The following is a 141,032-nucleotide window of genomic DNA, read 5'->3' as shown; positions in this document are numbered from 1 at the left end:
GACAGGAAACCTGTCCCAGAGGTTCAGATAGTAGCACGAAAAAAAAAAGAAAGAAAAAAGAAATTGGCGTGCAAAGAAAAAAAAAAAAAAAAACGAGAGGAGACTGGGCGGAGGAGGCCTTCTCTCCCAATAGCCCAATTTAATTTCGATATTTTAAAGTTCAGCCTGAAACAATAAATATCATTGCGAGACTCCGAGAAATAAACCCATATAAACTCTTCAATTTATTCTCCTGAGCCTCGAAGTGATGTTATTGTTTCAGAGGTAGTGGCCGACACGAAAGCCTTGCTCCTTTGGCCACAACGTACTTCTTCCCTAGAAGGTAAAACCAGTTAAATATAATGCTCTGCATGTTTATTTTCTTACCATAAAAATATATTGTATTTGGAATAAGCGTAAATAAAATTGAATTAAATTGAATTGAATTCAAGCTGAATTTTAATAGATAGGAATTGGGCTATTTAAGTCTCTGTACATTAACCGCGGTCAAACGAAAAAATAAGGTGAGAAAAGTCGGTTAAAGATTCGTTCACGTGAATCTCAATTTTATTCGCGGGGCTTACCAATAGGAGAGGATCTCTGTCCAGAATCTCACTTACGGCGCTGTTTTAGCAGCAGTTGACAGGCTACGAAAGAGAGACACCAACAGAAAAACTCTAAGACACTGAACAAAGTTTTACTTCATTCTGAGTATTCTGGACGCACGCTTTGATGCGAAAGTATTCCTGTATGTAGATCCTCCATTTACTCGCAAAACTTGTAACGACTATTAAGCCCCATTCACACCGACAAAACATGTTTAATTAAACCAGGTTTTACAAAATGGAAAGTGGAAACAGAAAGCTGAAACATTCACTTTGACATATGAATCAAGTAAACTTTAACTTATGCTTTCATTTGTGCTAAATCTGTAGTCAACAAAAATACGAAAGCAGCTTTTACAAGATGACGGAAACAAACGGCTTTTAAACGTGTCTAAAGCCTTGGTGTGAATGGGGCCTAAGTTAAATTATGTCTACTTTCCTTTCACTGAAATCTTTAATACTGTTTATATTTTATCTTATACTAGCTGGCTACGAGGGATTGTTTGACTTCTCCTTCAGCTTGAGCTCAAGTGAGTTAACAATTGTCTTTTTTTCCTCCACATTTTCTCCAGCTAATTTAATACTACTTGCGTATCACAGGCCTGCATGTGGGTGGGCGGGAGAGGTAGTGGTGGGATAACCTAGAGGGGTGGGGGGGGGGGGGAATACTCTTTCCCTTCGCGCTCGCCCTCTACTCAGGATCTGAAGGCCTGACAAAACTTAAATACTTTCTTCAATAAAAGTTTTATTTTTGTTAATGTATGCAATAGGATAAGATAGAGCACAGAAAAACTGAAAAATAAACAAAATACACCCTGAAGGTATTAAAGTGCGAATTACTTACATTAGACGCTACACATCACTGATAGCTATTTGATGACATCTGTCAGTCATTCACAACAATCCATAATATGTTTCAAAAATGGTCGTCATAGAGGGTATTCGAACTGAAACAAACAATTTGGGCCGAAAACGCTAAAACAGTCTAATTTGGAAGAACGGCTTTGCCTTCAATAATTATGTTGGTTCCTCAAATGGTTTAAATTCGGTCGACCTTGGATGGGAGAGCGAGCGTTTCAATGAAATTTTTGACCAGGATTGTAGGTACGTCAGGCTTATTCAAAATTCTTAAATTGAATTGAATGACAGGGCAATCAAAGATCTCAGGACAACTTTTTTTGCATGTATGCCACCATGTCAACTTTAATGATTAATTGTACATGTTGATATACTTGTCCTAACGATACAACAAAATAAGTCATTTGTGCAAAACGTCTTTGTGACAAAAACGCCTGAGGAGAAAAGTGCTGTGCCAGAATTGCTTTCACTTCATTTCCCCACAGAATACGAAAAAATTGAAAAGAGCACCAGTAGTGGAGAGACAGTGTTTCGCGACTGCACGGAAATTGTGAATAAAGGTGAAGCAAGGTACCAGCTGGAATTAGTAGAGAGCCGACAATGGACGCTTACAGAGGGGTTTACTGCTGATGTCTGTCGTTTGCCCGTTAAATATCGTACTGGAGATGAATACTACCAGTTTCTCGATACTTGGGGGACGGTAAGTAAAGTTTGAACAGTTTTCATTTCATGAAGAAAAGAAGATGTCGAGTTCAGTTGTTATTTGTGTGCTTTGAGTTTCGTTTTTATTCTTCGCGTGATTGTGATCTGTGATGATGGGAATGGTCGGATCAATGAAACTTAGAAATTGGAGGATTCAGTTTACGCAGGTGTACGGATTGTAAGGTATAGGTCGCAGAATCGAGAGATGATGAATTTTACTAAGGGCTTATTAACTGAATATCATGCTATCATGGCAACAGAGTCACGTGGCTGTAAAACGCGCGATGGAGGAGAGAGGGACAACCTAGTTCTTGGACTTGAAAAAACTTTCAATTTCGCCAGTAGTCTCGTTGATTTTTCTCAGTATTCAAGTTTTGTCATTAGGAAAAATCGTCTGAAAGAAAATGCTCGGCAAGTGTTGTCATGCACACGAAAATAAAAAACTTTGGCTTGAGTACAAACGTTTAAAAAACTTGCCCGTGTGCATGAGTTATTCTTGACATGTGGAGGCGTAGTGGTAGAGTAATTAACGCGTGGGACTTTTAATTGCACGTTCCGTTAGAAGAAAGGAGGGCGGATGCAAAGTTTTCCAAGACAAGAACTTTTCCACTCCTTGCCACTCTCCACTCAGATGTAAAAATGAGTACCGGCGACATACTGCTGGGGTACCCTTCCATGGACTAACATTGCATCCAGGGTGGAGTAGGAATGCTTTACATTTGGTCCTTAATGCTACAGAAACCGGGCTTTAAACTCCGGCCATGTGGGCAACTTAAACTCGCATTGTGACCTTACCTTAGCTTACCTTTACATTTATTCTTGACCAACTTGTGGAAACGGCCAACAATTACAAGATCTTCCTTGACAAAGGTTTGTACTCGGTGTCTCCAACACAGTCTTGTATGTGGACGAGCAAGTTTTCTTTCCATATATATTTTTTTTCGGGAATAAAGTATGAACAAGTTTTCCGTCTTGAGTTCTTGAAACGTTTGTAAGTTTTCTCGTTTGACCTTCTGACAATCCAATAACTTGGCAAGGTTCCTCGGTGAGTAACAACATCAGTAAGCCTTTTACACACAAGCAGAGTCGTCCTTGACACAGCTCTCCTAACAAGGATGCTTGTCAAGGAATAATTCGACAAATTTGACTTCTTATGACGCCTTTTTGTGCATCCAATTTATTACTTTAATTTAAAATGCCGTGGAGGAGACCTCGATAATACTATTAGGTCTTAAGCTTCTTCTGAACTGATCTCCTTGCTGCTATTTATATTAATATTTACGCCTCAAGTACTTTATAAATGTGTTTTCCTTTGTAAATCCGTATAATTATATTGTATATGTAATTTCTCGTTTATGTCTACCCGAGTAATATAGTTTTAATGTAATATTTATCAAGTATTGTTAATTTGTAAACATGTAACTACTTTAAGTGTATATATTTTTTTAATTTGTTGCGTATTTGTCTTTTTATGTTTCAATGTAATTTATAAGTGTTGAAATAAAAATGAAAAAAATAAATAAATACATACGAGCTATAAAACCCTGTCCGAGACAAGCATGTAAGGAAACGCTTGCTTAGCTTAGTGTTAAATAATTCAAGCATATAGTTAGTGATCATTCGTCTTTTATCTTATTTCAGCATGTTGTCGTCAAAGTGGTATTGGGTACAAAGACAATAACAAGATTTAGAAGCTCACTTAAAGAGTTCATGACCTACGCCTCGGAAAATGTGAGTTGGCCTTCGACTTGATCTGTTTTCAAAACTTGGATGGGCTGGAAAACTGGGCAAACAGAATTCTAAGAGAAAACTTTTTCCTTTGAAGACCCACCCTACTAAACTCCGTAGAAATATACTGTTTTGGTCGTTTATTGATTCATTGCCTCAAGTCAACAATGAAAATAAAAAGAGGAATAACAAGGAGAAAACGACAAAAACAAACAAAGGTTCGAGAACAAAAAGCAATGTACGTGTTTTCCCAGCACACGAAAAATCCCATTGACCTCTGGCTGTTGGACAGCGTTGTGGTGCTCCTCGATGCTAATCATAATACTTCCATCGCAGCAGCTCTAGCCTTGTCACCTTTATAGTGTTCGTCTGGAGTTTACATGAAATAGATCTCTAAGGCCAAGATTTAGTTTGCGTTCTCCAGATTAGAGAGGGACGGTATCATAGAGGTCATTTTCATAGGAAATATAAAAAAAATTTTCTGGGCCAAGGGAATTGTCCGTAAAGAGAGGTTCGACTGTATTATTATTATTATTATTATTATTATTATTATTATTATTATTATTATCATCATCATCATCATCATCATCATCATCATTATTATTATTATTACATTCACGTTCATTTCGCAGGTAGGCAACAGTGTTTCTGTGTCTGGTGGTTACGGAGGAGCCACTGGGTCTGTAAGCGTTGACGTAAATAAATTCGAGGATTCAGAGGAAACCAAAAAGGAATTTGGAGAGAAACAACTCACTTACCAGATTGGTGGAGATGATCTTCCAGAGCCAATTCGGACGGATCTTATGGGCATCGAAGAAACATTGCAAGAGAAGTTTTGGAGCAATTTGAATGAGCTGAAAAAGAAGTCGCCATGCAAGCGAATGAACAATGTAAAACTGGGAAAATTCTTGAAGAACATGAGAAAGGCGATTGGGGAGTACCCCGGTAGGAAAGGAGTCAAAAGAGCTATAGGTAATGGTGAATTCTACGTAAATTTTCACCTCCGTTCCCATTGTTTACAAATTTTTGTATAGCATGACTGTTGAACCATAAAACAAAATGAATCGTTTGTCTCACGATTTCTTCAAGATTTCAACTTATAACTTTTTGGTTTTATTTCGTATTTAAAAAAAAACCTATACCAGAAATTTCTTTTCTGCCCTTTAAACACGTCTGCTTTTGTTCCTGAATTTACAGATAATCCTATGGAGCTTCAACTGTCGTGGCCATCCGGGTATTACACACTCTATACCGCGAAGGAAGACGGAACAAACGTGTGTCCGCAAGAGGCTGGGTTCCAGTGGAACCCTGGTAGTGTGACAGACTTAAATCGAATTATTCACGCTGACAATAAAGGCAACTTAATTGGGATGAAAGCAGTTCCGTCTGGAGAATTGAGAGCGGGAGTAAAAACTGGATTTTGCAGTAAGATACAAGAACCGGGAAGCAACTACTTCAGTCAAGAGTGGCCTGCCGGCAAATATTGCATTCTAAGGAAAAGCACTGATCCTGGACAAGGAAAATGCCCAAAGGGTAAGTCATATCTTGGAAAACGAATACTTTCACATAGTACCTTATATCTTGCTTTTACACGTCAACTTGCTTTGTTCCTTTGATATAACAGGTCATTACAGTGATCCTATGTGAAAATATGGCTGATTCACTTAGTATGAATATTCCCTGCTGTCTTTGATTCATGTTACATATAAATTGAAATATTCAGATCGCTGTTGGTCGATCCTAAGTGATATCAGACTCCCCGTGATGAGTGGGCGACCACGTCATCTTAGTGATGTAATAAGAATAAGCTGTGCTAATAAGCGAGTTCGGAGGTTCAGAAATACGTGCGCCCTTGGGCACGAGTCGGAATAAAAAGTAACTTTTCCCTTCATGGCCTCACTAGCGAGAAGGCAGTTCCCCAGAGCTGTCCAATTTGTCCGAATTTTCTTTGTTTAACAAGATCAAGAAACGAATTGATGAGATATGAAAGTGAAAGGCGTGTCGTAATGTTAGAATTTGTTGCAAGTTTCTTATTAACTGAATTATTTCTAGAATCTAAGTCGCCATTTTAACTGTTCTCTTCGATCTATGTTCAGTATGTTTGCGGGATGTCTGACAATGTTTGGATCAACAGCAGATTTCCAAGTTCACCTGAATTTTGTATTGTCTTTCTGCCAATGCAGGCTTTTTTTAATAACAGGTAGTAGCAGCGCCAATTAACCTGACCTTGTTTTCACTAGGCTGGTGTTAAACTGTCATATATTGCTTTCTTGAATCTTTGCACTCTCCCAATATGTAACATTAATCATCTTTTGCCTCAACGACTCGAAGCGACTGCCTTTACCACTTTTCATTTGAATCTTTGAGCTTTGTGTTGTTTAGATTATATGTGGATTAACTTTTATGAACCATTGCAAACGAGATATTTTTGTATAATAAGGGCCGGGTAGACCAAACAACTCAATCAATTATTAGTTGATGTGTGAAATTTAGAAAAATAAAATGTGAATTCTTGAAGACTTTGTTGGTTTAAGTATTGAGCCTTCCCACTACCTAAATTCCTGGCAGCTACTCAGCTGAGACCTTGAGTATTTTAGTCTTTAGGGAAGGGGGAAAGACAAACTTTCCAAATGTAAAAAATAATTGAGAATACTTATCATGCTCATCAGGGAAATGTAAATTGATTCTCCAAAAGCTAGAAGAAATTCAGACACTTACTCTGTCTCAGAGTACAAGTGCCCATGGAACATTGCATTGAGTCAGTGAATATCAAAGTTGATCATGATTACTGGTAGCTTAAAATACTTACATGAACAAATGTAGCGAGGTATTGTATGTCCGCTACAGATATTCTGCCTAATGATAATTCTAATAATAATAAAAATAATAATAATAATAATAATAATAATAATAATAATAATAATAAGGAAATGGCGAAGGACAAAATCCCAGCAGGACTGGTATACCTGTTTCTTTGAGAAAAAGAGATAGATAGCTGATAAATTATAATTGCCAATTTTATTACTATTGAATTTAAATTAAAGAATTTCACTAAATTTCCCTAAAGTGATAAGATTCCAAGTGTGCAATTAATTTATGATCGACACAAATGGCACAGATCTGTTTCAGCTGTTTGTACAGAAGCTCATGCAACTGAGATCCAGAATGCACAGTTAAATCGCTATAATGTTTTATCTTCATGATGAAATAATCCAGTTGTTGCCACAATGTTTTTGTTGACATATTATTCTACCTCACGTTTTAGTTCCTGTATCTTTAACTTACATAATGAGTGGAAGAAGTTAACAATTGTTGACCTGTCAGTTGGTTCACTATAGGTATAGTAGCTGTAGCAACTTGTAGTGACTCTACCGGACATTGTAATTTAACAGTGTTCTCATTTTAGCACTAGATCTTCTTGTGCTGGTTAATCCGGCAAAGATTACAACTTAAAGACAACAAACAAATTGCCTGCTCGTAAACTTGACTTCGTCACAATCACTTTCCACACATTTTATTTTTCATCAGAACCCAAAACTATAACAAATGTTTGAGGTTAATATTACTTGCTCTCTTGATTTCAAGTCTGGAGCAAAAGGTGATTTTGAGAAAACTTCTTTGAGCTGTCTACATTATAATTATGCAGTGTAACAGTAGTGCCCGAATCCAAGCCAAAACACTCACAATTTGATGCTGAAAATTGCTTTTATCACATAACTTACCATCTTTTAATTTCTGTATTGGCAGGAAAAAAATTAAGTTTAGGTACACTTGAAAATGTTACGCAGATCCGAAGGCAATTGTAAGCTGAAATGCCCGAAAATTAATGCCAGTTTAATTTCTTGTGAGATTAATATTCTTAAAATAATTCAAATAAATAAGTAAAGCGAGAAATTTTCAAACATTAAGACATGCTTTCCACTTTCATTTATTTTTTTAGGTTTTACACTTGCCTATGTGAACTGGAATGATCGAACAAGATGATACACAAGGTACACAAGGGCAAAAGGTTTAAAAAAAATTGAACCTATTCTTGACGTGCGCACGCACTTCAAACCGATAGAAACTTTCCAATACAGGCTCTATCAAAGGCGAAGCCTTAAGACTTCTCACAACAAAATCTTCAAAAACAACATTTGAAGAAAACATTACTCTTTTCAAACAGAGATTACGCTGCAGAGGTTACCCCGATGACCTTATCTCTCTCTAAAAGTCAATTTCAGCGAAAGAATGTAGGCACTACAAAACAAACAAAAAACTCGCAAAAACATTTCTACACGAATATCGATGGTATCGAGAGTTTAATAAACGATTAAAATATCTGTGTAAAGCTTGAAACACGTAACATAAAGGAAAGTTATCGATTTTTTTCCGGGAAGAAACCTTTTTGGCTTACAAATGATCTGTTGAAACGGCCGTCGTAATCACGTAAACATGGTATTTTTTGCGAGAGCAAGTAAGCTCCCGGCGAAAAATTATTGGATATTAAAAACTGTGTCAATTCTGCTCTTAATTAGTAATAATTCTAGTCTCCAAGTTTAAGAAAAGGAGAATACCGAAACGTACTTTTTGGTGTTTGGTAGAATTATTTCAGAGCTTTGAAACTTGTGTTTGTTTACAAACACATTTATAAGCTTAAGGGCCGTGCGAAACGGCCACGAAACAAATTTTTCAAAATTAACTTCTCGAATATTGCTGGTATCGAAAGCGATTAAAGTGTCTATGTAAAGCTATTTTAGAGTTCTAAAAGTTACCATAACTGATCACGAACGGGTGATATAGGCAAATGTGAGGCTTCTTTAAACTTAAGCTTACTTTTCTTTTCCGGTCGGCCTGCTTTAACTTGCTATCCGTCGCTCTCTTCCACGTTCAACTTTGCTTGATCATCTCCGCTTTTTTTTTCTTTTTCTCTCTCTTTCTCTTCTTTCCACGTTTGTTAACATATCCAACAAATACGTATAAATTGTCTTTGTGTTTTTTGTTCTTTAGCATTTCTGTTGTAAACGCATCTTGCCAAACTATCTCGCCATGCAACTTTCCGCTAAACAAACACGGGCGCATTAGCATTGTGGGATTACGTACGGACGGTCGGATGGACAGAAATGACGTCCTATCCAAACCAAAATTTCTCGCATTCACGGGTTACCAAATTCTCTTAGCTATGGGGCTCCGCTGCGCGCGCCTGCGGCGAGCGCGAGAGCTCCGCTATTAATCGATTAATCAATGACCAAAGGAAGGAGACAACTGGGGGAGACAATGACAATGCAGTTAAAAAGCTTCGATATCTCAATAAATCAATTGAACTCCAACAAATTTAAAAATAGGAATACAAAAAGACGATGAAATGAAAGTTCAATTTGCTTATTTGGTCATTCATAGTATAGTGCTATTTTGTTCATGCCAGATATGTACGATTTAAAATGTAATGTTTAAAACATGAGCAGTAATGTTTTATCGGGATTTAAAACCACGAGTCGCAGCCGAGTGGTTTTAGACCCGATAAAACATGTGCTGCGAATTTTTTTGAACGGCTTCAGAAACATTCCTGGAAAAGCGTGTGTCAAGAGAGTTCATAACAATGATGCTTTTTTGAATGTTGGAAATTAGCATACGACAAAAACATTAAACACCGCATACTAATAAGGAGGAGGTTTAATTGGACGTAAAACCACTGCACGTGATGTTTATCAACCATTTGATAGGTCAATGGGCTTATGAAATTATGAAATTGAAATTGTTGTTATATTTCTAGGGGGATGGGCATCTGCTTCGTGTCCACAGATGGTGGTCTATTGCATCAAATTTGTACTGAGAGGAGAAAGCCCGAGAGATAACGTGGACTTGCTGCGATCGCTCGCATTTCCACCCTCCGTAAACATCTTAGATATGCCACAACGTCTAGCAGCGCACGCAAACCATACAATCCAACATTTCTTTAGACCACATGATGGCAGGTTGTTTTCACCACCGGAAACCAACATCAATGCAGCGAAGGAAGGCAGCCTGGTTCGACAAATGCCTTGGGTTAAAGGTTCCTTCTCTCCCGAAAGCACTTCGATTTGGCTCTGAGGTACACGGAGACGATGTTCATCCATGCAGTTACTGGCGTACCGGATCTGTACTCTCTATATGATCGCTTTCACGAAAAAAAAACTCGTCTTGTCCAACAGATTTGTTGCGACGAGTGACTCTGGTACCCGAGCTTAATGCAATCATCAACACGGAAGTAGAGGAACAATTGCACAGCAGCATCAACCGCTCCAACTACTCCTTCAATTTAATTGATGCTTCCCGGAAATCACCATCACTTGATGCGCCTGAAAATACACACCAGTAATGTGCACATCAACGAAGTTTACAGAAATAAGTTAGAGAAAGCGATTCGCGCCCACACTGGACCAAAAAGGAGCCTTCAACATGATAGTGATGGGATTTTGCTTCTGAGAAGCGTCCAAAGGAAGAAAGGGGAAGACGAGAATTCCGTTCCCGAAACTATGATTGTCAGGGACCATCAGTGAGGCACAAGCCAGCAAGCACTCGGCAAGCAGTAGCAACAAGCCTGATCAGCTATCAACGTTCAGTTCCAATGGCCCACAAAAGGTGCGTAAAATAATTCAGAAGCACTCGATTGTCTAAGTCGAGTAATATGAGTATTGAAATAATTTCACGTCTCCGACGTAATACGTGTTTTCTTTTTCCTTCCTCTCTGTTCTTCTTTTTTTCTTCTTCTTCAGCAAAGTGGTCAAAAGATGACAGACGGCTAAGACCGGCTGTCCTGGTAGGAAATTTTCTGAAGGAATATAGTTTTCTCAGTCTCAACTTCCCTTAATTAAATATAATTCCCGTCCTTTGCCGATTCGATGAGTAAAAAGGATTGAAGTTTCTTGACGTAGGAAATAACCTTACAATACAGAGAACAACCTTTAGTTATCTCGAGCCACCGACCACCTCTGGTCTTCTGAACGAAATTTTGATTGAAAGTCCGATGTTAAGTCAATCGCGCTAACCAAAACAACAAAGCGGCTCTGATTGTATTATAGGTTCCATATTCAAAATAATACAGTGTGCGTTAGGTACGTCAATTACCGCGGACGACATTAAAACATTTCCTCTCTTGTAACTTCCCTTAGGGTTCCTCTCAGTGATTTCTCCATGACATGCGGGAGGTCAGAAAGCAATCCATCACAGAGAACAAAGCTCTCCAAGAAAACGAAGCTCGATTGCTCCAACACATCCACAGCTCTGGTCTTCAAATGAGAGATAATATACCCAATGACGGAAATTGCTTGTTTCACGCTGTTGCTGATCAGATGAAACGTGTCGGAGAATCGGACTACAGTCACACCAGCCTGAGGCGAATTGCTGTAGAAACGTTGAAAAATGGCTCGAACGGCGTAAGTGGCTGGGGACCGCTACAATTTTATAAATACTTTACTGAATATTACAGTTATCTAGTGGCAGGCATTAGCGGTAGTTAGAAGAGAGGATATCCTTACAATCACATATGATGAATGATTTGTGTTTGCAAAATGTTTACGCTGCGTTTGAAGCATAATATGCTCAATCCTGGACATCCAACCTTGCAACCAACTCATGATCCTTAATTTTCTAGTTTTAGATTTTTGATGACAACATCTCTTCCTTTGTTCCAAACAACGACTTGGCTTCTTATTTGGAAAGCATGAGTAAGGATGGAACATGAGGAGACCATATCGTTCTCGTTGCACTGGCTCATGCCCTTGGGAGAACAATAAGAGTGGTTACAAGCCTAGACACCGACTGCCACGAGGTGATAGTCGAGGTAGATAATCAAGAAGGAGAACCACTACTACTGGGCCACCTCAGCGAGAATCACTATATTAGTCTGGAACCAATGAGAAGCGTAGCGCCCAACTTCCAAGGTATGCCAACAGAAAATAACAAAAACAATAACAAGAAGAAGAAGAAGAACAAGGAGAATGCTATTGATATGATATTGATATTGGGATATGAAAACATAAAAGCGGGAAATAGGTCTTGTGCCTATCAGAAGCGGAAATCTTAAAATAATTAAGGCATAGGCCCAGAACACCAAATCACGCTGTGTGGTGTTCCAACAAAAAGTTAGAAGAGTTGATTATAAAAGGGAAAAAAAAGGGAAAATATTGTGTTTTGCACGTACAGGTATAATAGTATCTGATCTTATATTATAGAGCCTTGTGACCAGAATGTCAGCAACGATGAGACAAGCAAGGAAGTTAGAGAAGGTAAACGTTTTTCAACTTCGTCACCAGTCCATGAAGCCTCCATTGGTTTCATTGAAAAGCTTTAACCATACAAATATTCCTTTTTCACAGAACATATAATGGAGGCCGAGTAAGATGCCCCTAATCTCAGCAATGTGGATATTCGAGGTATTTAAACAACAAAACAACAGTCCTCTCGTTTTTTTCAAACGCAAGACAAATTATGACCAACGACATGGAATTGAGATGGCGTTCAACTACTAATCAAAAATTTATTTCGCAGAAACCCGAGGTAATGTTGGCACAGGACATTCCTCTCACAGTGATGCAGTGTCGTCTAAATGCAGAGAGAAAGTAGGACCCATGTGATAAATTTGTTACACGAAGTATATACGTAAAATATTTACATAACTCATACAATTAAAGAAAACGTTTATAAGACTACACGTGAGTAAATGTGACTAAAGATCTGTATGTAAAAAAAATTGCAAATATACAATAAATGTAAATATGATTTGTAAACGTTGGAACTGTGAATAAAGTGTACGGTATGCAACTAAAACTGGTTTCCGTCATCGGCAGTAGGATTATTTAGTGCATAGACGGCGTTCTAGCATAAATATATATGCAAAGCGGTTCGCTGCAAGGAGTCTTTGCTACTAATAGATTCGTCAATCGTTCCTTAGTTCACTTAAGAGTCAAGAAACCACAAATAAGAATACGGTTGATAGCCACGCCACGCAATTCAAACGAAGGAGAGCCGACATTATTGATGGAGCAGTTACTCCATTAAACTCATCACCTGCAAGACTGACAAGTTCACTTAATATTGAATAATAAAAGATTTAAAGCTTGCATTGTACAAATATCTTTTGGAGCAATCTTAGCAATGTTATAGTTTGGTATTTGTTAGCGATTGACAGATACTGGTTTGATTATTTGTTCGTAATAATGTCAGGTCGTGTTGCGTAAACCAACTGTATTTGACACAATTCCTCTTGTTTTAGGTGATGGTGAAATGGAAATCATACCAGAAGAGCAAAGCTGACGAGATTTTGGTATGGCGATACAATATTCCCATAACAGCACGCAGTTTCAACACAATCCACCCACGGCATGGTTGGCTGAATGATGAGGTAAAATTATTAGGTTTGTCATTAAACATTATTTGTAAGACATAAGAAGAAATCTAAGTAAATTGAAACCAATACCAGCTTTCTATTGGTGGGCGGGGGAGGGTTAACTTCAGTAGAAGAAGAAGAAGCAAAGGGTAATCTTTCTTTCTTTCGTTTTTACCAGGTTTTCAACTATTTAATGGCATACATCGAGGAAGAATATCTCACAGGGTTAAGCGCTGAATGCTTTTTTCTCCCTGTCCAGATGACCACTAACTACCTGCCATCTAGAGCTACACATTTTCAGTTGTTAGGAAAACTAACAACATGTAACATGTAATATTTTCCTGGAACAATGCAGCAACTTATTTGTTTTTAGTTGGTTTCATAGAGTGGTAGAAAAGTAACCACTTTGGACTCATTCTTTTGGGCGAGATTGGAAACCTTAATCAAACAAGGAGGAAATCTATCAACACTGCGGAAATCAAAGGTAAGGCGACAACCCGCGGAAAGGGGAAGGATTAGCCTGAACTTCTAAACGCTACCGTGGTTGCACTACTCTATAAGCAATAAGCAAAGCAGTAATATTTGGGGACTCTACATAAATTACTGAAAAATTAGCACAAGTCAGCCATAACATTTCTTATGCTCCCCATTTGGCAGGTGGGCAAACCATTTGGCTTTTTACATAGCACCACCTTAGATTTGAAAACGAGGCCACAATGATAGCAAATCCAAGTAATTAGAACAGCGCTTTATCCCGGGAACTTCGGTTTACAAGAGTGGCGTACCAAACACAGAGCCACGCCGCCTCCCATAAGCGCGGAAAAGGGAAGAAACAGGATGCTTGTCGACGTCTTGCTTCTTCCGTTTTATACACATATACTGGAATTGCAATGATTCTGCTCAACACAACGAAGGGACATTTTCCTGCAGGCCAGGCTGCATATTACACTTTTATTGCATAAAAATAGATATATTTTTTTTGTATTTCTGCTCAAGGGTCCTTTGGAAGAAGTGGACCTGCTTTTGCTGCCAATTAACAGAGGACAATCTCATTGGTGTTTAGGGGTAGGCTACCTCCTTATAGTTTAGCGTTTAACTCACTTTAGCAAAATTATTTCTTGCAAGATCCTCATTTACTCGGTAAGTTGTCAATTTTTCAGCAGCAAGATGTATGTACCCTAAAATGGAGGCTATAAACGCCCCTCACCCCCCCCCCCCCTCGATTGTAGTCCCCCTCGGTCAGAAAGGGCCCATCAATTTGTAAACAACAATCTTATACCGTCTATTACCCCTCCTCCCTTCTTCCAATGGCATGCTCATCTCTATGAACCCCCCCCCCCTGTCAAAAGAGTATCTCCACTCAAAAGCAAACACCCCTTAAGAAGATGTGGAGTTTCACCTTGAGACGGCTGATTCAGACGATGGCATGGACGCTTAGAAACACTGGTGGACTTTAAATTTGTCTTGCAGTGAAATAAAGTATGTTTTTCATCAGCTTATTACGAACCTTTTTTTTGGATAGGGTGTAGATATGAGAACAAAAGAAATTATCTACTATGACCCTATTGGCAACTGTTCGCAAGATTGCTCAGAATTTAGCCGAAAATTCAGGTAAGATCTGTGTTTATTAGTTGTGTTTATACTGCTACACTACAGTGTCTGCATATACTTAATAACTTAGCGCGCATACGAAACTAAGTCATGCTTTCTCGTAGGTTGTTTTAAATTGCCGTCTCCAAGACGAAACGGTCCAGGACCACACATTTTGGAAGGACGTCAACATTGATCACTCGGTACAAGAAGATGGCAAAAGCTGTGGGGTGTTCATGCTTAAGGTTGGAAGAGTACTTTTTTAGTAACTATGTTACCTGTAGATATATTCATTAAAACATACTGAGAAAACCTGTGTATGGAAAAGTGATTTTGGGAGGTTGTTGTGAATGGACAACCACTTCATTGATACTTTGATCCATCTCATATCAACAGATGGCAGAATGCATTGCAGAGGAATGGAGGCCCAATTTTTCACAGGTATTGGTATTTTCTACTGTAACTGTAAACGTAAGCGGCAAGCTACAAGTCTAATTTTTGCATATCCCAACTAACAGGATCACTACAGTATCGCACATTTTTTGTTAATAGAGAGATTGTGAGGAGCTCCGGTTGTATATAGGTCATGTGTTACTCCACACTGACGAATGTATTAGTCAGTTAACACAAAGGTAGGTGTACCACTGAAATTTTATTACATTTGCAAGATGAAATGGTTTCAAAATCATTATGATAAGACGTAATATGACAAACCCCGTATTTTTGTAACTAAAAATTCTATCAATTTGAATAGCGATTGCAAGCAACGGAAACGAAGAGAAGCCGGCGGAGACTGTGATGTAAAACCAAAAAGAAGGACAGATAAAAATAACGCAGAAATTGACAACCAATCGCAGCAAGGCAAAGCTCAGAAGGAAATCTAAACTAAGGGTACGTAAATGTGCAATTAGCATATAAAGAACATAGAGTATTAATTCTTCAGAGTGAATCTATGTTAGTAGTACTAAAAAGGTGGTTTCTGCGTTGATTTTTTCAGAGAAAGTTCAGATCAGGAGAGTGGGTCCTTGACCGCCATGCTAAACATTGTCTTTCCCATTAATCACACACAATCACGGTCAACAATTCTTATTGTGTGCTGTTTCTTTTAGTAAGCGCGAGATGCCGGTGTAAGAAGTGATGGAGGCAGCAAGACTGACAGTAAGTATCAATTGGAAGATTTCATAAGTCTATTCCGAGTTGTTCAATTTGAAAACGAAAAGGTTATCATAAGTGAAGAAAAAAACATATGTGGACTGATGTGCTGCTTTCCACATCCATTAGATGTGCAAACCGTCGTTTAGGTATATCTTGGTCAATTAAAAACAGTGTACCCTTTAAATGAGTCGTCTCAGAAGTATCGGAAGTCACAGTTGATTATTACGTCCCCTTTACAAAAATGTGGCCAATAAATGCCGTTTGGATTTACATACTCAACACACGAGGGGTTACTTCAAAGCTATCTCCAAAGAAAGTTGTAAAGCTTTACGCCTTATGTTAATTCCAAACATTTTCCCTTTAGACATTAATTGCCTGCCGGACGAAGTTCTAGAAGAGATTTTTCAGTTTGTCTGGTTCAGTGAAGGAGATGCTGCCATTGCAGTTTTAAGCTTGGTGTGCCGGAAGTGGCAAATCATCGTAACTGACGAAATTTTCAGACGACGGATTCATTTCAGGTGGCTTGCAACAGTGCATAACTGGCCAGTGCAGCGTCACAAGAATTGAAAGACCAATATTTTGTTATGTACGACATCCGAAAATGTCTTGGGTGTAATACATTGTACAAGGATGCCCCTGGATATATGCGTTGTGGGAAGTCAGGGAAGAGCCTAAGATTTTATTAGGAATCTTCTGACGATGGGCATCCTGGTTACTGCTCAGCGTTTTGTGCAAGTGTATTCGGCATGTATACACATCCACTCGATGACTGGGAAGGTTGAAAACGAAAACCAAAAAAACCAAAATAAACCCATGTAAAGTTACAGACGTTCACGTTACAATCCTAGCAAAAACTCGGTCGGGACGATTTCCAAAACTCAACACAAAATACCTCCCCGTCTCAATGCATGAAATGTTGTGATGTTATACTGTGAATGAAGTCTGAATTACTTGGGTGGCTATCTTAATTTGGTGGAGGGAGGGAGGGGGGGAGCGACTTCCAAAACTTCGCAATGACAGCACGACTAAGCTAATGGCAATTGGTTAGAGATATCCAGATCAAATGTATACTGCAAACACCAATTTTTGTAGCCGGCTGTCCCAGAAAATATCGCACAAAAATTTTTATCTAATTATTAAGCATTTAGCGGGTACCTGCTGGGCAATAGACTGTTCACAGTCCCCTATTTTTCTGTGGGATTTCCGAGATTCGTATGCTTCTATCGAACTCCCGCAATCCTGGTTTGTAAAGGCGAGCGCAACCTGGGGAGGTGTGTAAACTACTGAGAGGAGCGGGAGTATCTACCTCCTCCTCCTCTCCCACTCAAAGTAATGACTAGATCCCCCCTCGGTTGTTTAGACACTTTCCCCTAGTGCGCTCGCCTTTTCAAACTAAAATGGTATTAGTCTCGACCATGAATACTCACCTTTGTTTGTTTGTTGTCGCGTTATAAATGTATCTTATAGGTAAAAGGAGAAAAAGGTGTGAATCTTATTGAGGGAAATGTTGAATCACAGAACGCTTGAATTTTGAATTTTAATTGTAAAATATTGAGCTGTATTACCGAAAGTTTAAGTTCCCGTGTGTAAAGAGATTTGTCTGTAAAATGATTTGTACTTCTATATGTTGACATGATGGGTTAAAATGAATTTGAGTACACATTAATTTAATATTAAGAAGAAGAGAGCAATACGGGCAGGTACCGGTTTTTTGGTTTTTTTTTGGAGTTTAGGGTTAGGGTTTGGTTAGGGTTAGGTTTGATTTAACGTTAAAAGGGCTGTGCAACTTATCATTTAAAGGCATGTTATCAGTAAAAGCTATTTTGTGTTTAAATGCGTGTTTGGGAATACATTATCTCTTATAACTTCCAAGGGGAGCGTACGTAGAAGTTTTGAATGAACATCATTTTTTTCGTAGAAGTGAGCGAGACAATTCTTCAGGCGGATTTGTAAGCACCCGGGTTATTCACCTCACCACTGAATATGTTCAAAAATATTTCGCGACGAAGTAGATATAAACAAGATGCCTTTACTAGCATGTACGCGTGATGCTGTGTCTGATTCATTTATTCCAATTGTATGCTTTGCAAATTGATAAAACTATCCTTGCTAATGGAATAGTTTGAGTCACGAAGATTGCGTTATGTTGTTTTCCTTGTGTTACGCTACTAAGGTTCTACCGGAAATTTCGGAAATTGCATAACGGTAACGTAAGCGTATCAATGACCTCTTCTCAAGTCCCATCGTGTTCTAGAACTGTCAAACAAAGCACGATACCTTCGCCAGAAACCCTCTAATTTCCACCGTTTTAAAGGTCGAGTGCTCCTTAGAAGTTATTCTTTCGATTTACCGCTTCAAAATGGTTAATTTTCTGTTTTAAAACGGCACACTTGAGTCCACAACATGTTAACAATATGGCGCCACAAATTTAATGCGAGATTAATGAATAAATCAAATGATGCTTTGACGTCACACAAGTAGGGGTGAGTGGGTCATCTCCCTCGCGAAATACGCGACAAGAATGGATTTTGATTGGCCTGCTTTTGTTGAAGACAATCAGAACAATACATCCCGAGTAGGAGAGGGGAGAGTTTAATGAATAAATTAATGTACCGATTTGTGGCTAAGACGAAGAAAAACAAGATGCCTATACTGGCATTTACGCGAGATGCTGGAGCTAATTCAATTGTATCCTTCGCTGATTGATAAAACTATCCTTGCTAATGCAATAGTTTGAGTCACGAAGATCGCGTTACGTTGTTTCCCTTGCGTTATGCTACTAAAGGTCTCACCGGAAATTTTGGAAATTTCATTACGATAACGTAAGCTTCTCAGTGACCTCCTTTCAGTCTCCCATCGTGGTCTAAGAAATTTTTGAAAACGGCACACTTCAGTCTACAACATGTTAACAATTTAATCCACAATTTAATCCAGTTTTGATCAATAAATCAAATGATGCTTTGACGTCACACAGGTAGGGGTAAGTGGGTCCCCTCCTTCGCGATATAAGCGACAAAAAAAGCATTTTGATTGGCTTGCTTTTGTTGAAGACAATCAGAACAATACATCCCGAGTAGGAGAGGGGAGAGTTTAATGAATAAATTAATGTGCAGATTTGTAGCTACTACGAAGAAAAAAAAAACAAGATACCCTTAATCGGCATTGCACGGAATGCTTAATGTACCCCATTTATTCCCTATGATATGTTTCGCAGATATTTAAAAACTATCCTCACTTCGCAATTGAAATAATTGAATGGTTCTATTCAGAGAGACTGCGTGATATTTTATTGTTGTGTTACTGGGAATCATACCGGGAATAACTCTGCAATAACGTCATGACCCCGCTGAACTGGTCTGGCTTCCTTTGCTTTAAATCTGCTTGCGAAAGCGTAGTTTCTTCGCTGTGAACTCTCCCAATTTCCACCGTTTCAACCGTCAAGTACTACCTAAAAGTTATTATTTCGATTTGCCGCTTGAAAAAGGTTTGTCTTCTTTTTGAAAACGGCAGATCAGAGTCTTAAATTCAGACATGTGGCCGCCATTGAACGAAAACAACTTTTCCAAATGATGATTTGCTTTGACGTAACACAGGTAGAGATGACTGGGTCCCCTCCGTGGTGATATACGCGCCGATAATGGATTTCAATGGGCCATTTTTGTTGAAGACAATCAGAACAATAGATCCCTTCTGGGAGAGGGCAGAATTTAATGTAGGTTTAATGAATAAATCAAATGATGATTTGACGTCACACAGGAAGGGATGAGTGGGTCCCCTCTCTCGTGATATGCGCCTAAATAATGGACTTCTGTTGAAGGCAATCAGAACAATATATCCCTACTAGGGGAGGACATATTTTAATACATAACTTAATGTGCAGATTTGTAGCTACGATGAAGAACAAGATGCCTGCTATTCTGGCATTACGCGTGATGCTGGGGCTGATTCATTTATTCCAACTGTATGCTTCGCCGATTAATAAAACAATCCTTGCTAATGGAATAGTTTGAGTCACGACGATCGCGTTACGTTGTTTCCCTTATGTTACGCGACTCAGACTATCACCGGAAATTTTAGCCTCCTACGCAGAAGTTCTTAGGGCAGGAACGCGTGACGAACCCCCAAGAACGTCTGCGTGGGAGGCTACGGAAATTTGTGAAATTCCATTACGAGAATGTAAGCTTCTCAATGACCTCTTTTCAGTCTCGCATCGTGGTCTAAGACTGTCAAACAAAGCACGATTCCTTCGCCAGGAACTCACCAATTTCCACTGTTTTAAATGTCGGGTGCTTCTTAGAAGTTATTCTTTCGATTCACCGCTTCAAAATGGTGAAATTTCCGTTTGAAAACGTTACACTTGAGTCCACAACATTTTAACAATATGGCGGTGCAATTTAATCGGTTTTTAATAAATATATCAAATGATGCGTTGACGTCACACAGGTAGGGGTGAGTTGGTCCCCTCCCTCGCGATATAAGCCACAAGAATGGATTTTGATTGGCCTGCTGTTGTTGAAGACAATCAGAGCAATACATCCCGAGTAGGAGAGGGGAGAGTTTAATGAATAAATTAATGTACCGATTTGTGGCTACGACGAAGAAAAAAAAAAAAACAAGATGCCAGCTATACTGGCATTACGCGTGATGCTGGGGCTGATTCATTTATTCCACCTGTATGCTTCGCCGATTGATAAAACTATCCTTGCTAATGGAATAGTTTGAGTCACGACGATCGCGTTATGTTGTTTCCCTTGTGTTATGCCCCCTCAGGGCATCCCGCGTAAAAAGAAATCGACCCGTTTTTTGACACGGTATGCCCCCTCAGGGTTACCCGCGTAAAAAAAAGAAACCCGACCCAAACCTAGACACGGCCTGCCCTACGGGCATTCCGTGTAAAAAGAAATCGACCCGTTTTTAGACACGGTATGCCCCTTCAGGGCATCCCGTGTAAAAGAAATCGACCCGTTTTAAGACACGGTATGCCCCTCAGGGCATCCCGCGTAACAAGAAGCTGTTTTCAGCTTAAACTCGGGCTATATTTGACTGCGTGGTGCGTAAGCCTACAATCTTTTAGCAATGATAACCTCCAGCATAGCTAATTCTTCCAAATAGTAGATAGACTAGATACGGTGATATAGTGAGGCAATAAGTAACCACCAGATAGAACTGCATTTCTTGCAGTCAGAATGAAATACAGGGGAAAACGGCATTTGTCATACGAATGTTTTTTATAATCCCGGGCTTTAATCCTTACGTTTTCACCTAGCCTGAGTATCAGGCCTTTCTAAGGGGAGGGGGAGGGGGAGGGGGAGAAGAGGAAAGGAAGGCCTGACACAAAACCTTTCAGAAGTTGGTGTCGAAAGTCCGAATTTTGGACGTTGGCGCTGATTGGACGAAACACAAAAGGTTACGTCACACGGCCGGAAACAAAAATTATCATGATAGACTAAACAATGCAACTGTCGCATGTTTGTATTTTGATATCAAAGGTCATTTCTGTCATTTCTGGGTTACGAGTGCTGCGTTTATCGCCTGTTGAGCAACCGTCGTTCTTATACCCGTTGAGGCATTTTATTTGGGTTTGGTACGTTTGGCTTGTTTCAGTGCGTCCGGTGACAGTACAGCCTCTCTTGTTAGGATTTGAACTGTTTAATAATCTTTATCCGGCCGCCTATTTGTTTTCGTAGCTGAGATCTTGTGTTTCTTATCACGGCTATTTATCTTTTGATTAGCTACGGCTGCGTTTTTGTCATCACTTCTTGCCATCCTGAATTGTGAGATTTGTATTTTCCTCCTGTAATAAAGCTGTATTTAGTCGCGAATTCTGCTCAGTGGTGCTCAACAGACAATATTTTGTTTGGAGAGTCTTTTGCAATGGAGCTGTCTGTGTAACTTCAATTCATATCTCTCACAGCGGTCATCGCTGACATGACAGTTGCATGACCGGAAGTTATTTGGATTGGCTTCTATTTACGGCGAAGCGTCATTGTCATCGAGTGGGCGGAATACTCGTCCAGTCAATGCTTTTGTGTCAGGCTTTTTTTCACCTGACGTTTAGAGACAAAAGCCATTTGCACGGCCCTGATATGTATGTGACGCCGGGTCAATGACGGATCGTAATTTCCAGTATGACTTAGAGTAACGTTACACATCATGCGTACGTTATCCTTGGACGTTTTTCAATGTTTCGCTGGCTGTTTATATTTTTGAATGAAATTCAGGGGAAAGCATTTGTTTTTCACCTTTTATTTGAAGACAGAAACCGTTTCTATATGATTGTTTTTTTTTTAGTAAACGTGAGACATCTTTATCTATCTTGGCAGGTCTTGGCCCGCGGGGTCATAGACTAATTTAGTCGCCAAATTTTCGGGTAAACAAAACTAACCTTGAGGAACTAAAAAAAGCTAAGTAAATAAAAAAACGATAAAACCTTTCGAATTTTTAAAGTGCTAGTTATGAATGATGAAATATGAATGGTTGAAAAACTTGGAAAGTTAAAAGATGCAAAAAGGACACTATAAATATAGACATATAAACAGATTAAGTTTCTTCGCATCTGTTTATCGCATAAAGTTTAAGAGTCTTCGCCTTGGAAATAGAAAATGCCTCTCTGGGTAAGCGAATGCCGTTTCCGTTAAAGTTGATAAATTCTAGAGGAATAACTCTTATTTTTAGTCATTTGTGTCTTGCATCTGCCATCCTGTATGTGACACGTCATGTAGTGAACTTTAGACTCGGCGCCTCACGGCGGGGATGCACAATCTGCGAGCCAGCAAGGCATGCGAGGCATGCAAGGCAGACGTGTGAGGTACTCAGGTTAGCCTAAAAAACACTCGGGTAAGCCTAAAGAGCGCTCCGGTTGGCTTAAATAGCACTCAGGTTAGCTTAAATAGCTCCTCGGTTAGCTTAACGGTTAGCAGTTTATGTTGGGGTTGTTTATGCCTCGCATGCCTCGCATGTTTTGTTCATGCCTAGCATGCCTCGCTGACTCGTATATTGTATACACTCCTCACGGCGAACGCGACCGAGAATTTAAAGAATTTCATAACGCGACGAAAACTTAACTCGTGCCAGCCGAGAACAAAAAACGAGATTGAAAACAATAACTCGTGGCCCGAAGTCTTATCTCTCGGCCCATCGCGACCCCAAAAAATCAAAAAGAATTTGATAATGTTACCGATACCTTAACTCGTGCCGCCTTACGGCCCGAGTAATAAACGAGCATTCGAGCGGAACAATGCTTCTAGAGAGAGTTTGTACTCAACCGAAAGACTTTTTTCTCGCAAGCTTTGAATAAAAAAAGAAGTATTTTGCGGCGTTGTTTTCATTTGCAATGAATTACGCAAGCCTCGGCTGAACTACGTACAGTCTGCGCCAGTTTTTGACAAGCTTGCGTGACTTGCAGACATGAAAGATGGCACAGGATTTGAAGGTCAGCAAGGGGACGTGGATTAATATTGTGCGCCTTAATAGCAGCTCGATCAGTTCTGAAGGAGGGCGCTTTATTTGTGTAGATTATTTTATTATTTCAGACGTTGGAGAAAAACCGTTCGATTAACAAGCATTCCAAGTTCAGTTTTCATCATAGCATGACTAAACAATAGACGTAAATGTAGGGGCCTGTTATGGTAGGTCGGGGCCTGATATGGTATGTCGGGGCCTGAGATCGTATGTTGGGGCCTGGTAAGATTCGTCTATTCCTGGTGAGAAAGATGTGTGGAATGATCTGGAATGAAATTTACGCCACGTATGTCGGGGCCTGAGATCGTATCTTGGGACCTGGTATATTGGGGGTCTCATATTGTAGGCCACGTTCCAACTCTAGTAGCACATTAGACACAACAACTCCTGCAAAGATTTCATATTTCTGCGAAGCAATTGAGTCTAATTTGAAATTGTTTGCTTGTGTGTCAACATTTCGACGAGATATAACTTGGTCATGTTGTTTCTCTTCGTCTGCTTTATTTCCTGCATTCAAGGAAGCAGTCACAGGATCATAAATCCTTTGAATCTTAACCAGTTTGGGTAAGATATTTGTCATGTAGCTGTTTTCAAATTTTTTGTGCTTCGTTATGGTTTTATGAGGTAAACATGGAAATGCATCTGATTTTATTTCAATGCTAATGCTACGAAGACGTCTTGTCGAAACTTAATCTCTCTTTTTGATGAACTTAGGTTTCAGTTCTTTCTCTTTTCTCGCCACAACGATATTACTATCAATGCTGCGGTTAGTTGCAATATTGCAAGAAGAAACCAAAACTCAAAGCTAAAGCTAAAATACAATGCTAGCAGAACATTTCTTTTCAGGCAAGACTACGCGAAATACCAGAGACACGAACGACTTCATACATGCTAAAGGACTTGCACGAAAGAAACGTTCTGCTAGCAGGGTAAAACCAAGACAAAAGTACCGTTAAATACCTTTCATTTGAGTAGTAATTTTTAGTTGTCTGGATGCACCAATCTAGAAAAAGTACAGCGTGTGAATTGTAGCGTTGTATAGTCCATTATAAAATAGCCAACATGAAAAAGTGTTTCTGATTGGTCCAAGAGAATTCATTATATCTCCATAAAGCACGCAGCATACGTCACAAGAGTGCATTATATTTTATATTTTATTTTATATTTAAAAAACTTGTTCCTCGTGCATTGTTGAGTTATATAAGCACTTGGGAATTTTTAAGAACACTCGAGAAGGGCAACGAGGCACTCGCCTACGGCTCGTGCCTCTCTGCACTTCTCTCGTGTTCTTAAAAATTCCCGCGTGCTTATATAACTCAACAATGCACTCGGCGCGTTTTTTTTTCTTTTACAATGCACGAGGAACAAGTTTTTTTATTTCTTTTATAAAATATTAACTAACAAATCAGGCATAACCACTTGTTTGAGAGCAAATTTTAATCAATCAACCTCTATTCTCTCCTTACATCAACAAGCCTTAGTTTTTTCTATTGGCTCAAAACGTGACTGAAAAGAAAACGCTGCCCGTTTCATCTCAGGATTTGTTTACAGCAAAATGACCTTCAACAGCTTCGACTATTATGTAAAAAAGTTCTCAAGTAAAATAAGAGAGAAAGTTTGAAAAAATATGAACCACTTCACTCCTTTGTACTTGGAGGCATATTCATGTTTATTTGAACCGAGATCGAATGGATATTACAGCTGCTGAACATGCCACCGAGCATTCCATTGCGTGTGATGGTGGAGGTTGTTGAACGGCTGGCTGTAGCTAACATTTCTCCGGAATGAATCTGATTGACAGGCTGAAAGTGTCGTGGAGACTCTTGTGCTGGCTGCTTTGACTCTTGTAAAGCCGATGACAAAACATCGCTGCATTTTCTGAGCTGGCTAGACGAAGGGTTAGAATTATAGTGCTGTAGACTGTTCGGATTTCTGTGACCCGAAATGTGGTAGATGTGGCGATCCGCCAAACCGGCTTCAGACCACAAGGTAATGGCTGTGGCCCTAACACAGTGGTTTGTGTAGACCTTGGAAAGCATGGCCTTTGTACTTATTTCTCTCATCATATTTCCGAGCGTATTGACGCCAAGAGGTCGGTTTTCGTACCAGATGTTGTTTGCCGTGTGCAATTCACTCCAGTCGCGCTTGGGAACTTGAAAAAAGGCATCCCACTTTGGGTTTAGCTTAGAAATGTACAGGCGTAGAGCTCTGTAGCCATCTGTTGCACTCTCTGTTTCGTACATTCGGGCCGATTTCTCAGAGCTAAACTTTTCTTGAAGCCCACCTTGGTGGTTTTTCGTCACCTCGTCGTGTGTCATCGTGACGTACCGCTTGCCTTGTTCGTCGACGGCAAAGGAAAAACTGGACGCTTTCAACCTTCGCTGCCCTTCACAGCCTCTTCTACAGCAGTATAGCACTGAGTGGAACCAGGCATTTCTTAATAGAGACCACGAATTGCTCAAAGTTAACACAGGGCTGGCTTTCAACTTCTTCAAATCCTCCACTGGCATGGCCTCTTCATGTTGAACATTTTCTTTGCCTTGCTGTTTGAGACTTTTTATTTTGGCATTCAACATGCGATTTGAACTTGTAAAGGCGGCTGAATTCAGCTTAAAATTTCTCATGAACGGAGGGTTGTTCAGATACCTTTGGATGGCATTTCTGAATGAAATTAAGGACGATTTGCTGTATTCTTCGCCTTTCTTGTTTCTCGCTTCAGTGTAAAACCGAGAAAGGCTTTCGTCGAGCTGTTTTTCATTCGTTTCTTCAAGTTCAGGTAAGGGTGGAACTTTTTGAGCACTCCATTCTAAGAAAAAATTGGTCGTTTAGCTTCGTTTTGGATCAGTTGAAATATTTTTCAAAAGACTTCTGTTTTTACATAAATGCCTTGTTACAAAACCCACGTTAAATCATTTTAACTGAATTTATCAAGTGCAATGTTATTGTTGACACTGAAACTTGCCACTTTAGTAACAGCTCCGGTGTACTAATTAAAATACTCTGTTTTTACAAAGGATTCTATTGATGAAATAAATACAGGTTTAAATTTAAAGTTTTTCTTTCAATTTGTGGTGGTCTATAATATGTCTATTTGCGTACCCTCGTACCTTTAAAAACTTTCACAACCCAGTTGGTTGAACTTTTGGTGGCTTAATTTGTTTCTATGTCAACTAAACGCTGGTCTCTTTGTTCTTCAGTTAGGTCAGGAAACCTTTTCTCCTTTTCCCCTCTTTGACCATTTTCATTCCTGATATCGTTGTCATTTGCTTGAGTATACAGAAAGTCGAAGTTGAGGTTAAAGTGGGGAATTTCCTCAGCCATAATGGCTGACCGGCAGATTTTTTTGCTTTCTGCGTTTGGCAAATTTTTGCGACGTAGCTTGCGTGTATATGTTGCGCTATAATGCACTATTGTGACGTATGCTGCCTGCATTATGGAGATATAATGAATTCTCTTGGACCAATCAGAATCACTTTTTCATGTTGGCTATTTTATAATAAAGAAATAAAAAACGCGCCGAGTGCATTGTTGAGTTATATAAGCACGCGGGAATTTTTAAGAACACGAGAGAAATGCAGAGAGGCACGAGCCGTAGGTGAGTGCCTCGCTGCACTTCTCGAGTGTTTTTAAAAATTCCCAAGTGCTTATATAACTCAACAATGCACGAGGAACAAGTTTTTTATTTTTTTTATAAAAATATAAACAATCGCAACTCCTCAGACAAGTGCGAATTTTAATGAATCAACATCAAGTTTTTCCTTACACGAGATAACGCGGCGAATGCTTCTCGCACTTCTCGAGTGTTCTTAAAAAGTCCCAAGTGCTTATATAACTCAGCAATGCACTCGGCGCGTTTTTTATTTCTTTAATAATTTTAGATGCTTCGTGTTAGAGCTCTAGAAAGAGGAAGAGAAGACCTACTTCCGGCTTCTGTTATCTCAGGAATACTGTTAACGTTAGCTAAATAGGAAAGCGTGGTTTCTTTTTTCTTTCTCTTTTTTTTTTTTTTTTTTGTAAACTTTATTTTTACTTAATAAATGTTAAAGCTAAAAGCTAGTGGGGTCGAGTATAAAGTACTAAAATACATATCTCATTGAGTTTTCAATCCGGAAATATTCTTAATTACCAATGCGCTGCTCCAAAACATTATCGAAAGTGAAAATGGCATGAATTATTTATCACAGCTAAATATTTTTAGAACTATATCAGTTTGTTTTGACCGTTTTGTTACCTTGCCAACAAGGGTATTAATCAGCAAACAAAGAGGCGTTGTTTTTCTTTTACAAAAATTAGAAGCGAAAGGATTTTCCAAGGCTGACTGACTTACACAGAGTATAGTTAGTTATGCGGAGAGTAAAGCGTAACCCTTTCTTTGAGGCGAGATGCGATTACGAAATAGAACGAAAACGAAAGCAATTATTATTTAAAGTTGGTAATAATTTGGTCGAGACGCCCTTTGTCCCCCTTGAAATCAGTCGAAGTAAGCCTTTGGCTAATGAAGTTTTTTTTTTGGCGTATACTTAACTTTAATTTCCCAGCAAATAGACTGCGAAAACTAATAAACACCGCGCCTCACAATGAAACAATGAGACCTTTGTACAATTCCATGGCTAAACGGATTCCCGGAAAAAAAGTAGCGAAAATCGGTGCTTCTGAGAATTACGAGTTGCCAAGTTATGGAACCTACATGTGACTGAAGGGCGCAACAAAATCTGCAAGATGTTCAAAAACAGACAAAAATGACAGCTGACAGGCAGACAGAGTGACCGAATGACTGAGTGGCCTTGTAATCGACTGAATGACTAACTATTTGACTGAAAGAACAGAAGGAATGGCTTAGTGAATCACTTAAGAATTGAGTGAGTGAAGACTGACTGAATAACTGACTGATCGAGAAACTCAGTGACTGGCGGAATGAATAAAATGACTGCCCAACGGACTGACAGGCTAAATGAATGAAAGAGAGCTGACTGATTACGAATCGAATCTCTCGAGCCCCTAATGCATTCACCATTTGTCACATCCAGTCCAGTTGTAATGTCTACAAATATTCGTTTTACCCAAGTTCAATAGTAGCCTGGAATAAATTACCTGTAACTATGGATTCTTTTCCTTTCGCTAATAGTATAATGCCCACTATAACATCCATGATTGAGCTATTATAATATTGAATTGTAGTGTAGATAAATCTTGTGAACAGCAATTTTAAATTGTAGATACCTATTTTAAGTTTTGATATGTAAATAATTTTCTCTTTTACAAACAATTATTATTTATTTATTTATTTACTTATTTATTACTTATTTATCTATTTATTTATTTTTATCTCCTAGTATAGTGTACACTGTTTAGTCAGCTGTGAAACCCAAAGTAAACACAAAGCGTTTTATGAGTTCTTTTGTAAACCGCTTAATTTTTAAATACGAGTTTGCTCCTTAATTTTATTAAAAGTATTGTTATTTCATGACCTGTAGCTTGCTTTTTACACTTACAATTTTGGTAACATAGGATACGTGTGTTTATCTTATGAAATAAACACTTGTAAGTGATGCCGGTGCAGTGCTCAACCAGCTGAGTTATGGCACCGGTTTAACCTGATCAGTCAAAATGTTAAAATTAAAGGAGGCGAAGGCCATCAGAAAATAATATTTTATCCTGGTGGTCTTTCTTTAGGACGAACGTCTGTTCCAGACAAACTTTCCAGACTGAGTCCTACCATGCAACTAAAGCAACAGTGGTGTACACGCCTGCAACTACAAGGTGTGGCTGGTGGGGCTGGTCAAGGTGTTCTACATCAAGGTGAGTGCCCCCCAGGCTTTGCAGTTTCTCCAGAAAATGGAAAACTCATTGACAAAACTGATTTTGTTCTTAACGTTCTTTCGTTTGTACTATGGGTTAATGCGTCGATCAATTCAAAGCTTCAATGTCCTCCAGGACAAGCCTTCCCCGGCCCCGGGCCTTCAAACTTTTGAATATTGGCATTTTCAGATTCCCACCCCAGGGACCCTGTTTTAATGCTTCTCCTCACATACAAATTTTCAGACAAACAGCAATATATTAATAAAACCTTAAAAATTTCTTTTGAAGGCCGTTTTAAAGGGGCACTGTCACGGCGATTTTACTGTATTTTGGTCAAAACTGCACGCACTGCATTTGACAAAGAACCTGTTTTGTAACATGAAACATGTTTTTACAACACCGGGAAGAAAATATTAAGGTTTTTCTCCAAGGAAAAACAAACTATAATCAATTTTTAGCGACGTCTGTAAAATACAAAGGAATAACTTGAAAACATTTGTCAATTTTGTCAAGTTGCAACTCGCCACTTCCATCCTTGCCATCCGCAGCTAAGTATAATTAATAGTGGTTTCTGAAGACTGTTAGGGTTATTGTTAACCAAGTTAAAACATTATTTTAACGATTCCATTGAAACAAATACATTTTTGGCTACTCATAGTGACACTAAAAATATGTGACACCGCGCTTTTAAGTGTACTATTTGCTTACAAAGGCTTAGTCCTTCAAAACCTCTTGTAACTAGTCCCTCTATCTCTAACAGACTAGGGTAAAAATTCACCTGCAACATAAATTGTAGACCACTGTTTTCATGGCAAGGTTTCATAACCAGTCCCTCAATGAACTATGTATACACCTTATGGCAGTACACATAATCCCAGAATTATGTCTCGAATTTTGTATTACACAGCTCTGGAAAAAATGTTACCGAAATGGATCCCTTATCTAAATAATGCTTGATGACTGAGATTATAATGATGATGATGATGATGATGATGATGATGATGATGATCATGATGATGATGACGACAACCTCAACAGCATTGCTGCTTCTTTTAAACCATAAACCAAAGCCTCATGGTTTTCTGTCTCTCTGTCCCACACGGGCGGGCGGTCACCCGGCATCAGCTGCATGTTTTTCAATTCATCATTTGCATTCATAAATCTTGTTTGGCTTTCACAAAATCAGTGTCATATAATCATTTTGCGTTTTTGTTTTTACTTAAAAGGGCACGAACGGCTTACCGCATTGTCCAAAGAACAAGACGTGTCACTGTGACGATCATGTCATGCTGCAGTGGATGGCAGAAAGCTTACTCCTGGTCCACGTCCTGTGGAAAAGGTACGATAAAGGTTAATATAGGGCACAATAACGTTAAAACCTCATTGATGGAGGGGGTTACATTCAACATTTGTCATTTCCATAAAAGGAAGGAAAACTTGCCAACCGCAGACCAGGATACACGTTGTGATATGTGGCATTACACGCAACTTCCAGTTTTCGCACCGTGACCACGCTGAGTTTCTTCCGTACTTGAATATCTTATACAACCAAATTAAACCCGAGTAAAATCGGTCACCACTTGGGGAATATATACCTGCAACGATAGCATCGCGTGTTACTATGATTGCGTGCATCAACATCATGCAATTTTCACCTTTCAGCCAATCTATTTGCACTTGTCATAACATTCCTTTACTACTGACCAATTGCACCGTGATAACTGACTAGAACAGAGAGAAGAATTGGATAACAATGTGTCGACAGAGCAAGAAATGACAGTCAATTCCAATTATAGGGAAGGAACCTATATAATCTTGTTCAAAAGGTAATCAGAAACATATATTACACAACAAACTTTTGCATAAATTTTTCACTCCCTAGCTTAAATTTACAAATAAAAAATTTATTAAGAGGTTCCTTTAAAGTACCTGGATACTTAACAATTTCCATGTTTTAAGAAAAGGACATTATTTTAATACAAATCCAATTAGTTTTTGTGTTTTTACAGATTCAGAATAAATGATTTTGAAGATTTTTGAATGGTACTCTTAGATGTTATCGCCTGTGGCCACTCTCTGTTTGGCATTCACTAAAAATAACAACAGCCTCGGATCCTGGCTGTATTTTGTTCAAATTCTATTCTAGTTATATTACTGTCAGATTTATCGAGCCTGCTCCAAACGGGGTTCACGCAACGTTCATCGAGTGTTGCACATAACCGGTCACATCCGGAGGCAATCGCGAAAAGTTATGTGCGACGTGACTTACTCGTTAGCTCTTCTTGCAATTTCACAACATTCAACCAAGAAATTGATTAAACCAACAACAAACCAATGATTAAAAGGGTTGTGTGCTTTAACGGTTATTTGGCACAAAGGAAAGAAAACAGGAAAATATCCTTACTTGCGCCAACTTGTGAAGAACTTATGTAAAATAGTATCGAAGTTATATTATATCGATGACAAAGTAGTATCGATGTTATCTTATCTTATCTTATCTTATCTTATCTTATCTTATCTTATCTTATCTTATCTTATCTTATCTTATTTATCGATGTTCATGTTCACTAGTTTCATAAGATGCGTTCAGGGGGCCGGGCAATGAGGAGTAGATAAAACCGGGATCACTTTTCAAGTAATTCGGTAACAATTGAGAGCCTATCAGTATCAATACTATCCAAATGTGTTTATTCTTCACTTGTCTATATTTGGTAATAGCAAACTGTTCCCAAGGATGTCACTCCACTCATGGAACCTGTGTTGCACCAAACAGTTGCCGGTGCCAAGCCGGTTGGACTGGTAACACGTGTTCGTCAGGTATATAATGTCTTATTGTCCACTCTTTGCCTTATTCTGGCTCATTATAAAACCTTAGCCAAGCCGGTTCTAAATTTCCCACCAACATAATTCTGTAAAGCATTTTGAGAAAAAGCCTTCTGTTTCTTTTAATAGATTATGATGAATGTTCTTCAGCGAACGCTGGATGCGAACAGCTGTGCATTAATACACCCGGTTCTTATCACTGTAGCTGTCGCTCAGGATATACCAAAATAGGTCATCGATGCGAAGGTATGTTTAACTTATATTTTGGCATAAATTATAGTCATGGGACTCCCAAGTTGACAATATATTCTACTTGCAGGTGGCTGTGTTCGACTAAGGTAGCAACATCCCATCTTTTTGCGTGACATGTCCTGACGGAATTAGTTAACCCTAACCCTCAATCCAATCATAAGTTGCAAACTAGATTCAAAATAATTTGGGTTTTTATGGTGCTTAACTTCAACTTAGTTGGTCCACGTATGGACAATGAAAGAAAAGAGGATGAGAGGCAATCTTTCCCTGTATATTGCAGTGCTGATTAAAATTGTAATGATGCCATATTTTAATTTCTGTCTAGACATCAACGAGTGTATGACAATGATTCCCAGTCCCTGCCGTTGTGGCGTGAGTGGTGAGCCTTGTGGTGCAAACTGCACCAATCTAGTCCCCGGCTACGCTTGTTCTTGTGCAAAGGGATTCAAGCTGGGAAGTGGAGGAACAATCTGCAACGGTATCACATTCTTCGTTTTTTAAAACTTAAAAGTTGGTACTTTTGAAAGGCAGCAAAATGATGCTGCTTTTTTAGAAATATGCAATGCGACAGTAAAAATTGCCATCGGGTTAGGTCTGTTATTCACGTTCCTAGAATAAACATTTACAAGCTGTTCTGTCTTCTACTGGGGGAACGTCATGAACCAATACGTGACAACAGTGACCACTCTCAGTGTACTATCGTCCTCACCCTCATCCTCGTCGTCTCCCTACTGGTCTTCCTCCTCCTCCTCTTCATAATAACCACCATCGTCATTCTTATCGTTATCATCACCATCATCGTGCAATGCATCACACATCAACGTTCATGAGAGGACGCAGGCGGGCTCGACTGTAAGTTCCGCAAAGGAATTCTAGTAGAATTTACTAGCATTCCTAACATTCCTCGAATTAAGACTTACCCGGTTTCTTTCCTTTATGTCATGAAGGATGTAATTAAATCGAAAACAAACCAGCAGGTCATAAGAATATGATCTGGATTACATGTTCCTCGAACCGCAAAGGAATTCTAGTAGAATTTACTAGCATTCCTAACATTCCTCGAATTAAGACTTACCCGGTTTCTTTCCTTTATGTCATGGAGGATGTAATTAAATCGAAAACAAACCAGGCAGGTCATAAGAATATGATCTGGACTACATGTCACATCAAGAAGTGCTTAGAAATAAAAACGTGATGTGAAATTAGAGTAAATGTAAATGTACAATGCAATTGATCGAGTCATTTCGCTACTCGAAATGGCGGACGCGGCCGACGAAAATAGCTCGCAAAGGCGGGCCATTTACTGTCGCAGAAATTTTCATGACGAAAGGTTAAGGCAGAAGAGGGGAAGGAAAAAGAGAAGACGTGAGAGGGAAAGAGAGGCAAGAAATGCTGTAACGGGATCCTGCAAATGATTTGAAAGTGTAAATATACGGTTTCGATTACGACACAATCACGCGCATAACAGAACGGCGTCCTCTACTGTGAGTAACGTGGAGCAGAATTTACTAGCATTCCTAGATTATTCTGTTTTGAGACCACAAAATTGTATGCCGAAAGAATATTATCTAAATTTAATCATCGAGTAAATGATACGTTTTCTGCAATGAAGTGCAACATTTTCCTGGAGTGTATTCAAGAGGGCAGACATAAATTCAAGCGCGCAATTAAATCACCTTGAGACATGGTTAGAAGAAACATAAAAGAAGACATCGTGAGTTTGGGAGTGAAATCCTGAAAAAAGTGATCGCACGAGTGTTATTGTCAACACAGTACAATGACAAATGCATTAATTATGGTGAATCTTGAAGAATATGCATACTCATGGCACTACCATAGTAAACAGTTGCTCTCTATTGGTTTAAATTTACTTTAAGTATTATCGTATTTGTATAAGGAAAAAGTTGAGCCGGGTAAGGGAGTCTTATGTGGACAAAATTATCAGATCCCATGGCATTTGGCGAGCGGTCCTGTTATGACTGGTTGTCTCTCTTCACTTATAATCTGCAATACCCGATACACTAATTGTTTCGCGATTTTTCGAAGAGGTTAAAAGAAACCGAAAATTGAGTACGATATTTGCACCGGAAAAAAGTTAACCTTTAGACGAAAACAAAATGCACACGCACTTTTCCATAGAAGAAACACCAGACTGGCCCCGCATAACAAGCGTTATTTTTCGTGTGTGTTTCGCGGGTGAGCGGAAAACGCAAGGAAAATGAGCACTACAAGTCACGGGCGACAGGAATTGTGAGGAGAAAAGAATAGACATGTACATGTATATGCATACATCTGTCTTGTTCCATCATACTAACGATGCTATAGTAAACTGTACAAGGAGAAACAACCTTCAGTCTTGTGGAAATAAATTATTTCATGTTATTTTAGAGCGTGTATTTAAGGGGGAAGGGGGGGGGGGGTGGGTATCCACCATTTTGATCGATATCAATTGACCGATGCCTGGCTACACTGGTGACTGCATTGTCACATCATACCATTTTAAAATTAAAGGCTGAGTTGCTGTATTAGCTTTTTTTCTGATACATCAGACCGTGTCAGGTGGGTCACCCGCCATTCTGATGGATAAAAAATTAAAGGCTGAGTTGCTGTATTAGCGTTTTTTATGTTACATCAGACCGTGTCAGGTGGGTCACCCGCCGTTCTGATAGATAAAAAATTAAAGGCTGAGTTGCTGTATTAGCGTTTTTTATGTTACATCAGACCGTATCAGGTGGGTCACCCGCCCTTCTGATGGATAAGAAATTAAAGGCTGAGTTGCTGTATTAGCGTTTTTCATGTTACATCAGACCGTATCAGGTGGGTTACCCGCCGTTCTGATGGATAAAAAATTAAAGGCTGTGTTGGTAGATTAGCGTTATTTGTTTTGTTACACGAGACCATGACACCTACATCAACCACGACATTGGCTGTGCATTTTTTTATTTTGCATTTAATTATTTTTACGAGTTTGCTTCATAGTCACTTCCTTCATTACTTCACCAGCTATATAGTTACGTGTTTTTTATTACTTTTTTTTTGTAAAATACTGACCTCGCTGATAAAAGTGTTCGATATAGTCCCCTCATTATGGTTTTGTCTGGTGTGAAAATACATCTACAATTTGGACATTTCGAGCACAAAGTGAATTTGTCGTGCCCCCTGTTCTGAAAGTGAGCATGAATTGTTCCATTTCATTATAAGTTCAGGAGTATAAATTTTAAGGGCCGCTCTCCTACACTATGAATGTTATGACGCCTACCCCCGGAACAATAACCCGGATGATGTACAATGCAAGATCATGTTAGTCGTGTTTATGTTAAGCGTGAATATTCAAAATTGTGGTTGTCTGGGCAAATGCTCTTCTGTGATAACTTACGTCTTCTTGACTAAGCGAGCCTTACCTTGGTTCTGTCCCTTGTATTTCCTTTGTTTCAATGCCTACCATTTCGCATAATTAACACGCGCGCCAATTCCTAAGCAGAAGAATACGTCTCTCAGGTTTTGTCTTCGCATCTGTCCGGCCTCCCTTTCATTAGCGGCCCTTAGCAATCGCTTCCTTTTATTTCTTGCTTTGTGCATCTTCCTTTTTTTTCTCTAATGAACTTCCACGCGACTTTCGTGGTATGATCGATCACAATTTCGGAAGAGCGCGCTTTCTTCTCGTTCCCGCTAAACAGATGCTTGTATATGTGCCCGCGTTTCCACCTAGTGATACTTATTATCCAAAGTTGAAAAGCCAGCGGCTTATCGAAAACAATAGAAACATTAGCTGCGAATGTTTTGTTCCGGAAGTGAATGTACAACTAGTAGATCTAAAAGCCCGGTCAAAAAGGATGGCCATTAGTTTCCGAGCTTTTTGCACAGGACGCATCTCACGAAATCCAGGCTAATATTTTTTTCACCATACAATTGCAGCGAAATTTGCGCAAATCGATCTTGTTGATTCATTACAAAACAAAGTACGTGGCCATGAAAAGCGTCATACGATCTTGGTATTTTGCTGACGCGATTTAATTCGAATTTATCCTCGCCATCTTCTTATATGAGGAGTAATGCGGTAATTTTGTATCGAGTTACGATATTCAAAAACACTGTCCAGATCGCAAAGAAAGAAGTGAGAATAACATGAGCCGTTCATTCTGACATATTGAATGAGATTACTGACGCCTCAAGGAACCACAAAAATTAAATCTCTGCGTGAAGTCGTACTTACAGTAGACTTCATATGCGTCCTATCATGTTCATCCTCATCAACACGTCACATGTTCTGTTACTTAAGATTGTCTTAGTATATCTTTTTTCTAAATGTATCTTAACTAAAATATTGTTACATCAAGGCAGTAATTAACTTTCTAGAAAAATATTGTGTTGGATCGTCGTAATGCATTAAGGATCATAACAGCCATCCGTGGGTTGAGTGCGGAGATGACTGACAGTGTCAATCCGTGACGTAAATACCATTAATAATTTAATCTATATCTCAATGCACTTTTATTTATTTGTAGATATCAATGAATGTAGAGAAACGCCAAATGGAGGATGCCAGCAAATATGCAGGAACGCTCCAGGGAAGTTTTCCTGTGGATGTTTCAGAGGCTTTCGCCTAATGGCAAATAACGGTACCCATTGTAAAGGTGAACAAACCTTTCAGCTTTTCATATCTAAAACGTATTCACAAATATTGCCAGGATAATTACGCTTACGACCGTATTAAACAGTTGTTTTTTCATCTTTTTACTTCAGTTGCCATTATGATTCCTCGGTTGGTGAATTTATTGTCCGAAATGATCACTTTTGGGGAGCAGTGATGGCCCATTGGCGCGAGCATACGCTACTAATGTGACCCGGGTTGTCTGGGTTAAGTTTGTGGTTGGTTCTCGCAATTTATACCCTATGTTACATACCACTGACACTTTATTTATTTACCTTTATCACTGCTAGATATAAACGAGTGCCTTTCCAGTAATGGTTTCTGCAGCCAGCAATGTGTCAATACCGCAGGCTTCTACTTTTGCAGATGTAATCCTGGCTATTTCTTAGATTACAACGGGCAAACCTGTTCGGGTTAGTTAGCGAAAGAGACATTGGATAGTTAATTTGTATATTAAGGATCTGTGCAGTGCGTTTTTTAGGCATTTTGAGCCACAGTAGTATTTGGTGGCAAATGTTTTACAATTTTGAAACTGTTATAATGTTGTATTGGTTTTGGAATTTAGCTTACACCGAATATCGGTTTTTAAACATGTACAAAGGAATTGGGCCGAAACGTTGTCGAAAGTTCTGAGAAACGTTCGAGTGGCTAAATGTATTTTGGGCGAGGAAAGGACGGCCATTCTCGAAACTTGCACCCAAAGGCAAGATTTTTTTTAGTAATGGTATCCTCTTATTCCAAAAATAGGCTTTTGCTTACTTAGGAGGGCTTCGCACATCTGGCTCTTGGTGAAAAAACGATCATGGCAAACAATTCTAGTTGCATCGTGTTTGGATTAACCTCAGTACCCTGTACCAATGCTTACAACTTACAAATAAATGCTGATTAAAATGAACGAGCCCGAAATCCAGTACCAAAGTCAACTTAAAAAAAGAAAAGGTAAAGAGATATGTGTACATTCTTGTTCCACTCTGCAGATCACGATGAATGTTTGACTAACAACCATGGCTGCCAGCACAGGTGCAATAACTTCCAAGGAAGCTTTTTCTGTTCATGCAACACTGGATATGCCCTGAACAGAGACAATAAGACTTGTTCAGGTAGAAGTTTGCCCGTCTCTCCTCAACCCCTTCAGGGAACAATTGTGGGGATTGACTAGGAGTAGGCCTTTCTTTTTCTTAAGAGTCGAAGTGAGGAAAGCGAAATCTGCCAGCGCTCACCAAAACTGCCTTGAGCGCTCTCGCATGTTTCATTAGCTTTGCTGTTGTTCCCAACAAAAACAAAGGAATACTCTTAACCTAGAGCAGGAATGATGAGGATGCTTTCCTTTTAATGATGCGTTCTGGTTCCAAATCCTGTCAAGACTCAAACATTGGTTTGATTTTGGTTCTCCCCTCACTTGATCTGAAATACTTTTTTCTCAGCCTGAATGGCTCTTCTAAAAAGAAACATCAGTTTCCAAATTGGCGGGCAAAATTGTTGCAATACTCGATTGGTGTTTTACAAAATCTAACAACAGAAAAAAAAACCCTGAAGAGATCCATTATGAATAGCACGTGTGACCACTTAAAATTGATAAGTAATGGAAAGGATGCGAGGAATACCTTTACATTTTCCACACGAAAATAAGAAGCATCGTGGTTTCACCATTTGAAGTTGGAGAAGGGTCCGAGTTGGCTGTTCCTGTTCACATACATTGACTGCATTTCGTTTCAATTCTCATCATCGCTAGGCTGTCTCAATATCATTGCTCGAGTACTGTTCTGGGCTTGGCCAGCCAGTCGTTCATGAACCATGTTTTGATGAACGACATGTTTCAGTAAAACGTTTGTATTGATGATTTTTTTCAGATGTGAATGAATGTACCCCTGTGTACACGGAGAGCTTAAACAGAACCATAATTCCCGCTGGATGCGATCAACGTTGTCACAACACGCCAGGAAATTACACCTGCAGCTGCAATCTGGGATATCGTCTGCTGTATGATGGGAAACGGTGCCGAGGCAAGGTTTTATTAGATTACTAGCATGGTACCGAGTTTTAAGATTTGGCGAGAACTTTGTTGCCTATCAGATCGTCCCTTCCGTCTTATCTTCTCTTAATTATCGTATAGGGGCTAGGAATATCTCTAGATCCCACCTGGAAGATGATTATATGAGGGAGGGTTCCTTAGAGCGATAAGCTGGAAATTGGCCGCTAGTTCGTGCACTTGACTAATAAATGTATTTAGGATGCCTGAGCCCGTCAAGAACTCGTAACCTTCCGAACATCGTTTGGATGCTTTTGGACCAACTGAGCAACAAACAGCCTCTGGTCTTATTCACATTTGAGACAGTACTTGAATCAGTTATACCAAAATAGTCCTGTTTGATAGTAGATGGAAAGATGGTGGATGTGATTTGCCATATAGGCGGAACCTCGTGTTTTCTTCCAATCAGGCATTTATCCGTAACTTAAAAACGAATAACAATGGCAATGACACACGAAAACTAACCAATAGAAAGAAAGTGCATAAAATAAATCTCGGCAGAAGGGAACAAGATTACTTAACTTAACCGAGATTTCTAATCTCGGTTCTTTAGAATGACGGGCGCATCCTTCATAACTGTTAACATTTTTTTTACAACACAGATATCAACGAATGTAAAGCAGGAACCCATTCTTGTCAACACATTTGTCATAACACCCTTGGTTCTTATGGCTGCTCATGTTTCTATGGATACAGACTTAAAGCTGACTTGAGAAGCTGTGAAGGTGAATGCTTTAATTTAACCCTTTTAGTGAGTAAGGAGAATTTGTTTGAACATTAAGACATTTTATCTTTGGTCATCATTACCTTGTTATGATGGCTGGTATGTTTGGCCAAGTAATGATCAAGTGTAACTGAGGAAAAGTAGATGATTGTCGCTCTTAGGACTTAAAGGGCTAAACTTACTGAAACCAGAATGATGTATTATTCAGTAAGTGACACAGGCATACTCGGAAAAAATCCGAGTGCTCCTATTAGGAGTCGAAGCTAAGACCTTCCGACTACTAGTTGGGATGCTCTTGACTACCACTGATATACTGGCGACTCGTGGGAGCCAAGTGGTAGAGCATCCAAGCTAGTAACCGGAAGGTCTTAGGTTCGACTCCTGATAGGAGCACTCGGACTTTTTTCCGAGTGTGCTTGTGTCACTTACTGAATAATACATTTATTCACCCGGCTTAAAATATATCATCACATTTATTACTGAAAGTACTTGGTAGCTTATCATTCAGGTTTTTAGATTGTTGATTAAAAGCATACTGATCATTTACTTTTTTAATGTTTTTACACGTAGGTCATGTAATAACAACAATACCTAACGAAACATTTCGCCACATTCGTCAACTAGTTACTAATAAACAGCCGAGATTTTAAAAGCATAAATAATTCAAGTTATTCATAACTTTTCAAAGTGGTTCTACAAACATCCAAATAATTAAATTACGAATGGACACATAGATCACTGAAAATAAATTTGAAGCAACAGAAAGCACGCCCAAACAATAATGTAAGTCAGCCGAGAATATACGCGTTTCTTTGCTGTATCTCCATAAGTTCAAAGCTTGATTGTAAACGCATTTCTTGGCCTTAAAGTCTTTCGCTGTTGCATTGCATTACTGTGTTGGAAAGAAACTGATTATGGAAGTGTTTGTTCTATTTAGGGTGTTCCGAACTATGTGTGAAATGCTAATTATGCTTAATGTATTCATGTAATAACGCGGCAATTAGAGCACTTATTATTCACAATAAAATCACACAGTTCTCAACACCGAAAAGAGAACATATGGATTCCCATTCGAAATGCGATCTGCTAGTAATGTTTCTGCGTTCTACTCTAGACTTGCCGTAGATAATTGAAACAATCGAAAGCCTCTGACGTCTAACTTGCAGTTTCCTTTTGCGTAACAGGACTTCCTTGTGAGGCTATCATGGACCCACCCAAAGGACGTATGACCTGTAGTGGCCTGGTAACCAATGAGACGTGCTCGTTTATGTGTGATGACGGATACGAAATTCTAGGCTCTAAAACAAGAACTTGTCTCAACTCCTCAAAATGGGACGGCCAACCAACGGTTTGCAAAGGTAAATACAATATGTCATACGTTCGTCTCATAAAACTACATGTTTTAGAAGTGAGACGTTTAGTTCAAGCTAGAAGCCATAAGAAGGTCATTAGAGAACTCAGGGTAACTCCATTCAAAATGGTAAATGGGGATCACAAAGCTCGGCCAATTGACAAAGGAATTTTTCTTAATTAAGTGGATCTATCCCTACCTGGCAGATGAATCTGTTAAAAATGATCAGAAGAATAACGGTTTTCAACAAAGGTAGGCCATCACAAAAATTGCACATTAAAAGAAATGAATATTATTTTGAAAAACCTCGTTAGAGTACGAGTCCTCCAGCTAGGGATAACGTGTTATCATTATTAAGGTCGAATGTGATCACGACTCTTGTCCTCGAGCCAAGGGGACTAGATTAACAGATTTAATGGCTTATTAAAAAAATATAACCAGCTATAACGCAACAAGCCACTCAAAAGTGTAATTCATTAACCGAATCCATCTTTGCTTATATTTTCTACGTTTCTATTTTTTCCGATTGGCTCATCATGGTATTTAGTCACTATTATTTCTGTTCCCAATATTTTCTTTTGTACTTCAATATAGTGAGAAGTTGTGGCCGTTTGTTACCACCTGAATTCGCCAAAGTTTACCTTCCCTGTTCCTCTACGTTTGGCTCCACCTGTTCACTTGGCTGCATGGATGGCTATGTAGCGTTTGGCAATACTACCGCCTCTTGCCGGCTGGTTAATTCAAGCGAAGTTGTATGGGAAATTAGAAACTTTAAGTGTAAAGGTCTGTATGTTCTCTACCTGTGAAAAGCGTTTCAACTGTAAATCTTAGCGCAACGCAACATGTGTTTTCATTGCTAGATATTAAGCAGTACACGATCCTATCATTGTTAAGTTTCCTTCCTTTATCACCTCTTTTTAAACCAGACCACACCTTCTCTATTTCCCGATAGCAAGTTTGTAGTATAATTATCATCTTCGGACTCAAGCAAATGGAGCTAATGATTTGAATAAAATGCAAACAATTGCTTGTTACATTAGTGGATCTCGCACTTGACATATGTTTACGCCATCCGTCTGATCTCGTTGTTTTGTTTTTATTCCTCTTTTCTCAGAGGTACTCCTGTGTGAGCCTAATCCCTGTCGTCATGGTGGAATGTGTACAATTATTAATTCACGACAATTTTCATGCAATTGTCAACACACTGGATATGAAGGTGAACTCTGTGAAAAAGGCTTTGTGACCCTGCCTGATTTCCCAAAACTGACTTTTGATAATCCGTCAGAGGTTCTTGTGTTGCAAGCTAAGCCCGACAATTCACTGGCCATAAATTTCAATCCAACCACGAACTTAACCGTCCAACCAAAGAAATTGACAGTAAAGCATCCAGCATCAAAAGCGGAGTTTATAGTGACCGGTCACAAGCCTGGCTTTGAAATGATGTCTTATGATCTCGAAGGGATGAACAAATATGATTTTTCTGTTCCAGAAAATAGTTTCTTATTTATCGGTCGCAATATCTCAACTCAGAAGAGTGTTTACACCAGAATTGGTTTGTTAGTGGGTGAGCTTCCCATTGGTTGCCAAATAAAAGAGATGCAAAATGACCTAGCTTGCAAAATCAGGGTGCTTTTTGATTCAAACTCAAGCATTTCAGACGGTTTTGTTGTTGAGACCGGACCAGTCCACATTATTGCATCTGACAACAAGACAGTCCCTTTGAGTTTGGTGGGGTACAATTTTTCTTTACCTCTCCCTTCACGCGGTGAAATCATGAAAAGAGCAGTGAAATACGCAAGTGATCAGGAACTTAGTGCCCATGGATGCTCTGATATGCGGCTTTCAGTGGACGATTTGATGGAATTCATACAGAAGGAAGCCTTGTCTAAGTCTTTTATGAGGTACTTTTCTGATCAATTGCCATTGTGGTTAAATGTCAAGGTTGGAGAGAACAGTGATTTGTTCGACATAAGGAACACTCTGGCTAGCCTTGTAAAGGCTAAAGATGCCCACATCTTACATCCAATCTGCAAGTTTCCCATTGGAAGCAACGCAGCTGTTGTCCTGTATCGACCATTGTTGAATTACAACATCTTTCTTGAGAGTGAAAAACTTTCTTTGTCAAGCAAAGGCTCATGTTTTGTAACTGACATTTGTCAAACAGGAGTATTCCTGACGTTATCACATCAAGCCACCAAGAAAGTTCGCACATTACAGCTTATGCAGGACATGGCAGATGGAGGATGGGAAGTTCTAGTCTCCTCGTTTGGTTTTACCGCTCCAAGAAGATATAACAAGACCTTGAATGATGTGCCAAATGGTCACTTGGCTGAGGACTTCTCAGATTTTCATTACAATTTTTGGATGCAAGGAAGTGCAAACATCTACCTAAGCAACTCGACTTATTCTGCTGTGAATATCAAAATGACAGGAGAGGCTTTCGCATTCGCAGATAATTTAGATACTGTGAGTATGTTTTTTCTTGAAGTTGACGTAAACCAGAGTTAGGATGGTTTGGTTGACAGGGTTTGCTTTGACGGCAGGCTTTAAAATCCAGGTACCTGAATTCTAGTCGCGCTTTGACCACCAGGTGGAGTTGTTGACCGTGTTGAGCTCCTCGGCCAAACTTGTAAATAACCGACAGATCTACTTCCTGCTAGTCTTTGTTGCTTTTTGCAAGGATTGACTGCTCTGTTCTACAAACCACGTTGTATTTAAAATACTTTCAGAGATTAAGATAGAAGGATTTTTGTTGATTAAAGTGGGAGATGACTTTAAAGGGGTGACGTCGGAAGGAAACGACCTTTTGCTTTATATTGGTACAAATGAGATTCAGTAGACCCAAAAGTTCATAGCATCATTATTTTAGGTAATTCATACTGAGTAAAAATGTAAAATACTTTTTTCTTTCGTAGATATTAACCAGATATTTTACTCAGCCAATAATTTGGGTATTCCACGGGTCAGCTGAGTTTAACATCACTGTTCAGGCCTTTGGCCAGAGAAGCACTCTTCTGTTTTATTCAAGCGAAGTTGTTGGAAAAGCAAAGTATGGAGGTAAAAATGGTTGTGAGTGTTGTTTAGAAACACAAAAAGCAAAATCAATTTCTACAACAACAACAATAAATAAAATAAAAACAGCAAAAAATCTGGGACTAGAATCATCAAGAGGAAAAAAAAGTACCATACTCCAATGCTTTTTAAGGTACCTGGCATCTTTGTAAAAAAAATGTAAATGTAATTTGTTTACACACGGAGCACTAAAGAACTCCAGCAGCTTGTCCAAAGACAGTGTTGGATTTAATGTTGGTAAATATTGATCGGCAGTTTTTTTTTTATTGAGAAAAGATCTCTCAGTGATTTTGGCAACTTAAGTAATTGCCAATACAAAACCATGGAAATGAACTTTCTATTTGTATTCGCAAGGGTATGCTCCTGTATTTAAAGGAACGTCTGCATTTTTATAATGTGAGGTGTTTGTTGCAAAGCCAACCGAGTTTGAGTCGAAGAGTTTCTCGATGTCTAGAAACCGAAGCACCCAATACCATGTTTTCAGTACACGAACTGAGTATTGATATTCATATTCCTTATTAGAAAATTAAGTACATTTGATACACGTTTTAAAAATACAAATTAGCAACATGTGATGGTTTCAACTAAAAATAGGGTTGATTATTAAGAAAAAAAAATTATAATCATTACACAAAAATGCTTAGAAGCATCTTTTTCCTGGTCGTGATAGGTAAGCCTGGTTTGTCACCTGGTCTCGATGACGATTGCCGAGTACCCCAAGGATTCGTTTTTGCTCTCGAGGGATCTTCTAAACTGTTCAGTACAAGTCCGTTGTCTAATGTTATCAGACCGGCTGGTGGGTTCAACTGTTTACAAATTTACCATTCAGTATCAGGCGGTCAGGTCATCTCAGCCCAGGATCGTAGCAACAACACCTTGAGGCTTCTGGAGTCGCAAACGCACGAAATAAAAAGAAATCTCCTTGATGTCAAGATATCCGTACCCGAACTTCAATCCGACATAAAGAGGTGGGAATCACTAGCAGAAGATATGCTTCTTACCGTCATCAAAGCTCGCCGCCTTCTCTTCCCAGCCTCCGATTGGTTTCAGTTAAAGGTGCTCGTTGCAAAGCTGGACGATGACCTAGACACCATAACGAGGGCATTTGATCTTCTTACTGCACAGTTACAACCCTACAGGAACCGAACAAATATTGTAAACGTCATCAATCGTTTCATCAGATTAAAAGTAGACCTTCCGAAAACCATCTCCCTTTCCTTTTCCAGGTCTGGGATTGAAAACAACTTTCTAGGTTTGCGTTTCCTCTTAACTGCTCAACTGTGTCACAAGAGACTATGTTTTCCAAACATGAGATTAAGCGTTTGGTCCCTAAATGGTAACCAGTGTGGCACTAGTCCAGCAAGACAAAGAGGTGGTTTACTTGTTGAAGGAGCATCTTTACAGTTTGCGTCCCTTTGTAGCGTAATAAAATTCCCAGCAGATGGAACGATACAAATGTTATTGCCTCGTGACAGGGAAGATGTAGTGACTACTTTTAAGAGTCTTGTCAACCTGTTTGGAATGAGGAGAAACGCAACCATAAGGATGACTGGAAATGAGTTGTCCTTCGTTGTCTGGGGACCAATGTTTGAAGAATTTGAAGCTCTTTTAAATGTTAAAGCTAACATTGAAAACGTTGTGGATTGGAATTCCATTGTGTTTACAGTGGAAGGAAGAATGAACAAGTCATCACGTTTTTCTACAGTTCTTGACAAGATGATCAAAAAAGAAACTACAAAGGCGGCCAAAGAGGCTAAACGAAGATTAGCCAAATCCCAAATTGCCTTTGATAACGCAAAAAAGAAAGCAAAGTTGGTCAGTGACGTCTTAAAGTCGAAACGTGTTGTTGTGGAGAAATTGGAATTGAAAAAGGCTAGCGCTATGCAGGAGCTACGTGCAGCACGCTTAAAATACCACCTAGCCAAAATTCGTTTTAACAGGACGTTCTATTTTCTTGAAAATGTCCGAAGTGTAGTTTGCGAGATACAAGAGTGCAACTATACTTGTCTGAATGGCTGCATCATCCCTGATCTTTGCCAGGACCCCGTAAATGTAACTTATCTAGAGCGGTATTGTAACATTGTAAACAAACCTGTAACAGTGAAAGTTGTACAGCAGAGGACTGAGAAACGCAGTTTTGGCGTTCAGACCTATAAAACCGTGTACACTGGTAGTTGCAGATCTGGAGTGCCCTTTAAGACTGTACTGAAGTTTGCTGGAAAAGGAGCTCAAGTTGGCAAGATAATTGGCAGAATAATATATGGACCAGCCGGAGAGGTCGTGGGAGCTATAATTGGAGGTGTTGCGGGAGCTGTTGTTGCATTGTTGAGTAAGGAAATATTTGGCTGTTCCAATACTTACGAAAGAGTGCCAGATGAAGTCCAAATGGTGGAATACGACCACAAAATTTTCGAAGTGAAAGCAGTCGAGCAGATAATTAAAGAGGTAAAGTGCACTGGTCATACAGAAACGACAAAGCCTGGTGGATACGGTCCTCCTTACCATTGCTGCAAACATTATGGATGCCAAACCAAAGTTATAGATCCTCAATGTATCAAAGACAACGAAGAATGCCTGGTGTCAATGACGGAGCTTAAATATGCCATAGACGCAATGAATGTAACTTTGCAGCGCGAGTTCATGTCTTTGCGAAATTCTGTTGATAACGTCAAGAAAGCAACTTTTTCTTACGAGAAGGCAAGAATTCGCCATCAGGGTACAGTCACTCGGTTTCAACAGGTAGAAGCGCATTTGAAACAGCAACTGTCGGCAGTGGAAGTAACAAATGCGTCCAAGATTTATGTTCGTCGAATTGTGGACTTTGGTTTGAGAATAGCACAGGCTATGAACTCCTCAGGCGACAACAAAGTAGTAGATCTTGGTGAAATGCATTTCTCCGTTTCTGTGACATCAGGAAGCACCAGAAAGATTGTGGTGGAAAGTAACGCAAGCGCGGTTAGTGGACAACACGCGCGTGTCAGCTTCCTAGTTGATTTCGACAAACTTAACCGTTCCGTTAGTTCGGCTTCGAAGACCATCATTACCAAGTTATTTGGGGACAAACACTCAAGACGAAAACGGTCAACAGCTGAAGATTCAGTGAATTCTACGCATTCTCTACATTCGAGTCTTATTGATTACTCATACGCATGCTTGTTTATGAACAAAACGTACTTATATTTCGGCAGCATCCTGAAATCAATGGGCGATCTTATTTCCTCAGTCAAAGGATTAAACCTAAAGCTATCGTCTGGACTGTATGACCTTGAGCGGCTATACCAATCCGTAAACCTCAGCAGTTCGGTATCGAATGCGTCGCGATCGATTAATAACAGTGCTACATATACTAACGGCTCGTTCAAAATGGAATTCTTGGAAATGATACAGATCTTCAAGGACGAAAACATTATGCTGACCAATGATTCTTCCCAATCTTGGAATGCATCTACCGAGGCCTGGAGAGCGTTTTTGGAGCTCTTTACTTCAGCTAATGGATTTTTAGAGTGCTCTGGTACACAAGATTGCATCGAATACTTCTTTGAAGGAGCAAAGGAATTTTACGAGTTTGAAGACAGCCCCAGGGCACTTGAGATTAAAGACGCCCTTAATCATCTCAGACGAGTGATGAAGTCATTAACTAATGAGGCCTTGACCATGCTGGAAACCGAGCAAGCTCTTAATTGTGCAGCTTCCCTATTGAACAAAACGCGCGACTACTCCGTTTTGTGTGGAGGAACACCACGCATAACATCCTCATCTCAGGGAGAAATTGTTCTTTTTCCTGGGGACATTTTGTCACTGGATTGTAGTGCTGAAAACGAGACGGGATTGCGGTACGCCTGGAAAAGAAATGATGAGCTCATCGGAGAACAGTCGAGGGTTGGAACGTTCTATGTGGGTGAAATTACCAAAGATAACGAAGGTACTTACGTTTGTGTGGTATCTAACAACAAAGGCAGTACACTCTCCAATGTGACGATTATCAAAGTTCGCAGCAAGCCTAAAGTTAGTCAGCATCCCATGTCACAAAGGGTGGTATATAGAAGTCCAATTCCTGCTGCATTTATCTGCAATGCAACATCCAAGCCATCGCCTACGTTTCAGTGGTTCTTTCAATCCAACAACTTATCCGCTGTCAAAGTCAACGAAACCGGGCCTGTGTTGTATATAGCTTACCCACATCTTCACCAGGAAGGGTATTACTATTGTGAAGCATCTAACGAGTATGGAGCAGTGGTCAGTCGAAGAGCTCGACTGGACGTGTTAAATTACACTATTGGTCTTCCAAGGTTGCTTGTCGCCTTCAATCTCACCACACACTGTTGGCTAACATCGAATTACTCCAATGGCTCTGTGCACGATCCACTTCTCTGCGCCTTGGAATCCGTAAACGTATTACCATCATCACTTGACAAGAATCTGACGGACAACTTTCTTCGTTCACTTGCAAAGTCGCTCAACGTCTCAGTAGAGTTTATCTCCGAACTAAGCTACGATTTAGGAAATACTTCAAAGTCTTCTGCAGCATTCGTATTAGACATCGATAACAAGCCCTGGAAGGATGACAATTTTACTTCCTATACAGAAATCGTAGAAGCGATTTCTAATGCGGAAACCTACATGCTTGGGAAACTAGAACAATTCAACTCAGATGTGTTCAACAAGACGTTTAATGTGTCGTGGAACAACATCACTCTCGTTGGAGAACCTGGAAGCGTACTTGTCTACCCATTATCACCAGAATGTCCCGAAGGACAGTCCCTCGCTGGAAATGGATTTATTTGCGGTAAGTGCTACAGATTAATAACTAAACAACTCCAAGTAAATCTAGTTGGAGATGACATACTAGCATAACTGACGAAAATAATGAATCTCAAATTAAAGTGCTTTGGAGTGTATGGTTGGCCGTTTGAGAATCTTGTTTTTAACATATATTTTCTGTACCTTATAGCAAACTGTCCCGCCGGTTCATACTACAGTGCACAGAATGACGCATGTGTAGAATGTCCCCTTGGCACATACCAACCTGTACAAGGTCAAACAGAATGCATTTGCTGTGGCAAAAACCTCACTACTTCCTCGAATGGAACCTTGGAAGAATCGGATTGCATCGGTAGTGTGAATGAAGTGATGTTTTAGTTCTATTGTTTGAAGCGAGGTAGCCTGCGTGACAGGCAGAGGAGATGGAAGACGAGGGAATGCGATCGACGCTTGTGTCTCATCGTGGTGCTCGTGGATCCTGAAATCCCCTTCTCTCTCACCTCTCTGTGCCTTTCGTGCAGGCTAGATGCTAGGTCATATTGAATGGATAAGACAAAGAATGTACATGTTGTGAACGCGGTAACGAAGATTGCTTACCAATCCTCGTGCCATCAGTGAACTTATACTCAGTTTCAAAGGGGCACTGTCACGGAGATTCTTTGTGTTTTGGTCAAACTGCTTAAATATTACACAAGCTCCCTTTTCTCTAGCGTCAAATAACTCTTAGAGCATGTTCTTCCTGAGAAAAGCATACTATAAACAGTTTTTAGTGATTTCTCCAAAATACACAGGCAGAACGTATTGGACAATTTTTTCAATTTGTTATCGCTTTCAATCCTAGCCATTGGTGGCCAAGCGTGGTAGTCGGACTAATTTTAGCAAACTGAACCATTAACGATCCCGTAAATACAAATATGTTTGGTTATTAAACTAAACATCACAAATAGGTGACAATGGTCTTTTAGACATGTACGAGATGATCAGCTCGTTTAAAAGATTTTCTGTTCTGAAGTGAAAATTTTATAAAGTAAATAGCAGGGTTTGGGAGTTCCTATCCAAATGAAAACATTCCATTAAAGAAAAGATAGAGGAAACCGAATAAGGCCGGGATAATTATTTGTTTAGCGCGGCAAAGATGACTAACCAAAAAGGCAATTTTGATTACTTTTCAATATTTTAATCTCCAAAACTATAAATTAGATAAAATTGATCAATGTCAGAAAAACGCCTTTAATTTCTCTCAGTAGAGATCCTTCAGCAGGATCTTCAAATCACCAACTAAAACAGTTTAGCGAAAATTAGCAATAATTCAGTTCTTCAGAAAAACCTATTTTTCCACCAACACGTTTCAATGGGATGACAAAGCCAACTAACAAAACAGATACAAACCCAGTTCACAAAACAAGTGCTTTGTATGTTGACAAAAACTCATCTCAGTAGTAATAACTTGTTATGTCCTACACCCTCATAGCTGACTGCCCGCCTGGTTCACACAGTAACAGCAATAGAACATGCCTGTTGTGTCCGCTTGGCAGTTACCAACCTTCTCGAGGGCAGATAACGTGCATGTCTTGCGGCGCAAATCGCACTACCACATCCAGTGGAACTGTGGATATAGAGCAGTGTATAAGTAGGTTAATATAACAAATGTAAAACTAACTTCGAAAAACTTCTTGGCCTCCTTAATGTGATTATAGTATGTTTTTAGTTTACTAATTATCATTTTATGAGCCAATTTTCAAAGGAATACTTGCGATACGGTTGGTCAGATCTACTTCACTGTCTATACCTCCATTTTGTTGACGCCGATCGTCACGCGCAGGCTTCATAGGGTTATAACACAAGTAGCCCTCCTCACGGGTTGCGTGTGAAAACATTTTTTCCTGCCGTGTATCATCGCATAATTGTGCAGGAAAATGCAATCGCGGAGCGCTAAAAGCACTTCTTACTGTTCTTTGAAATCCACAAGTGCTCTTATAACTCGACAATGCATGCGCTCGATTTCGTTTAGTAATCTACAGTTTAAATTGTTGTGAAATGGGAGAAGTTGCCAACAAAACCTACATTTATACCTCATGTTATTAGACCTCCCTTCCTTAACGTCTTACCGATGTTCGATCTTTTGTAAAATTATAGGGTTATATTCATAAGTCGTTTTACTCAAAAATTTTTGAATAGCGTGAGACTTAAGCGATACGAGATAGGATTCGAATGACCAATTGCCAACAAAAAAGAATGGGGGCATGGCTCCATCAAGCCGTTTGAATAGTTTTTTTACAGTTTGTAGTATTACAATGTCTGTTTTATTTCACTTGACTCTTGATTGATATTTTAATTTCACAGAGATTGAAGCACCGACAACTTACATTCAAACTACAGAGGAACAGCATTCCACAATCACTGCCTCTTCACCTGCACCACCATCTAGAACTCTTGAAATAAAGGTATGCCTTATCCATTATGTTCTCTCGCGTACATTAAGCGTATTTCTCGAGTCACTCTTCTTTGTTTTCGAGTCACCCGGCAACTGATCAATAGGAGGTGCAATGTTCTTCGTTATCAACGCAAACATCTTGTAAGAGAAACACATTGAATTTTGTAAACAACCCCGATCATTGCTGGAATTGTTAGCGCTAGGTTTCGCGAGTGTTTAATTGAAATGAAATCCCCCATGGAACAGAAAATTCCTGGAATTTTCCAAATTTCCGTCAAAAAGGACAACCTTCAGAGGTTGTCCAAAATTTTCGAAACAAACTTTTCGAAAATTTCCGTCCCATTTGATTCTGAATTTCCGGAAAGTTTGGTTGAATGTATCGCACCCAAGGTAATTTGGCCACCGAAAGGAGATCCAGGGGCTGGTGTTTGGAGAGTTAGCCCTTCGTCAGAACTAATCTAGGAATCCAGGAATCCGCTCTGGTCTGACGCTCGAACCCAACTCTGGGATCTCTTTACTGTGGCCCAATTACCTTACCAACTCTGTTAATGAAACCAAACATAATTTTTTTTTTTTTAAAAAATGGACGAGTAACCAGGGTAAGACATAATAATTTAAGCGTTCTCTGTTTAAAAATTTAAAAAAAGTTAAAACAAGCTTTCGATTGCCAGTCTGTAATCTTTGACAAGTGATGAAATATTAGAAACACAAAAGCCTTTAAAAAAGGTTCCAACATTGCAACACACGCATGGCTGGATGACCACTCCATTGACTTCAACAATCAATCAATCTTTGTTTGTTCTCACGAAAGTAATAATTAAAGTACTGGCGTCCTGGAATAACCACAGGGGCTAGCGGAGCCAGGCAGCAAGGGCTCACGTTATCGGCAAGGGAAATTTCCGCCTTAGAAAAACACTGGAATCCTGGCATACGGCAATCACCAGTGAAGGAGACAATAATGCGAAACAATTATCAAGACAATACTCTATTTTATTATGAACTTCAGTTAAGCATTTTTATTCCCACTAATAATTTTCATGGTTTCTATTATAAGTTTTCTTTTTCACACTTTTAGCTGTATATATTTCATGCTCGCGCTTTTTATTGATCACTTGTCGAAGATTACAGACTGGCAATCGAAAGTTCGTTTAAACCTTTTTTAACTTTTAACCAGAGAACGCTTTAAATTTTTATTAATTATTTTGTCGAGCACGTTGGAAGACACTATTGCTATCCCAATTTCAAGTTAATGGTCATGGGATAGTGGATGGGTTTGGTATACTTAGGGAGGAATGTATCCTGATTCACTTGTTATCTCTTTAAAAGCCGTCCGTATTATTATAATTATTGGGGAGCTTAAGCAACGACGACGGCAACGGCAACGAAAACGTCACCTGAAAATATATCTTTATTTCATTTGTGCTACTTCGAGATTATTTCGACTCGCTCAACTTGTGGTCATTTCACGTTGTTATTTTGCAGAGGACGGCAAAGAAATGTACCAAAATGTAAAACGAACGTGCAGAGCAATTGTTTTTGCTCATTAAACCTATTGTTTTACGGCATTGTCGTTGCCGTCGCCGTCGTCGTTGCTTGAGCTCCCTATTCTCATATCTACCGTAGGAGCAACCTGTTTGAAGCAGTTCATGAATTGGTTAGATTTGTGATTGACCTACAGTAGTTCTAAAGGCTAGTTTACACGTTTTTCTTTTGTCAAACTGGGCCAAATCGGCAGGATTAACGGGCACGGGTAAATTATAACGATTTTTAGAAGATACAACCTTCTATTGAGTGCCCGATATGTTAATGCCCTGCATCAGTGAGAACTCAGATTGAATTTGATTCACTATAAATAGTCTACGCCATTCTACGCCGCTTTCGGAATAAAACTGTGCCGGTGGTTCTACTGAGCTTCTCATTGATCAGAATAGATCCATGATAAGAAATGACAAGAAAATGTTTCTTTGCAAACCTCGGACTAAATGTAAAAAGAGCTTTTGCTTACAACGGCGCTAGGCTATGGAGTGACCATCCAGGCTCTCTGAAACAGACGAGAAATATTCAGTATCCTTTAAACGAGAGCTGTCGTCCATTAGGCCTTGACACGTATCCTAGGCTCTTATCTACAATTCAAAGAATGCCCTTTACTGTACAGTTTTTTTAAAATGTTCGGTTTCCATGGTAAACAGTTTCTCATAGATACTGATTTGGAACCCCGAGGGTAGATAAAGTATCATTGCTTAATTTTAATGATAATTGGCTGCACAGCTCTCCCCTACGCCTCTCAACTAAGAGTTTGTTCTTTTATCATTTCAGCTGTTTTTTAAAGGCAAGTTACTTTCTTCAGACGTGGATAACAAGGAAGCAATTCTAAATCTGGTGATGGAAGAAGTATCCAGGTTTTTAAGTGTAAGCATATATTTAATGATCCTAAAAATACAAATATCACTGCTCCATTGATATGCCGATCAGTTTATTTGTGCCATTAACTTAACAGAGGTCATTTTAGTCTACTTGTGCTTTCACCTTGGTGTCACGAATTAGGGCAGGAATTTATGACTATAGAGAAGCCCCTCACTAGTCGTTCTAAGGGTCTTAAGGACGTTCGCGCTAATTGTTTATGCGCATCTTTAGTGCGCAGGTAACGCACACGCCAAGCAATGTCACGCGCAATTCATGATTGACGATACACGGAGGAAGAAGGAGGTAAACATACTTGTCGGCCGACGTGACAGCATTAAAAAGAGGGAAAGGGGGGAAATTCATCTCCGTTGCACAGTTTTGAAACGAAAAATCGACGTGAAACGATTAGACGGGTTAAGGTTGCAACAAAAAGTCCAAGAAAAGGCGTCGATACCTGCGGGTATTTCGCGCCAAGAGATTAATATATTTACTTGACTCTCGATATAATGAAATAATTGAAATGCAATATTTTATTTAGTCTATTCGTCAAACGAAGTCACCTTTAAGCTTTTTCAAGTTTTGACAGTAAACGAGAAAGTCTTACCCTTATACAAGAAAGCAATTTTATTGATCACCGATCCCGTGTACAATCAATCTCCACATACCTATTCTAGGTAAATAAATAAGCTTACTTCTCACATTTTCGCCTCGCTCACGGCTATAGATGCATTTTCCTGGCATTGGCTAAACAGCTGTATAAGTTTTGAAGGTAGAATAACAATAAACAACTTAAACGATCAGAGTTTTGACAGCACACTCGAACGAAGACAATTGACTCGATCGAGCAACCATTGTGAGCTGTGAATTATGGGATAGATAACCCTGTTTAGGTTCCAGTGCTTCTCCGACCTGTCACGCAAAAACGTGACTTCCGTAAGTTTCTCACGTCATCGACAACTTCAACTGGATTTTGCGGTTTTAAAAGGTCGGTGACCCCCAATTTTTTTTAGACGGTTAACCTTCTTTGATAGATATCTGCTTACTGTCATCAAACGAAAGAAAAATCAATGTGGAAAGTTTTTTTTTTTTAATTTATCTACCCACGCGCGATCGAACTCCGCACATTTTGTGCCACTTCAGGGGTGGAAATACAATTATTAAAGATTAGTTGTAGCTTTAGGGATAATAAAAGTGGAATTTATTTGTTTAATACATCCTCTGAAATAAACTTCGGCAATGGAAGTTTGTCTCCAGCGATTCGTTTATAAAATTTTGCATCAACAACCGGTGAGGTCATGTCGAGTGACGTGGACCGATTTCTCAAAATAAGCGCAAACTTGCAGATGTCATATCTCCGAAACGAAGTCGGTGACCCCATTTTTTTTTTGCATTTCAGAGGTAAGTAATTCATAGACTAACTGCAGCAGAAGTTTGAAAAAAAAATCAATGTTAAAAGATTTTCGCGCGAACGTTCTTAAGCCCCTTTCGAGCTTCAGTCCCTAAGAGTACCCCAGCACAATGGTTGAAGAGGGTAAAAACAATCATTTACCTAACAAATGCATATTTAGTGTTATGATTATTCGTTCAGCTTTTTTTTTCATTTTTGCAGACGGTCGTTCTTACTGAGAAGAAATCTGAGATAATTATAACCGACTATGGAGCAGAGGTGAGTGGTAGAACCAAGCTATGATCTCATTTTTCTGTTGGAAATAACAACATGATAAGTTTTTGCATTAAATGGAAACTCGGAAGAAAAATCTGACTGGAGCTCAGAGCTCGGAGCTTGGAGCTCTGGAGCCTCGAGTTTCCATTTGATGCAAAAACTTATCATGTTGTTATTCTTTTTAGTAGGAGAAATATTGTTTGGATAACTTTTGGGTGGTTTATTGCTCCAGGTCGTTCTCTTCGTAAATGCTGCCGATGTTGACAAAGACCGCTTACATGCTCTCTTGAGCGAGGGGATTGAAATAGAATATCGTGGAAGAAAGGTAAAGAAAGGTATTCCCGTTTCTGTTCTGCGCACTGCATTCTTCTTGTTCGGAATGTAAGCCCTCTTATACCAAGGTATACTAATAGGATGTTTGACTGTCGAGTTCGAGCATCGGTCTTTCAACAATGATCTGTGTGGCTGGTAGGCTGGTTCGACCTCTGGTCGCATTCATGGACTTGTGTCCATACATTTATCGAGTTGTGTCCATACATGGGATATTGCATTGTAGGTGAGAAAAAGAAAGATGACGACCAACTTTGCTATGGGTTGACGTCCAGTGAATCTAACGAGAAAGAGCAATTAACACACTTCTGGTTAAATGCTTTGTGATCCCAGCCTCTTGGTAACCAGCTACAAATGTACGCCTTGGACGCCTCCAATATCTAAGAAGCAAATTCACCTTTGCTTAGTAGACTAAATTTTCTCCTTTACTCGTACAGAAGGTAAAAATCTATCTCCAGTTGTATCATGGTATAGACCACGTTTCCTTGTTGATATCGCATCCACTGGGTGACGAGAATTAAACAGAAAAAAGCTGACAATTTTGCAATCTTTCATTCTTTGTCATAACCTTACGATATATGACAAGGGTTTTCATTTATTTACTTAAACAAAAGTATTTCTTGTGTTAAACAAGCGCTGTAATTCATCAGCTCTCAACCATACCTCTCCTATTATTCTATTTTGAGATATTTTCAGCTTGCATTTCATAGCCGACATGTTCTTTTTTCTAGATGCGTTTTACTGGATTAATGACAACACTGTCTCCTACAACGGCTTCTGCGCCAGCCAAAGATGACGGCAATATAAAGAGGCAAGAGGCTAAACAGTTGCCATGGAAACTTCCCACCATCATAGGTGGACTAATTCTACTAGTCCTTAGTAAGGAGCATACTTTATGACTGTTGTTAAGCTGTGTAAAGTTTTGGGTAGAAGTAGCATTAGTAGCCTTAAATTTCAGATGCTTAACAGTATTGACAAAGCTAAAGTATGCATTACTTTATTTTTTAAGACATTTTTAAAACCCAACTTTACATTGAAAGTCAGCGTATTTCCCCGCATTTTTATCTAGTTACAGGTATTGTGGGCGGAGTCATTTGTCGCAAAAGAAGAGAGGCCAAGAGATCCGAACCGTGCGCTGCTTCAACAGAGGCGCCTTGGATTTATAATCCCGCGTACGAAGCAGTCGCTAGTAAGACGCCAGAATTAGGAGAAAATGATTATTCATCGGTGAACAGTCCATTAAGTGCGACACATGATGGTGATCCAGAGAAGCCGAAAGAGACTCCCGCCAAACTCACGTCAAAAACCCCTAAGGGAAATGTCTATCAATCTATTGATCAAGGGAAGGAAGCAGACCTGATTGGACAAATGTACGAGTACATTGAGATGGAAGACAAGCGCGCGATTAGCCGCGCTACCAAGGGGGATACTGACGAGCCGATATATGACTGTGTGGTAATACCAGCAGAAGGATATTTTGGTATCACAAACCAAGCCTATGAGTGTTAAGTTTGTTTTCTTACAGTTTATACTGATTGCCTTTTTAGAAATCAGTCTACTGACATTGTGTTGTTTGTCGAGGTCTAGTTTGTTTTACCTCTAGACAACTATTTATCACCGTAATAAGTTTTTGCAATTTTTACAACTATTCTGGTAATAAGAAAGCATTTCAAAATACAATTAATAATGAAAACAAACAAAAACGAAACGTCGGAGTTTTTCGTTTATTTTCATTATTAAGTGTATTTAGGTAATCACGAAAAATACCATAGAAGAGTAATTTCTACACTATTTTGTAGGTTGCCTAATCAAACAAGACTCGTCTTCAACTTTCTATGCTCCTTAGCTAAGTTTTCCTTTAGTCCAGTTTAAAACATCCATACGGCAATACCCGCGAAATACTTGAACATTCGCAAAAAAAACATTTTCTTGGCTTTGGGCAACAAGTTTCGATTCGATCAGCAATATAGCTCTCGTGTACATGGCAAATATGGCAACCAATGTGGTATGCGAATTTTTTTGTCTTTGATTTCTAGATTTGGAACATTGTAACTGACAACGTCAGACGTGGCGCTTCGCCGTAAATGTACAGTTACCATTTTTTTCATGTTTACTATTCATGCTGTTTGCTTCTTTTAAAAAAAAAAGAGGTCTGCTATACATTGACCGTTTAATAAATTTTTGATATATACAGCAAAGTCCAGATGTTTCTAGTTGGCGAGAATTCCAGGTTATCGAGGCTTATAACCCACCGATTAATTTCTGTACGCTCTCATTGGACGAAACATGTCGCGAGCTACAAACTCGGACGTCGATAACCTCACGATAACAGTCGTCTGATTTGATATTCATCGCCCGATTCGATTTTTTTCTTGGAGAAAGCACAAAGAAAAAACGACAAAGTTTTAGATCTTAGCTGTTTCAAGATAATCAGTGCATAATAAAACCGAGTAAACTTAGCAGCTTGCATTTTAAAATTGGCTGGCCATCATGCCTGTGATCATCTCTGTTAATTTGTATTTTTCACTGTAAAGTGCGCGACTATTATCGTAATTAATTGGAGGGTTGTAAAATTAAATTAATGAATAAACCTCTTTCTGGTTTACCGGTATATCAGGCCGGATATTTCTCAAAATCTCACAGTTTTACATCGAAGCTTCCATTCTCGGCCAAATGTTCATTTTTCGAACAATCTTTCAGCTTTGGGCACTATATATTATCGGATGACCAGGCACGTGAAGGGGTTTATTCGCGAATTGGGAATGGGGGAGAAGTTAGTGGATTCCACGGGGTGGCTCTTCCATCCACTGTTTCCAGGTGGAATTGGAATTTGGAAATGTTGGTTTTTTTGGAGGGAGGAAAACCGGAGTACTCGGAGAAAAACCCTTGGAGCAGGGACGAGAATAAACAACAAACTCAACCCCACATATGACGCCGAAACCGGGAATCGAACCCGGGCCGCATTGGTGGGAGGCGAGTGCTCTCACCACTGCGCCATCCCTGCTCCCTCCGCAAAATGACAGCGTTGACAAAGAACGTGGAAATTACGTGATCAGTTCTGTATTACCAACCATGATCTTGGATTTCTCCAAAGCACTGGAACCCGTTCAAAATTTAGTAAAAAATAACGAGGCCCTTCAATGATATGAAGCGTAAAAGGCACGACTCAAAACTTATTTTCCATAAAAAGGAAGAAGAATCCTAATTCAGAGAAACCGTGTCCGTGAAACTCTTTTTGCAATGAAGAATCAACTTGTTGCTAGATAAATTACGGGAAAAATCACAACGGTCAGTTGAATGTTTCAAGTCAGCGTTGGCAAATTGTTCTCCCCACTTACTCCCCCCCCCCCCCCCCCCCCACCAAGGCTGAATAGTTTTACATTAATCTAAATAGGGATTTAGCAGTAGGTTTGAAGACCCCCTTCACACGGTTCAGGACCCAAGCTTGCAAACTAGTGTAAGCAAATACAAGTTGAAGAGGGTGAATTTGCGTTTTATCGTCATGTTGTTACTATCCTTTCGAAATTCACACCTTAAAAATGCAATTATTGCCAACTCGCGTAGTCTGCAAAATTTAGTTTGCCGTGGGGAGGAGCACTTATTTTAAAGATGAAACTAATAATTATTTTGTTAATTGTTAAGTTTGGAGGCACATGTGTTAGTCGCTTTGGTTTTGTTATAACTTAATAAAGGTGCTGGGTAAACAACTACCGTCGTTCTCCTGAGTTTGGACTTCAAACCATAACCAGGCAACTGGTGATCGAGAAAAAGATATCATCATCATCATAATCATAATCATCATCATCATCATCATTTATTTATTTGCCTTACTAAAACAAAAAAAGAAATGATATAATTTACAATAATGGCGGGGAGACCTCAAGAAACCACCAGGCTTATAAGAGAGGCCACCTCGGCTGTCATTAATAAATAGAAAATATGGTGCTGCGTAAGTGCGGCTTGGTCAATACTTGATTTTAATAGAAAAGATGAAATGTTCAACATTCAATGTAATTAGTTTGCAAACGCTGAATGAAAAGTCAGTATTGTCGGGCTGAAAGATTGTCGCTGATTTGCTTTATGCCAAAGTCTAGTAAAGGCATGGTTTACTGTGGAGTTCACGTTGGGTGTGTGTCAAGGAAAAAAACCATGTCTGGTTTGTCGGGTACTGACTGTTTTAAGAAAAAAATTCAGTCGCAGATCAACAACTTTTTTCCTGCTAATGAAAAGATATTAGGCCGTAGATATTTAGGGCATAACTACGTTTTTTATTTTTTTGTGTTTTTACGAAAGGCACTAAACTCTTATCTCGTGCGCACGTGCCAGTTTCATTGGCCAATCAGATTGAAGAACGTTACCGATTTTAACAACAAGATTCACTAAGGCCCCGTTTATATGGAGGAAAGTTGTCCAGTGTAGAAGAGCCACTTGCCTACCGGAGCTACCCTGGGCGAGCCAACTTTTCCTACATTTCCTTACAAAATTTGGCGAACCGTTTACATGAGAAAGAAAATGTTGGCCCGGCTGGAAGGGTGACCCGCCTAGCCTGGTTACCCTTTTTCTATGGTAGGGTCATCTTCCTAGCCGGGCCAACTTTTCTCCATATGAACACTTTGGCTCGCCCAGCTGAGTCAACTCCGTCAAGGCGAGACAATCAGCACATGCGCGAGCGCTGTTGGCTCGGGCAAAGGGGTCAACTTTTTTCTCTTATAAACACTCGCCGAAGTTGACTCGGCTGGGAGGGTAACCCTCTTTCCCGAGACAACTTTCCTCCATAAAAACGGAACCTAAACTATCCTCCAATATTGAACTATATTAATTAAGGATAGACTGCAAGCAGTCCCTTTCTGGTTAGTCGAGATGGTGTGCTCATAGCGCGAGACTGGAGCGAGGAGAAATAAACGAGAAGAGACTGGGGGAGAGAAGGAAAAGAAAGGGACTGCGCTCTTAACTGTAACAAACGCGTTCGAATTTCCCGTCGCTCCAGCAACGGAAAATTCCGATTGGTCCGTAAACAATAGCTGCTGTCAGACAAGTTTGATGTGTAATTAACTTCTTCACACGTTTGATGTCAACACTTCAGATCACTAGGAAAATGGCTTCGGTGAGAGAGAGTATCAGCGATGTGTTCGTAAATTTAAGCGATCAACTCGGCAGCTTAGTTCTAAAAGAGGAACAGAAGCTAGCAGTAGAAGCGCTTTCTCGGAAAATATGTAATGGCCGTTCCTCCCGCTGGTTTCGGGAAAGCTTCGACTTTGCCAACACGGCCTCGATTGTGGTTGTTGTTCCGTTTCGCAGTATTTTCCAAGACCAGTTGCAGTCAAAAGACTTTGGTTTAAAAGCAGTTGCCTTCAAAAAGATCCCACAATTATTAAAAGACATTCGTGCCAACAAGTACAATGTAATTTTCGCATCCGCGCGGAACAAGCTTTGTCGGCAGAATTCACCGCAAGATGCTTTAAAATGATATAACAACAGCTTCAGCCTTCTAGTTGTTTTGAGCCTCGCTCTTAATTACACTTCGGGCGTTTGTGTCGTCGATTTCTTTTACTCTGGATCTTGAAGAAAAAATCGAATTTTGGCCTTTTCAAAGAAGCTCGGCGATTATTCCCCTTCGCTCATATGGTTCTGGCCCGGTGTTCTGGTCATTGAATAACAATGCGGAGTTGTTACCTATTAGCTGTCATTTTTAATTGGATTTTTAATGGGTTTAATGAATTGCGGGCGGAGTTACCCTGAACGCGTCTGTTACAGCTAAGAGCGCAGTCCCTTTCTTTTCCTTTCCCCTTTTTCCCGCCTCTCCCCGAGCCCCCTTCCGCTCATTCGCTCTAGTTTTTTTTCGCGCTCGGCTATTTCGCGCGACCTCTCGACTATCCAGAAAGGGACTGCTTGCGGTCTAAATTAAGGACTGCCTCTGTCACTGTCTTTGCATCCAGTATGGGGGTGATATACCTACAAAATAAAATATGTGATAAGTATAAGACTTGACCACATCTTCAATCTGTTGAGATAGGTCTTTGACGTTTCGCAATGATGTTTCTCCGATAACATCAAGGGCGATAAATTACTCCTGTAGGAGATCGTAGAAAGGCCGAACACTCGCCGCAGAGGTACCAGGAAATTGCTTTCCCAACACAAAATTTACTGATTATACAGTTTCAACAGTGTATTATTTTACTTACAGCCTCGCTTCTTTACAGCATTTTCTTTCTACAGTTTTCTTCCTCCTTTTTACGGCTTCTCGTTTCAGAAACAACCTCTCCACCACATTTTATTCTGCTCTAAAAGACACCGTTATGACGACATCATAATGGGATTTTATGTCAAGGCATTTCATAATGGTTTGCAGGCCAAGGCGGCAGGGTCCAGGCCTATCTTATTTCTAGCCAATCAGAATTTAGGGCGTTCCGGATTATATCATTCTTAGGGGCGCTTTTCCATGTGCTCGCCCCCTTTCGATCGCTCACCATCACGTCGTTCACATCGCTGGTTTGAACCAATTTTCAGGATCTTTGCTGCATCTTTTAGGCAAGTACTCTCTTTTCCTGTTGTCTTTCCTGTTATTCAATGGCTGAGCCCCGTGTTCTAGTTCTGGGCGATTCTTTTATTCGCCGCTTGCGCCTTTTCCTGTCCCGTGATTCTTACGATTTCCACGTTGATTTCATGTTATCTCACCGTGCCATTATAAAATGGCACGGAGTCGGTGGCCGGATGGTTTCCAAAACGCTCCATCTTGACTTGAATGTTATCGAGTCCTTTCGACCGGAGATAGTTATAATGCAGTTGGGTTCCAACGATTTAACAGACTCCGACCCTTTACATGTTGGCTCAGCTATTGAAGATTTTGCTAGGCTCTTGCATGACACCTACGGTGTTAAGGTTATTTGCGTGTGCCAGACCATCATGCGCCAGGGCGCAGTGGTTTTTAATCGTAAGGCCAAGCTGTTAACGAAATACCTTCGGGTAGTTTTAGAGCCTATACCTTATGCTATCTTTTGGGCCCATAGGGGGTTTTGGCGCCCGACTCTGAACTTTTACGCACGTGATGGTGTGCATCTCAACTCCTTGGGTCAGAAAAAATACCATCGTAGTCTTAGGGGAGCAATCCTAAGGTCCTTGAGCCTGTTCAGTTTAATTTCGTCTTGTTGAATTTTCAACGTTTCATTTCATTTCCCAGTCGAGCTTTTTAAAGTTTACGTACTTGCCTCGCCATGCCTTTGTTTTAGTGACAGCCGTTGATGTTAACGATTTGCCGCCTTTATTTAATTGGGCGCATTCTATTTTGGCTGCACTCATTTTCCTTACAGTTCTACAGAACTGTTGTTTGCCTTTCGTGCATAACAGTTTGTATTTGCTGGCGTTGGCATAATTCATACTTTGTGTCCTGGTGAATATTATGAGTGTGCAATCCTATTCGACCGCCCTTAGTTGGGTGTGTCCTCAATGCACTTTGATATTCTTTTCCCAGGCATTCATGTCACTCAGTTCTTGCAACATGGCTCGCCATTTGGTTTTCAGCAGAGTTCGGTTATTCGTCACCACTATGTGTGCGTAATTTAGCCACATTTACCATTTGTGAAACAAAAACAAACAAACGAACAAAAAAAAAAAAAAACTCAAAAATAAATAAATAACTAAACATCCCGGCTCAGGCCTTTGATTAATTTGCTCCTCTTTGACTCACGCCGCTTTGATATCTTATCTTATCTCAGCGGAAACATATGCTTTTAGCCTTATCTTAATCTAATTACTTTTACTTATCTAAGTTATGCCTCTGTTGGTAGGACTGCTGTAATCGGTCAGCGGTGTTGCGCATGAGAACGAGTGTGAGTTGTGTGTAGAAAACATGGCCGACAGCCTGAATAAAGTATGATCGTTGTGTTAGCCAAGTTGTTCCTGTTCGCGCCTGTATCAGCTGGTCAACATGGTACCAGGAGTAGACGAACCTTCGCCTGAAGTTTACTGTGAGTTTTAGTTGTCCTGTTTAGACTGTATGTCATCGAACTGTGATTGCAATCGTTCGATAAGTTCCCGCCATTTTGTTGTCAAGTTGGTTCTTTCCATTTTCGTCGTGTTTGCTGTTATAATGGCGGGCACACCGGTCGGTTTTCCGGTCCCTCAGATGCAAGAAGGTTTAGACGATCGAGAAGCTCTAGATTGTTTTATCTTAGACTACATTGATTACTGTACGGTGATGGGATGGTTCGTTCCAAAAGCTGGCTGCAAATACGACTCTGGCAGCGAAGCAGGAGCGGCTCAGTGGAAAAATTCGGATTTGTGTATGTCGACGCTTCGTGCTACGCTTCCGCCGAGGATGAAGAGACTAATAAACCCAAGCAACAAGACTCTTGGTTTATCGGTCACAGATAATAGTAACCCAGTGAAAGTTCTCCAGGCTCTCATTAAGAGATTTGGAGGCAGTGTGAGTGTTCAAGCGGAGCGGACAAAAATGGGTCGCATGTTTCAAGCTGAAGGAGAGTCAATAAGTGCCTGGGAATGTCGAATAGTAGAGCGAGCAAAGTATTGTGAATATGGGGACTTTGAGGATCAAGCTTGTCGTGACAGGTTCATTGCTGGTTTAGTGGATGAAACTCTACAAGGAAAGTTGAATACTAATGGTCATCGGAATAAAGATGGAGTCATTGTAGCATTTCGTACTGTCGTCGAAATAGCTAAGAACTATGAATCTTCCACCGATGCGAAAAGACTGATGAGGCAAGTGCGGGGAGATCAGGAGCAAGTCAACTGGGCAGATAAAACCTCTCGTTCCAAAGGAAAGAATCCTCAGCCCCCAAGTGATAATCAGCGCAAAGGATCGTACCAAAATGAGTGCAATTATTGTGGGGCCAGGCCTAGTCACCCTAAAGAAAAGTGTCGTGCAGTTGTATTTAAGTACACATGTCGGAACTGTGGCAAGGAAGGGCACGTTGCCAAGAAGTGCATGAGAAAACCACAGAATGTGAATGCAGTGGATGAATCTGGGTCTGCTGTTGAACAAAACGTGTACCACTTGTTTACTTTAGACGTTCACTCTGTGAGAGCTGTTTCAGTACAGAAAGGGAAAAAGTTCTTTGCCGCAATCAAATTATCTGCAGCCAAAAATCATTTTGTTTGGAAAACACTCCAATTGGATACAGCTTCGACAACCAATACCCTGGCAGTGGATGATCTCTGGAGTATGTGTCCAGCAGGATTTGAAGTCAATTCCCTGATCCGGCCATCTCATGCTACTTTGCACACCTATGGAGGAGGTATCATTACACCTGTGGGGCAGGTCGAGTTAGTATGCGAAACTCAAGGAAAGTGTTACCCTCTTGAATTTCAGCTGTTGAGTAAAAAGGTCATGGGATCACAACCACCCCTCTTAAGTGGATCGGACTGTGTCAAGCTGGGGCTGATTGGGATAAAAGGAAGTACTTCGCTGTCAGCTCCAAGTGTCCGGAATAGCAAGGATATGATGGTGCATCAACTTCAATCAAGTTCCCAGGGGGACAGTGACACTACTGACTGGAACATCACTGCCACCACCCTCCAAGACACTGTTGTACAAGAGCCTACATCAGTTGTGTCAGGCCCACCCAGTAGTATTGATCCAGCCGCCCTTACCTGTGGAGATGAAAGTATTGCTGCAGTTGTTGCCGAAAAGAAATCTGTTGTGAGTAGTGTCGGCCAGTCTAGTGTTCCTCATGTGCCTGTTCCTTGGGGAAAGTTAACCAAGGCCATTGTCCTGGATGTTTTCAAGGATGTTCATACAGGGCTAGGAACTTTGGGCCCGCCTTTGCACATCTCCATGAACCCTAATGTGACTCCAGTTCAAGCCCATCCCCATCGGTGCCCTGTAGCTAAGGAGCCCAAAGTAGCGGAGGCAATACGGGACATGGAAAAACAGGGTATTTTAAAGAAAGTTACTGAGCCCACTGCGTGGATCTCTAACAGTGTCTACAGAGAAAAACCAGATGGTAGCTTACGTGTTTGTATTGACCCCAGTCAAACTATAAATAAAGCTATTGAAGTCCCAAAGTACCCAATTCCAACCGTTGATGAGTTACTGCCAAAATTGAGCAACGCAAAGATTTTTTCCTGTGTGAATGTGTACAAAGGATTCACTAACATTGTGCTGGATGAGAGTTCTTCATTTTTAACTACCATGCACACCCCAATAGGAAGATACCGTTGGTTGCGTATGCCGTTTGGTGTAAGTTTGGGCCCAGAAGAGTATCAGCGAAGGCAACACGAAGCGCTGGAGGGCTTGAAAGGTGTTGTTAACAAGGCAGATGACATCTTAGTCTTTGGAAGTGGAGAAACTGTCGAGGAGGCAGAAAAGGATCATGACATGAACTTATGGAACTTAATGTTGCGCTGCAAAGAAGTAAACCTTAAGTTAAACCCTAAGAAATTTCAATTCAAAGTCAAGCAAGTTACCTGGATGGGACATCTCCTCAGTGGCGATGGCATTTCCCCACATCCTGATCGTGTCCAAGCCATTGTTGACATGGACCCTCCTAAAGATGTTAAGGGGGTTCAACGTTTCGTGGGTATGTGCAACTATTTGTCACGGTTCACACCAAATCTTGCTGAAATTGTGAAGCCACTTACAGAGCTAACGCACGTCAACACAGTCTGGTCATGGTCCTCGCGGCATGACCAAGCCTTCAGAGAAGCCAAACGTGTCATGGCAAATGCAACGACGTTGAAGTTTTTTGATGTGAACAAACCATGTGTGTTACAAGTGGATGCCAGTGACACAGGCTTGGGAGGAGCATTGTTACAAGAGGGACAACCTGTGGCTTTCACCAGCTCCACATTGTCAGCCACTGAAATAAACTATGCTCCTATTGAAAAAGAGTGTTTGGCCATCAAAGTAGCATGCACCAAGTTCTATCAGTACCTGTATGGCAAGCAAGATGTTGTCGTCCATTCAGACCACCAACCGCTTGAAACTATTTTCAAGAAACCGTTGAGTAGTGCCCCCAAGCGCTTGCAGCGCATGATGCTTCAGCTTCAGTCATTCAAGTTCACAGTAGTATACAAGAAGGGCAAGTACATGTACTTGGCAGATACTTTGTCAAGAGCTGCTTTGAAGCAGCCTGCACCCTCTGGCACCCAAGAGGAAGTGTTTCAGTGTTACTTAGGGGATACTCAAGAGTTGTTCAGAGCAGAGCTTGAGTCCCTAGAACTAGATTCTTCCGAAATGCAGTCAAGTACCTTAGAGGAAATCAGAGTGGCAACACAAGGTGACCATATACTGTCTGTCCTTTGTCAGTTTGTGGCTCATGGCTGGCCAGCTGAAAAATCCCATGTTCCAACAGCGCTCCGTCATTATTACTCATGCCGGGATGAGCTTGCAGTATATCATGGTGTTTTGTACAAGTCCCATAAGGTCGTCATTTCCCTGCAATTACAGTCTACTATGGTGAGAAAACTTCACCAAGGCCACCAGGGTGGTGAAAGTATGGTGCGTCGAGCCCGAGAAGTGATGTATTGGCCTGGAATGCGAGCAGCGATTCTTCAAGAAAGTGCCAACTGTTCTGTGTGTGCTAGCTACAGTTCAGCATTGCCGAAAGAACCGATGTTGTCTCATGAAATTCCACATGGCCCTTGGAAGTTTATCTCACAAGACCTGTTCAAGCAAGGAGGACGGTGGTATGCTGTTACTGTAGACCACTACAGTGACTGGTTTGAAGTTGACCTACTAAATGAGGACATCACTGCGGCACATGTTATTTCAATTACAAAAGCACACTTTGCCCGCTATGGTGTTCCAGATAAGTTTCTGTCAGACAATGGGCCCCAGTATGTCTCTCAAGAGTTTGCGAATTTTGCCAAGGCTTATGATTTTCAGTTGATCACCCGATCGCCGTATTATGCAAGAGCCACCGGTAAAGCAGAATCTGCGGTAAAAGAAGCTAAAAAGATGCTGAAAAAGTCTGACCTGCTTACTGGTCTTTTAGAGCACAGAAATACACCGCCTCAGGGTATGACCTTCTCCCCAGCACAGAGGTTCCTTTGTCGTCGAACAAAGTCAAGTGTGCCTGTGTCTGAATCATTGTTACGCCAGTCTGTGCCACCAGTGACAGTGGTGCGCGAAGAGCATCTTGACAGAAGAGCTAAAGCAAAATCCTACTATGACAAAACTGCGAGTAAGGAGCTAGCACCGCTGGTTCCTGGGCAATTCGTTTACAGCAAACCCAATGATCATCACCGGGGTGAAAGGTGGAATTTTGGAGAGGTCTTAAATGAAGTGACACCACGCTCGTACCTCATTAAAACGCCAGACGGATTGGTTCGACGGAATAGAACCCACCTAAGACCTGCTGAGGCTTCGCTTTCATGTAATCAGCAACCTCTTGCACCACAGGCCGTGCCCGCTGACGAACAGCAAGAAGTGCCCACTTCAGACAGCCCTGTTGTTTCCGTTCCTACACCAGTTGAAGCAGTGCCGACCACTGATCATTCGGTTGGATCCACACCTTCTGCAGTTGAAAGTCCAATGCAAAAGTCTCGTTATGGTCGACCAATCCGCCCACCGCAGAGGCTAGACCTTTGACACTGAACAGTAAATGCTTGAAAATGCTGAGCGAGACACAACTCGAATTGTTAACTAACGTTGCTTGTTCCTGTTAGAATTTATTTTTTAATTTATTTTCTGTTTGTTTTTTTTCTTTTGTCCAGAAACATATTAAGGCATAATAGTTTCTTTTGAAAAGGGGGGATGTTGGTAGGACTGCTGTAATCGGTCAGCGGTGTTGCGCATGAGAACGAGTGTGAGTTGTGTGTAGAAAACATGGCCGACAGCCTGAATAAAGTATGATCGTTGTGTTAGCCAAGTTGTTCCTGTTCGCGCCTGTATCAGCTGGTCAACACCTCCTAAGCCGAAGCGTTCGTCCCAAACACGCACGCGAAGTTCTGCAAAGCGGGCACGTGTAACAACAGAACTGATCGAAACCCGCCCCGGCCCGAGTGATCAACAACAACCTGCAACCTCCACGGCCTCTCTTGGCCGTCAACATGCAGGCCCTCTCGGCCTCCATTTCTACCGCAGTGCAGCAAGCTGTCGCGGAGGCAATGAACGCGCAAGGCGCAGCCGCACCCAGCCAGGAGACACAGTCCTCCACGGACCAGTCAGTGGCCAATATAGTCGAAGCATCCTTGGCCGAGATCACCCAAGGTACTCCATCGCGTAGCGAAAACGTAGTCTCCTTAGCTGAGCCTGGGTTAGACTCGCCGGCTCCGAAACAAATTTTTTCTAGCGTGGCTGTTTCTCTTAGCAGTCGGGTGAGTTCCAAAGTCAAGGCCAAAATCTGGTCCAACGAATATCTTGATTTTGGAACTCTCCTCTCGTTTTCTCCCAATAATCAAAAGTATTCCCTGTCTCTCGCCTCTTCGGATGGTGAGACCACCCGCCCTCACTTAACTTTAGAACCTAGCCAACCAGTTAAAAAGATCCAAACTATCAACCAGTGGCTCTCGGCATTTAATATTTTTGTTGCGATCTATTCAGAAAAACTACCCACGGACACACCCAAGCTGATGAAATATTGTGAAATCGTTCGCGACATCGCTGCAAAACCAAGTGACTGGTTGTATTATGACGAACAATTTCGTTTCATAAGGCAATCAGCCCCTGCACAATACCGATGGGACGCGATTCACTGGGAACTTTGGCTGAAGGCTGTGACAAATTTTCGTCCGAAAACCCAATTTTCCTCGGACAAGGGACCACTGCGCTCCCGCTCCCAGTCCTTTCCAAAAGGCACATGCTGGCGTTTCCATGCGGGGAAGGTGTGCAACGGGTGCCGTTTCGAACACATTTGCTATAGGTGTGGCTCGAGACACCCTGCCGCACAGTGTTCCTCCAGCCAACCTAAAACACACCCCGTCAAAGCAGGCATTTCAACTGTCGCTGCACAAGCCAGTAACACCCGTAAAGGTGGATCGGCTTAATTTCCTTTTTCGCGGATACGACACTTCTCTCCGCCTTTATTTAGTTAATGGTTTTACTCTTGGGTTTCGCGTTGGTTTTGATGGGGAACGCTGCGCGTCGCACTCACCCAACCTTAAAAGCGCTTTAGACCAACCGCAAATCGTTCGGACCGAACTACGTAAAGAGTGTGAGGCCGGGAGGGTATGTGGTCCTTTCATTTGCCCTCCTTTTCCAAACTTTGTTTGTTCTCCTTTAGGCATTGTTCCCAAAAAAGACCCCTCTGAATTCCGTTTAATTCAACACCTATCGCACCCTCAGGGCAACTCAGTAAACGATAACATACCGGACGCACATTCTTCGGTTCACTACGCTTCTATTTCTGATGCCATCGCGGTACTTAAACGTTTAGGGGCTGGTTGCTTTTTGGCCAAAACCGATATTAAATCGGCCTTCAGGATTATTCCCATTCATCCGTCCATTTTCCTTTGCTAGGCATGAAATGGGATAATCAGTTTTACTTTGACGCATGTCTTCCTATGGGACTGTCATCCTCGTGTCAAATTTTTGAAGCTTTTAGTTCTTCCTTGGAGTGGATCTCCGTGCACCGATTTGGCGCATCCGGAGTTCTTCACATTCTTGACGACTTTCTTTTTATTGCGCGTACCAAAGAGCAATGCCGCACCGATTTAAGCAATTTTCTTCGCATGTGTGATTATCTCGGCGTGCCCATTGCTCAGGAAAAAACTTGTGGACCATCTCCAGTTCTACAATTTGCAGGTATCACACTTGATTCAATTAATCAGGAAGCTCGTTTGCCGGAAGATAAGCTTCAAAAATGCCGCCTATTACTTGAATCCTTTTGCAAACGTCGTAAAGTTACTTTGCGGGAATTACAGTCCCTAATAGGCCTATTAAATTTTACATGTTCTGTAATCGTCCCAGGGCGTGCTTTTCTTTGCCGCCTAATTGATCTCACTATTGGGGGAAGACGCCCACATCATCGCATTAGGCTCACTAAAGAAACCAAACACGATATGGAGGTATGGCTAACATTTCTGAGGGCATTTAATGGCCGTTCCTTTTTCTTGGATGATAAGTGGAACACATCTCCTCCTCTCGAACTGTATACCGATACGGCCGGATCAAAGGGCTATGGTGCTATCTTTGGCCCTCACTGGTTCTTCGGCTCTTTTACGGATCAGTGGCAATCCTTCAATATTACATTTCTCGAACTATTTCCTATTGCCCTCTCAGTGCGTATTTGGGGTTCTCAGATGGCTAACCGATGTATCGTGTTTGTTACTGATAACGCTCCGCTGGTCAGTATTATCAATCAACAGACATCCAAACACAAATTAGTTATGATATTGATCCGTGACTTGGTTCTAACTTGTCTTTCACGATTTCAGATAGCACGGTTCAAGGAACTTTCGCCCCAAGCAGACCAATTGCCAACAATAGTGCCCGAGATTCTTTTGCCGAAGAGTTGGTCGCTAACTTAGAGAGTCTCTTGAGCTCTGTATTGGCGTCAGGTTCGGGTCAGTCATACCGTAGAGCGTGGACACTATACCGTGAATTTCACGAGAAATTTTACAAGACAAAAGCCTTCCATTTACCGTTAACCACCGCGTCTTTGGCGCTTTTTATTTCTTTTCTTGACGGTAGAAATCTTTCGCCTTCGACTGTTCTTTCCTATCTATCGGCCATTGGTTACGTCCACAAGATGAAAGGTTTGCATGACCCCACAAAGGCTTTCCTTATTCTAAAACTTTTGACATCGCTCCGCCGTCAGAAATCGTGTGATGTCAGGTTACCGATATCTAAACCTATCTTGCATGACCTCATAAGCTCTCTCCAGCACACCAACTCTTCGGCAGCACAGCGTATACTTTTTTCAGCCATGTTTCTCACAGCTTTCTATGGTTTCTTTCGCATCGGTGAAATAGCGGCCAGGAGCGCGTGTCACACCACCGTAATTCCGTACGATAACATCCGATTCCTCGCATCCGGTGGGAAAATCCACTCTATTAAGATCACAATCACCCATTTCAAACATAATACTAGCAATCGCCCTTTTGACATTGTTATTCCTGGTGATGAATCTTCACCGTTTTGTCCTCTTAAGTTGATACTCTGGTATTGCCATCTCCGGGGTAACAACCCCGGTCCCCTATTCTGTCATGCAGAGAATACACCCATTACGGTTAACCAATTTAACACCGAACTTAGGCGCTGCTTAATTTTCTGTGGTTTGAATGCTCAACGCTATAAGAGCAACAGCTTTCGCATCGGCGCGGCTTGTCTCGCAGCGGACAAAGGTTTTTCTGACGCCCAGATTCGCGCTCTTGGCCGATGGAAGTCTGATGCCTTTAAACTTTACATTCGTAATTCTACATTACAAGGAATTCAATTTCGCATGGGTCAGTCACGGGCTGCCATGCAGCTTGTCTGTCATGTATATGTAGAACTTTTCCCTAATCGCTACTTAATTGGTGGTCACGCACGGGCTGCACCAAGTCGTGTTTGTAGCACTTTATAAAATCGTAACATTTCACAACGCCGCGCGTGTCTGCGTTGATGGTCAGTCAGGGGCTGCATCATCTCATACAAGGACTCTGCAGTGCGTTTCTTCACTGCAAAGTCTGTCTCGCTGTATCAATAAAAATAACTAAATAAATAACAAAGAGTGATGGTCAGACGGGGGCTGCATCATTTCTTAACGTAATATCAAGGATTCAAGTTTTACGCTTAAATAGCTCTCTCGTTGGTTGGTGAAGCGGGTCACGCAAGGGCTGCCACTTCCCGACCTACTTGCCCACGGGCTCTGCTGGCGTCTTGGTGGGGGTGCCACACTCTGTGGCTCTTTGGCGGTTTTTTTCCCCACCTTTTGCTGAAGAGATATTTAGTTTATTATATATTGGCAGATCTTGAAAATAAAGTTCGTCACCTTTGGTGGCCAAATTTTCTCCAATCAAATCCGACTCTGTGTTTATCTCCTCAGCAAACAAGTGCGCCGCCACGCAGAGCTCTTGGTCACGCAATGCAAGGTTTTTAGCGTCCTTCTTACCGAAAACATGGCTTGATATAAAAATCTCTATTTTACGCTCAAATTTAAGATAAGCATTTTTAGATAAAATTGTGGCCGAAGTTGACAGCTTCAAAGTAATTATGATATAATTAGGAGTGCAGCCCGAATTTCTTTATAAAACTTTTTCCAGTAACTGAAAAACATAGCTAACAGAAAATGAGCCGATTACTGTGCATAATGTAAAATAGAAGCTGTCATTTTACGGTATAATTTTAAAGACACACTAAGTTTTTTAGACAAAAAATAAAAAGGTAAAGTTTGGTTAGTTGTAAGCCAGAGACAACGCCCTTTTCAGTTATCATTTCAATTAAAGCTTCTTGCTTTAAATAAGCAAAGTCACGACTGAAATATTTTCCTTAAAAGCTATTTTATTTTTTAAATGGTCTAGAAAAAATGCATTAACAACAGAGACAGAATGTCTCAACCAAAGGGTGTTAATTAAGACGATGTATTTTCAAAATCATGTAACGTAAGATTAACAACTTCTTTGTCCACAAACCGACTGAAATAATTAGGAAACAGAAAGGTTAATGAAGGCAAAAAAAAAAAAAAAGAACAAAAATACGCGAACTCACAAACATATGTCTAAATTAACATGAATAATACAACTCTTAAAAGATTTTTCATTACAGAGCTGTTCTTTTCATCTTTCGCTTCCTCGCTGGCGGATCTACAGAACGTTCTAGATCCCAAATGAATTTCAATACTACCTCTTTTGAAAAGAGGGTTTGACATTATGACAATCAGAAAACTCATTTTACCAAATCTACAATTTATGATCTTTTACTGTTAACTTTGCTGCAAAGTGTCACCAACAGCTCTGTTACTTCCAATTTGTTTCCTTCCTTGTAACTGAAAATGGTCACGCGATCGTGGAAATGTCATAATTTACGATCACGCAATATTCAGAAAACATCTCTGTGGGGAAAGTGTGTTACAGTCACAGTGACATTTGGAGAGCTAGAACACTGACCACCTAAACTGATAAGTAAACACAGTCTTAACTGTGCACCCAAAGCCTAAAGAAACAAGCCTAAGGCATAAGATGTTTCAGTCGTGCACCTTATATGTTGCCATGGTTTGGTGAGAACCTTTACTTATCACATCTCTCATTTTGAAGATGGATAATAATACTAATAATAATAATAATAATAATAATAATAATAATAATAATAATAATAATAATAATACTTATAATAATAATAATAATAATAATAATAATAATAATAATAATAATAATAATACACTTTATTTAGAGAGGGTGGCACAGAACAGTTGAGGTAATGCGCCTGCAAGTGACATTTATCAACAAATAATGTTCAAAGAAAGACTGAAGCAACCGATATTTGAATTATTAAATAACAAGTCACTCTCAGGGCTAATATATTTTTGGGAGTAAGATTTAAAAGTTTTACTGCGTTTGTTTTAGCCGTAATCTCAACAGAAACACGCAAGTTGAAATTCACGTTCATGTCCACGAACTTCACGTCTCTCGAGAGCAATCTTGTTGTGCTATTATGGCGTCGCATTGATGTTGACTGTTGATCGTGACTGTGCAACGAGCGTCCTTGTAAAAGCCATTTTTCACTAGTTGTTCTGTTAGGAGAACAGTAACAGCTTCAAATCCATCTGCTCGACCGTTAACGTTGTCTTTGGTTTTGTACAAGTTCTCAAGATTCTTAGTCATCATTTTGTATAGCTTCCTCTAGCGGTTCCACAAGTCGTTTCTTGCAAATATGTAAGCACGAAGCAACAACAAGGAATATTAACACACCTGTCTGTCCAATAATGGATGGAACGCTCATTTCAAATTTATCCTCTACGCTCTCTTTGTTATACAGGCTGGAAAAATTACAGACAATCCCAAAATAGCGAACCTTCAAACAACAAATAAACGCACAGGACTTCACAGATTACATCTGACAGAGTGTTGAAACTACTACAAGGAATTATTTTAGACGAATCATGATCAGTTAAAAGTTGTAAATTATTAATGGTAAACATTGGATCGATCGAGCTACCCCTTATTTGTCCACTGTAAAAATGTAAATTTATTTCAAACTGTCGTGATACAAAAGCCATATTTCAGAGGGTGTCTGAGGTGACTCAATTAATAGGGAGCTTAAGCAACGACGACGGCTGACGGCAACGACAACGCCGCAAAACAATAGGTTAGATGAGCAAATACAATCGCTCTGCAAGTGCGTTTTACACTTTGGTACATTTCTTTGCCGTCCTCTGCAAAACAACAACGTGAAAGAACGTGAACGCACAATGGTGAATTTTTCATTTTCTTTCTTAACTTATACGCCACTCCTACCAATTTGGTTCCTGGATAGTTCGCCATTTTTTTAAAAGTTGAGCGAGTTGAAATAATCGCGAAGTAACACTAATGAAGAAAAGATATATTTATGGGTGACGTTTTCGTTTTCGTTGCCGTTGCCGTCGTTGTTGCTTAAGCTCCCTAATTATGAAATTGATTTGGAAACGCGACGAATGAGACTTGTTCTTTTTCATCCTTTCCGCGTTTTAGCGACTCCTATTTTAACCACGATGAACACGACAGCAAAGTGGACACCAATTTAACGGCCGATTTATCGACCGCAGAGAAAGAGCAAGTGGATATTAGACAACTCAGGGTAAACAACAAGAAACGAACTGAGAGGAAATGACTTAAAGCATCCACTAAGGCCAACACTTCAACTTACGGCCTAAAATTGTGGAGGTTTCATTTATTTAGCTTCGCCTAACTAAAATACAGATACAGATCTATATACATGATACGTAAAGAAATTATTAGGCAGGTAGACCACTAAAGCCAAGCCAATTACAGCGGATCCCACGTTAATTATTTAAAACTTAAAAACTAAAGCTACTAATAAATAAACAAGAAAAAAAAAACGGAAGTTCAAATTGCTAGAAGTAGCACGTCGGCGGGCACAGTAGAGTCCTCGCTATGTTGCACCTGGGACAGATTGTTCTCCAGGCTCTGATGTCGTCAACGTCGTACAGGTTCAGAGTGTTATTGTAATATTGAAGTAGTAAACTTTTAAATGAGGCCAGAGAGATGTGGCTTGTGCGAAGCTCAGCGGGCAGAACATTCCATGTGCGGCACGCACGTATGAAAAATGTGCGTTGATAAGTAATTATAACAGTTCGGTTTACGAAGCCAAAACTCTGGAATTCAATACCCGACTCATTCAGAACTATTCGATCTTTTAAGGTTTTTAAAAATAGCATTAGAAAATTGGACTTGTCAGGTTTACTATGAACAACAACTTTATAGCCGTCCATCATCTCGTGAAATTTACTTATTGTGATTTTTTTATTCCCATGCGAATAGATTTTACATTTTATTATTCTAGTTACTTGTATATAGCCACGATGTTTAGTTATTTTAATTCAGTTTAGTTTCGTGTGTAATACCTGAAAAGTAGCTAGTGAGCTGTCTCACTAAAGCTAAGCGTATCTACACAATAAACTTGACTTACCTTGACTTGATTGTTTTGTTCAACGAGGATTGAAGTAAAATGGAATTGCAATACTGAAGGGCAATTAGCCAGGCCATATAAGCATGCAAATCGATGAAGAAATTTCGTATTTTCATGAACAGAGTAAAGTATTTTTAAATGGAAAGGTATATTGGTAAGTTTTTACGTTAAAATTATACAGTCGTTACTGCCTATCACTGTCACCAGTAAAAATGAGTTACAATCTGGGACAAAAGAATTAAACAGTTTAAATGAACAGCACCCCTTACCTTTTTTAATGTTCTTTTTGTCAACAACGACTTAAATTCTATCAACATTGGACCAGGGAGTGGCATATTTCTTGAATTCTATCCCAGATTATAGTTCGTGATCTGACGGTAGTTGAAAGATCTGACCGTTGAGCTCCATGGCTCGGGTTGGCTCTCGCCAAAAAACGCCGGTTTACCCTGGGGCCATGTTGCGGATAATTGTTCATAACCTTGCAGAAATTTATTCTTCATTTATTGTGTCCACTCACAGACCAGGGTCGGGTTGTTCGAAAGCCGATTGATGCTAATCCATGATTAAAAGTTAATCGAGGATTTCATCGCGCTTGTTAAAAATGGTGTTAAAGGCTGGTGTCAAGCTAAAGGTAAAGAAAAGTCTTAAGTTAATATTGAAGGACAAAAATCTGTTGGAAGAATCTTTATTGATTAGTTATTAAACTCGAATAAAAGTTCACGTTAATCCGGCCCCAGGTCACTAAGAACAAAACTGTAAAATGGTCTTTGTTAGAAAATAAACCCATTTACAATCACTGCCGACCTTCGACCTTCATGATATAAATACTAAATCATAATCAGTCGACTTCATTGCCTGATGGAGACTGGCAGTAAGCAGTCAAGACGTCGCGATCTACCACTTAAGTGGCTACATCTTGAGACAAAGATTATTTTATTTATTTTTAAGTCAACTTGACTTGATTCATGTTCGTGTTATAGGTTGGTTTAAAGAGTCGTTCAGAGATCTAGGCATGATTTAAATCGTTACTTTCAGCTTACATTCTTATTTAAACATAGCAGCTTTTGTCATAAAGCTGGAGTTTCGCTCAATCTAAAGCAAGCTCTCAATAGTTGTTTTATGGTAACAACCAGTGACGACCACAATGCAGGCGCAAGTACGTTGGCATTGTCACATCAGTGCGACCTCGTTGCCGCCGCCTCAAGATCCAGGATCTCTCTTTGGTAGCACGCAGCGCGCACGGAGTTGTGGAACCTCTCCCAAGTTCCTTTGTTCTATTTTGCATAACGAGTCATTGGTGTGTCATTGCGAAGTAAAAACAACATGATTGTGTACTTTGACAAAAAAGTGACATTTTTGTTGTAATGTTGTTGTTCATTAGAAAACTGGTATTTATATACCACGAGGCGTATTCTCGAATCTGATGCTTGCGTGTAAACCTCTTGGGGTTATGCTTTTATTAAAATTGGGATTGTTCTGTGAAGAGCCTCTGTTCGGGCCAAGTTACAACGAAGTTTCATTTGCACCGAAAATAGCAAAAGGAAGACCAGGTGTAGTTTAATATATTTTAAAGAGTTCGAAGCGAGCGTGCATCGTAATTATAAGTACAGGCAGCAACTAAATAATAAATTAGCCCGAAAAAGCGACAGAACCTTAGTCCACAACACGCCGCGAAACTCCCGAGACCTCTAGGGTTATAGTGCCTTGGCATCTGCGAGGGGGGGGGGGGGGGGCAAAATGGAGCGTGAGAATTAAAAGAAAAAAAAAAGGTTTGGGTAGATAAGAAAAAACTTTGTGCAGGTGGATCACTTAAGTCTTTAAAATTATTGCCAAGGCTGAATGGGTTTGAAGTGTATGGCGAGGTCATTAGAAATTTATCATTTTAGGAAAAGAAAAGAATGGAAATACAGTGGAAACTCGATTTAACGAACCTCTATTTAACAAAGTCCCCGGTATAACGAACGATATTCCCCATCCCGGCCTTTTAAAATGTATGGAACGGAACCTGGATATAACGAACTAATTTCCCTAGTCCGTTGGCACTTAAATCGAGGTTCTCCTGTAGTTACTACTCCAGTGGACACGCATGACAGGATGCACTTTAAGTCACTGTTCATCTTAATACAACTGCGTAGAATAATAATAATAATGATAATAATAATAATAATAATAATAATAATAATAATAATGATAATAATGATCGTTTACAGGAAGACAAACATGAGGAGAAAATTAGATAAGTATTTTTTATGAGTTTTAAATACCTTTGAGGAAATTTGATGATCTCTCTGTAGTTAGTGTAATTAATTTCATGTAGTTAGTGTAATTAACTTTTTGTTGTTTAATAAAAAGAATTCTGACATTCTTAATTTGTTATTGTTTGAAACGATAAGTAATTAGTTTTAGCTGTTGTTGTTTGGTAACAGATAAGCATGAAGGCTTGTGGTTAAATTGTTATTTTAACGCTTTGCTTAGCTTGAATACACGCTACTTGTTAACTACTAATTCTTATTGGAAATTATAAGAATTGTATGCCAAAATGTTCAAATGAATGCATGGGCTGTTTCATTATAAGTTTCTACAGTTAATAAGTTTACATCAGTTGTGACTGAGAGCCGACAAGACATTTACTTAAAGTACCAACTTCCTAGCTGCGAAGGTAAAATAACTTTAAGTACGTTTCCTTTACTTAAAAGACTGTTCAACAAGGGAACCCAGCGTTTCATTCCGGGATATCTGTTCGCGTGACCTTAATCTCCTAGGATATTCGGATCTATTTGTAAACAAAATCTTAAGTTTTTCGTTCGGTCAAATGTTAGCTGAAAAGTTCGTAACACTGCAAAACTAATTATTTTTGTTTTCAGAGGGTAGAGCCTAGCATTTTCGTAAAGTCAACAACAGCTCGTAAATTCGGGGAATGACATTCTGTTTCCGAAAATTTTCCGAAACTTAAATTCTCAGCTAAAGCACCCGAACATATTAAAATGTATTTCAAACAAAAAAATTCCAAGAAACACCTTTTTCTCTAACATATAAAAATGTATTAGCTAATTATACAATGATATGTCTTTAAAAGACCACCAAGCGATCTGGGAACACAGGAGACAACATTTGAATCATTTTGTTTAAATGTTCTCGTTGAACTGATGCCCCTGACTGTTCTGAGTTTTCTGATTTAAATCCCGCTGTTTCATGTTTGTGAGATTAAGTCTTTTTTCTTTTCATTGTTTCTGTTGTTTTCTCATATGACATTTTTCTTCCTTTTGGCGATAATCATATCGAGCATTTTTGCCAGGACGATTTTGTCTAAAATTTAGAAACATATTTGAAAATTGAGCAATTGGTTTGATTCCCATTTCTGGAATGAAATCTGAGATGAAAACTCAGCATAATTAAAATCTAAAACAGTAAAGGAATACTGTGCTATTTTAAATTAAAGGAGGGGTGGATTACGATATCGTTAAAATTTGGCCCGGAAAGGAGAGAAAGAAAGAATGAGAAACGAAGCTCAATAAACTGACATAGAATATCGTTTCCCTCATGAAAATTTACGTCATCGTTATTATTTCTAAAATTTTAGTTACAGTATATTTGAAAACTTTAACCGAAATCACCTGCTCCTTCCAAATATTTATTTCTATTTACTTTTTTAAAGCAGAACAATGCATGAGAAACGGCTGACTTATATGTACTCAGTCAGTAGAGTGTGTCATTTCTCAAAAGCAACGCTCTAAAAAGAACATTATATTTAAATATGAGGTTTTCTCCAAGAAATCTCGTAAAACATAAATATAATTCTTTTGAATTTATTGACCTACAAAAAGTTCTATTTCTTTATAAGAGTACACTGTAATGTTTTTTTGGGAGAAAACCAAGGTGATTTTGAAGAGAAATTTTATTTTTACTAATTTCTTAAGTTTATACTGTAGTTTGTGTAGAATAGATGAGAAAAAAGAATAACTATAATTTTTCACTGAAGCTAAGTACTTAAAATATTCACGCTTTGGTTGACAAATACAAGCAAAACCTGTTTTTTGTCAGGATTGGCACCAGTTTTCAGTTTTAACTGTACAGGTATTGCTTTTAGTTCAATGCATGAATGTCCATAAAATAACTCTCTGAAGAAAGTTTTTCTTTATTTGTGCCACTATCTCTAAATCATAAAACAATTCCATCACAAACTTGAACCAGAGAGAAACACTCCAACTTAAATTGAGAAGAAACATTTTCATTTGACATGTTTTTCCCCTTTTTCAAACAGTTACGTCTTAAAAGTAGCCAGTATGTCTAACAAAATGTATGTATACAAAAAAAACCCACCAAACATTTCAAATTATTTTACAGGTATCATTTATGTCCCACTTTCAAAGCGGGAAACGTTGATGAACACTAATTCAATATTTTAGTACGCTATAAAAAAGCCTAATTATTGCTGATGACTAATTTAAAGGTTTTCTTTTCTGGTTTTGTTACTGAACACCATCATCGAAAAGTAGGGCTATAACGTACTTTAGGTTAAGGACATGAAAATAGCTTGAATTGATTTTCTTACTTAATTTTTGTTAAAGCGAGTAGCTTTCATACCGTTATTACATCAGGTGATTCCCAAATGACGCTAGCTCTAGCTTTGCTGCCAGGCCTCCTGGTTCTTGTGGTCACGTGTCCTCGTTCCTCGCATGGATTTCCAGACGAAGAAAACATTGAAGTCTCGGGCCTTGAGGCCTCGGGCCTTGAGGAGCAGCTTGATCCTTCTGGTGCATTTTGTCAAAGAGATAAAAATCCTAAGGGACTGGGATTCATTGGTGTGAAGTACGACTTACTGAAGGGAAACCCCGAGGGTAAAACGTCCCTGGGGGGTGCTGATCCGGGATTTGAGCTTACCAGGAAAATATTAAAGTTGACTACCAACGATGGAGAGGTGGTTCCCGAGCAGATCTGTTTTGAAGGAAGGGACAGTAAAGTAACAGAAAAATCAAATAGGGTCTTTGGCGGAACCAAACGCTATCAAGAGAAACTTAACCTGGATGTCAAAGCTGAAGGTACTTCTTGTAAATTGTAATCCACATATTGATCATAAATTCCGCGCAACTTAATTAAATAAAATGCAACAGGAAACCTGTCCCAGAGGTTCAGATAGTAGCACGAAAAAAAAAAGAAAGAAAAAAGAAATTGGCGTGCAAAAAAAAAAAAAAAAAAAACGAGAGGAGACTGGGCGGAGGAAGCCTTCCCTCCCAATTGCCCAATTTCGATATATTAAAATTCAGCCTGAAACAATAAACATCATTGCGAGGCTCCGGCAAATAAACCCATATAAACTGTACAATTTATTCTCCTGAGCCTCGAAGTAATGTTATTGTTTCAGAGGTAGTGGCCGACACGAAAGCCTTGTTCCTTTGGCCACTACGCACTTCTTCCCTAGAAGGTAAAACCAGTTAAATATAATGCTCTGCATGTTTATTTTCTTACCATAAAAATATATTGTATTTGGAATAAGCGTAAATAAAATTGAATTAAATTGAATTGAATTCAGGCTGAATTTTAATAGATCGGAATTGGGCTATTCAAGTCTCTGTACATTAACCGCGGTCAAACGAAAAAATAAGGTGAGAAAAGTCGGTTAAAGATTCGTTCACGTGAATCTCAATTTTATTCGCGGCGCTTACCAATAGGAGAGGATCTCTGTCCAGAATCTCACTTACAGCGCTGTTTTAGCAGCAGTTGACAGGCTACGAAAGTGAGACACCAACAGAAAAACTCTAAGACACTGAACAAAGTTTTACTTCATTCTGAGTATTCTGGACGCACGCTTTGATGCGAAAGTATTCATGTATGTAGATCCTCCATTTACTCGCAAAACTTGTAATGACTATTAAGCCCCATTCACACCAACAAAACATGTTTAATTAAACCAGGTTTTACAAAATGGAAAGTGGAAACAGAAAGCTGAAACATTCACTTTGTTATAGGAATCAAGTAAACTTTAACTTATGCTTTCATTTGTGCTAAATCTGTAGTCGACAAAAATCCGAAAGCAGCTTTTACAAGATGACGGAAACAAACGGCTTTTAAACGTGTTAAGCCCTGGTGTGAATGGGGCATAAGTTAAATTATGCCTACTTTCCTATCACTGAAATATTTAATACTGTTTATATTTTATCTTATACTAGCTGGCTACGAGGGATTGTTTGACTTCTCATTCAGCTTGAGCTCAAGTGAGTTAGCAATTGTCTTTTTTTCCTCCACATTTTCTCCAGCTAATTTAAACCTACTTGCGTATCACAGGCCTGCATATGGGTGGGCGGGAGAGGTAGTGGTGGGATAAACTAGAGGGGTGAGGGGGGGGGGGTGGAATACTCTTTCCCTTCGCGCTCGCCCTCTACTCAGGATCTCAAGGCCTGACAAAACTTGAATACTTTCTTCAATAAAAGTTTTATTTTTGTTAATGTATGCAATAGGATAAGATAGAGCACAGAAAAACTGAAAAATAAACAAAATACACCCTGAAGGTATTAAAGTGCGAATTACTTACATTAGACGTTACAAAGCACTGATAGCTATTTGATGACATCTGTCAGTCATTCACAACAATCCATAATATGTTTCAAAAATGGTCGTCATAGAGGGTATTCGAACTGAAACAAACAATTTGGGCCGAAAACGCTAAAACAGTCTAATTTGGAAGAACGGCTTTGCCTTCAATAATTATGTTGGTTCCTCAAATGGTTTAAATTCGATCGACCTTGGATGGGAGAGCCAGCGTTTCAATGAAATTTTTGACCAGGATTGTAGGCACGTCAGGCTTATTCAAAATTCTTAAATTGAATTGAATGACAGGGCAATCAAAGATCTCAGGACAACTTTTTTTGCATGTATGCCACCATGTCAACTTTAATGATTAATTGTACATGTTAATATACTTGTCCTAGCGATACAACAAAATAAGTCATTTGTGCAAAACGTCTTTGTCGTAAAAACGCCTGAGGAGAAAAGTGCTGTGCCAGAATTGCTTTCACTTCATTTCCCCACAGAATACGAGAAAATTGAAAAGAGCACCAGTAGTGGAGAGACGGTGTTTCGCGACTGCACGGAAATTGTGAATAAAGGTGAAGCAAGGTACCAGCTGGAATTAGTAGAGAGCCGACAATGGACGCTTACAGAGGGATTTGCTGCTGATGTCTGTCGTTTGCCCGTTAAATATCGTACTGGAGATGAATACTACCAGTTTCTCAATACGTGGGGGACGGTAAGTGAAGTTTGAACAGTTTTCATTTCATGAAGAAAAGAAGATGTCGAGTTCAGTTGTTATTTGTGTGCTTTGAGTTTCGTTTTTATTCTTTGCGTGATTGTGATCTGTGATGATGGGAATGGTCGGATCAATGAAACTTAGAAATTGGAGGATTCAGTTTACGCAGGTGTACGGATTGTAAGGTATAGGTCGCAGAATCGAGAGATGATGAATTTTACCAAGGGCTTATTAACTGAATATCATGCTATCATGGCAACAGAGTCACGTGGCTGTAAAACGCGCGATGGAGGAGAGACGGACAACCTAGTTCTTGGACTTGAAAAACTTTCAATTTCGCCAGTTGTCTCGTTGATTTTTCTCAGTATTCAAGTTTTGTCATTAGGAAAAATCGTCTGAAAGAAAAAGCTCGGCAAGTGTTGTCATGCACACGAAAATAAAAAACTTTGGCTTGAGTACAAACGTTTCAGTCAAGGAAATTAAAACTTGCTCGTGTGAATGAGTTATTCTTGACATGTGGAGGCGTAGTGGTACAGTGATTAACGCGTGGGACTTTTAATTGCACGTTCCGTTAGAAGAAAGGAGGGCGGATGCAAAGTTTTCCAAGACAAGAACTTTTCCACTCCTTGCCACTCTCCACTCAGATGTAAAAATGAGTACCGGCGACATACTGCTGGGGTACCCTTCCATGAACTAACGTTGCATCCAGGGTGGAGTAGGAATGCTTTACATTTGGTCCTTAATGCTACAGAAACCGGGCTTTAAACTCCGGCCATGTGGGCCACTTAAACTCGCATTGTGACCTTACCTTAGCTTACCTTTACATTTATTCTTGACCAACTTGTGGAAACGGCCAACAATTACAAGATCTTCCTTGACAAAGGTTTGTACTCGGTGTCTCCGACACAGTCTTGTATGTGGACGAGCAAGTTTTCTTTCCATATATATTTTTTTTCGGGAATAAAGTATGAACAAGTTTTCCGTCTTGAGTTCTTGAAACGTTTGTAAGTTTTCTCGTTTGACCTTCTGACAATCCAATTACTTGTCAAGTTTCCTCGGTGAGTAACAACATCAGTAAGCCTTTTGCACCCAAGCAGAGTCGTCCTTGACACAGCTCTCCTAACAAGGATGCTTGTCAAGGAAAAATTCGACAAATTTGGCTACTTATGACCCCTTTTTATTCATCCAATTTATTACTTTAATTTAAAATGTCGTGGAGGAGACCTCGATAATACTATAAGGTCTTAAGCTTCTTTCAAACTGATCTCCTTGCTGCTATATTATATTAATATTTACGCCTTAAGTACTTTATAAATGTGTTTTCCTTTGTAAATCCGTATAATTATATTATATATGTAATTTCTCGTTCATGTCTACCCGTGTAATATAGTTTTAATGTAATATTTATCAAGTATTGTTAATTTGTAAATAAATAAATAAATAAATAAATAAATAAATAAATACATACGAGCTATAAAACCCTGTCCGAGACAAGCATGTAAGGAAACGCTTGCTTAGCTTAGTATTAAATAACTAAAGCATAACGTTAGTGATCATTCGTCTTTTATCTTGTTTCAGCATGTTGTCGTCAAAGTGGTATTGGGTACAAAGACAATAACAAGATTCAGAAGCTCACTTAAAGAGTTCATGACTTACGCCTCGGAAAATGTGAGTTGACCTTCGACTTGATCTTTTTTCAAAACATGGATGGGCTGGAAAAATTGGGCAAACAGAATTCTAAGAGTAAACTTTTTCCTTTGAAGACCCACCCTACTAAACTCCATAGAAAGATATTGTTTTGGTCGTTTATTGATTCATTGCTTCAAGTCAATAATGAAAATAAAATAGGAATAACAAGGAGAAAACGACAAAAACAAACAAAGGTTCGAGAACAAAAAGCAATGTACGTGTTTTCCCAGCACACGAAAAATCCCATTGACCTCTGGCTGTTGGACAGCGTTGTGGTGCTCCTCGATGCTAATCACGCCAAGCTGACCACATACTGACACTGAGGGTTCCTTCAGGTAGGGTTCGCCCTCAGTCTTTTACTTCCCCAAATTGGACACGTGACTGCCATTTCTACGTGGTCATCCCAGCCACGTGAAGGTCTAACCATTTGCAGATGTCAGCACCTTCGTCTCTGTTATGGAAATATCATGTTGAGAATGATGTGACGTTCTTGTGGACAGCGTTCTCCTGTCTTTTTTATAAAAATAAAATGACCGCTTTTCAACGGTCAGCCAATTCTAATTCAACCTTTCCGGTAAAACGGCTAGAAAACATTACCCTCCGGTTAACATCTCATCATAATACTTCCATCGCAGCAGCTCTAGCCTTGTCACCTTTATAGTGTTCGTCTGGAGTTTACATGAAATAGATCTCTAAGGCCAAGATTTAGTTTGCGTTCTCCAGATTAGAGAGGGACGGTATCATAGAGGTCATTTTCATAGGAAATATAAAAAAAATTTTCTGGGCCAAGGGAATTGTCCGTAAAGAGAGGTTCGACTGTATTATTATTATTATTATTATTATCATCATCATCATCATCATCATCATCATCATCATCATCATCATCATCATCATCATCATCATCATCATTATTATTATTATTTTTATTACATTCACGTTCATTTCGCAGGTAGGCAACAGTGTTTCTGTGTCTGGTGGTTACGGAGGAGCCACTGGATCTGTAAGCGTTGACGTAAATAAATTCGAGGATTCAGAGGAAACCAAAAAGGAATTTGGAGAGAAACAACTCACTTACCAGATTGGTGGAGATGATCTTCCAGAGCCAATTCGGACGGATCTTATGGGCATCGAAGAAACATTGCAAGAGAAGTTTTGGAGCAATTTGAATGAGCTGAAAAAGAAGTCGCCATGCAAGCGAATGAACAATGTAAAACTGGGAAAATTCTTGAAGAACATGAGAAAGGCGATTGGGGAGTACCCCGGTAGGAAAGGAGTCAAAAGAGCTATAGGTAATGGTGAATTCTACGTAAATTTTCACCTCCGTTCCCATTGTTTACAAATTTTTGTATAGCATGACTGTTGAACCATAAAACAAAATGAATCGTTTGTCTCACGATTGTGTAGCATAGGTGTTGATTGTAACGTTTACAGCTTATCTTCATCAGGCGATGGCCGGTGTCGATTTACTGTGTATCAATACAAGTAGCAACGTGGATGGTGGTGATTGGCACGTTTCATCTTCGCTTTGGGAGTTTGTGATTGAAGGATTTTGATCTTCGATATTCAAAGTCCACGTTGTTCCCTCAGGGGTTCGCTGCAGCACCTTCACCGCATATTGAGACCGAACACTTTCTAGTCTTCTAGCAAGGTCCTGTCTGACAACAACAATAACTTTATTTGGATAAATATTAAAAATACATACAAAGAGTTGAAAAAAAAAAACGCAGGTGAGCTATCAAGCTAGTCGAGTCGGGCTCAAGTGTTAAAGTTATCTCCTTTTATCTTGTTAAGACCAAAAAGAAAAATCTGTGAACTGTTTCAGCATCTTGAAGTCTTCATAGAGACGTCAATTTTCCTTACGCTTAACTTTTTACTTTTACTTTCTTCAAGATTTCAACTTATAACTTTTTGGTTTTATTTCGTATTTAAAAAAAAAAACCTATACCAGAAATTTCTTTTCTGCCCTTTAAACACGTCTGCTTTTGTTCCTAAATTTACAGATAATCCTATGGAGCTTCAACTGTCGTGGCCATCCGGGTATTACACACTCTATACCGCGAAGGAAGACGGAACAAACGTGTGTCCGCAAGAGGCTGGGTTCCAGTGGAACCCTGGTAGTGTGACAGACTTAAATCGAATTATTCACGCTGACAATAAAGGCAACTTAATTGGGATGAAAGCAGTTCCGTCTGGAGAATTGAGAGCGGGAGTAAAAACTGGATTTTGCAGTAAGATACAAGAACCGGGAAGCAACTACTTCAGTCAAGAGTGGCCTGCCGGCAAATATTGCATTTTAAGGAAAAGCACTGATCCTGGACAAGGAAAATGCCCAAAGGGTAAGTCATATCTTGGAAAACGAATACTTGCACATAGTACCTTATATCTTGCTTTTACACGTTAACTTGCTTTGTTCCTTTGATATAACAGGTCATTACAGTGATCCTATGTGAAAATATGGCTGATTCACTTAGTATGAATATTCCATGCTGTCTTCGATTCATGTTACATATAAATTGAAATATTCAGATCGCTGTTGGTCGATCCTAAGTGATATCAGACTCCCCGTGATGAGTGGGCGACCACGTCATCTTAGTGATGTAATAAGAATAAGCTGTGCTCAGTAATAAGCGAGTTCGGAGGTTCAGAAATATGTGCGCCCTTGGGCACGGGTCGGGATAAAAAATAACTTTTCCCTTCATGGCTTCGCTAAGGAGAAGGCAGTTCCTCAGAGCTGTCCAATTTGTCCGAATTTTCTTTGTTTAACAAGATCAAGAAACGAATTGATGAGATATGAAAGTGAAAGGCATGTCGTAATGTTAGAATTTGTTTCAAGTTTCTTATTAACTGAATTATTTCTAGAATCTAAGTCGCCATTTTAACTGTTCTCTTCGATCTATGTTCAGTATGTTTGCGATTTCCAAGTTCACCTGAACTTTGTATTGTCTTTCTGCCAATGCAGGCTTTTTTTAATAACAGGTAGTAGCAGCGCCAATTAACCTTAGCTAACTCTGACGTGGGCGCGACGCGCATCGACTTGTTTTCACTAGGCTGGTGTTAAACTGTGGTATATTGCTTTCTTGAATCTTTGCACTCTCCTAATATCCAACATTAATCATCTTTTGCCTCAACGACTCGAAGCGACTGCCCTTACCACTTTTCATTTGAAGCTTTGAGCTTTGTGTTGTTTAGATTATATGTGGATTAACTTTTATGAACCATTGCAATCGAGATATTTTGTATAATAAGGGGGTAGACCAAACAAGTCAATCAATTATTAGTTGATGTGTGAAATTTAGAAAAATAAAATGTGAATTCTTGAAGACTTTGTTGATTTAAGTATTGAGCCTTCCCACTACCTAAATTCCTGGCAGCTACTCAGCTGAGACCTTGTGTATTTTGGTCTATAGGGAAGCGGGAAAGACAAACTTTCCACTCACTTTGAACAAATGTAGCAAGGTATTGTATGTCCGCTACAGATATTCTGCCTAATGATGATAATAATGATAATAATAGTAATAATAATAATAATAATAATAATAATAATAATAATAATAATAATAATAATTTTAATTCTTATATTCTTATCTCTTATATTGCGCACTTTCCATGAAATGATCAACAACAACAACAATTTATTTACAGATTCAGATTATATAAAGGGCTTGTCTCGCAAATAGCCACAAAGCTAGTTGAGGCGGGACAAGACAAAAAAAAATTACAGTTAATTACAAACATGCTGGAAAACGGAAAACTTAACTTTACATAATAACGCAGATTTAGATAAGGCTATACATCAAAATTAAAGTAAATTATATGTAATTTTTATTATCATTAATATTACAATAGAAAAGAAATGAAAAGGGAAAAAGGAGAATCAGATTATACTGACAAAGAGAAGGACATGGATGATCAGTTTTTTCTATTTGGTCAATTATCGTTTCCACTTCAATATAGGAGTCTACAGTTTCAAGTGTATCAAATAACTTTCCTTTTAGGGATTCTTTATCAAGCGCGCATTACATGATTTCTATCTCAAGGCAACTGATTTCGATGCCTTACGCCAGGATGTGGAAAAATCCGAACTTTGCACAAGGGAATACAGTGACCTTAATGAGCTAACATCCGGTTATAATTCGATACTAACATCTCTTCTGGACAAGCATGCGCGATGAAGGAGAAAGTGGTTGTCTGCAGGCAGCGCTTGCCGTGGTTTAACAGTGAGATTAAGTGTGCTATAAGGACAAGGCGGAAGGCGGAAAGGAAATGGCGAAGGACAAAATCCACAGCAGGACTTGTATACCTGTTTCTTTGAGGAAAAGAGATAGATAGATGATAAATTATGATTGCCAATTTTATTACTATTGAATTTAAATTAAAGAATTTCACTAAATTTCCCTAAAGTGATAAGATTCCAAGTCTTGAGTGCTATTAATTTATGATCAACACAAATGGCACGGATCTGTTTCAGCTGTTTGTACAGAAGCTCATGCAACTGAGATCCAGAATGCACAGTTAAATCTCTTAAATGGTTTATCTTCATGATCAAATAATCCAGTTGTTTCCACAATTTTTTTGTTGACATATTATTCTACCTCACGTTTTAGTTCCTGTATCTTTATCTGACATAATGAGTGGAAGAAGTTTACAATTGTTGACCTGTCAGTCGGTTCACTATGGGTCTAGACAGAAATCCTTTAGGAAAATTATGTATAGTAGCTGCAGCAACTTGTAGTGACTGTATTGCACATTGTAATCTAAACAGTGTTCTTATTTCAGCACTAGATCTTCTTGAGCTGGTTAATCAAAGATTACAACTTAAAGACAACAAGCTAATTGCCTGGTCGTAAACTTGACTTCGTCACAATCTCTTTCCACACATTTTATTGTTCATCAGAACCCAAAACTATAACAAACGTTTGAGGTTAATATTACTTGCTATCTTGATTTCAAGTCTGGAGCAAATGGTGATTTTGAGAATACTTCTTTGAGCTGCCTACATTATAATTATGCAATGTAACAGTAGTGCCCGAACATACCAAGCCAAGACGCTCACGGTGTTAAGCTGAAAGTTGCTTTTATCACATAACTTACCATCTTTTAATTGCTGTATTGGCAGGAAAAAAATTAAGTTCAGGTACACTTGAAAATGTTGCGCAGATCCGAAGGCAATTGTAAGCTGAAATGCCCGAAAATTAATGCCAGTTTAATTTCTTGTGAGATTAATATTCTTAAAATAATTCAAATAAATAAGTTTAGCGAGAAATTTTTAAACATTAAGACACGCTTTCCACTTTCATTACTCTCCACTTTGTTTCTTGTTCTCGTTAAACACGGAAACATCGAAGAAATGTGTACTTACGAACGCGATGTCCTTCCTTCCTTTCTTTCTTTCTTCCTTCCTTCATTCCCTCTTTCCTTTCTTCATCCCTTCCTTCTCCCCTTCCTTCCTTTATACCTTCTTTCCTTTCTTCATCCCGGCCTTCCTCCCTTTTTTCCTGCCTTCCTCCCTTCTTCTACATTTCCCAAAATTTGATCCTGGCGCGTTTTGCTGCCTTCGATTGAATGAGACTTCACCAAATTTTAAAGACCGTTTTCATTTCGCAGAAGTGCTTGACTTACGCTTTTTGGAGTTTTTCTATAGTCTTTGACTCTTTTATTCGCTGATTTTAAGTTTCGTTGGCTGTTCCTATATTCCAAAAGGAACGTTCCTCTAGTATGGACTGTTCCTCGTTTTTGTGTTCCTATTGACTATAAGAGGACCAGGTGTTTTACAAGGTAGGAACAAAATGTTCACTCTAGTGTAAAAGAGGAATATTTCGTTCCGAGTTTCCAATTGTAAATGGAACATATTGTTCTCAAATTGATTAATTAGGACTGCTTTGTTCCGAGTTCCTATCTGTGCATGGAACACATTGTTCCCAAATTGATAAATAAGGACTGTTTTGTTCCGAGTTCCTATCTGTAAATGGAACACATTGTTCCCAAACTGGTCATTTAACACTTTTTTGTTCCGAGTTCCTAACTGTAAATTGAACACATTGTTCCCAAATTGGTCATTAAGGACTGTTTTGTTCCGAGTTCCTTTCTATTGATGGAACACATTGTTCCCAAATTGGTCATTTAGGACTGTTTTGTTCCGAGTTCCTATCTGTAAATGGAACACTTCGTTCCCAAATTGATCAATAAGGACTGTTTTGTTCCGAGTTCCTATCTGTTGATGGAGCACACTGTTCCGAAATTGATAAATAAGGACTGTTTTGTTCCGAGTTCCTATCTGTGCATGGAACACATTGTTCCCAAATTGATAAATAAGGACTGTTTTGTTCCGAGTTCCTATCTGTTGATGGAACACATTGTTCCCAAATTGATAAATAAGGACTGTTTTGTTTCGAGTTCCTATCTGTTGATGGAACACATTGTTCCCAAATTGGTCATTTAGGACTGTTTTGTTCCGAGTTCCTTTTTGTTGATGGAACACATTGTTCCCAAATGGGTCATTTAGGACTGTTTTGTTCCGAGTTCCTCTCTGTGAATAGAACATATTGTTCCCAAATTGGTCGTTTGAGAACAGATTTTGGACCATTTTTCTACGCATTCCCATTTTGTTCCCAAATTAAGGTGGCCTTTGGGAATGAGGCAAACAATAAGGCGCGCTCAGACCTGCTTGGGCGAGTTTGGTGGCATGTCACTGTCATGAATTTTGCACAATAGTAATGAGGGCGGGCAAGTAAGGGCATGCTTTGGCAAATACAAACATATATGCAGTTCCTTTGCTCGTCATCGGCTCCTCGGTTATGGTTCAGATTTAAACGAGATCGTGTTGACTAGATGCGCTTAAAAGGCAAAATGAACAAGAAGTATAAAGTCGATTGGTCGGATATCGATGGAGCGTCGCCCAAACCGAAAAGGCTTCACTTGGAAAAAGATGAAACCGACAGCTTGTATCACTGCCCAATACAAGAGTGCGACCATGATGGATTTCAAAGTCAAAGAGGGTGCAGAAAACATGTTTATAACAAGCACAGTTGGTTCTTTTATTTTGATGAAAAGCCCAGTTCGAAAGAAATCACAGATTCGCGAAATGTTCCGAAGGTGAAACCAATTCAAGATCAAACAACCGAGAGCGCAAAGCATGCCGCAAAGTTACTTCCTTCATTTTCATTATCGTGTGAAATTGCCGAGGTATTCACGAAATGGTTGACTGGAAGTGGTGGCGGTTACAAGAAGGATCGCGCAGCGCAACAAATAGTTACAAGATGCTTTAAGTTTCTAAGATTTTGTTGTGAAGACGAGGAAGAGTTGACTTTTGACGTGGTGGACTTTAGTTTATGTTCTCCAAATTTGTTGTTCAAGTTTATCGACTACTTACAAGAGGAATGCAAGCTCGGCCATGGTGGGCGTTTGGGCTACATAGACTCTATTTCCGAAATGATCGACTTCAGAAAACTTCACGGTGCATCAGAGGCAGTCTTTCAAAAGTTCTCTGCAACAGAGTTGTATCTCAAAAGAGCGCGAAAGACAGTTGCAAAGATGATGCGATTGCAGTGGACACAAGATTTAGACATTGAAACGCTGGAAGCAAGAGGCCACTGGGCAACAATGGAGGAGTTGTTGGAGGTCGTGAAATTCCATCTGCCGCGCTACGAAAATACCGTGAAGATGTGCAAATCGAGTCCAGCTCAAGTTAACCCCTCGGACTTGACATTTGCCACGAAATTCGTAGCCATGTATCTGTTCATCAAAGTAAAGGGGTCACGTCCTATGACTTATCAATATTTGACGGTGGACATGATTGATACAGCTAAGGAAAAGGGTGGATTCATTGATCAGAAAACGTTCAAGACTGCTGGAAAGTATGGATTTGATTCTTTGATTCTTTCCGATGCAAACATGCAAGTGCTCAATGGTTACATCTCGTACGTTAGACCTTTGCTTAAACCCAAGTGTGATTTCGTTCTCGTCAACAGAAATGGAGGCCAGCACGGTAAATTGGGCGAGATCATGAGCAAACTGGTGTTTGATGCAATTGGAAAGTACATCCATCCCACGCGTTATCGCCAAATTGTTGAAACGCAGAGCCTCAATCAGCTCACTAGCGAAGAGCAGAGGATTTTGTCGGAAGACCAAAAACACAGCTCTGCCGTTGCTAAAGTTCACTATCAAAAGCAACGATCCCGCGAAGTTGCTTTGAAGGGTCATGAGTGCCTACAGAAACTTCAAGGCGCTAAGGGGTCAGAAGTGGACGAGGACGTCAACGCAAGACTCGGCGATTCAACTTCCAACGCCCTGCCTTCTGTTGAACCAGTGCAAAATGACGCCCCGCCTAAACGAATCTTGCGCTCTCAGCGGAACATTCGTCATGTTTTGAAATTCACAACAGAAGAGGACTATTTTCTAAAGGAAGGGATAACTAATCACGGGTTTGGACAGTGGACTGCTATTCTGAGGGATCCTGAGTTCAAGTTTCAAAGGGGAAGAACTGCGGACTCTCTGAAGAAAAGGGCTGGACTTAAAAACTTTTCTTAGGGGCGACGCGCCTAAACTTAACGCTTTGTTAAATGCCGCGACGCGTTCGTTTAGCATATCTGCTACAGTGGAACATCGATTTAACGAACCTACTTATCACAAAGTCTTCACTTCACTTCAAACAAACCCCCGATAGAACCAACCGATTTTCCTAGGCCCTTTGCAAATCGTTAAATCGAGGTTCCACTATAGGTGATCCTTTGGCATGGAAATACAGACCAAACATTTCATACATTACTGCTGCCATTTTATTCACGGTCAATTAACCGACTGGAATCATTCGCAGTCAACATGCCCAAAATTGAAATAAAGAAAATGAATGTCACTCGTCAGCTTGCTGTTGCTGGCTGGAAAAGTACCTTGTAATGGCATTGCCAGACCGCGTTTTCGATCTCTTTGACTGCGCTCTTTGTGATCGTGGCCTCTTTCTACCACTGGTGGCTTCCTTCCGTGTCCTCTCGAACTCCGTGTGGCTTGTGTGCCAGCTGGGTGCTGGAGTGATAAACATCTGTAGGTCCTCTTCGTCATCGTCTTCCACCACCACCTCTTCATCACCTCTACGGCCACCAGTGCCTTCTTGTGCACAAGCAACTTCTTGGCTTCCCTTGGAGGCCGACGACTCGCCAAGCTCCTGTGCGGTTGGCAAGGCCTCGTGGACAGTCTTCACTAGATGTTGATGTCTGTTCTGGAGGAGACCGAGAGACACACAGACGCGTTTCCTTTCTTGCAAGGCTTCGCTGGAACCAAGTGTACCAAGGTTGCGGTGATGGTTCCTCAACTTGTCTTCAAGGACTTCGCGATATGCCGTCAACGACTTTCGAATGGTGGGATCGAGGCAGGTTGAGATGGACTCGACGCAGTCGTGTAGCTCTTTCTCTGTACTGCGTAGCCATTGGCCTTCAAATGCTTTGTGTGCTGTCTCGCGTCGTTCCTGCTCCTGGCGTACTCTTAGGTCATCCTGGTGCCTCTGTAGTTCCCTTTGGATTGCGCTCGGCATGGCTGAGTCGGGATTTGTTGAGAGTAACTCGGCACTCTGAGTGCTGACCCCCTTCTCTCTCAGGGCAGCCTTTCTTGCCTGGTGTTGTTTCTTGGCACGGTCACGTGACTCAAATCGCTTTCTCTCCTCCTCGCGAAGCATGTGTTTTAGCTGCCGGTATCTAAGACTATCTGGATGCGACCTTGCTAGCGACTCTTTTATAGGAGCAAGTTCGTCATTCTCTGAGTCAGCCTCTTCCATGCTATCTCCGAGAGTTTCCTCGTCACTCGTGTTGAGAACTGCAGTCTCCTGCACTAGAGGACTTGAAAGTGACAGTGACCTGATGGCCTCCTTCTCCTCCACCTTCAAAGTGCCTTCTGTGCCTTGCAAGGTGCCTTCTTCATCGCTGTCCGTGTCGTCCTCTTCATTGTCGGTGTTGCCTTCACGATCGTTTGCTTTCTTGGCAGCCCACACCACGCATTCCATCGCATGCTTTCTCAGCCAAGCTGCTGCCTTCTTTTTGGGATCTGGAAGGCTCTTGAAATGATATGTGCGGAGGCGTCTGTCCATGGCTGGCTGGTGAGTGGGACCAAAGTCCAGGTTACGCTGTGCCGTCACCAGCATCGGACATCTGTTTATGAATGCTTTTGCTGTTTGGTATTTGATATCATGAGCAGTGTAGCCACCCTGCGTGAGGATCTTCCAGTCGGAGATGTCCAGTACATTCTCATCTGCTTCATCTATGAATATCACTTCTGTAAATGGGGTAATCATGGCTTTGTTAAATGCGCGTTGCCTCGTGACCGTTGCAATGTTTCCGTGGTGCACAAGTCCTTGGATGGGGAAGAACAGGCTCGTTTTTCCACTGTTTGCAGCTCCTACAAGACAAGGTACTTTGTCCTTGTGCTTCTTCGCATTGTAGTTCAAAAGTCTCAAGAAGTCTTCACAAAACATTGCCACTTCACTTGCAGACAAGCTGTTCTCCAAGATTTCACGAAAATACTTCGGGTCAGCTTCTGTTGCGGGATCGTATGCACAAAAGCATCTAGGCGACAGCTTTCCTATTTGCCGCACTTCGATGGGGTTTTCAACAAACGCACGATTTTTTACAGACCAGCAAAAACCATTGTTGACTTCTATTAGGTCATAATCGATTACCAGAGGCTGGAAGAGTTCACAGTTTGGATCGGCAAGCAGGTCGATAACTTTCCTCATATCTCGTATCAGTCTAGACTTGAACTGCTCATTGGTGGCGAGACTGTTAATAAACGCTCTTGCCTCACATTTGTACGAATAAGTGTATCTTGATCTCGGATTCTTCTTATAAACTTTGCCTCGATAACTTGCGTATTCAAGCTTTTCCATGGCGATGGTTATGTCGTTGACGAGGATCGTCAGCTTGTCAGACAGATGTTTCTCATCAGATGCAAAGGCTGGCGCACCTGCGTTGGACACGCTGAAACCGAACTTGTCGATATGCAACTTTGCCTCGATCATCCTGGCCAGAGCATTCTCCAAGGATGGTTGGAAACTTGGGTTTATTAATGTTACGCGCACAACCTTTTCGGTGCCACATTCTTCCAGCTCTTGTGAGACCATTTGGTCAATTCCAAGCAGATTTGACATTTCCTCTCGATAACTGTGCTGATAGGAAGCTGTTACGATGTCTTGCATATATGGGTTTTTGTGGTCTTTCAGGAGGTTGTAAAGTTCCTTAATGGCAGTGCATTCTTGTCCATCTTGAAACTGAACCTGTAACAAAAATATAAACCTGAATATCATACACGGACAAACAAATTTCTAGTGGGAAGTGTGTACTAAAAGACAAACGTGTCTTGGCCATGCAACTGCTTGAGTTGTATGTACTTTTTTTAAATGTGTACTAAAAGACAAACGTATTGAAGTGTGTACTAAAAGACAAACGTATCTTGGCCATGCAACTGCTTGAGTTGTATGTACTTTCTTATCATTAAGACTTTGATGTACCATTTCCTGGGAAAATGGGTTTTTAAATCGCGGTAAAAATAACACCATCGATCAACTTAGATCTTGAAATCTTAAAAATTGGTATTACCTGTTTTGCCGTTACACCCATTCCACACTCCAGCAGTGCTCGATGGACTACCAGTGGATTGGCGGGGGCGCCGTTAGGTGTGGTCAGTACCAACCAGTACGTTATCGCAGGCCACAACGATTTATTAATCACAGTCGGATCTCCATCGAGCCATTGTTGAGAAAACATGTTGGGTATTGGACTGGGTTCTTGGTCTTCTTCACTATCCTCGCTCTCTTCATTTATACTTCCCTTCTTCTTTTCGTGCGTCGATATTGCACTAACGAAAAACGCTGTGTTTGGTATAGCTGTTGAAAGGAAACAAAACATTTTCACAACCGTGTAACATTGATCAAGAATAATCTTAAATAATTCTCTCAAGCAAACAAACCTGCAATCGCTTTGTCGCAAATATCCCTCTTTTTGCAAATCGAGTTCCATGATCGTCCAAGGTCTTTTTCTTTTACGTTCCACACACATTTAGCACTTATAACGCTACACTGTCCAGCCAGAACAGGACTCATGTAGCATAAGGTTGCTCCTCGTATAGCCTCGCTGTTCAACTGCTTGCATGGTGCTTTCGCCCGACGCATCTTCGGAAGATTTAGAGAAAGAAATGAATTCAAATATCTCTTTAAATAGTGATCTTAGCCTTGAAAACCTGATATGAATAAATTTGATGAATTGTCCTCGATAATCTTGTGTTGTAGTTTTCCCCTCAAGAGAGTTGCACTTTTGTCCTAAACGCTGATTGTGTTTACAAGGATCCTTTGATATATTTCAGCTTCATTAGGACCCAAAGAATCGAGAACAATATTGAAAATGATTCAAAGACGCGTCGTGATAATTTCTGTCTCGCTGTTTCGCCTATTCACAGCTTTCTTCCTTATTTTCTTTTGATCTTTTCTGCGGAGAACAAGAGGACCGACGTTGATGTTAATTTGACTTCGGAACACTTGTATGTAATGTTTCGCAATCTTATCTCGCACTTTCGCATCAAATTCTCGGTGGACAATGAGTTGACAGAAAGTGTTAATGATTCAACCTGAAGAAAAAAATAATCAATGTTGCCGACTTTTCCCAGGTTGATGATGTTTCTTGTGTTCGCATGTTTAGTATCCATGTGCGCTAGGGATTAAATAATGAACACGTATTTTGACCTCGCAACTCATTTAAAAGAGACTCACTGGGTAGTGTTGATACGGCAAACTTAAGGCGAATTAAAAAGGATAGGCTGCTAGTCGTAAGAAATCAAGATGCAATTCATATGCCCGTTAAATCCGTAATTTCCATCACTCCCGTTTGCTAGTCGAAGGAAATTAACGGCCAAGATACTGAATCTGACTGAACTTTATTTAACGTGGAAAAACGATGCAATTGATATTTCCGTTGAATCTGTATTTTCCGTCACTCGCCTTTGCCGACTTTTCCCAGATTGATGTTGTTTTTTGAGTTTGCATGTTTTGTATCCATTTGCGCTAGAGATCAAGTCATGAGCAAGTGTTCTGGTCTCGCTGGTGTAAAATTTTTACAACTCGTTAACAAGAGACTTGCTGGGTGCTGTTGATATGGCAAGTTTAAAGCCAATTAAGAAAGGATAGGTTGCTAGTCGTAAGAAAGTTTACAGTCAAGATTCGATTCGCATGCCCGTTAAATCCGTAATTTCCGTCATTCCCGTTCCTGTAGTAGAAGTTCATCTGAGTTGAAACATCACATTCCCCGTGAACTGATCAAATCTTAAACATAAGAAAAACACAACATTCTTCAAGATATTCATATCCCCGTCAAATCCGTAAAATCCATCATTTCCGTCCACTGAGGGAGGTTGTGCTTGTGCTAATGTATAACGCCTCGTCAGTTTACTGAAACTGCAAGTTTTAACCAATTCAAACCTCTGTCATGAAACGGGAATGACGGATTTCACGGATTTAACGGGAATATGAATATCTAATCATATACTTCTCATTTTAACTGTAAATATCCTGTAGGAATATATTATAAGATATTTAAGACTTCTGTCATGAGACGGGAATGACGGATTTCACGGATTTAACGGGGATATGAATATCTAATCATATACTTCTCTTTTTTACTGTAAATATCCTTAATATATTATTATATTACTTCTCTTTTTTACTGTAAGTATCTATTAAGAAAATATATATGTTATATATATTATTTTAATAATGTATTCTTAAAGATACTTACAGTAAAAAAGAGAAGTAAATGATTAGATATTCATATCCCCGTTAAATCCGTGAAATCCGTCATTCCCGTCTCATGACAGAAGTCTTAAATATCTTATTATATATTCCTAAAGGATATTTACAGTAAAAAAGAGAAGTATATGATTAGATATTCATATCCCCGTTAAATCCGTGAAATCCGTCATTCCCGTTTCATGACAGAAGTTTAAATTGGTCAAAACTTACAGTTTCAGTAAGCTGAGTAGTTGTAATATATTAGCACAAGCACAACCTCCTTTAATGGACGGAAACTACGGATTTCACGGATTTAACGGGGTATGAATATCTAATTATATACTTCTCTTTTTTACTGTAAATATTCCTTTAGGAATATATAATAAGATATTTAAAACTTCTGTCATTTAACGGGAATGACGGATTTAACGGGAATATGAATTTCATATGCAGTTAGTTTTTTTCTATGATTCGACATTGCCTTTCACAGTCAAATGAGTCGCAATTAGTTCAATTTGAATTCTTGCCGTTCAAGTTTTAAAGTTTGAAGTTGCAGTTGACCTGCTAATATCTTTTTTTTTTTTTTTCTAAAATACGGCGGATTTTACGGATTTTGCGGTGTTCTGAGATTTAAAGAAAGTGAACTTTTAACTAACAGGGGACTGTTTTGGACCCCTTTCTTCGTCCTAAGAGTTCCGAGGATATCTATGAAATTAATGCTTTTAAAATCAGCGAGCAAACTCAACGGAAACCAGAAGCATTCTAAACGTAATGCTTGCCATCACCTCTGTCCAAATACACTGCTGGAAGCAGATTAAACACATTGCACCGAGATATTTTGCCCGAAAACTCAGGGGGAACAGAAATTTTGGGAAACGATCTTCTACATTTCCCAAAATTTGATCCTGGCGCGTTTTGCTGCCTTCGATTGAATGAGACTTCACCAAATTTTAAAGACCGTTTTCATTTCGCAGAAGTGCTTGACTTACGCTTTTTGGAGTTTTTCTATAGTCTTTGACTCTTTTATTCGCTGATTTTAAGTTTCGTTGGCTGTTCCTATATTCCAAAAGGAACGTTCCTCTAGTATGGACTGTTCCTCGTTTTTGTGTTCCTATTGACTATAAGAGGACCAGGTGTTTTACAAGGTAGGAACAAAATGTTCACTCTAGTGTAAAAGAGGAATATTTCGTTCCGAGTTTCCAATTGTAAATGGAACATATTGTTCTCAAATTGATTAATTAGGACTGCTTTGTTCCGAGTTCCTATCTGTGCATGGAACACATTGTTCCCAAATTGATAAATAAGGACTGTTTTGTTCCGAGTTCCTATCTGTAAATGGAACACATTGTTCCCAAACTGGTCATTTAACACTTTTTTGTTCCGAGTTCCTAACTGTAAATTGAACACATTGTTCCCAAATTGGTCATTAAGGACTGTTTTGTTCCGAGTTCCTTTCTATTGATGGAACACATTGTTCCCAAATTGGTCATTTAGGACTGTTTTGTTCCGAGTTCCTATCTGTAAATGGAACACTTCGTTCCCAAATTGATCAATAAGGACTGTTTTGTTCCGAGTTCCTATCTGTTGATGGAGCACACTGTTCCGAAATTGATAAATAAGGACTGTTTTGTTCCGAGTTCCTATCTGTGCATGGAACACATTGTTCCCAAATTGATAAATAAGGACTGTTTTGTTCCGAGTTCCTATCTGTTGATGGAACACATTGTTCCCAAATTGATAAATAAGGACTGTTTTGTTTCGAGTTCCTATCTGTTGATGGAACACATTGTTCCCAAATTGGTCATTTAGGACTGTTTTGTTCCGAGTTCCTTTTTGTTGATGGAACACATTGTTCCCAAATGGGTCATTTAGGACTGTTTTGTTCCGAGTTCCTCTCTGTGAATAGAACATATTGTTCCCAAATTGGTCGTTTGAGAACAGATTTTGGACCATTTTTCTACGCATTCCCATTTTGTTCCCAAATTAAGGTGGCCTTTGGGAATGAGGCAAACAATAAGGCGCGCTCAGACCTGCTTGGGCGAGTTTGGTGGCATGTCACTGTCATGAATTTTGCACAATAGTAATGAGGGCGGGCAAGTAAGGGCATGCTTTGGCAAATACAAACATATATGCAGTTCCTTTGCTCGTCATCGGCTCCTCGGTTATGGTTCAGATTTAAACGAGATCGTGTTGACTAGATGCGCTTAAAAGGCAAAATGAACAAGAAGTATAAAGTCGATTGGTCGGATATCGATGGAGCGTCGCCCAAACCGAAAAGGCTTCACTTGGAAAAAGATGAAACCGACAGCTTGTATCACTGCCCAATACAAGAGTGCGACCATGATGGATTTCAAAGTCAAAGAGGGTGCAGAAAACATGTTTATAACAAGCACAGTTGGTTCTTTTATTTTGATGAAAAGCCCAGTTCGAAAGAAATCACAGATTCGCGAAATGTTCCGAAGGTGAAACCAATTCAAGATCAAACAACCGAGAGCGCAAAGCATGCCGCAAAGTTACTTCCTTCATTTTCATTATCGTGTGAAATTGCCGAGGTATTCACGAAATGGTTGACTGGAAGTGGTGGCGGTTACAAGAAGGATCGCGCAGCGCAACAAATAGTTACAAGATGCTTTAAGTTTCTAAGATTTTGTTGTGAAGACGAGGAAGAGTTGACTTTTGACGTGGTGGACTTTAGTTTATGTTCTCCAAATTTGTTGTTCAAGTTTATCGACTACTTACAAGAGGAATGCAAGCTCGGCCATGGTGGGCGTTTGGGCTACATAGACTCTATTTCCGAAATGATCGACTTCAGAAAACTTCACGGTGCATCAGAGGCAGTCTTTCAAAAGTTCTCTGCAACAGAGTTGTATCTCAAAAGAGCGCGAAAGACAGTTGCAAAGATGATGCGATTGCAGTGGACACAAGATTTAGACATTGAAACGCTGGAAGCAAGAGGCCACTGGGCAACAATGGAGGAGTTGTTGGAGGTCGTGAAATTCCATCTGCCGCGCTACGAAAATACCGTGAAGATGTGCAAATCGAGTCCAGCTCAAGTTAACCCCTCGGACTTGACATTTGCCACGAAATTCGTAGCCATGTATCTGTTCATCAAAGTAAAGGGGTCACGTCCTATGACTTATCAATATTTGACGGTGGACATGATTGATACAGCTAAGGAAAAGGGTGGATTCATTGATCAGAAAACGTTCAAGACTGCTGGAAAGTATGGATTTGATTCTTTGATTCTTTCCGATGCAAACATGCAAGTGCTCAATGGTTACATCTCGTACGTTAGACCTTTGCTTAAACCCAAGTGTGATTTCGTTCTCGTCAACAGAAATGGAGGCCAGCACGGTAAATTGGGCGAGATCATGAGCAAACTGGTGTTTGATGCAATTGGAAAGTACATCCATCCCACGCGTTATCGCCAAATTGTTGAAACGCAGAGCCTCAATCAGCTCACTAGCGAAGAGCAGAGGATTTTGTCGGAAGACCAAAAACACAGCTCTGCCGTTGCTAAAGTTCACTATCAAAAGCAACGATCCCGCGAAGTTGCTTTGAAGGGTCATGAGTGCCTACAGAAACTTCAAGGCGCTAAGGGGTCAGAAGTGGACGAGGACGTCAACGCAAGACTCGGCGATTCAACTTCCAACGCCCTGCCTTCTGTTGAACCAGTGCAAAATGACGCCCCGCCTAAACGAATCTTGCGCTCTCAGCGGAACATTCGTCATGTTTTGAAATTCACAACAGAAGAGGACTATTTTCTAAAGGAAGGGATAACTAATCACGGGTTTGGACAGTGGACTGCTATTCTGAGGGATCCTGAGTTCAAGTTTCAAAGGGGAAGAACTGCGGACTCTCTGAAGAAAAGGGCTGGACTTAAAAACTTTTCTTAGGGGCGACGCGCCTAAACTTAACGCTTTGTTAAATGCCGCGACGCGTTCGTTTAGCATATCTGCTACAGTGGAACATCGATTTAACGAACCTACTTATCACAAAGTCTTCACTTCACTTCAAACAAACCCCCGATAGAACCAACCGATTTTCCTAGGCCCTTTGCAAATCGTTAAATCGAGGTTCCACTATAGGTGATCCTTTGGCATGGAAATACAGACCAAACATTTCATACATTACTGCTGCCATTTTATTCACGGTCAATTAACCGACTGGAATCATTCGCAGTCAACATGCCCAAAATTGAAATAAAGAAAATGAATGTCACTCGTCAGCTTGCTGTTGCTGGCTGGAAAAGTACCTTGTAATGGCATTGCCAGACCGCGTTTTCGATCTCTTTGACTGCGCTCTTTGTGATCGTGGCCTCTTTCTACCACTGGTGGCTTCCTTCCGTGTCCTCTCGAACTCCGTGTGGCTTGTGTGCCAGCTGGGTGCTGGAGTGATAAACATCTGTAGGTCCTCTTCGTCATCGTCTTCCACCACCACCTCTTCATCACCTCTACGGCCACCAGTGCCTTCTTGTGCACAAGCAACTTCTTGGCTTCCCTTGGAGGCCGACGACTCGCCAAGCTCCTGTGCGGTTGGCAAGGCCTCGTGGACAGTCTTCACTAGATGTTGATGTCTGTTCTGGAGGAGACCGAGAGACACACAGACGCGTTTCCTTTCTTGCAAGGCTTCGCTGGAACCAAGTGTACCAAGGTTGCGGTGATGGTTCCTCAACTTGTCTTCAAGGACTTCGCGATATGCCGTCAACGACTTTCGAATGGTGGGATCGAGGCAGGTTGAGATGGACTCGACGCAGTCGTGTAGCTCTTTCTCTGTACTGCGTAGCCATTGGCCTTCAAATGCTTTGTGTGCTGTCTCGCGTCGTTCCTGCTCCTGGCGTACTCTTAGGTCATCCTGGTGCCTCTGTAGTTCCCTTTGGATTGCGCTCGGCATGGCTGAGTCGGGATTTGTTGAGAGTAACTCGGCACTCTGAGTGCTGACCCCCTTCTCTCTCAGGGCAGCCTTTCTTGCCTGGTGTTGTTTCTTGGCACGGTCACGTGACTCAAATCGCTTTCTCTCCTCCTCGCGAAGCATGTGTTTTAGCTGCCGGTATCTAAGACTATCTGGATGCGACCTTGCTAGCGACTCTTTTATAGGAGCAAGTTCGTCATTCTCTGAGTCAGCCTCTTCCATGCTATCTCCGAGAGTTTCCTCGTCACTCGTGTTGAGAACTGCAGTCTCCTGCACTAGAGGACTTGAAAGTGACAGTGACCTGATGGCCTCCTTCTCCTCCACCTTCAAAGTGCCTTCTGTGCCTTGCAAGGTGCCTTCTTCATCGCTGTCCGTGTCGTCCTCTTCATTGTCGGTGTTGCCTTCACGATCGTTTGCTTTCTTGGCAGCCCACACCACGCATTCCATCGCATGCTTTCTCAGCCAAGCTGCTGCCTTCTTTTTGGGATCTGGAAGGCTCTTGAAATGATATGTGCGGAGGCGTCTGTCCATGGCTGGCTGGTGAGTGGGACCAAAGTCCAGGTTACGCTGTGCCGTCACCAGCATCGGACATCTGTTTATGAATGCTTTTGCTGTTTGGTATTTGATATCATGAGCAGTGTAGCCACCCTGCGTGAGGATCTTCCAGTCGGAGATGTCCAGTACATTCTCATCTGCTTCATCTATGAATATCACTTCTGTAAATGGGGTAATCATGGCTTTGTTAAATGCGCGTTGCCTCGTGACCGTTGCAATGTTTCCGTGGTGCACAAGTCCTTGGATGGGGAAGAACAGGCTCGTTTTTCCACTGTTTGCAGCTCCTACAAGACAAGGTACTTTGTCCTTGTGCTTCTTCGCATTGTAGTTCAAAAGTCTCAAGAAGTCTTCACAAAACATTGCCACTTCACTTGCAGACAAGCTGTTCTCCAAGATTTCACGAAAATACTTCGGGTCAGCTTCTGTTGCGGGATCGTATGCACAAAAGCATCTAGGCGACAGCTTTCCTATTTGCCGCACTTCGATGGGGTTTTCAACAAACGCACGATTTTTTACAGACCAGCAAAAACCATTGTTGACTTCTATTAGGTCATAATCGATTACCAGAGGCTGGAAGAGTTCACAGTTTGGATCGGCAAGCAGGTCGATAACTTTCCTCATATCTCGTATCAGTCTAGACTTGAACTGCTCATTGGTGGCGAGACTGTTAATAAACGCTCTTGCCTCACATTTGTACGAATAAGTGTATCTTGATCTCGGATTCTTCTTATAAACTTTGCCTCGATAACTTGCGTATTCAAGCTTTTCCATGGCGATGGTTATGTCGTTGACGAGGATCGTCAGCTTGTCAGACAGATGTTTCTCATCAGATGCAAAGGCTGGCGCACCTGCGTTGGACACGCTGAAACCGAACTTGTCGATATGCAACTTTGCCTCGATCATCCTGGCCAGAGCATTCTCCAAGGATGGTTGGAAACTTGGGTTTATTAATGTTACGCGCACAACCTTTTCGGTGCCACATTCTTCCAGCTCTTGTGAGACCATTTGGTCAATTCCAAGCAGATTTGACATTTCCTCTCGATAACTGTGCTGATAGGAAGCTGTTACGATGTCTTGCATATATGGGTTTTTGTGGTCTTTCAGGAGGTTGTAAAGTTCCTTAATGGCAGTGCATTCTTGTCCATCTTGAAACTGAACCTGTAACAAAAATATAAACCTGAATATCATACACGGACAAACAAATTTCTAGTGGGAAGTGTGTACTAAAAGACAAACGTGTCTTGGCCATGCAACTGCTTGAGTTGTATGTACTTTTTTTAAATGTGTACTAAAAGACAAACGTATTGAAGTGTGTACTAAAAGACAAACGTATCTTGGCCATGCAACTGCTTGAGTTGTATGTACTTTCTTATCATTAAGACTTTGATGTACCATTTCCTGGGAAAATGGGTTTTTAAATCGCGGTAAAAATAACACCATCGATCAACTTAGATCTTGAAATCTTAAAAATTGGTATTACCTGTTTTGCCGTTACACCCATTCCACACTCCAGCAGTGCTCGATGGACTACCAGTGGATTGGCGGGGGCGCCGTTAGGTGTGGTCAGTACCAACCAGTACGTTATCGCAGGCCACAACGATTTATTAATCACAGTCGGATCTCCATCGAGCCATTGTTGAGAAAACATGTTGGGTATTGGACTGGGTTCTTGGTCTTCTTCACTATCCTCGCTCTCTTCATTTATACTTCCCTTCTTCTTTTCGTGCGTCGATATTGCACTAACGAAAAACGCTGTGTTTGGTATAGCTGTTGAAAGGAAACAAAACATTTTCACAACCGTGTAACATTGATCAAGAATAATCTTAAATAATTCTCTCAAGCAAACAAACCTGCAATCGCTTTGTCGCAAATATCCCTCTTTTTGCAAATCGAGTTCCATGATCGTCCAAGGTCTTTTTCTTTTACGTTCCACACACATTTAGCACTTATAACGCTACACTGTCCAGCCAGAACAGGACTCATGTAGCATAAGGTTGCTCCTCGTATAGCCTCGCTGTTCAACTGCTTGCATGGTGCTTTCGCCCGACGCATCTTCGGAAGATTTAGAGAAAGAAATGAATTCAAATATCTCTTTAAATAGTGATCTTAGCCTTGAAAACCTGATATGAATAAATTTGATGAATTGTCCTCGATAATCTTGTGTTGTAGTTTTCCCCTCAAGAGAGTTGCACTTTTGTCCTAAACGCTGATTGTGTTTACAAGGATCCTTTGATATATTTCAGCTTCATTAGGACCCAAAGAATCGAGAACAATATTGAAAATGATTCAAAGACGCGTCGTGATAATTTCTGTCTCGCTGTTTCGCCTATTCACAGCTTTCTTCCTTATTTTCTTTTGATCTTTTCTGCGGAGAACAAGAGGACCGACGTTGATGTTAATTTGACTTCGGAACACTTGTATGTAATGTTTCGCAATCTTATCTCGCACTTTCGCATCAAATTCTCGGTGGACAATGAGTTGACAGAAAGTGTTAATGATTCAACCTGAAGAAAAAAATAATCAATGTTGCCGACTTTTCCCAGGTTGATGATGTTTCTTGTGTTCGCATGTTTAGTATCCATGTGCGCTAGGGATTAAATAATGAACACGTATTTTGACCTCGCAACTCATTTAAAAGAGACTCACTGGGTAGTGTTGATACGGCAAACTTAAGGCGAATTAAAAAGGATAGGCTGCTAGTCGTAAGAAATCAAGATGCAATTCATATGCCCGTTAAATCCGTAATTTCCATCACTCCCGTTTGCTAGTCGAAGGAAATTAACGGCCAAGATACTGAATCTGACTGAACTTTATTTAACGTGGAAAAACGATGCAATTGATATTTCCGTTGAATCTGTATTTTCCGTCACTCGCCTTTGCCGACTTTTCCCAGATTGATGTTGTTTTTTGAGTTTGCATGTTTTGTATCCATTTGCGCTAGAGATCAAGTCATGAGCAAGTGTTCTGGTCTCGCTGGTGTAAAATTTTTACAACTCGTTAACAAGAGACTTGCTGGGTGCTGTTGATATGGCAAGTTTAAAGCCAATTAAGAAAGGATAGGTTGCTAGTCGTAAGAAAGTTTACAGTCAAGATTCGATTCGCATGCCCGTTAAATCCGTAATTTCCGTCATTCCCGTTCCTGTAGTAGAAGTTCATCTGAGTTGAAACATCACATTCCCCGTGAACTGATCAAATCTTAAACATAAGAAAAACACAACATTCTTCAAGATATTCATATCCCCGTCAAATCCGTAAAATCCATCATTTCCGTCCACTGAGGGAGGTTGTGCTTGTGCTAATGTATAACGCCTCGTCAGTTTACTGAAACTGCAAGTTTTAACCAATTCAAACCTCTGTCATGAAACGGGAATGACGGATTTAACGGGAATATGAATTTCATATGCAGTTAGTTTTTTTCTATGATTCGACATTGCCTTTCACAGTCAAATGAGTCGCAATTAGTTCAATTTGAATTCTTGCCGTTCAAGTTTTAAAGTTTGAAGTTGCAGTTGACCTGCTAATATCTTTTTTTTTTTTTTTCTAAAATACGGCGGATTTTACGGATTTTGCGGTGTTCTGAGATTTAAAGAAAGTGAACTTTTAACTAACAGGGGACTGTTTTGGACCCCTTTCTTCGTCCTAAGAGTTCCGAGGATATCTATGAAATTAATGCTTTTAAAATCAGCGAGCAAACTCAACGGAAACCAGAAGCATTCTAAACGTAATGCTTGCCATCACCTCTGTCCAAATACACTGCTGGAAGCAGATTAAACACATTGCACCGAGATATTTTGCCCGAAAACTCAGGGGGAACAGAAATTTTGGGAAACGATCTTCTACATTTCCCAAAATTTGATCCTGGCGCGTTTTGCTGCCTTCGATTGAATGAGACTTCACCAAATTTTAAAGACCGTTTTCATTTCGCAGAAGTGCTTGACTTACGCTTTTTGGAGTTTTTCTATAGTCTTTGACTCTTTTATTCGCTGATTTTAAGTTTCGTTGGCTGTTCCTATATTCCAAAAGGAACGTTCCTCTAGTATGGACTGTTCCTCGTTTTTGTGTTCCTATTGACTATAAGAGGACCAGGTGTTTTACAAGGTAGGAACAAAATGTTCACTCTAGTGTAAAAGAGGAATATTTCGTTCCGAGTTTCCAATTGTAAATGGAACATATTGTTCTCAAATTGATTAATTAGGACTGCTTTGTTCCGAGTTCCTATCTGTGCATGGAACACATTGTTCCCAAATTGATAAATAAGGACTGTTTTGTTCCGAGTTCCTATCTGTAAATGGAACACATTGTTCCCAAACTGGTCATTTAACACTTTTTTGTTCCGAGTTCCTAACTGTAAATTGAACACATTGTTCCCAAATTGGTCATTAAGGACTGTTTTGTTCCGAGTTCCTTTCTATTGATGGAACACATTGTTCCCAAATTGGTCATTTAGGACTGTTTTGTTCCGAGTTCCTATCTGTAAATGGAACACTTCGTTCCCAAATTGATCAATAAGGACTGTTTTGTTCCGAGTTCCTATCTGTTGATGGAGCACACTGTTCCGAAATTGATAAATAAGGACTGTTTTGTTCCGAGTTCCTATCTGTGCATGGAACACATTGTTCCCAAATTGATAAATAAGGACTGTTTTGTTCCGAGTTCCTATCTGTTGATGGAACACATTGTTCCCAAATTGATAAATAAGGACTGTTTTGTTTCGAGTTCCTATCTGTTGATGGAACACATTGTTCCCAAATTGGTCATTTAGGACTGTTTTGTTCCGAGTTCCTTTTTGTTGATGGAACACATTGTTCCCAAATGGGTCATTTAGGACTGTTTTGTTCCGAGTTCCTCTCTGTGAATAGAACATATTGTTCCCAAATTGGTCGTTTGAGAACAGATTTTGGACCATTTTTCTACGCATTCCCATTTTGTTCCCAAATTAAGGTGGCCTTTGGGAATGAGGCAAACAATAAGGCGCGCTCAGACCTGCTTGGGCGAGTTTGGTGGCATGTCACTGTCATGAATTTTGCACAATAGTAATGAGGGCGGGCAAGTAAGGGCATGCTTTGGCAAATACAAACATATATGCAGTTCCTTTGCTCGTCATCGGCTCCTCGGTTATGGTTCAGATTTAAACGAGATCGTGTTGACTAGATGCGCTTAAAAGGCAAAATGAACAAGAAGTATAAAGTCGATTGGTCGGATATCGATGGAGCGTCGCCCAAACCGAAAAGGCTTCACTTGGAAAAAGATGAAACCGACAGCTTGTATCACTGCCCAATACAAGAGTGCGACCATGATGGATTTCAAAGTCAAAGAGGGTGCAGAAAACATGTTTATAACAAGCACAGTTGGTTCTTTTATTTTGATGAAAAGCCCAGTTCGAAAGAAATCACAGATTCGCGAAATGTTCCGAAGGTGAAACCAATTCAAGATCAAACAACCGAGAGCGCAAAGCATGCCGCAAAGTTACTTCCTTCATTTTCATTATCGTGTGAAATTGCCGAGGTATTCACGAAATGGTTGACTGGAAGTGGTGGCGGTTACAAGAAGGATCGCGCAGCGCAACAAATAGTTACAAGATGCTTTAAGTTTCTAAGATTTTGTTGTGAAGACGAGGAAGAGTTGACTTTTGACGTGGTGGACTTTAGTTTATGTTCTCCAAATTTGTTGTTCAAGTTTATCGACTACTTACAAGAGGAATGCAAGCTCGGCCATGGTGGGCGTTTGGGCTACATAGACTCTATTTCCGAAATGATCGACTTCAGAAAACTTCACGGTGCATCAGAGGCAGTCTTTCAAAAGTTCTCTGCAACAGAGTTGTATCTCAAAAGAGCGCGAAAGACAGTTGCAAAGATGATGCGATTGCAGTGGACACAAGATTTAGACATTGAAACGCTGGAAGCAAGAGGCCACTGGGCAACAATGGAGGAGTTGTTGGAGGTCGTGAAATTCCATCTGCCGCGCTACGAAAATACCGTGAAGATGTGCAAATCGAGTCCAGCTCAAGTTAACCCCTCGGACTTGACATTTGCCACGAAATTCGTAGCCATGTATCTGTTCATCAAAGTAAAGGGGTCACGTCCTATGACTTATCAATATTTGACGGTGGACATGATTGATACAGCTAAGGAAAAGGGTGGATTCATTGATCAGAAAACGTTCAAGACTGCTGGAAAGTATGGATTTGATTCTTTGATTCTTTCCGATGCAAACATGCAAGTGCTCAATGGTTACATCTCGTACGTTAGACCTTTGCTTAAACCCAAGTGTGATTTCGTTCTCGTCAACAGAAATGGAGGCCAGCACGGTAAATTGGGCGAGATCATGAGCAAACTGGTGTTTGATGCAATTGGAAAGTACATCCATCCCACGCGTTATCGCCAAATTGTTGAAACGCAGAGCCTCAATCAGCTCACTAGCGAAGAGCAGAGGATTTTGTCGGAAGACCAAAAACACAGCTCTGCCGTTGCTAAAGTTCACTATCAAAAGCAACGATCCCGCGAAGTTGCTTTGAAGGGTCATGAGTGCCTACAGAAACTTCAAGGCGCTAAGGGGTCAGAAGTGGACGAGGACGTCAACGCAAGACTCGGCGATTCAACTTCCAACGCCCTGCCTTCTGTTGAACCAGTGCAAAATGACGCCCCGCCTAAACGAATCTTGCGCTCTCAGCGGAACATTCGTCATGTTTTGAAATTCACAACAGAAGAGGACTATTTTCTAAAGGAAGGGATAACTAATCACGGGTTTGGACAGTGGACTGCTATTCTGAGGGATCCTGAGTTCAAGTTTCAAAGGGGAAGAACTGCGGACTCTCTGAAGAAAAGGGCTGGACTTAAAAACTTTTCTTAGGGGCGACGCGCCTAAACTTAACGCTTTGTTAAATGCCGCGACGCGTTCGTTTAGCATATCTGCTACAGTGGAACATCGATTTAACGAACCTACTTATCACAAAGTCTTCACTTCACTTCAAACAAACCCCCGATAGAACCAACCGATTTTCCTAGGCCCTTTGCAAATCGTTAAATCGAGGTTCCACTATAGGTGATCCTTTGGCATGGAAATACAGACCAAACATTTCATACATTACTGCTGCCATTTTATTCACGGTCAATTAACCGACTGGAATCATTCGCAGTCAACATGCCCAAAATTGAAATAAAGAAAATGAATGTCACTCGTCAGCTTGCTGTTGCTGGCTGGAAAAGTACCTTGTAATGGCATTGCCAGACCGCGTTTTCGATCTCTTTGACTGCGCTCTTTGTGATCGTGGCCTCTTTCTACCACTGGTGGCTTCCTTCCGTGTCCTCTCGAACTCCGTGTGGCTTGTGTGCCAGCTGGGTGCTGGAGTGATAAACATCTGTAGGTCCTCTTCGTCATCGTCTTCCACCACCACCTCTTCATCACCTCTACGGCCACCAGTGCCTTCTTGTGCACAAGCAACTTCTTGGCTTCCCTTGGAGGCCGACGACTCGCCAAGCTCCTGTGCGGTTGGCAAGGCCTCGTGGACAGTCTTCACTAGATGTTGATGTCTGTTCTGGAGGAGACCGAGAGACACACAGACGCGTTTCCTTTCTTGCAAGGCTTCGCTGGAACCAAGTGTACCAAGGTTGCGGTGATGGTTCCTCAACTTGTCTTCAAGGACTTCGCGATATGCCGTCAACGACTTTCGAATGGTGGGATCGAGGCAGGTTGAGATGGACTCGACGCAGTCGTGTAGCTCTTTCTCTGTACTGCGTAGCCATTGGCCTTCAAATGCTTTGTGTGCTGTCTCGCGTCGTTCCTGCTCCTGGCGTACTCTTAGGTCATCCTGGTGCCTCTGTAGTTCCCTTTGGATTGCGCTCGGCATGGCTGAGTCGGGATTTGTTGAGAGTAACTCGGCACTCTGAGTGCTGACCCCCTTCTCTCTCAGGGCAGCCTTTCTTGCCTGGTGTTGTTTCTTGGCACGGTCACGTGACTCAAATCGCTTTCTCTCCTCCTCGCGAAGCATGTGTTTTAGCTGCCGGTATCTAAGACTATCTGGATGCGACCTTGCTAGCGACTCTTTTATAGGAGCAAGTTCGTCATTCTCTGAGTCAGCCTCTTCCATGCTATCTCCGAGAGTTTCCTCGTCACTCGTGTTGAGAACTGCAGTCTCCTGCACTAGAGGACTTGAAAGTGACAGTGACCTGATGGCCTCCTTCTCCTCCACCTTCAAAGTGCCTTCTGTGCCTTGCAAGGTGCCTTCTTCATCGCTGTCCGTGTCGTCCTCTTCATTGTCGGTGTTGCCTTCACGATCGTTTGCTTTCTTGGCAGCCCACACCACGCATTCCATCGCATGCTTTCTCAGCCAAGCTGCTGCCTTCTTTTTGGGATCTGGAAGGCTCTTGAAATGATATGTGCGGAGGCGTCTGTCCATGGCTGGCTGGTGAGTGGGACCAAAGTCCAGGTTACGCTGTGCCGTCACCAGCATCGGACATCTGTTTATGAATGCTTTTGCTGTTTGGTATTTGATATCATGAGCAGTGTAGCCACCCTGCGTGAGGATCTTCCAGTCGGAGATGTCCAGTACATTCTCATCTGCTTCATCTATGAATATCACTTCTGTAAATGGGGTAATCATGGCTTTGTTAAATGCGCGTTGCCTCGTGACCGTTGCAATGTTTCCGTGGTGCACAAGTCCTTGGATGGGGAAGAACAGGCTCGTTTTTCCACTGTTTGCAGCTCCTACAAGACAAGGTACTTTGTCCTTGTGCTTCTTCGCATTGTAGTTCAAAAGTCTCAAGAAGTCTTCACAAAACATTGCCACTTCACTTGCAGACAAGCTGTTCTCCAAGATTTCACGAAAATACTTCGGGTCAGCTTCTGTTGCGGGATCGTATGCACAAAAGCATCTAGGCGACAGCTTTCCTATTTGCCGCACTTCGATGGGGTTTTCAACAAACGCACGATTTTTTACAGACCAGCAAAAACCATTGTTGACTTCTATTAGGTCATAATCGATTACCAGAGGCTGGAAGAGTTCACAGTTTGGATCGGCAAGCAGGTCGATAACTTTCCTCATATCTCGTATCAGTCTAGACTTGAACTGCTCATTGGTGGCGAGACTGTTAATAAACGCTCTTGCCTCACATTTGTACGAATAAGTGTATCTTGATCTCGGATTCTTCTTATAAACTTTGCCTCGATAACTTGCGTATTCAAGCTTTTCCATGGCGATGGTTATGTCGTTGACGAGGATCGTCAGCTTGTCAGACAGATGTTTCTCATCAGATGCAAAGGCTGGCGCACCTGCGTTGGACACGCTGAAACCGAACTTGTCGATATGCAACTTTGCCTCGATCATCCTGGCCAGAGCATTCTCCAAGGATGGTTGGAAACTTGGGTTTATTAATGTTACGCGCACAACCTTTTCGGTGCCACATTCTTCCAGCTCTTGTGAGACCATTTGGTCAATTCCAAGCAGATTTGACATTTCCTCTCGATAACTGTGCTGATAGGAAGCTGTTACGATGTCTTGCATATATGGGTTTTTGTGGTCTTTCAGGAGGTTGTAAAGTTCCTTAATGGCAGTGCATTCTTGTCCATCTTGAAACTGAACCTGTAACAAAAATATAAACCTGAATATCATACACGGACAAACAAATTTCTAGTGGGAAGTGTGTACTAAAAGACAAACGTGTCTTGGCCATGCAACTGCTTGAGTTGTATGTACTTTTTTTAAATGTGTACTAAAAGACAAACGTATTGAAGTGTGTACTAAAAGACAAACGTATCTTGGCCATGCAACTGCTTGAGTTGTATGTACTTTCTTATCATTAAGACTTTGATGTACCATTTCCTGGGAAAATGGGTTTTTAAATCGCGGTAAAAATAACACCATCGATCAACTTAGATCTTGAAATCTTAAAAATTGGTATTACCTGTTTTGCCGTTACACCCATTCCACACTCCAGCAGTGCTCGATGGACTACCAGTGGATTGGCGGGGGCGCCGTTAGGTGTGGTCAGTACCAACCAGTACGTTATCGCAGGCCACAACGATTTATTAATCACAGTCGGATCTCCATCGAGCCATTGTTGAGAAAACATGTTGGGTATTGGACTGGGTTCTTGGTCTTCTTCACTATCCTCGCTCTCTTCATTTATACTTCCCTTCTTCTTTTCGTGCGTCGATATTGCACTAACGAAAAACGCTGTGTTTGGTATAGCTGTTGAAAGGAAACAAAACATTTTCACAACCGTGTAACATTGATCAAGAATAATCTTAAATAATTCTCTCAAGCAAACAAACCTGCAATCGCTTTGTCGCAAATATCCCTCTTTTTGCAAATCGAGTTCCATGATCGTCCAAGGTCTTTTTCTTTTACGTTCCACACACATTTAGCACTTATAACGCTACACTGTCCAGCCAGAACAGGACTCATGTAGCATAAGGTTGCTCCTCGTATAGCCTCGCTGTTCAACTGCTTGCATGGTGCTTTCGCCCGACGCATCTTCGGAAGATTTAGAGAAAGAAATGAATTCAAATATCTCTTTAAATAGTGATCTTAGCCTTGAAAACCTGATATGAATAAATTTGATGAATTGTCCTCGATAATCTTGTGTTGTAGTTTTCCCCTCAAGAGAGTTGCACTTTTGTCCTAAACGCTGATTGTGTTTACAAGGATCCTTTGATATATTTCAGCTTCATTAGGACCCAAAGAATCGAGAACAATATTGAAAATGATTCAAAGACGCGTCGTGATAATTTCTGTCTCGCTGTTTCGCCTATTCACAGCTTTCTTCCTTATTTTCTTTTGATCTTTTCTGCGGAGAACAAGAGGACCGACGTTGATGTTAATTTGACTTCGGAACACTTGTATGTAATGTTTCGCAATCTTATCTCGCACTTTCGCATCAAATTCTCGGTGGACAATGAGTTGACAGAAAGTGTTAATGATTCAACCTGAAGAAAAAAATAATCAATGTTGCCGACTTTTCCCAGGTTGATGATGTTTCTTGTGTTCGCATGTTTAGTATCCATGTGCGCTAGGGATTAAATAATGAACACGTATTTTGACCTCGCAACTCATTTAAAAGAGACTCACTGGGTAGTGTTGATACGGCAAACTTAAGGCGAATTAAAAAGGATAGGCTGCTAGTCGTAAGAAATCAAGATGCAATTCATATGCCCGTTAAATCCGTAATTTCCATCACTCCCGTTTGCTAGTCGAAGGAAATTAACGGCCAAGATACTGAATCTGACTGAACTTTATTTAACGTGGAAAAACGATGCAATTGATATTTCCGTTGAATCTGTATTTTCCGTCACTCGCCTTTGCCGACTTTTCCCAGATTGATGTTGTTTTTTGAGTTTGCATGTTTTGTATCCATTTGCGCTAGAGATCAAGTCATGAGCAAGTGTTCTGGTCTCGCTGGTGTAAAATTTTTACAACTCGTTAACAAGAGACTTGCTGGGTGCTGTTGATATGGCAAGTTTAAAGCCAATTAAGAAAGGATAGGTTGCTAGTCGTAAGAAAGTTTACAGTCAAGATTCGATTCGCATGCCCGTTAAATCCGTAATTTCCGTCATTCCCGTTCCTGTAGTAGAAGTTCATCTGAGTTGAAACATCACATTCCCCGTGAACTGATCAAATCTTAAACATAAGAAAAACACAACATTCTTCAAGATATTCATATCCCCGTCAAATCCGTAAAATCCATCATTTCCGTCCACTGAGGGAGGTTGTGCTTGTGCTAATGTATAACGCCTCGTCAGTTTACTGAAACTGCAAGTTTTAACCAATTCAAACCTCTGTCATGAAACGGGAATGACGGATTTCACGGATTTAACGGGAATATGAATATCTAATCATATACTTCTCATTTTAACTGTAAATATCCTGTAGGAATATATTATAAGATATTTAAGACTTCTGTCATGAGACGGGAATGACGGATTTCACGGATTTAACGGGGATATGAATATCTAATCATATACTTCTCTTTTTTACTGTAAATATCCTTAATATATTATTATATTACTTCTCTTTTTTACTGTAAGTATCTATTAAGAAAATATATATGTTATATATATTATTTTAATAATGTATTCTTAAAGATACTTACAGTAAAAAAGAGAAGTAAATGATTAGATATTCATATCCCCGTTAAATCCGTGAAATCCGTCATTCCCGTCTCATGACAGAAGTCTTAAATATCTTATTATATATTCCTAAAGGATATTTACAGTAAAAAAGAGAAGTATATGATTAGATATTCATATCCCCGTTAAATCCGTGAAATCCGTCATTCCCGTTTCATGACAGAAGTTTAAATTGGTCAAAACTTACAGTTTCAGTAAGCTGAGTAGTTGTAATATATTAGCACAAGCACAACCTCCTTTAATGGACGGAAACTACGGATTTCACGGATTTAACGGGGTATGAATATCTAATTATATACTTCTCTTTTTTACTGTAAATATTCCTTTAGGAATATATAATAAGATATTTAAAACTTCTGTCATTTAACGGGAATGACGGATTTAACGGGAATATGAATTTCATATGCAGTTAGTTTTTTTCTATGATTCGACATTGCCTTTCACAGTCAAATGAGTCGCAATTAGTTCAATTTGAATTCTTGCCGTTCAAGTTTTAAAGTTTGAAGTTGCAGTTGACCTGCTAATATCTTTTTTTTTTTTTTTCTAAAATACGGCGGATTTTACGGATTTTGCGGTGTTCTGAGATTTAAAGAAAGTGAACTTTTAACTAACAGGGGACTGTTTTGGACCCCTTTCTTCGTCCTAAGAGTTCCGAGGATATCTATGAAATTAATGCTTTTAAAATCAGCGAGCAAACTCAACGGAAACCAGAAGCATTCTAAACGTAATGCTTGCCATCACCTCTGTCCAAATACACTGCTGGAAGCAGATTAAACACATTGCACCGAGATATTTTGCCCGAAAACTCAGGGGGAACAGAAATTTTGGGAAACGATCTTCTACATTTCCCAAAATTTGATCCTGGCGCGTTTTGCTGCCTTCGATTGAATGAGACTTCACCAAATTTTAAAGACCGTTTTCATTTCGCAGAAGTGCTTGACTTACGCTTTTTGGAGTTTTTCTATAGTCTTTGACTCTTTTATTCGCTGATTTTAAGTTTCGTTGGCTGTTCCTATATTCCAAAAGGAACGTTCCTCTAGTATGGACTGTTCCTCGTTTTTGTGTTCCTATTGACTATAAGAGGACCAGGTGTTTTACAAGGTAGGAACAAAATGTTCACTCTAGTGTAAAAGAGGAATATTTCGTTCCGAGTTTCCAATTGTAAATGGAACATATTGTTCTCAAATTGATTAATTAGGACTGCTTTGTTCCGAGTTCCTATCTGTGCATGGAACACATTGTTCCCAAATTGATAAATAAGGACTGTTTTGTTCCGAGTTCCTATCTGTAAATGGAACACATTGTTCCCAAACTGGTCATTTAACACTTTTTTGTTCCGAGTTCCTAACTGTAAATTGAACACATTGTTCCCAAATTGGTCATTAAGGACTGTTTTGTTCCGAGTTCCTTTCTATTGATGGAACACATTGTTCCCAAATTGGTCATTTAGGACTGTTTTGTTCCGAGTTCCTATCTGTAAATGGAACACTTCGTTCCCAAATTGATCAATAAGGACTGTTTTGTTCCGAGTTCCTATCTGTTGATGGAGCACACTGTTCCGAAATTGATAAATAAGGACTGTTTTGTTCCGAGTTCCTATCTGTGCATGGAACACATTGTTCCCAAATTGATAAATAAGGACTGTTTTGTTCCGAGTTCCTATCTGTTGATGGAACACATTGTTCCCAAATTGATAAATAAGGACTGTTTTGTTTCGAGTTCCTATCTGTTGATGGAACACATTGTTCCCAAATTGGTCATTTAGGACTGTTTTGTTCCGAGTTCCTTTTTGTTGATGGAACACATTGTTCCCAAATGGGTCATTTAGGACTGTTTTGTTCCGAGTTCCTCTCTGTGAATAGAACATATTGTTCCCAAATTGGTCGTTTGAGAACAGATTTTGGACCATTTTTCTACGCATTCCCATTTTGTTCCCAAATTAAGGTGGCCTTTGGGAATGAGGCAAACAATAAGGCGCGCTCAGACCTGCTTGGGCGAGTTTGGTGGCATGTCACTGTCATGAATTTTGCACAATAGTAATGAGGGCGGGCAAGTAAGGGCATGCTTTGGCAAATACAAACATATATGCAGTTCCTTTGCTCGTCATCGGCTCCTCGGTTATGGTTCAGATTTAAACGAGATCGTGTTGACTAGATGCGCTTAAAAGGCAAAATGAACAAGAAGTATAAAGTCGATTGGTCGGATATCGATGGAGCGTCGCCCAAACCGAAAAGGCTTCACTTGGAAAAAGATGAAACCGACAGCTTGTATCACTGCCCAATACAAGAGTGCGACCATGATGGATTTCAAAGTCAAAGAGGGTGCAGAAAACATGTTTATAACAAGCACAGTTGGTTCTTTTATTTTGATGAAAAGCCCAGTTCGAAAGAAATCACAGATTCGCGAAATGTTCCGATGGTGAAACCAATTCAAGATCAAACAACCGAGAGCGCAAAGCATGCCGCAAAGTTACTTCCTTCATTTTCATTATCGTGTGAAATTGCCGAGGTATTCACGAAATGGTTGACTGGAAGTGGTGGCGGTTACAAGAAGGATCGCGCAGCGCAACAAATAGTTACAAGATGCTTTAAGTTTCTAAGATTTTGTTGTGAAGACGAGGAAGAGTTGACTTTTGACGTGGTGGACTTTAGTTTATGTTCTCCAAATTTGTTGTTCAAGTTTATCGACTACTTACAAGAGGAATGCAAGCTCGGCCATGGTGGGCGTTTGGGCTACATAGACTCTATTTCCGAAATGATCGACTTCAGAAAACTTCACGGTGCATCAGAGGCAGTCTTTCAAAAGTTCTCTGCAACAGAGTTGTATCTCAAAAGAGCGCGAAAGACAGTTGCAAAGATGATGCGATTGCAGTGGACACAAGATTTAGACATTGAAACGCTGGAAGCAAGAGGCCACTGGGCAACAATGGAGGAGTTGTTGGAGGTCGTGAAATTCCATCTGCCGCGCTACGAAAATACCGTGAAGATGTGCAAATCGAGTCCAGCTCAAGTTAACCCCTCGGACTTGACATTTGCCACGAAATTCGTAGCCATGTATCTGTTCATCAAAGTAAAGGGGTCACGTCCTATGACTTATCAATATTTGACGGTGGACATGATTGATACAGCTAAGGAAAAGGGTGGATTCATTGATCAGAAAACGTTCAAGACTGCTGGAAAGTATGGATTTGATTCTTTGATTCTTTCCGATGCAAACATGCAAGTGCTCAATGGTTACATCTCGTACGTTAGACCTTTGCTTAAACCCAAGTGTGATTTCGTTCTCGTCAACAGAAATGGAGGCCAGCACGGTAAATTGGGCGAGATCATGAGCAAACTGGTGTTTGATGCAATTGGAAAGTACATCCATCCCACGCGTTATCGCCAAATTGTTGAAACGCAGAGCCTCAATCAGCTCACTAGCGAAGAGCAGAGGATTTTGTCGGAAGACCAAAAACACAGCTCTGCCGTTGCTAAAGTTCACTATCAAAAGCAACGATCCCGCGAAGTTGCTTTGAAGGGTCATGAGTGCCTACAGAAACTTCAAGGCGCTAAGGGGTCAGAAGTGGACGAGGACGTCAACGCAAGACTCGGCGATTCAACTTCCAACGCCCTGCCTTCTGTTGAACCAGTGCAAAATGACGCCCCGCCTAAACGAATCTTGCGCTCTCAGCGGAACATTCGTCATGTTTTGAAATTCACAACAGAAGAGGACTATTTTCTAAAGGAAGGGATAACTAATCACGGGTTTGGACAGTGGACTGCTATTCTGAGGGATCCTGAGTTCAAGTTTCAAAGGGGAAGAACTGCGGACTCTCTGAAGAAAAGGGCTGGACTTAAAAACTTTTCTTAGGGGCGACGCGCCTAAACTTAACGCTTTGTTAAATGCCGCGACGCGTTCGTTTAGCATATCTGCTACAGTGGAACATCGATTTAACGAACCTACTTATCACAAAGTCTTCACTTCACTTCAAACAAACCCCCGATAGAACCAACCGATTTTCCTAGGCCCTTTGCAAATCGTTAAATCGAGGTTCCACTATAGGTGATCCTTTGGCATGGAAATACAGACCAAACATTTCATACATTACTGCTGCCATTTTATTCACGGTCAATTAACCGACTGGAATCATTCGCAGTCAACATGCCCAAAATTGAAATAAAGAAAATGAATGTCACTCGTCAGCTTGCTGTTGCTGGCTGGAAAAGTACCTTGTAATGGCATTGCCAGACCGCGTTTTCGATCTCTTTGACTGCGCTCTTTGTGATCGTGGCCTCTTTCTACCACTGGTGGCTTCCTTCCGTGTCCTCTCGAACTCCGTGTGGCTTGTGTGCCAGCTGGGTGCTGGAGTGATAAACATCTGTAGGTCCTCTTCGTCATCGTCTTCCACCACCACCTCTTCATCACCTCTACGGCCACCAGTGCCTTCTTGTGCACAAGCAACTTCTTGGCTTCCCTTGGAGGCCGACGACTCGCCAAGCTCCTGTGCGGTTGGCAAGGCCTCGTGGACAGTCTTCACTAGATGTTGATGTCTGTTCTGGAGGACACCGAGAGACACACAGACGCGTTTCCTTTCTTGCAAGGCTTCGCTGGAACCAAGTGTACCAAGGTTGCGGTGATGGTTCCTCAACTTGTCTTCAAGGACTTCGCGATATGCCGTCAACGACTTTCGAATGGTGGGATCGAGGCAGGTTGAGATGGACTCGACGCAGTCGTGTAGCTCTTTCTCTGTACTGCGTAGCCATTGGCCTTCAAATGCTTTGTGTGCTGTCTCGCGTCGTTCCTGCTCCTGGCGTACTCTTAGGTCATCCTGGTGCCTCTGTAGTTCCCTTTGGATTGCGCTCGGCATGGCTGAGTCGGGATTTGTTGAGAGTAACTCGGCACTCTGAGTGCTGACCCCCTTCTCTCTCAGGGCAGCCTTTCTTGCCTGGTGTTGTTTCTTGGCACGGTCACGTGACTCAAATCGCTTTCTCTCCTCCTCGCGAAGCATGTGTTTTAGCTGCCGGTATCTAAGACTATCTGGATGCGACCTTGCTAGCGACTCTTTTATAGGAGCAAGTTCGTCATTCTCTGAGTCAGCCTCTTCCATGCTATCTCCGAGAGTTTCCTCGTCACTCGTGTTGAGAACTGCAGTCTCCTGCACTAGAGGACTTGAAAGTGACAGTGACCTGATGGCCTCCTTCTCCTCCACCTTCAAAGTGCCTTCTGTGCCTTGCAAGGTGCCTTCTTCATCGCTGTCCGTGTCGTCCTCTTCATTGTCGGTGTTGCCTTCACGATCGTTTGCTTTCTTGGCAGCCCACACCACGCATTCCATCGCATGCTTTCTCAGCCAAGCTGCTGCCTTCTTTTTGGGATCTGGAAGGCTCTTGAAATGATATGTGCGGAGGCGTCTGTCCATGGCTGGCTGGTGAGTGGGACCAAAGTCCAGGTTACGCTGTGCCGTCACCAGCATCGGACATCTGTTTATGAATGCTTTTGCTGTTTGGTATTTGATATCATGAGCAGTGTAGCCACCCTGCGTGAGGATCTTCCAGTCGGAGATGTCCAGTACATTCTCATCTGCTTCATCTATGAATATCACTTCTGTAAATGGGGTAATCATGGCTTTGTTAAATGCGCGTTGCCTCGTGACCGTTGCAATGTTTCCGTGGTGCACAAGTCCTTGGATGGGGAAGAACAGGCTCGTTTTTCCACTGTTTGCAGCTCCTACAAGACAAGGTACTTTGTCCTTGTGCTTCTTCGCATTGTAGTTCAAAAGTCTCAAGAAGTCTTCACAAAACATTGCCACTTCACTTGCAGACAAGCTGTTCTCCAAGATTTCACGAAAATACTTCGGGTCAGCTTCTGTTGCGGGATCGTATGCACAAAAGCATCTAGGCGACAGCTTTCCTATTTGCCGCACTTCGATGGGGTTTTCAACAAACGCACGATTTTTTACAGACCAGCAAAAACCATTGTTGACTTCTATTAGGTCATAATCGATTACCAGAGGCTGGAAGAGTTCACAGTTTGGATCGGCAAGCAGGTCGATAACTTTCCTCATATCTCGTATCAGTCTAGACTTGAACTGCTCATTGGTGGCGAGACTGTTAATAAACGCTCTTGCCTCACATTTGTACGAATAAGTGTATCTTGATCTCGGATTCTTCTTATAAACTTTGCCTCGATAACTTGCGTATTCAAGCTTTTCCATGGCGATGGTTATGTCGTTGACGAGGATCGTCAGCTTGTCAGACAGATGTTTCTCATCAGATGCAAAGGCTGGCGCACCTGCGTTGGACACGCTGAAACCGAACTTGTCGATATGCAACTTTGCCTCGATCATCCTGGCCAGAGCATTCTCCAAGGATGGTTGGAAACTTGGGTTTATTAATGTTACGCGCACAACCTTTTCGGTGCCACATTCTTCCAGCTCTTGTGAGACCATTTGGTCAATTCCAAGCAGATTTGACATTTCCTCTCGATAACTGTGCTGATAGGAAGCTGTTACGATGTCTTGCATATATGGGTTTTTGTGGTCTTTCAGGAGGTTGTAAAGTTCCTTAATGGCAGTGCATTCTTGTCCATCTTGAAACTGAACCTGTAACAAAAATATAAACCTGAATATCATACACGGACAAACAAATTTCTAGTGGGAAGTGTGTACTAAAAGACAAACGTGTCTTGGCCATGCAACTGCTTGAGTTGTATGTACTTTTTTTAAATGTGTACTAAAAGACAAACGTATTGAAGTGTGTACTAAAAGACAAACGTATCTTGGCCATGCAACTGCTTGAGTTGTATGTACTTTCTTATCATTAAGACTTTGATGTACCATTTCCTGGGAAAATGGGTTTTTAAATCGCGGTAAAAATAACACCATCGATCAACTTAGATCTTGAAATCTTAAAAATTGGTATTACCTGTTTTGCCGTTACACCCATTCCACACTCCAGCAGTGCTCGATGGACTACCAGTGGATTGGCGGGGGCGCCGTTAGGTGTGGTCAGTGCCAACCAGTACGTTATCGCAGGCCACAACGATTTATTAATCACAGTCGGATCTCCATCGAGCCATTGTTGAGAAAACATGTTGGGTATTGGACTGGGTTCTTGGTCTTCTTCACTATCCTCGCTCTCTTCATTTATACTTCCCTTCTTCTTTTCGTGCGTCGATATTGCACTAACGAAAAACGCTGTGTTTGGTATAGCTGTTGAAAGGAAACAAAACATTTTCACAACCGTGTAACATTGATCAAGAATAATCTTAAATAATTCTCTCAAGCAAACAAACCTGCAATCGCTTTGTCGCAAATATCCCTCTTTTTGCAAATCGAGTTCCATGATCGTCCAAGGTCTTTTTCTTTTACGTTCCACACACATTTAGCACTTATAACGCTACACTGTCCAGCCAGAACAGGACTCATGTAGCATAAGGTTGCTCCTCGTATAGCCTCGCTGTTCAACTGCTTGCATGGTGCTTTCGCCCGACGCATCTTCGGAAGATTTAGAGAAAGAAATGAATTCAAATATCTCTTTAAATAGTGATCTTAGCCTTGAAAACCTGATATGAATAAATTTGATGAATTGTCCTCGATAATCTTGTGTTGTAGTTTTCCCCTCAAGAGAGTTGCACTTTTGTCCTAAACGCTGATTGTGTTTACAAGGATCCTTTGATATATTTCAGCTTCATTAGGACCCAAAGAATCGAGAACAATATTGAAAATGATTCAAAGACGCGTCGTGATAATTTCTGTCTCGCTGTTTCGCCTATTCACAGCTTTCTTCCTTATTTTCTTTTGATCTTTTCTGCGGAGAACAAGAGGACCGACGTTGATGTTAATTTGACTTCGGAACACTTGTATGTAATGTTTCGCAATCTTATCTCGCACTTTCGCATCAAATTCTCGGTGGACAATGAGTTGACAGAAAGTGTTAATGATTCAACCTGAAGAAAAAAATAATCAATGTTGCCGACTTTTCCCAGGTTGATGATGTTTCTTGTGTTCGCATGTTTAGTATCCATGTGCGCTAGGGATTAAATAATGAACACGTATTTTGACCTCGCAACTCATTTAAAAGAGACTCACTGGGTAGTGTTGATACGGCAAACTTAAGGCGAATTAAAAAGGATAGGCTGCTAGTCGTAAGAAATCAAGATGCAATTCATATGCCCGTTAAATCCGTAATTTCCATCACTCCCGTTTGCTAGTCGAAGGAAATTAACGGCCAAGATACTGAATCTGACTGAACTTTATTTAACGTGGAAAAACGATGCAATTGATATTTCCGTTGAATCTGTATTTTCCGTCACTCGCCTTTGCCGACTTTTCCCAGATTGATGTTGTTTTTTGAGTTTGCATGTTTTGTATCCATTTGCGCTAGAGATCAAGTCATGAGCAAGTGTTCTGGTCTCGCTGGTGTAAAATTTTTACAACTCGTTAACAAGAGACTTGCTGGGTGCTGTTGATATGGCAAGTTTAAAGCCAATTAAGAAAGGATAGGTTGCTAGTCGTAAGAAAGTTTACAGTCAAGATTCGATTCGCATGCCCGTTAAATCCGTAATTTCCGTCATTCCCGTTCCTGTAGTAGAAGTTCATCTGAGTTGAAACATCACATTCCCCGTGAACTGATCAAATCTTAAACATAAGAAAAACACAACATTCTTCAAGATATTCATATCCCCGTCAAATCCGTAAAATCCATCATTTCCGTCCACTGAGGGAGGTTGTGCTTGTGCTAATGTATAACGCCTCGTCAGTTTACTGAAACTGCAAGTTTTAACCAATTCAAACCTCTGTCATGAAACGGGAATGACGGATTTCACGGATTTAACGGGAATATGAATATCTAATCATATACTTCTCATTTTAACTGTAAATATCCTGTAGGAATATATTATAAGATATTTAAGACTTCTGTCATGAGACGGGAATGACGGATTTCACGGATTTAACGGGGATATGAATATCTAATCATATACTTCTCTTTTTTACTGTAAATATCCTTAATATATTATTATATTACTTCTCTTTTTTACTGTAAGTATCTATTAAGAAAATATATATGTTATATATATTATTTTAATAATGTATTCTTAAAGATACTTACAGTAAAAAAGAGAAGTAAATGATTAGATATTCATATCCCCGTTAAATCCGTGAAATCCGTCATTCCCGTCTCATGACAGAAGTCTTAAATATCTTATTATATATTCCTAAAGGATATTTACAGTAAAAAAGAGAAGTATATGATTAGATATTCATATCCCCGTTAAATCCGTGAAATCCGTCATTCCCGTTTCATGACAGAAGTTTAAATTGGTCAAAACTTACAGTTTCAGTAAGCTGAGTAGTTGTAATATATTAGCACAAGCACAACCTCCTTTAATGGACGGAAACTACGGATTTCACGGATTTAACGGGGTATGAATATCTAATTATATACTTCTCTTTTTTACTGTAAATATTCCTTTAGGAATATATAATAAGATATTTAAAACTTCTGTCATTTAACGGGAATGACGGATTTAACGGGAATATGAATTTCATATGCAGTTAGTTTTTTTCTATGATTCGACATTGCCTTTCACAGTCAAATGAGTCGCAATTAGTTCAATTTGAATTCTTGCCGTTCAAGTTTTAAAGTTTGAAGTTGCAGTTGACCTGCTAATATCTTTTTTTTTTTTTTTCTAAAATACGGCGGATTTTACGGATTTTGCGGTGTTCTGAGATTTAAAGAAAGTGAACTTTTAACTAACAGGGGACTGTTTTGGACCCCTTTCTTCGTCCTAAGAGTTCCGAGGATATCTATGAAATTAATGCTTTTAAAATCAGCGAGCAAACTCAACGGAAACCAGAAGCATTCTAAACGTAATGCTTGCCATCACCTCTGTCCAAATACACTGCTGGAAGCAGATTAAACACATTGCACCGAGATATTTTGCCCGAAAACTCAGGGGGAACAGAAATTTTGGGAAACGATCTTCTACATTTCCCAAAATTTGATCCTGGCGCGTTTTGCTGCCTTCGATTGAATGAGACTTCACCAAATTTTAAAGACCGTTTTCATTTCGCAGAAGTGCTTGACTTACGCTTTTTGGAGTTTTTCTATAGTCTTTGACTCTTTTATTCGCTGATTTTAAGTTTCGTTGGCTGTTCCTATATTCCAAAAGGAACGTTCCTCTAGTATGGACTGTTCCTCGTTTTTGTGTTCCTATTGACTATAAGAGGACCAGGTGTTTTACAAGGTAGGAACAAAATGTTCACTCTAGTGTAAAAGAGGAATATTTCGTTCCGAGTTTCCAATTGTAAATGGAACATATTGTTCTCAAATTGATTAATTAGGACTGCTTTGTTCCGAGTTCCTATCTGTGCATGGAACACATTGTTCCCAAATTGATAAATAAGGACTGTTTTGTTCCGAGTTCCTATCTGTAAATGGAACACATTGTTCCCAAACTGGTCATTTAACACTTTTTTGTTCCGAGTTCCTAACTGTAAATTGAACACATTGTTCCCAAATTGGTCATTAAGGACTGTTTTGTTCCGAGTTCCTTTCTATTGATGGAACACATTGTTCCCAAATTGGTCATTTAGGACTGTTTTGTTCCGAGTTCCTATCTGTAAATGGAACACTTCGTTCCCAAATTGATCAATAAGGACTGTTTTGTTCCGAGTTCCTATCTGTTGATGGAGCACACTGTTCCGAAATTGATAAATAAGGACTGTTTTGTTCCGAGTTCCTATCTGTGCATGGAACACATTGTTCCCAAATTGATAAATAAGGACTGTTTTGTTCCGAGTTCCTATCTGTTGATGGAACACATTGTTCCCAAATTGATAAATAAGGACTGTTTTGTTTCGAGTTCCTATCTGTTGATGGAACACATTGTTCCCAAATTGGTCATTTAGGACTGTTTTGTTCCGAGTTCCTTTTTGTTGATGGAACACATTGTTCCCAAATGGGTCATTTAGGACTGTTTTGTTCCGAGTTCCTCTCTGTGAATAGAACATATTGTTCCCAAATTGGTCGTTTGAGAACAGATTTTGGACCATTTTTCTACGCATTCCCATTTTGTTCCCAAATTAAGGTGGCCTTTGGGAATGAGGCAAACAATAAGGCGCGCTCAGACCTGCTTGGGCGAGTTTGGTGGCATGTCACTGTCATGAATTTTGCACAATAGTAATGAGGGCGGGCAAGTAAGGGCATGCTTTGGCAAATACAAACATATATGCAGTTCCTTTGCTCGTCATCGGCTCCTCGGTTATGGTTCAGATTTAAACGAGATCGTGTTGACTAGATGCGCTTAAAAGGCAAAATGAACAAGAAGTATAAAGTCGATTGGTCGGATATCGATGGAGCGTCGCCCAAACCGAAAAGGCTTCACTTGGAAAAAGATGAAACCGACAGCTTGTATCACTGCCCAATACAAGAGTGCGACCATGATGGATTTCAAAGTCAAAGAGGGTGCAGAAAACATGTTTATAACAAGCACAGTTGGTTCTTTTATTTTGATGAAAAGCCCAGTTCGAAAGAAATCACAGATTCGCGAAATGTTCCGATGGTGAAACCAATTCAAGATCAAACAACCGAGAGCGCAAAGCATGCCGCAAAGTTACTTCCTTCATTTTCATTATCGTGTGAAATTGCCGAGGTATTCACGAAATGGTTGACTGGAAGTGGTGGCGGTTACAAGAAGGATCGCGCAGCGCAACAAATAGTTACAAGATGCTTTAAGTTTCTAAGATTTTGTTGTGAAGACGAGGAAGAGTTGACTTTTGACGTGGTGGACTTTAGTTTATGTTCTCCAAATTTGTTGTTCAAGTTTATCGACTACTTACAAGAGGAATGCAAGCTCGGCCATGGTGGGCGTTTGGGCTACATAGACTCTATTTCCGAAATGATCGACTTCAGAAAACTTCACGGTGCATCAGAGGCAGTCTTTCAAAAGTTCTCTGCAACAGAGTTGTATCTCAAAAGAGCGCGAAAGACAGTTGCAAAGATGATGCGATTGCAGTGGACACAAGATTTAGACATTGAAACGCTGGAAGCAAGAGGCCACTGGGCAACAATGGAGGAGTTGTTGGAGGTCGTGAAATTCCATCTGCCGCGCTACGAAAATACCGTGAAGATGTGCAAATCGAGTCCAGCTCAAGTTAACCCCTCGGACTTGACATTTGCCACGAAATTCGTAGCCATGTATCTGTTCATCAAAGTAAAGGGGTCACGTCCTATGACTTATCAATATTTGACGGTGGACATGATTGATACAGCTAAGGAAAAGGGTGGATTCATTGATCAGAAAACGTTCAAGACTGCTGGAAAGTATGGATTTGATTCTTTGATTCTTTCCGATGCAAACATGCAAGTGCTCAATGGTTACATCTCGTACGTTAGACCTTTGCTTAAACCCAAGTGTGATTTCGTTCTCGTCAACAGAAATGGAGGCCAGCACGGTAAATTGGGCGAGATCATGAGCAAACTGGTGTTTGATGCAATTGGAAAGTACATCCATCCCACGCGTTATCGCCAAATTGTTGAAACGCAGAGCCTCAATCAGCTCACTAGCGAAGAGCAGAGGATTTTGTCGGAAGACCAAAAACACAGCTCTGCCGTTGCTAAAGTTCACTATCAAAAGCAACGATCCCGCGAAGTTGCTTTGAAGGGTCATGAGTGCCTACAGAAACTTCAAGGCGCTAAGGGGTCAGAAGTGGACGAGGACGTCAACGCAAGACTCGGCGATTCAACTTCCAACGCCCTGCCTTCTGTTGAACCAGTGCAAAATGACGCCCCGCCTAAACGAATCTTGCGCTCTCAGCGGAACATTCGTCATGTTTTGAAATTCACAACAGAAGAGGACTATTTTCTAAAGGAAGGGATAACTAATCACGGGTTTGGACAGTGGACTGCTATTCTGAGGGATCCTGAGTTCAAGTTTCAAAGGGGAAGAACTGCGGACTCTCTGAAGAAAAGGGCTGGACTTAAAAACTTTTCTTAGGGGCGACGCGCCTAAACTTAACGCTTTGTTAAATGCCGCGACGCGTTCGTTTAGCATATCTGCTACAGTGGAACATCGATTTAACGAACCTACTTATCACAAAGTCTTCACTTCACTTCAAACAAACCCCCGATAGAACCAACCGATTTTCCTAGGCCCTTTGCAAATCGTTAAATCGAGGTTCCACTATAGGTGATCCTTTGGCATGGAAATACAGACCAAACATTTCATACATTACTGCTGCCATTTTATTCACGGTCAATTAACCGACTGGAATCATTCGCAGTCAACATGCCCAAAATTGAAATAAAGAAAATGAATGTCACTCGTCAGCTTGCTGTTGCTGGCTGGAAAAGTACCTTGTAATGGCATTGCCAGACCGCGTTTTCGATCTCTTTGACTGCGCTCTTTGTGATCGTGGCCTCTTTCTACCACTGGTGGCTTCCTTCCGTGTCCTCTCGAACTCCGTGTGGCTTGTGTGCCAGCTGGGTGCTGGAGTGATAAACATCTGTAGGTCCTCTTCGTCATCGTCTTCCACCACCACCTCTTCATCACCTCTACGGCCACCAGTGCCTTCTTGTGCACAAGCAACTTCTTGGCTTCCCTTGGAGGCCGACGACTCGCCAAGCTCCTGTGCGGTTGGCAAGGCCTCGTGGACAGTCTTCACTAGATGTTGATGTCTGTTCTGGAGGACACCGAGAGACACACAGACGCGTTTCCTTTCTTGCAAGGCTTCGCTGGAACCAAGTGTACCAAGGTTGCGGTGATGGTTCCTCAACTTGTCTTCAAGGACTTCGCGATATGCCGTCAACGACTTTCGAATGGTGGGATCGAGGCAGGTTGAGATGGACTCGACGCAGTCGTGTAGCTCTTTCTCTGTACTGCGTAGCCATTGGCCTTCAAATGCTTTGTGTGCTGTCTCGCGTCGTTCCTGCTCCTGGCGTACTCTTAGGTCATCCTGGTGCCTCTGTAGTTCCCTTTGGATTGCGCTCGGCATGGCTGAGTCGGGATTTGTTGAGAGTAACTCGGCACTCTGAGTGCTGACCCCCTTCTCTCTCAGGGCAGCCTTTCTTGCCTGGTGTTGTTTCTTGGCACGGTCACGTGACTCAAATCGCTTTCTCTCCTCCTCGCGAAGCATGTGTTTTAGTTGCCGGTATCTAAGACTATCTGGATGCGACCTTGCTAGCGACTCTTTTATAGGAGCAAGTTCGTCATTCTCTGAGTCAGCCTCTTCCATGCTATCTCCGAGAGTTTCCTCGTCACTCGTGTTGAGAACTGCAGTCTCCTGCACTAGAGGACTTGAAAGTGACAGTGACCTGATGGCCTCCTTCTCCTCCACCTTCAAAGTGCCTTCTGTGCCTTGCAAGGTGCCTTCTTCATCGCTGTCCGTGTCGTCCTCTTCATTGTCGGTGTTGCCTTCACGATCGTTTGCTTTCTTGGCAGCCCACACCACGCATTCCATCGCATGCTTTCTCAGCCAAGCTGCTGCCTTCTTTTTGGGATCTGGAAGGCTCTTGAAATGATATGTGCGGAGGCGTCTGTCCATGGCTGGCTGGTGAGTGGGACCAAAGTCCAGGTTACGCTGTGCCGTCACCAGCATCGGACATCTGTTTATGAATGCTTTTGCTGTTTGGTATTTGATATCATGAGCAGTGTAGCCACCCTGCGTGAGGATCTTCCAGTCGGAGATGTCCAGTACATTCTCATCTGCTTCATCTATGAATATCACTTCTGTAAATGGGGTAATCATGGCTTTGTTAAATGCGCGTTGCCTCGTGACCGTTGCAATGTTTCCGTGGTGCACAAGTCCTTGGATGGGGAAGAACAGGCTCGTTTTTCCACTGTTTGCAGCTCCTACAAGACAAGGTACTTTGTCCTTGTGCTTCTTCGCATTGTAGTTCAAAAGTCTCAAGAAGTCTTCACAAAACATTGCCACTTCACTTGCAGACAAGCTGTTCTCCAAGATTTCACGAAAATACTTCGGGTCAGCTTCTGTTGCGGGATCGTATGCACAAAAGCATCTAGGCGACAGCTTTCCTATTTGCCGCACTTCGATGGGGTTTTCAACAAACGCACGATTTTTTACAGACCAGCAAAAACCATTGTTGACTTCTATTAGGTCATAATCGATTACCAGAGGCTGGAAGAGTTCACAGTTTGGATCGGCAAGCAGGTCGATAACTTTCCTCATATCTCGTATCAGTCTAGACTTGAACTGCTCATTGGTGGCGAGACTGTTAATAAACGCTCTTGCCTCACATTTGTACGAATAAGTGTATCTTGATCTCGGATTCTTCTTATAAACTTTGCCTCGATAACTTGCGTATTCAAGCTTTTCCATGGCGATGGTTATGTCGTTGACGAGGATCGTCAGCTTGTCAGACAGATGTTTCTCATCAGATGCAAAGGCTGGCGCACCTGCGTTGGACACGCTGAAACCGAACTTGTCGATATGCAACTTTGCCTCGATCATCCTGGCCAGAGCATTCTCCAAGGATGGTTGGAAACTTGGGTTTATTAATGTTACGCGCACAACCTTTTCGGTGCCACATTCTTCCAGCTCTTGTGAGACCATTTGGTCAATTCCAAGCAGATTTGACATTTCCTCTCGATAACTGTGCTGATAGGAAGCTGTTACGATGTCTTGCATATATGGGTTTTTGTGGTCTTTCAGGAGGTTGTAAAGTTCCTTAATGGCAGTGCATTCTTGTCCATCTTGAAACTGAACCTGTAACAAAAATATAAACCTGAATATCATACACGGACAAACAAATTTCTAGTGGGAAGTGTGTACTAAAAGACAAACGTGTCTTGGCCATGCAACTGCTTGAGTTGTATGTACTTTTTTTAAATGTGTACTAAAAGACAAACGTATTGAAGTGTGTACTAAAAGACAAACGTATCTTGGCCATGCAACTGCTTGAGTTGTATGTACTTTCTTATCATTAAGACTTTGATGTACCATTTCCTGGGAAAATGGGTTTTTAAATCGCGGTAAAAATAACACCATCGATCAACTTAGATCTTGAAATCTTAAAAATTGGTATTACCTGTTTTGCCGTTACACCCATTCCACACTCCAGCAGTGCTCGATGGACTACCAGTGGATTGGCGGGGGCGCCGTTAGGTGTGGTCAGTACCAACCAGTACGTTATCGCAGGCCACAACGATTTATTAATCACAGTCGGATCTCCATCGAGCCATTGTTGAGAAAACATGTTGGGTATTGGACTGGGTTCTTGGTCTTCTTCACTATCCTCGCTCTCTTCATTTATACTTCCCTTCTTCTTTTCGTGCGTCGATATTGCACTAACGAAAAACGCTGTGTTTGGTATAGCTGTTGAAAGGAAACAAAACATTTTCACAACCGTGTAACATTGATCAAGAATAATCTTAAATAATTCTCTCAAGCAAACAAACCTGCAATCGCTTTGTCGCAAATATCCCTCTTTTTGCAAATCGAGTTCCATGATCGTCCAAGGTCTTTTTCTTTTACGTTCCACACACATTTAGCACTTATAACGCTACACTGTCCAGCCAGAACAGGACTCATGTAGCATAAGGTTGCTCCTCGTATAGCCTCGCTGTTCAACTGCTTGCATGGTGCTTTCGCCCGACGCATCTTCGGAAGATTTAGAGAAAGAAATGAATTCAAATATCTCTTTAAATAGTGATCTTAGCCTTGAAAACCTGATATGAATAAATTTGATGAATTGTCCTCGATAATCTTGTGTTGTAGTTTTCCCCTCAAGAGAGTTGCACTTTTGTCCTAAACGCTGATTGTGTTTACAAGGATCCTTTGATATATTTCAGCTTCATTAGGACCCAAAGAATCGAGAACAATATTGAAAATGATTCAAAGACGCGTCGTGATAATTTCTGTCTCGCTGTTTCGCCTATTCACAGCTTTCTTCCTTATTTTCTTTTGATCTTTTCTGCGGAGAACAAGAGGACCGACGTTGATGTTAATTTGACTTCGGAACACTTGTATGTAATGTTTCGCAATCTTATCTCGCACTTTCGCATCAAATTCTCGGTGGACAATGAGTTGACAGAAAGTGTTAATGATTCAACCTGAAGAAAAAAATAATCAATGTTGCCGACTTTTCCCAGGTTGATGATGTTTCTTGTGTTCGCATGTTTAGTATCCATGTGCGCTAGGGATTAAATAATGAACACGTATTTTGACCTCGCAACTCATTTAAAAGAGACTCACTGGGTAGTGTTGATACGGCAAACTTAAGGCGAATTAAAAAGGATAGGCTGCTAGTCGTAAGAAATCAAGATACAATTCATATGCCCGTTAAATCCGTAATTTCCATCACTCCCGTTTGCTAGTCGAAGGAAATTAACGGCCAAGATACTGAATCTGACTGAACTTTATTTAACGTGGAAAAACGATGCAATTGATATTTCCGTTGAATCTGTATTTTCCGTCACTCGCCTTTGCCGACTTTTCCCAGATTGATGTTGTTTTTTGAGTTTGCATGTTTTGTATCCATTTGCGCTAGAGATCAAGTCATGAGCAAGTGTTCTGGTCTCGCTGGTGTAAAATTTTTACAACTCGTTAACAAGAGACTTGCTGGGTGCTGTTGATATGGCAAGTTTAAAGCCAATTAAGAAAGGATAGGTTGCTAGTCGTAAGAAAGTTTACAGTCAAGATTCGATTCGCATGCCCGTTAAATCCGTAATTTCCGTCATTCCCGTTCCTGTAGTAGAAGTTCATCTGAGTTGAAACATCACATTCCCCGTGAACTGATCAAATCTTAAACATAAGAAAAACACAACATTCTTCAAGATATTCATATCCCCGTCAAATCCGTAAAATCCATCATTTCCGTCCACTGAGGGAGGTTGTGCTTGTGCTAATGTATAACGCCTCGTCAGTTTACTGAAACTGCAAGTTTTAACCAATTCAAACCTCTGTCATGAAACGGGAATGACGGATTTCACGGATTTAACGGGAATATGAATATCTAATCATATACTTCTCATTTTAACTGTAAATATCCTGTAGGAATATATTATAAGATATTTAAGACTTCTGTCATGAGACGGGAATGACGGATTTCACGGATTTAACGGGGATATGAATATCTAATCATATACTTCTCTTTTTTACTGTAAATATCCTTAATATATTATTATATTACTTCTCTTTTTTACTGTAAGTATCTATTAAGAAAATATATATGTTATATATATTATTTTAATAATGTATTCTTAAAGATACTTACAGTAAAAAAGAGAAGTAAATGATTAGATATTCATATCCCCGTTAAATCCGTGAAATCCGTCATTCCCGTCTCATGACAGAAGTCTTAAATATCTTATTATATATTCCTAAAGGATATTTACAGTAAAAAAGAGAAGTATATGATTAGATATTCATATCCCCGTTAAATCCGTGAAATCCGTCATTCCCGTTTCATGACAGAAGTTTAAATTGGTCAAAACTTACAGTTTCAGTAAGCTGAGTAGTTGTAATATATTAGCACAAGCACAACCTCCTTTAATGGACGGAAACTACGGATTTCACGGATTTAACGGGGTATGAATATCTAATTATATACTTCTCTTTTTTACTGTAAATATTCCTTTAGGAATATATAATAAGATATTTAAAACTTCTGTCATTTAACGGGAATGACGGATTTAACGGGAATATGAATTTCATATGCAGTTAGTTTTTTTCTATGATTCGACATTGCCTTTCACAGTCAAATGAGTCGCAATTAGTTCAATTTGAATTCTTGCCGTTCAAGTTTTAAAGTTTGAAGTTGCAGTTGACCTGCTAATATCTTTTTTTTTTTTTTTTCTAAAATACGGCGGATTTTACGGATTTTGCGGTGTTCTGAGATTTAAAGAAAGTGAACTTTTAACTAACAGGGGACTGTTTTGGACCCCTTTCTTCGTCCTAAGAGTTCCGAGGATATCTATGAAATTAATGCTTTTAAAATCAGCGAGCAAACTCAACGGAAACCAGAAGCATTCTAAACGTAATGCTTGCCATCACCTCTGTCCAAATACACTGCTGGAAGCAGATTAAACACATTGCACCGAGATATTTTGCCCGAAAACTCAGGGGGAACAGAAATTTTGGGAAACGATCCTTCCTCCCTTCCTTCTTTCCTTCCTTCCTTCCTTCCTTCCTTCCTTCCTTCCTTCCTTCCTTCCTTCCTTCCTTCCTTCCTTCCTTCCTTCCTTCCTTCCTTCCTTCCTTCCATCGAAGAAATGTGTACTTACGAACGCGATGTCCTTCCTTCCTTTCTTTCTTTCTTCCTTCCTTCATTCCCTCTTTCCTTTCTTCATCCCTTCCTTCTCCCCTTCCTTCCTTTATACCTTCTTTCCTTTCTTCATCCCGGCCTTCCTCCCTTTTTTCCTGCCTTCCTCCCTTCCTTCCTCCTTGCCTTCCTCCCTTCCTTCCTCCCTTCCTTCTTTCCTTCCTTCCTTCCTTCCTTCCTTCCTTCCTTCCTTCCTTCCTTCCTTCCTTCCTTCCTTCCTTCCTTCCTTCCTTCCTTCCTTCCTTCCTTCCTTCCTTCCTTCCTTCCTTCCTTCCTTCCTTCCTTCCTTCCTTCCTTCCTTCCTTCCTTCCTTCCTTCCTTCCTTCCTTCCTTCCTTCCTTCCTTCCTTCCTTCCTTCCTTCCTTCCTTCCTTCCTTCCTTCCTTCCTTCCTTCCTTCCTTCCTTCCTTCCTTCCTTCCTTCCTTCCTTCCTTCCTTCCTTCCTTCCTTCCTTCCTTCCTTCCTTCCTTCCTTCCTTCCTTCCTTCCTTCCTTCCTTCCTTCCTTCCTTCCTTCCTTCCTTCCTTCCTTCCTTCCTTCCTTCCTTCCTTCCTTCCTTCCTTCCTTCCTTCCTTCCTTCCTTCCTTCCTTCCTTCCTTCGTCCATCCATTCATCCAGCCAGTCATTCGCCCGCACTAAATCGTGGAATAGAAATAATTCAAAGTAAATTTGTTCTAAGTAATGCAGTCGTTTAATTTACGCTGTAAATAATAGAGGAAGTTTATTTTTCTAGGTTTTACACTTGCCTATGTGAACTGGAATGATCGAACAAATGTCGATGTTCCGATCAGAGCTCCCCAAAAAGAGGGTACATACCCTGACGGCTATTACAGCCAGAGCTATATAGAGATAACCTACTGCTGCCGAAGAGATGGCTTTGTTGCCAATGGCATACGTTTACCAATCGGTAAGTTTATGAAATGGTCCGTAAGCATCCTCCTTCGCTTTACTGTTCTCTCAGCAACAATGTATAATTTAAGGTGCAATTACTAAAGCGTGCATTGATCTGCCTAGCATTTCCCAGGCGAAGGAAATTGAGTGGATCACATCCAGCCTTCGTAGGTTGTGATTTGCTGGTATTTCTTCAGATGACCTGTATGCAACTTTACGTAGCAAACGCAACAATCCTACTGAAGTCAATGTAGGTAACAAGTGACCGGTATTTTAAACACTGGAAATACTTGTTTCAATGAATTGACTGTATAATGTCTAGAAAGAGTACACAACTTCCTCCTTTTTTAAAGAATTACGGCAAAAGGTGTTGCACTTGATAAGAAAGGGAAAAGTGCTATACAAGTGGAGGGAGACTTTGGCACTTTTATAAAGTTCTCCTGAACGTTTATTAGTGATTCAACCCTAATCAGTCTAGGCTGTTTTTGAGTTGCTAGAGGGGAGGGGGGGGGGGGGAGAAAAATGTTCCTCCGTTCGTGCCTTCAGGAGCATTAAAGCAACAACAATAAAATCTAGAGAGTAAACATTGAGTTGAAGAAAGTCTCCTTGGCGATCATGACTTGATACATGATACGACGCGCGATTGACGTAATTGCTTCTTCACAGCCACCAAAACCTCAGAAAACCATTCAAATTGACCCCAAAATTATCACTGTATACCAATATAGAAATGATACAATAATGGTGCAAAAATGTAAGAATTCAAATCCGAAAATCAAAATCATATCAAATTGTTGTCATATAGGTTTAGGAATTAATGGTTTCCAAACAATCATAACAAACAAGTATAATTACAGTCTGCGTCTACAATTCAGAGATAAAAATAACAGACCTCTTTGGAAAACGCGAAACCATAAACACTGATTTGCGAGGTTTGCCTTCGACCGTACCTTCGCGGTGCTAATCTGGTCACCGTGGAGCTCTTTTAAAGCGGAAGGCAAATGATTTACAGGAGCAGGACGGAACAAATTTAACCTTCATCCTTTTCATTCCACAGAGAATCCCTTTATACTTACAAACGTTCAAGGCTTCGCATGTCAAAAGGTTTGTGGTGCACAAGAGACCGCAATTGCTGTAGTGACAAGCGGACCACCAAAGCTCCCCAAGGAACACCCATCACAAATCCGCGGAGACCCTAGACCAGCTGGGAGCGTAGACGGGATTGGCATGGCGATCGAGTTACGCTACTGCCACTATAGGAAAATGGACGATGGTTGGTATAGAAAGTTCATAAGGACAGTGCCTACTTTTCTTATTGCGCATACGTTCTGCGCATCTCGAGATACTCAGGTTTCCTATGGATGGTGCCTACTAATACAGGAATATTTATACGCTGTTTAAAACTATGCGGAGAAAGCAGAACGTAGCAAGTGCTCCTGGTATCCAAAAATAAAATTGGGGGTAACCATGTATTTTCCGAGATAATGAAGCTTCAATATTAAAAAAACCGCCCTACAATCAGAAACTCCCTTGAAAACAATGAATCCAACCTTTTTTAACAACATTGAATCAGAAAAAAGATGTAAAGTTCTTAGTGAGTGATAAACTTTCTTTAGTCTGTTTATATTGCAGAGAGAGAAAAAGTTCAAAAAAGCCTTAGCCGTTCACGGTTCGGGTGTCCGCACTGTAATTAACTCTGAAAAATGCGTAGTTACCCCAATTTTTTTTTGGATTCAAATAGCCCTTGCTAAAATCTGCTTTTCCTGTATACGTAGTCCTAAACCGCGCAAAAATACTTCTTTATTAGTATGCACCGTCCTTAAACCTAAACTACAATAGCTGTTATCTTGTAAACATCACATCCTCCATGACAGCTTCAACAACTTGCTTCTCGGTCATATTTTTGTTGACGGTTTCTTTAACCTGGAAATACAACATTTGGCCCTTCACATGACCGGAATATACATATATTTTATCTTTTTTTTAAAAAGCATCCCGTCTTTGAAAAGAGATAAGATCTGCTGCAAAATAATAATTAGCAAATGTAATTTGTTAACAAATAAACAATAGACTAAATTACATTTTTGTCATAGCTTTCCTTTTCGTCCCCTGAAGCAACACTTGCAGCCTTTTTAAATCGCTTGTAAAAAGCCCTCATATTTCGAGATTGATATTATCCTTGGCATATTTTCAATTTCATCTACCCTCTAAATACATCAGTTATTTTTGGTGAAAAACCACATTTCTCCTTTTTAGTTTTAGCTTTACTTAATTATTTACATCATATTTGTAGGCATGGGTAAGTAATGTTTCCTTTTGATAATTATTTATATATAATATTTTTTAGATTCAAGGAAAGCGCGTTTGATCATACCTCTACGTTAATAGTTAAAGAAAATACACTACTCATTAATCCTGACATTTTCGGAAGTGTCAACTGTCGATTGCAACTTAAATTTGGACTTTGCTCTCTATTCTGACGATGACAATTGAAAATGTCTAAGAATGTCAAGATCAAAGACTAAGATTAATTGTCATCATTATCATTATTATCATAGTCAATTAACAGGCTCAGAACGGAAAATAAAATTATTTTAACTTGATTACGCATCGGAAACAAACAAGAATGTATTTCCTTGACTACATTTTCGTCGTTATTATCTCATTGCAGCCAAATTTGTTGATCTCGAGCTTGTTGCAACGCGGGTGATGGCACGCACGGCTGAGAGAAAATGTGTGCAAAAAGGAGGTCATCTGGTCAGCATCCACAGCCAACAGGAAAAGGACAGAGTTAAGAAAATTATGGGAAACAATGCCCGAGTATGGATTGGCTTGAAGCGCAGAACTGTGAGGAACAGACCCTGGGTTTGGTGGGATGAAACTGAGATGGACTTTGGCGAGTGGGAACCAGATGTCACCGATGATCAAAACTACGTCACCATGAAAGCTGATGGTTCATGGGAGGCAAAGACTAACGAAGAGAAACTCCCGTTCGTGTGCAAAATGATAAATAATTGTCCTTTAAGCGATTGAGAGGATTGTGATATAAGCTGATGGATGAATACAATAAAGGAAAAGATAAGATGTAAAACGTAAAATTAATGTCTGTTTGATTGTTAATTGTTATATTTGTCAACTTGGATACACGGAGTTCCCTTCATGAAAAGTTTTAATCAGTGTAACATTCGGCCCTATCGCTTGCTGTGGAGACTCCCCTTCGTGGTTCATGTAACATATATACTTGACTGATCAGTTTACAAGCGTCGCTTTCATAAGACGGAAAGTCATAATCATCCGCGTTAGTCTACTGAGTTCTGAGAAGGGCTGTTACGTTGTTACTAAAATTGGAGAGTGTCTCAAAAACTACCGTCCCCCTCCCTTACATAACAACCTAACCTCTAAGATACCTAAGACTGACCCTCTCGAGCTGCGAATCTACATAAATAAATAAATAAATAAATAAATAAATAAATAAATAAATAAATAACACCGAACACTCCTTCCTAATATCACAAAGTAAGACAGGGAGCGGCAGTGCAATAATGGCTGGAACGTTCATTCTACACTTTGTTTGTTATGCAGGCTGTAAAAATCATAACAGAGAATACCAAAAAATAATTATGCCTTCAGACAAGAAAAAACGCACACGACTTCACAGATTGCTACATCTGACAGAGTATTGAAACTAGTACAATTAGGTCGGTAAAAGCCGGTTACGCAACACACCAACCACAAAATGTAAAAGTAAAAATTACATGCCACAATAAGTAGAATACAGAATAAAAAATTAACTCTACAAATTGACACGTTCTTATTAAGCTAATGAGCTAAGGTTATTCTTAAATTCGACAAGAGACGTAATATCAGGCATATATCAAGGAGGAGCTGATTCCAGTCTCTAGCAGTTCTTTCGATAAAAGAAAATTTGAAAACGTCTTTCTAACAGTGAGGTTCAAGAAGCTTAAGAGACAGTCCGCGTTAGATTCGACCGGTCAATTTGGGCCAATCGTTCGATTTCCTTCAAATTTTCAACACATTTCTTTTGATTCTAACCTTAACAAGACCCGAAATTTTGAGGCAAATGTTCAACCCTCCCGAATCCCCGAAAATCGACCTTTCAGCGAGTCGAAATTAACCCGTTTTCGGATGTTTGCCGCCGAAAGAATATTTATCCGAAAAAACTTACATTTATACCACGAACACATACACTATACTACTTTACAAATATGGTATATAGAACTCATATTATTGAGAACTTTTAAAAGGAGGGCATCTCAAACATACCGACGTTAACGATTAGTGCACGGAGCGTGTCAAGTGCTGCAACAAAAACCAACATTTCTCAAAATTCTGACTTACTCTGGAAGTCTCGTGTATTTTTTCAA

At 40.4% G+C, this 141,032-nt stretch overlaps 15 protein-coding genes, 1 long non-coding RNA gene and 1 pseudogene across 23 annotated transcripts in view; 12 read left to right on the top strand and 5 right to left on the bottom strand.

Moving 5' to 3' along the window:
* Positions 1–10,610, top strand: part of LOC146450654 (uncharacterized) — a 13,159-nt gene extending 2,549 nt beyond the window's left edge. Inside the window, exons 3-9 of the mRNA XM_085100161.1 lie at positions 1,070–1,114; positions 1,928–2,142; positions 3,786–3,875; positions 4,505–4,844; positions 5,070–5,405; positions 7,813–7,864; positions 9,625–10,610. Of these exons, the coding sequence (XP_084956287.1) occupies positions 1,070–1,114; positions 1,928–2,142; positions 3,786–3,875; positions 4,505–4,844; positions 5,070–5,405; positions 7,813–7,856 (1,070 nt within the window). The 3' untranslated portion in view covers positions 7,857–7,864; positions 9,625–10,610. The remainder of the gene's footprint in view (positions 1–1,069; positions 1,115–1,927; positions 2,143–3,785; positions 3,876–4,504; positions 4,845–5,069; positions 5,406–7,812; positions 7,865–9,624) is intronic.
* A 297-nt stretch (positions 10,611–10,907) lies between these two features.
* LOC146450653 (uncharacterized) lies at positions 10,908–14,267 on the top strand. Of its 4 annotated transcripts, XM_085100164.1 has the most exons (7): positions 10,908–11,266; positions 11,491–11,773; positions 12,065–12,118; positions 12,209–12,265; positions 12,381–12,451; positions 13,105–13,233; positions 14,215–14,267. In XM_085100164.1, exons 1-2 carry the CDS (start codon positions 11,030–11,032, stop codon positions 11,572–11,574), a joined length of 321 nt encoding a protein of 106 aa, XP_084956290.1. In that variant the 5' UTR covers positions 10,908–11,029; the 3' UTR covers positions 11,575–11,773; positions 12,065–12,118; positions 12,209–12,265; positions 12,381–12,451; positions 13,105–13,233; positions 14,215–14,267. The 4 variants fall into 4 exon arrangements, 3 of the variants coding, with proteins under 3 accessions (XP_084956290.1, XP_084956289.1, XP_084956288.1); XM_085100163.1 differs by lacking the exons at positions 13,105–13,233; positions 14,215–14,267 and having other exon boundaries at positions 12,209–12,644; XR_014860253.1 differs by lacking the exons at positions 13,105–13,233; positions 14,215–14,267 and having other exon boundaries at positions 11,485–11,773; positions 12,065–12,644.
* A 1,367-nt stretch (positions 14,268–15,634) lies between these two features.
* Positions 15,635–16,743, top strand: LOC146450652 (uncharacterized). Its single transcript, XR_014860252.1, has 3 exons — positions 15,635–15,699; positions 15,918–15,966; positions 16,328–16,743. It is a non-coding gene; the product is annotated as an uncharacterized LOC146450652 (long non-coding RNA).
* A 7,010-nt stretch (positions 16,744–23,753) lies between these two features.
* LOC146450651 (uncharacterized) lies at positions 23,754–59,424 on the top strand. 4 transcript variants are annotated; one of them, XM_085100147.1, is made up of 24 exons: positions 23,754–23,988; positions 29,098–29,223; positions 30,450–30,562; positions 31,942–32,040; positions 32,176–32,292; positions 32,624–32,776; positions 36,804–36,932; positions 37,240–37,362; positions 37,927–38,049; positions 38,800–38,952; positions 39,581–39,703; positions 40,887–41,060; positions 41,648–41,836; positions 42,168–43,519; positions 43,969–44,110; positions 44,796–48,911; positions 49,077–49,238; positions 50,358–50,516; positions 51,230–51,330; positions 53,637–53,729; positions 55,333–55,389; positions 55,619–55,711; positions 56,448–56,595; positions 56,786–59,424. In XM_085100147.1, the coding sequence occupies exons 1-24, from the start codon at positions 23,903–23,905 to the stop codon at positions 57,223–57,225; spliced, it is 8,571 nt and encodes a 2,856-aa protein (XP_084956273.1). In that variant the 5' UTR covers positions 23,754–23,902; the 3' UTR covers positions 57,226–59,424. The 4 variants fall into 4 exon arrangements, with proteins under 4 accessions (XP_084956273.1, XP_084956274.1, XP_084956275.1 ...); XM_085100150.1 differs by lacking the exon at positions 23,754–23,988 and adding an exon at positions 26,092–26,200; XM_085100148.1 differs by lacking the exon at positions 50,358–50,516.
* Positions 59,425–63,477: 4,053 nt separating this feature from the next.
* On the top strand, positions 63,478–68,579 carry LOC146450650 (uncharacterized). 2 transcript variants are annotated; one of them, XM_085100159.1, is made up of 2 exons: positions 63,478–67,086; positions 67,900–68,579. In XM_085100159.1, the coding sequence occupies exons 1-2, from the start codon at positions 63,710–63,712 to the stop codon at positions 68,261–68,263; spliced, it is 3,741 nt and encodes a 1,246-aa protein (XP_084956285.1). In that variant the 5' UTR covers positions 63,478–63,709; the 3' UTR covers positions 68,264–68,579. The 2 variants fall into 2 exon arrangements, with proteins under 2 accessions (XP_084956285.1, XP_084956284.1); XM_085100158.1 differs by having other exon boundaries at positions 63,478–68,579.
* Positions 68,429–72,441, top strand: LOC146450649 (uncharacterized; annotated as a pseudogene).
* A 6,393-nt stretch (positions 72,442–78,834) lies between these two features.
* LOC146450638 (uncharacterized) lies at positions 78,835–139,680 on the top strand. Its single transcript, XM_085100146.1, has 10 exons — positions 78,835–78,878; positions 80,818–81,258; positions 82,387–82,431; positions 83,248–83,462; positions 85,041–85,130; positions 86,101–86,440; positions 87,152–87,487; positions 136,490–136,663; positions 137,705–137,920; positions 139,319–139,680. Exons 2-10 carry the CDS (start codon positions 80,829–80,831, stop codon positions 139,678–139,680), a joined length of 2,208 nt encoding a protein of 735 aa, XP_084956272.1. The 5' UTR covers positions 78,835–78,878; positions 80,818–80,828.
* Positions 91,468–93,736, top strand: LOC146450648 (uncharacterized). Its single transcript, XM_085100155.1, has one exon. It carries the CDS (start codon positions 91,980–91,982, stop codon positions 93,675–93,677), a length of 1,698 nt encoding a protein of 565 aa, XP_084956281.1. The 5' UTR covers positions 91,468–91,979; the 3' UTR covers positions 93,678–93,736.
* LOC146450647 (uncharacterized) lies at positions 93,997–100,516 on the bottom strand. Its single transcript, XM_085100153.1, has 2 exons — positions 96,728–100,516; positions 93,997–96,405 (listed from the first exon to the last, which is right to left on the bottom strand). Exons 1-2 carry the CDS (start codon positions 97,184–97,186, stop codon positions 94,000–94,002), a joined length of 2,865 nt encoding a protein of 954 aa, XP_084956279.1. The 5' UTR covers positions 97,187–100,516; the 3' UTR covers positions 93,997–93,999.
* Positions 100,594–102,862, top strand: LOC146450646 (uncharacterized). Its single transcript, XM_085100156.1, has one exon. The coding sequence runs from the start codon at positions 101,106–101,108 to the stop codon at positions 102,801–102,803; it is 1,698 nt and encodes a 565-aa protein (XP_084956282.1). The 5' UTR covers positions 100,594–101,105; the 3' UTR covers positions 102,804–102,862.
* On the bottom strand, positions 103,123–107,701 carry LOC146450645 (uncharacterized). Its single transcript, XM_085100154.1, has 2 exons — positions 105,854–107,701; positions 103,123–105,531 (listed from the first exon to the last, which is right to left on the bottom strand). The coding sequence occupies exons 1-2, from the start codon at positions 106,310–106,312 to the stop codon at positions 103,126–103,128; spliced, it is 2,865 nt and encodes a 954-aa protein (XP_084956280.1). The 5' UTR covers positions 106,313–107,701; the 3' UTR covers positions 103,123–103,125.
* On the top strand, positions 109,013–111,281 carry LOC146450644 (uncharacterized). Its single transcript, XM_085100143.1, has one exon. It carries the CDS (start codon positions 109,525–109,527, stop codon positions 111,220–111,222), a length of 1,698 nt encoding a protein of 565 aa, XP_084956269.1. The 5' UTR covers positions 109,013–109,524; the 3' UTR covers positions 111,223–111,281.
* On the bottom strand, positions 111,542–118,061 carry LOC146450643 (uncharacterized). The gene is made up of 2 exons (XM_085100140.1): positions 114,273–118,061; positions 111,542–113,950 (listed from the first exon to the last, which is right to left on the bottom strand). Exons 1-2 carry the CDS (start codon positions 114,729–114,731, stop codon positions 111,545–111,547), a joined length of 2,865 nt encoding a protein of 954 aa, XP_084956266.1. The 5' UTR covers positions 114,732–118,061; the 3' UTR covers positions 111,542–111,544.
* On the top strand, positions 118,142–120,407 carry LOC146450642 (uncharacterized). Its single transcript, XM_085100142.1, has one exon. The coding sequence runs from the start codon at positions 118,651–118,653 to the stop codon at positions 120,346–120,348; it is 1,698 nt and encodes a 565-aa protein (XP_084956268.1). The 5' UTR covers positions 118,142–118,650; the 3' UTR covers positions 120,349–120,407.
* On the bottom strand, positions 120,671–124,249 carry LOC146450641 (uncharacterized). The gene is made up of 2 exons (XM_085100145.1): positions 123,399–124,249; positions 120,671–123,076 (listed from the first exon to the last, which is right to left on the bottom strand). The coding sequence occupies exons 1-2, from the start codon at positions 123,855–123,857 to the stop codon at positions 120,671–120,673; spliced, it is 2,865 nt and encodes a 954-aa protein (XP_084956271.1). The 5' UTR covers positions 123,858–124,249.
* On the top strand, positions 127,378–129,533 carry LOC146450640 (uncharacterized). Its single transcript, XM_085100141.1, has one exon. It carries the CDS (start codon positions 127,777–127,779, stop codon positions 129,472–129,474), a length of 1,698 nt encoding a protein of 565 aa, XP_084956267.1. The 5' UTR covers positions 127,378–127,776; the 3' UTR covers positions 129,475–129,533.
* Positions 129,797–133,757, bottom strand: LOC146450639 (uncharacterized). Its single transcript, XM_085100165.1, has 2 exons — positions 132,525–133,757; positions 129,797–132,202 (listed from the first exon to the last, which is right to left on the bottom strand). The coding sequence occupies exons 1-2, from the start codon at positions 132,981–132,983 to the stop codon at positions 129,797–129,799; spliced, it is 2,865 nt and encodes a 954-aa protein (XP_084956291.1). The 5' UTR covers positions 132,984–133,757.
* Positions 139,681–141,032: the final 1,352 nt, after the last annotated feature.

Source organism: Pavona decussata, unplaced genomic scaffold, assembly GCF_977016875.1.
Source record: "Pavona decussata unplaced genomic scaffold, jaPavDecu1.1 SCAFFOLD_437, whole genome shotgun sequence".
In the NCBI taxonomy this organism is placed as follows: domain Eukaryota; kingdom Metazoa; phylum Cnidaria; class Anthozoa; order Scleractinia; family Agariciidae; genus Pavona; species Pavona decussata.
Note: the sequence above shows the minus strand (reverse complement) of the source record. Positions and strands in the feature narration are given on the sequence as shown.

Bases quoted from the DNA above. Each gene is read 5' to 3' on its own strand.
- LOC146450653 (XM_085100164.1), top strand. From the start codon at position 11,030: ATGCGGGAGGTCAGAAAGCAATCCATCACAGAGAACAAAGCTCTCCAA. The intron at 11,267-11,490 runs GTAAGTGGCTGG...TTCTAGTTTTAG, and splicing joins TGAAAAATGGCTCGAACGGC to ATTTTTGATGACAACATCTC.
- LOC146450651 (XM_085100147.1), top strand. From the start codon at position 23,903: ATGTTGTTTCTCTTCGTCTGCTTTATTTCCTGCATTCAAGGAAGCAGT. The intron at 36,933-37,239 runs GTGAACAAACCT...TATCACTGCTAG, and splicing joins TAACGGTACCCATTGTAAAG to ATATAAACGAGTGCCTTTCC. The intron at 38,050-38,799 runs GTAGAAGTTTGC...GATTTTTTTCAG, and splicing joins AGACAATAAGACTTGTTCAG to ATGTGAATGAATGTACCCCT.
- LOC146450650 (XM_085100158.1), top strand. From the start codon at position 63,710: ATGTCATCGAACTGTGATTGCAATCGTTCGATAAGTTCCCGCCATTTT.
- LOC146450638 (XM_085100146.1), top strand. From the start codon at position 80,829: ATGACGCTAGCTCTAGCTTTGCTGCCAGGCCTCCTGGTTCTTGTGGTC. The intron at 81,259-82,386 runs GTACTTCTTGTA...ATCTTATACTAG, and splicing joins CCTGGATGTCAAAGCTGAAG to CTGGCTACGAGGGATTGTTT. The intron at 87,488-136,489 runs GTAAGTCATATC...TTATTTTTCTAG, and splicing joins ACAAGGAAAATGCCCAAAGG to GTTTTACACTTGCCTATGTG.
- LOC146450648 (XM_085100155.1), top strand. From the start codon at position 91,980: ATGCGCTTAAAAGGCAAAATGAACAAGAAGTATAAAGTCGATTGGTCG.
- LOC146450647 (XM_085100153.1), bottom strand. From the start codon at position 97,186: ATGTGTGTGGAACGTAAAAGAAAAAGACCTTGGACGATCATGGAACTC. The intron at 96,406-96,727 runs GTAATACCAATT...TTTTTGTTACAG, and splicing joins TGGGTGTAACGGCAAAACAG to GTTCAGTTTCAAGATGGACA.
- LOC146450646 (XM_085100156.1), top strand. From the start codon at position 101,106: ATGCGCTTAAAAGGCAAAATGAACAAGAAGTATAAAGTCGATTGGTCG.
- LOC146450645 (XM_085100154.1), bottom strand. From the start codon at position 106,312: ATGTGTGTGGAACGTAAAAGAAAAAGACCTTGGACGATCATGGAACTC. The intron at 105,532-105,853 runs GTAATACCAATT...TTTTTGTTACAG, and splicing joins TGGGTGTAACGGCAAAACAG to GTTCAGTTTCAAGATGGACA.
- LOC146450644 (XM_085100143.1), top strand. From the start codon at position 109,525: ATGCGCTTAAAAGGCAAAATGAACAAGAAGTATAAAGTCGATTGGTCG.
- LOC146450643 (XM_085100140.1), bottom strand. From the start codon at position 114,731: ATGTGTGTGGAACGTAAAAGAAAAAGACCTTGGACGATCATGGAACTC. The intron at 113,951-114,272 runs GTAATACCAATT...TTTTTGTTACAG, and splicing joins TGGGTGTAACGGCAAAACAG to GTTCAGTTTCAAGATGGACA.
- LOC146450642 (XM_085100142.1), top strand. From the start codon at position 118,651: ATGCGCTTAAAAGGCAAAATGAACAAGAAGTATAAAGTCGATTGGTCG.
- LOC146450641 (XM_085100145.1), bottom strand. From the start codon at position 123,857: ATGTGTGTGGAACGTAAAAGAAAAAGACCTTGGACGATCATGGAACTC. The intron at 123,077-123,398 runs GTAATACCAATT...TTTTTGTTACAG, and splicing joins TGGGTGTAACGGCAAAACAG to GTTCAGTTTCAAGATGGACA.
- LOC146450640 (XM_085100141.1), top strand. From the start codon at position 127,777: ATGCGCTTAAAAGGCAAAATGAACAAGAAGTATAAAGTCGATTGGTCG.
- LOC146450639 (XM_085100165.1), bottom strand. From the start codon at position 132,983: ATGTGTGTGGAACGTAAAAGAAAAAGACCTTGGACGATCATGGAACTC. The intron at 132,203-132,524 runs GTAATACCAATT...TTTTTGTTACAG, and splicing joins TGGGTGTAACGGCAAAACAG to GTTCAGTTTCAAGATGGACA.